The sequence below is a fragment of the Corvus moneduloides genome, chromosome 8 (genome assembly GCF_009650955.1).
Source record: "Corvus moneduloides isolate bCorMon1 chromosome 8, bCorMon1.pri, whole genome shotgun sequence".
In the NCBI taxonomy this organism is placed as follows: domain Eukaryota; kingdom Metazoa; phylum Chordata; class Aves; order Passeriformes; family Corvidae; genus Corvus; species Corvus moneduloides.
Window position 1 is genome coordinate 4748253 of NC_045483.1, and position 144179 is coordinate 4892431.

The 144179-nt window shown below is 42.5% G+C and overlaps 1 protein-coding gene and 1 long non-coding RNA gene across 14 annotated transcripts; both read left to right on the forward strand.

The window, feature by feature from the left end:
• The first annotated feature begins 390 nt into the window (after positions 1–390).
• LOC116447016 lies at positions 391–20705 on the forward strand. The gene is made up of 3 exons (XR_004241469.1): positions 391–662; positions 6116–6186; positions 18728–20705. It is a non-coding gene; the product is annotated as an uncharacterized LOC116447016 (long non-coding RNA).
• Positions 20706–21141: 436 nt separating this feature from the next.
• Positions 21142–101518, forward strand: FGFR2 (fibroblast growth factor receptor 2). Of its 13 annotated transcripts, none has more exons than XM_032115558.1 (18): positions 21142–21230; positions 26559–26815; positions 41823–42089; positions 42759–42833; positions 49806–49975; positions 55981–56104; positions 72263–72453; positions 73303–73450; positions 77352–77554; positions 85401–85552; positions 88185–88306; positions 88932–89042; positions 89789–89979; positions 92505–92627; positions 93914–93984; positions 95705–95842; positions 96646–96751; positions 100323–101494. In XM_032115558.1, exons 2-18 carry the CDS (start codon positions 26641–26643, stop codon positions 100485–100487), a joined length of 2532 nt encoding a protein of 843 aa, XP_031971449.1. In that variant the 5' UTR covers positions 21142–21230; positions 26559–26640; the 3' UTR covers positions 100488–101494. The 13 variants fall into 13 exon arrangements, with proteins under 13 accessions (XP_031971449.1, XP_031971448.1, XP_031971450.1 ...); XM_032115557.1 differs by lacking the exon at positions 21142–21230 and adding an exon at positions 22004–22083 and having other exon boundaries at positions 100323–101518; XM_032115559.1 differs by lacking the exon at positions 21142–21230 and adding an exon at positions 22068–22083 and having other exon boundaries at positions 26562–26815; positions 100323–101518.
• The last annotated feature ends 42661 nt before the right edge of the window (positions 101519–144179 follow it).

Sequence of the window (144179 nt, forward strand, 5' to 3'; positions counted from 1 at the left end):
GCCATTTCTCACCTCGGAATGTTTGCTTTTATTGCTGTTGATTCTCTTTTTTTCTGGCTGCTGTGTCTCTGCTGAAAGTTTTGTGGCACAGATGGCTCCCTGGTAATTTCTGTGTATGTCCTCCAGGACACCTTTTAAAATTTTTTTTCTTTTTTTAAGTGACACCTGTTGTATGTGGGTATTAATTGGAGAGGGCAATAAAGAGTGCTGGCAGATGAAAACCCTCCTCTTGATCTCCCTGTACTTGTCTCTAATGCTATTAAGCATAGAGAATCAAAATAATTAATTAAGGTGGCATTTCTGTGGTCAAAGGGAGAGCTTTGCTTTGGCTCCCAGCTCCCCACAGCTGCTCAGCTGCCACATGAGCAGGCATTTCTGTGCAGTGCATATGTGGCACTCTGTGCTCCTGGCGACAGAGAATAGGGGTTTATTTTGGAAACTGCTAATGGCTTTGTTTGCACATTTATTCCCTTTGCTGAGAGAGGCTGCAGACTGTTTCTGTGACCTTTTGTGTTTCTGTGATAAGAAGCTGTTTTGGGGGAAGGCAGATCTGATGCTTTTGGGCACCTAGGAGCCTTTGGAAAGGCCTCCAAACCATCCACACCGAGGGAGGCAGGATGCTGATTGCAGCTGGAATCCATAGCTGGGCAATGTTTGCTCAGGTAAATATTCTGAATATAGGTGTAGGAATTTAGAAGGAAAGAGGTTAATATATGTGCTTCTGCAAGGTACTGGGTTGCTGGTTTTGAGAGTTCAGTTCTGGAGGCATCTCCAGCCATGCCAGGGCTACTTCCAGTTTATTTCCTGTAGAGCAGAGGGATGTACATGGAGGGGAATGTGCCTTCCTTCCATCTTCACTCAGGAACCCTGCAAAGCTGTCAGACACCAGCTGAAAAGGGGCTTTTGGTTCCTAAAAAGGGAAATTGCAAACCACCCTGAAGGCAGACCATCTCTTAAATATAGCTGCACAATAATTCAAGTTTAAATGTTAATTTTTATATAAGAAGCAAACTATAAATTGTTCTTGCTTTTATTTTGGTACCAGAGCTGCAAACAACAAGGCATGTCATATTGCCTTTATAAATTACCCCCAAAATTGGCACTAATTTACTTTCAAATTTTGGTAACATTGGCTTCCATATATGTTTCCAGTTTCTAGTAGTAAGAAAAGACTACTTACACGAATCATAATTTGTGATGGGGAAAACTGAATTTTGAAGATATCCATGCTGAAAGTACTATGTGCTTTTTTATTATTATTATTATTATTTCTTGGTTAAACAAGTAGCTTGGAACTGGTCATTTAAAAAAGAAAAACAATGCTGGTTGTTTTTTCAGTGGCCTTTTCAGCTCGTGCATGTAATCATATACAAAATGAGGCATATTTCCATAGCTGCCATTCTGGAGTGAACAAAGCTTGTTATTAGCTTGTCTAGCCTGGTTTGTTTGATTTGAACTGCAGTCAGGGGATGAGTGCATGCTTGACAATTCTTCTGCACTAAAATGTCTAAAGCAATGCCAGCCTGGGCTCCATCATGGGAAACGAGTAAAATCCATTCAGTATGTTCATGAGCAACTATTCTAACTTTTAATATACTTACAAAGTATACAACCACTTCTGGGCTGCTTATGCAGCCAAATGTTTTTGATGTTTAAAAGAAAAAAGCAACTAGTGTAGGTTTTCTTAGATATGGAAAAAGTACCAGCAAAATCCTTATTTGTTTTATGTGGCTGAGCCTGTTTATATTGCCCATGCTGGGGATTATATGCCCTTAAACAGGAGAGGAATCTTGTCTACAGCTGTTGTGGGGCGCCTTTATTATAAAAGATGACACAGAAAAAAGTGAAAAAGTTTCTTAATCAGAATCTTAGTAATGATAGCCCAGTTCCTTGAGCCCTGGAAGTACTTTAAGTACATCCATGACCTGATCCCTGTTGAACAAATAAAGTCAGTATATCTTTGAGGTTATTAGTTTCAATAGGGCTTACACGTGTGTTCAATAACTATGTACAATAAAAACTCTGCTGAATTCAGGCTCCAGGTTTGCTTTTCAAGTCCTGAACAATGGCATTTGTCCAGCTTGTCCTGAGACCTACAGATAAAACCACTGTGGGTGTTCAAAGTAGTGTTCTTCAGGCTTAAAATTGTTAAAGAAATAGACAAAGTGTGTTTCTCCCTCTTGGATTCCCCGGAGATGTCTGATTTGGGTGATGGTTTGCCTTGCTGGTGCATCTGAGCACATCAAACCAAGGTATGGTGCTAGTGAAAAAATCTCTGGCTTCTCTTTTACAGCAAAAGACCTTCCCACCAAGGATGTTGTATTTGCAGCTCTCTGTCCAGGCTCCAGAAGGAAGTGGCATTTCACTGAGGTGGCTCACAAGCCACCAGCTGGCTGAGGGAGTCTGCCTAAAATGGGAGAGGGCTAATATCATGCTGGAAATGTGAACTCTCTCTCTCCTTAACATCCTTGGAAATCAATGAAGGGGACAGGAGAACACAGCAGACGCCCAAGACCAGAGCAGCTATTCCAATGTTTCTGATGCTACTGATGCCCTACCCTGAGGGCTTGGCAGGTGACTGATGTGGCAGAGCATTTTCTCTTTGTTTCTTCTTTCCCCACTTATGCAAATGCAGAGGACAGACAAGGGGGATAAAGGGGAAGGAAGTCTAATACATCCTCCAATTCCTCTGCTCGGTGGCTAGCAAAATCTAAACTCTCTGATAAAAACTTTTGAGTTGTGGCTTGGAGAGTAGATGCTATGGATCAATATCATCATCAGATAATCCCAGAATTTAGACATCATTAGGGTTGGAAAAAGCCTCAAAGGTCAGTGAGTCCAACCATTAACCCAGCATGGCCAAGGCCACCACTAACCCATGTCCCCATGTGCCACATCCACACATTTTTTTAAATCTTCTGGGGATGATCACTCCACCACTGCTCTGGGCAATCTTCTCCAATGCTTGATGACCCTTTCAATGAAGAAACTTTTCCTAATATCCAGTCTAACCTCCTCTGACACAAGCCTTTCCTCTTGTCCTGTTGCTTGTTACTTGGGAGAAGGGACGAATCCGCAGGGATATCCATTGCTTTAGATATCGCTGCGCAAGTTCCAGGCATCTTTTTTAATTAGTGGCATTATTTATGTATCTTTAAGCATGCCCAAACCTCTATTTTTTTTTCTTTTGCCACAGCAATTAGTTGACCAGCCTAAAGGCTGATATAAATGGCAGTGAGTATGACCAGATATCAGTGTGCAGAAGTGGCCTCTACCACACACTTTCATGCTGGCTCTGCTGGAAAGTGTCAGGGCTCCTTCCCACAAGATCTGTCTGAACAGGAGGCATCCAGGCTTCCCTTTTTCCAGCAGCAGCAGGAAGCGGTTTCAGAGTTCCTCCTTTGGGTTTGTGCCACCCAAATGTGGATATTTTTTTGGTAAATAGAGCATGCATGCAGCCTGCTTGACCTCAGTAAATACAGCGTGAGCGTGTGTGTAAACTTGAGGCCAGCGCACAGTTGGTGACTTGGAGAGGCTGCTCAGGCAGCAGGGAGCTGCCATCAATCACAACCTGCTTTTAGGGTGTCAGGCCTTGCAAGCAGAGCAGGCTCTGTTAGTCAGTAAAAACTCCAGATGAGGAGGAGCATCCTGGTGACAAAGCAGCAGTGCTGTATGATGTAATTCATCTCTGGTACTGTACTGTGTGCACAGAAAGGAAAATCCATGCCTTTCCCCCAACTAGTGACTGTCAGGTTTTTCCTGCTGGCTGGCAGCTGTCACTTGAATCTTCCTAAGTAACTAGATTGAGTCCCAAATAGTCCCAAACTGCCCCCTGGTCAGTTTGTTCGGGAGAAGAGACTGAGCCCTCCATTCACAAACTCTCTAAATTTGTGTTTCCTTCATGAAATCCCTACTTTGGGATGTCTGTGATGTCTTTAAACTGTCTGTCTCCAAATCTTCATATAAAGGTCAAGGTTAGCACCTGGTAGTCATTGTTTTCCTTAACACTTCACATCAGACAGTGTAACTAACATTTTACTATTTATTGTTTTGCTGTCTGGGGGAAACTTGATTAATTTTTTTTTTGCTGAAGATTAGCCCAGTCACCCAAACCAGGCATTATTGTGATGGTTCCTGCCAGAACATTTTCAGCAGTGACCCAGTAGTGTTAAAGATGGAGATGAAGCAAGACAATATGGCTCCAACAAAGTTAATTGGAAAAACTCCCATGAACTTCAGCAGAATCAGGATTTAATTCCCGCTATTGTGCAGTTAAGAAAAGCTACATGAGAGAGAAGTCTTTAAAAAAATTATTAGAGAACAGTTGTGATCTTGCATGTCAAATGTATTTAATTAGAAGAATTTTTCCAGTATCTCTAGAGATTTAGGGACATGCACTGGGACCTTTTCTGTTTGGAAAATACTTTGCCCATTGTGGGCACTAGGAGAGGAAAAAAATTGAAATAATCTGTATCCAATTGCAGTTGGAAATGTAATACAATGGGATAGGGCTGAGACCCACAGGGAAGCAGTGGCAGCACTCCCACTGACCTTAATGGGAGCTGGACCACATCCCACACAGCCTCGGAGACATTTGTGGGGGGAAAAAAATTTCTACTGCAAGGCTGAAAGATGAGAATGAAGAAACGCATGGATTTCAAAACTCCGTGGCTCAAGCGGGGCCAGAGCCAGAACCTGCTGAAGCAAACACAGAGTCAACGGTCAGGCAGCCTTGGTTTGACTCCTGTTGGCTCTTGTGTTTTGCAGAAAGTTTTGTAGGTTTGTTTGTTCCTACTCTTAGAAAATACCTGTTAATCAGCAGATAATGCTCATTAGCAACTCCTTTGTATAACTGATACACTGGGTTTTACCCAAAATCACAGGAGAGAGGTTATCTGTGTGTTTTCACTAATGAAGTGAAAGGGAACTGGTGACCTTCACTCTCAGCAGTTCCCTTTGAGAGGGGGATGTCTCCCATGGGATCACCTGTGGGCAAGGGCTGGGGAAAGGCTGGCAAAAAGGGGTCTTATAGTGGTGGGGTTTCTATTGCTGCAAGGTGAGGCAGACCATGCTGCTGTCTTGCTGGCTTTGAAGATAGCAGAAAAATGATGAGGAGGTAAAATTTGCTAGAGGTAAAATATTTTTTGGGTTTGAAATGCAGCTGAGGAAAGGTTTAATGGTGAAAAGGCATTTCCTTCATGTAGAGGAAAAGGAACACCCAAAGGACTGCAGAAAGAGAGTGAAAATACTTTCAACTTCAACAGGGCCAGCAAAGGCCAGAGAGCCCCCAAGCTTCTCTTGCTTCCTTGCCATTTTGTGAACTTATGGAAAGAGATCTCCACCGTGGATCAGTTCACAGCAATCCGGTGTCTGATGCACAAGTGTGGGAGCTAAAGACAGGACAAACACAAAGCCTCTCCTGGGTACCAGGACAAGCTTTGCTCTGTGTCTCTCCAAGTGCATCAGTTCTCCAAACCACACAGAAAAGTTTCCAGAACTTTCAACAAAGCAGGGCTCACCAGCTTCATAGGGAATTAAGAGGGTCCTCCCCCCCAAAGAGCTCTTAGAGAGGCAACATGCAGAAGAAGCCCAGCTCCCTAGCAAAGGGCTGCCTGTGCTTCCAGAAGAACTTGCTAGAAGCCACAGTGCATCTTGGAAGGAGCGGGGATCATATTTCAGCCCTGGATTTTAGGCACACGTTGTGACAGCCCGCGGCAGACATGCCAGGAACTTCATTCCGTAAATCACATTTCTTGCAAAGGAGGCCTCTGTGCTCAGTAGTAGTAGCATTTGTTTCTTCTTTTTCTTGGCTGCTTTGCTTGGAAGTAGTGTAAAGACTTAACCCTGGTGAGAAGGACCTGCAGAGAAATAATGGAGTATGTGAGAGCTCCGGCTTTTGCCTTGTTAAATGAAACTCCGTCTATATAAACACCCTTGAAAAAACCCACTGGTAATGCTGCAAACATGGGATTCAGCAGTGGGCTGTTTTCATTTAGCCTTTTGGCAGCATTTTTAACAAGAATATGTTTTTTTGTGACTTTCAAACCAGACACATCATCTTGGATGAACTATAATGGTAATAAAAGCATTGCAAATATCTCTATTTCTAACCCAGGTTTTGCTGGAAACATCTTACTGCTCAGAGGAGAATAGAGCCTTCGTGTACTGAGTGCAACTTGCTTAGAAGTGAGTACTAAAAGCATATTCCTGTGTTTACTCACACCTCAGCTTTACTTTTAGTGTTTTTTGGTTTGTTCAGTATCAACCCCCTTGTTAAGGGTGGCTTTTACTTTCATCCAGCCGTGCTGCAGAAACTTCAGAAGCTGCTGACCTGATGTACTTTGCCGTTTCCCTCTGAAGCGTGTGATGTGTTTAATGCAACAGTGTTTTGTATACACAAAGGCTATCATCACCCCAAATTACCTGTTTGTAGACAAATGTTTCCTCAGTCAGCTGCTATGGGGTGAGGAAGATCTCTGCTGTCAGCTAAGAAGAGGCCTCAGTCTGGAGTGAGGTCTGCTTTGAACATTTCTGAATAAATATTTTGCAAAGAAATGTATATATGGAGACATGGTGTTTAGCTTGATTATAGTGGTGACCCTAAAAAATGTAGAAAATGGTAGTGGAGATAGTCATCATAAAAAGGGTTTAATTAGCAAAGCACCCATTGATCTGTAGAGCAGACATTAGCAGCTGCTGTTCAAAGCTCCTGCCTCCACCGGAGATGCTGAAACCCATCATCAGCTCATCATACTCGTCCTCTGTGTATCCAGAGTCAGCCTAAGATTAAGCAGGAATTTTCCCTCTCTACTATCTAAAAAGTTACTCCAGAATCTCTCTCAATATCTCAAAACTTGCTAACTTCCATGTGTTCTGCATTTTCTCATCATTGCCAGCTGGTAAAGTTTGGCATAACTGTCACTGTTAATCCTGAGCAGCACAACTCTATTCGTTGTACCAGTGAATTCAGTCTTTTTTGTAATTCTTGTCTGCTCTAATCCCATTCTCCCTGAACAGAAATTTCTATCTTCCTCTGTTTGACAGTCCTTTCCAATCTTATGCTATCAACAAAATTCAGTGTGTTCCTATTTCCTGTGCCAAGACTATTAATGAAATATCTAATATTAATCTAATATCTAGTATTAGTATTAATCTAGTTCTCTAAGAACCTAAAACTCAGTGTCCAGGAACTCTCCTTTTCAACCCTCTCTAAGCTGGTGTCCTCTCTTTCAGTTTGAGATGACACTTCCAGCTTCCCTAAGAAGTTCCCTCTGGCTCTCTGCTGGAAGAGTTCTTGGAAATGCTGGGCTCTCTCTATTCTTTTGCTCAAAAGTAGGGTGAAGACGAAGAAGTACATTTCTTTAAAATGTACTGGTCATAGAATCACAGAATGGTTTGGGTTGGAAAGGACCTTAGAGCTCATCTAGATTCTGCTATCCCAGGTTGCTTCAAGCCCTGTCCAGCCTGGCCTTGAACTCCCAGGGATGGGGCAGCCACAGCTTCTCTGGGCAGCCCGTGTTGGGGCCTCACCACCCTCACAGTAAATACTCTCTTGCTAATATCTCATCTAAACCTGCCCTCTGTCAATTTGAAGCCATTCCCTCTTGTCTTGTCACTACATGCCCTTTAAAAAAAAAAAATACAACCAGCAGAACTCTTGAAGTTTCAGCTGTCTCTGAGCCAAAACACATCTTAATAATAAAAAGTTGAGTGAGAAAATGAACTGTCCCTTCTGCAAAATCTCTGGGTTTATAAGAATCATAGGTAAAGGGTTGTTTATCACCAAGAGCCCCCAGTACCTCACTGCTTTGCCTGAACCATTCCTGCTGTCCATGAAGGTATAGATTTGGTGTGTTATCACACTGCTGCTGTTTACCTGTGCAGTTTAATTCCTTTAAGATGTGGCCTCTGCACTGAGGAGGTTCCCCTGCTTTGGGAATGCCGATGGCAGCTGCAATGCCACCACCATTGACCACAGCAGAAATCATCGCCTCCAAACACGTTCACCACGTGGAAAACCAGAGGCCTTGCTGTGCCTGTGGGGTTTGCTCTTTCACCTCTGTCCTTCGCCCAGCACAGTGACCATCAGTGAACCACAGCCCCCTGGGGGGTGCTTGAGCCCCACCACACGAGGAAAGAGCGAGGGAGCAGCGCCGTTGTTGCGCAGGTCATCCTTCCAGCCCGTGTGGTGGTCCAGGAGGCAGGCAGGGACTTAACTTTGTGCTCTGCCATCACTTGGAGCTGCAAGCCAGCCTCTGAGGAGGAGCACGGCCCACGCGCCGGAGCCGTCAAGCTGCAACACGCCGGAGCCACCGCAGCGCTCCCGGGACGGCTTCGCCTCACCCGCGCTGCTCCTCCTGCAGCCTCCGACAGGCCAGTGGAAAATAACAATCAGGTGCTGCATTTTTTGCCTTCAAAGCTCCCGTGCCAACCACAACACAGATTCCCTGTGCTGTGAGGTGCAGACAGGCACAGGAGCAGCCCACTCGCAGTGCGTTCTGCTGGTTTGTGACCCTGCAGCCCAGGGCTTTTTGCACTTTGGGGATGTGGGGTCAGCAGCAGCCACAGCCATGCCAGGCCATGGTGCTTTAGGTCTGTGTTGATATTGCCATTTCATTGAGTCAGAGAATATCCTGAGTTGGAAGGGACCTGTCAGGGTCATCCAGTCCAACTCCTGGCCCTGTGTAGGACATCCCAAGCATCCCACCCTGTGCCCAAGAGTATTGCCCAAACATCCTCCTGAGCTCTGTCAGGCTTGATGCTGTGACCACTGCTCCTGCTCCAGTGCTCAACCACCCTGTGGGTGAAAAACCTTTTCCTGATACCCAACCTAAACCTTTATATAAATATATAATTTTAATTACATTTGATGCAGTGCTGTCCCTGCTGTTGGTGCATGCTGAAAGCGCAACTGATCATGCTTTTATTTTCTTTCAAACATTTAATTGGTCTAAATAAAAGACGGGATAATTGACACTGATTTAAGTTACTCAGGAAATTCCTCTAAATGCAGTAAATTTACACAGTTTACTGGCTATTGCGTGCAATCTCTCCCTGACAGCATGAGCATCACCCCACGCCCCTCTGTGTGACAAACCATTGGTGCAAAAGGGTTCTGGTGTGGGGAAAGGGCAATGAAGTAAAATTATAATGAGGTTTTGTGGCTGAAAGCTGAAGCTGAAGAATTCAGACCAGCAGTAAGGTGTGCATTCTTGGCCAGTGGGGAATTTAATATCTGAAACAATTTGCCTAGGGATATGACGAATTCTCTCTTTGAAAACTTAAGATGGGGTTATTTTTTTCTAAACAATCTGGTTCAACCAGAAGTTATGGTCTTAATGCTGGAGGTTCTGGTAGCAAGTATCTGACCCAGGCGATGCAGGAGTTCAGACGAGATGCTGCAAGTCTCCACTTGGGTGAAATAAAATGTTTTAAATGCTGTACTAAAGCATTGCTTGCCTTCATGCTTTAAGTCTTAACTCAGTCTCCCCTGCATGAAGAAGTGGGGGAAAGTGAGAACAAATGGCATTTTCTGAATTTTTCTGTGATGTACTTTTACTTCTGTATCTATTCCTCCAATAATTTCTCACTGACATTAAATATGACTTGGCTTAAAGGGAATTGTCTCACCTTTACAGAGCCTCCTGATCCCTTTTCTTGTCCTGGGGAATGGGTTACTGCTTGCCAGTGCTAAGGGATAATTCACCAGGAAACACCCCAGGCCAAGCAATGAACTGCACAGCACAGCAGCCCTCTTTCTACTCATTTTCCTGCAAAAACAATCCTTGTGTGCTTAGATATTTAAGGAATGCAAAATACAGTGGTGGTAGTGACTTTTGGAGCTATAAAGTATATTTTCCTTCTCTTCCCTTAGCATACAAAAGCCCCGATGGTGGGCACAGACCTCCCTGGCTGGAGCAGGATTTCTCCTTCTCCTCCTGGCCCTTGTAGAGGAGCTGTGGTTGAGCTGCAGGGACATCCAAACCACTGCTGCGTGCCCAAGTGGCTCCTGAATCCATGAGCCCCTTCAGATGAGCTGGGGAGAGTATGGGCATGGAAATACTCGCTGCATCCCTGGGAACACCTGGGCTGGCAGGAGCTGACAGGGCTGTCACCACAGAGGTGCTGAACAGTCAGCAACAGGATTTTGATGAGAAGGGAAAAAAAAGGCAAGTAAGAAGAGGACCTTTGATACAATCCCATAGAAACCACCCCTACAACCCAAGAGTACCCTACGAACTCTCACAGCATTGTATAAATCTACTAAATTAATCCATTGTTCATGATCTAGATGAACCCTTGTACTCATTTCAGCTGTTTCTGTACAAGGACCTCGAAGGAAAATTAAGATAAAGGCCTATATGTGAGGTCTAGTTGACTTTTCCCTGTCTCTGTGCTAATGGTGAAGGAATGCCTACAGGGGATGCCAAATTTTATTGTGCTGTCTGTGAATAATAAGTCTTCTCTTAATACTCTGGAATTAGTAGGTAAACAAGAAAGTGCTTTTTGGGGACGTGGATGCAGTGATTCCAGTATTTCCCATGACTTTATGCATAGATTTATTCATCAGTGGGTTTGATGAATCCTCAGACCATGTCTCCACAATGACATCAGTCAGACTCCCTCCCTTGTGCTTTAGGAGTTCATTCTATTAAATGTTGTTGGGTTTTTTAAGCTGTGAGCAGAACAGGGCTAGAGGAGAACTGAAATACCAATTTACTTCTTGTGAAGGTCTTGTGAAAAGCAGGCAATGTCCAAGGGATAAAAATACTGGAAAATTATTCTTTCATTTGTCAGCATGCCAAAGCCAGGATCCATCCTTTTGCCAATGCTAAATGATTCTTCATTGTGTACAACACAGCTTCACAAATTATTGCTTTTTCAACCTTACTGCCCAATAGTTATTGAAATGAACAGAAAAATTCAGGCTTTCATTTAGAAAGTGGCTCGCTTTGGGGAAACAAATTTATTTACCGGCAAGAGTTTTACTTTTTGAAGCAAAACCAATACTTTGCTGAAGAGTGTTTGGAGGAAAATGGCATATGTTTATCTCCCTGTGTTTACTGAAAATAGACAGAAAAACCCTCCTTACAGAGGTTCTCTTTACTGGCAATGAGGCACAGACCTGAAAAGCTCTGGTGGGTTGCAAGCTGGCAGCTGTGAGAATTCCTATGTTCTGCTGCCTTCATGGCTTTCATCAGCAGAGATGCACAGGGTGGCATTTTAAGATTGTAGCTAACCAGGAGAGTGGGAATAATACCCTCCAGATAGGCAGGGAGATGAGATTTATACAAGGAATTTCAAAGCATGCAATTGAGGACTACATGTAGGTAAATTTTGCTGTGCAGATGTTTCTTTATTGGCCTGAGACACACACACTTCACAATGCTTTGTGTTTGGCCAGTAAATTATTTAATGGAACAAACAGTTAATCTTCAGTCCCAGCCTTGACTCTGGCTCTGCTCTTCAAGCTTAACTCCAGAGCAAATGTTTCTGCTGACAAATTTACAGTGATTTTTCATGTTGTTGGCATGGTCTGGCACATTTCTTCAAGGAAAATAAATCTTGTTATCAAATAGGGAATATTCACCTAGGAGGAACTGAGTAAAGGTTGGCTATTGGTTATTTGGGTGTACTTTCCTTTGGGGGAAGAAACTCATCCTTCTGTTTAACTCTTGAAAGATGTTATTGACTTTAAATAAAAAGAAAAAAACATTGAGAGTACACTGCAATCTCCTGACAAATATGTAAAATCCTGTCTGTTTGTATTCACAGAGCAGAGCTGGAACCAATGAATAAAGACCATCAGTAAACTTCCAGTAGATGAGGCAATGTGCAATGGCCCAGCATGGATGGGGATGAGCTTTTTAGCAGGGCTGGTTGTGAGCAGAAAAGGGGGGGTGGTTTTAAACTAAAAGAAGGTTGATATAAGAAAGAATTTTTTTACAGTGAGTGTGTGAAACACTGGCACAGGTAGCCCAGAGAAGCTGCCCCATCCCTGGAAGTGTCCAAGGCCAGGCTGGTTGGAGTTGGAGCAACCTGGGATAGTGGAAGGTGTCCCTGCCTAAGGCTGGGTGTTGGAATGAAATGATCTTTAATAACCCTTCCAACCCAAACTATTTCAGAACTCTATAATTCTATAAAGAATAAAAGGAGACGTGGCCCTGGGGTGCTCTGTAGCAATAATAAATCCAATAATGCATTTCTAGGACTGCACAGTTGTATAACTGAGCCTTACCCCAGCACAGTGACACCCTGGATGGAAAAATGCTCTTAGGAAGATTCATCATATGGCAGTGGTACCCAGCCCTCACATGGAAATAATTTCCACTGCTTATCTACAAGCTCTTCAGCAGTGTTGGGTGAACTGAAGTCAAATATTACACTTTAAAAGACAATTACGTGTCTTTCACTTCCTCAAGTCCCTCTAAAGCCAAATAGTGCTATCTAATCTAAACCACCCCAGCTCTTCTCCATTCCCTCAGACACATGCTGTGCATTACATTTCTGCAGAAATCCACTGCAGTCTGTTTCAGCAATCCCTTTGAAGTCCTTGGAAGCTTATCTTTACTTCAGCAAGCACGGGTGTGTCTCGTGGCCAGCTTGCAGGTGACCATAAAGCAGAAATTTATCCCAGAAGCTACAGGTGGCTCTCTGGGGATTTTTTTTCTCTGACTATCAAGAAATCCCCAGAAGTTACCCCAGAATAAAGGACTTCTGAGGCTGTCAAGTGCTGCTGAGTGTGAGTGGGACTGTAGCGTGGGACACATCACAGTGCCTTCTGGGCATGGCCCACCGGGACTTAAACAAAAACTTTCAAGAAAAACTGAAAATGGTCACAGCTGCCTCGTGACAAAACCGAGCAGGACAAACAAAGTGGGGGTGGCAGGAGGCATCTGCCTGTGTCCCCTCCAAACTCCATAAAATCCCCCAGGTGCCCCCACCAGCATCAGCCTTTCCCTGCCCAGCTACAACCCAACTCTCCAGAGGGTGTACACACCCCACTCCCCCTGCTCCATCACCATTCTCACCCCCTTTCCTAGTAACCACAAATGCTTTCCCTAAAAAAAGCTGGAAAATGGTTTTAATGCCACAGGAGAAAAGAACAAAAAAAAAATCTGACATTAATCCAGAGATGAAAATGGCTGAGCAAGTATTTATGTTGATTTAGGGCTGTTCTTGTTACATTCTTGAAACTACTGAGGTTATCTTGTAATCCATCTGAATTGCAGCTTGCGGCATTTTGAGCTAATTTTCAATTGTGCTGCATTTAACTATTCTGTACCTCCTTCTGCCTCCCAGTATTTGTGGAAAAACCCTCATCAGACTTAGGAAACCCAAGGCTAGAACCTCTGAGGCGTCTTGGCATCAGAAAACGGAGAGCATTCCTTAAAAAGAGAAATTTCGGGGTCTGATGAGATTTTGGACTCTGCTAAGAGGCGACACTTTTGCAGGGCTGGGTTTTGGCTGGAGAAGGGTTCCCTGAGCAGCTCCCTTTCTGTTTATTTTCTGAGTGTTTTGAGTGAATGCACGTCTCTACAGATGTTTAGAGAGCAGCAGCACTGGAGATGAGGTTTATTTATTCACAAGATATGTACCATGCAAACAGCTGTGCACTGCTTCTCCTCACTGCTCTGTTGATGAGATTCAGCTCCCAGCCCACAGATCTGGCTGGGAGAGACAGCACAGCCCCCAGGAGTGGGGTCTGCAGTGCCTGGAGGCTCCTGCCTCTCCTCCAGCATCAGGCCATTGGGCTTATCCCTTCCTGGAGCTGGAGCTCTGTACTGCAGGCTGGAAAGTGAGAGGGAAACTGGCCATGACTCAGCACTCACAGGGTGCCCAGGGAAGCTGTGGCTGCCCCTGGATCCCTGGAAGTGCTCAAGGCCAGGCTGGACAGGGTTTGGAGCAACCTGGGATAGTGGAAGGTGTCCACAGCAGGGGGAGGTGGACTAGCTGACCTTTAAAGGTTCTTCCAAGTCAAACCATTCCATGATTCTAAACGGACACATAGATTTTGGAAGACTTTTTCCCTCTGGTGAAGTTAATTCCCTTCTCCTACCATTCTCTGTATTAAGAGAAGAGCTCCAAATGGATGGCAAATTTGTCAGAATTTTGGATGCAAGGGCATTAGGAGGTATTTTCTACTGGGCCAGTTTGGTGATCTTCTCAGCATCCAAGAAAAGGAAGCCCCAGTACTAAACCTGGCATTTAACATATCCAATGACCAGACAGATTTTCCTAGAGTACAAAGCAAGTCGATGTCTCCAAGCATATGGGATCACAGCATGATTTTCCTCTGGGGTCTTCTGCAAGTCACTCCCTGAGGAAAGTGGGGGTTAAGCCCATTTTTCACACGCCTCTGGAAAAAGGTCCTGGTCTGCTCCTTACCCCTTAAACCATCAGAAACCCAGGGATTTGGGGCAGGGTATGTGCAGAGAAACCTTGTATTTCCACATCACGTCCTGATTCGTGACAGTTTCAGTAAGAGCACCATATGAGTGCCTTCCTTTCCTCCTTCAGCTCCTTTTCCCTTTTGTCCTTTCTCCTGACCCCTGGGCACCCCTGTGGCATGGAAAGAGACCCATTGCTTGCAGTCCCTGCTGTCTGTTTGTTTGCAGAGACAGGGTTACACCCGCATTACTACCTATCTGTAAATGATGTTTTTCCTGTTGAGCACAAGTACAAATGCAGCTCCTTCGCTTTTAGCTCAATTTTTCACCACTTGTTCCTCACATCTCCCTCCTCCCCCCCCCTTTGTTGTACTCTGGCGATCGCAGCAGTTTCTGTTTAAAATGTTTCAGTTTCTCTGTTTTCTAGAATTAACCAGGAGCTTGTTGCTACATGTGGAGCAGGGCGGGACTGCTGATTCTTTTTTTTTTTTCCTTCCCTCAGAAAGTAGATTGCTGAATGTAAGGCTGCAGGGAATAAAATTTACAGGAGAGAAATTGCCTTGTATGTGTTTTAGGCAGAGCTACCTTGCTGGCCAACACAGGATTTCACCCTTTGCATGCCATGAAAAACTATTTTTAGTGCTAATGCCTTCTGTAGATCTGGGATCAATGTTTCTCCAGTTCCTGAGTCCTTACTACTCTTTTCTTGTCCTCTGTGGCAAAAATTAAATTTGTTGCTTTCAGATCCATTGCTGAATTGCTCTGATTGGCATGTAACGAGGCTGAAAAACTGGATCCCCATTTAAATTCTCCTTTTTTGACAGATTTTTGAGATTTGTCATTGTCACCAATCAACAGTACAGCCCTTTTCAAAGGACCTCCAAAATTTTGGGACCCATCCAGCCTGGGAAGGTAGGGAGAGGCCATTTGTTGTGAGACCCCTGTGGGGGACACCCGTGGGACAGGGCTGGCTCTCCAAGGCTCTCTTTGGCAAATTAAAGGAGCACCAGGATTAAAAACCAGCAAAACCATTGCTGCGCATCCACACAGAGCTGTTGTATTCCTCCCACTAGAGGACAGCAGCTGGTGCACGCAGCCACCAGCAGCATTTCACGGCAGAAGCAAGAATAAAACAGCCCTACCCTTCCTGTAGAAACTTGTTCCTTTCTAGTGGTTTTCACATAATGAATCCCAGTGAATATTTAACTAAGCCTCCCCTGTAACCAAGTTGCTGGCCTCTTTACTTGTACCCACAGAGCAAAACATTTCCTGACCCACTGTGTTCAGCAGTCCTGGGAGTCTCCAGCAGGATCTCTGCTCAGTTGGCATCAGGGGAGCAGCATGAGGGTTGTTGGGTGTTTCTCATCCAGCAATCACCAATACAACCTTTGTAATCCTTTAAGAGATGGAATCTGACCTCAGCTTGGCTATCGAAATCAAAAGCAGGACTTCTCTTCAAGCCCTGAATTATGGCTGTGTGTTTATACATATATGAATATTCATTCATATGCATATGAATATTCAGTAATGCAAGTCTGGATTTCATGCAAAGCAAGCTTCCCTGCAACCCTTTATTTAAAACAGAAAAGAATGAAGGAGAAAAGGGTGTTTCTGTGGCTGTGGGAGCAGGGAAAAAGGACAGTTTGGGTCTGTGTCTAGGAAACCTTTCTATGACTTCAGTTTAAGGAACTCCCCATGCTTGTATCAAATTGTCTTTGGGCTTCATCTGCCTGACCATTACCTTTTCATCCCATTTTTGGGACTGCAGCTTGTGAATGTGGTTACAGAGTTAACAAATGAGGGCTGTTAAACCTTGATGCATCTCTGTTTATGTGGAGACTCTCTTGGGCAGGTCACTGGCTTCTCTCCAAGGCAGTCCAGTCTCTGAAGTGAAATTGTGGGCACCACAATCACCTGGCAAAGTGGAGGAGGAGGTCATCTTACAGTGGGGACTGGAGCTGATAAAAGACATGGCTTTCACTGAGAGAGACACATAAAGGAAGAAGCAAATTCCAGTGAAAACTATGTTAGGAGATAGGGACGAGAAACTATGTGCAAAGCACAGGGAGAGGAGGAAGAATATTAACTGCTTGGAGAATGCTGACTTGAAAGATGTTTGAGGGTTAAGAAGAATGAGGCAAGGAAATAGTTGTAGGCATCTAGTGCTTTATTACCCAAGGTGGGAAGTAGAAGAATTACTTTTATTTTATATTTTTAACTGCTGCAGAGTGACTGTGCCTGCTTGTGTCTGCACCTGGGCCTGTGGGAGAGCGAAAATGCAGAGCTTGGCACTGCAGCAGAGGATTTGGGAAGCAGGAGGGATCTGTTGGGATTTGGTGGCACCCAGCTGTGGGACAGCTGGGTCGCAGGACCCTGCCCAGAAGGAGCAGTGTGCCCACACTGTGGGTCCCTGCCTTACAGTTTCCTGCTCCTTCCAGGGTTTAAACTGTAACATGAACCCTGGTGTAAGGTTGACTTCACACCTTCTGCTCCGAGGTTGTGCCTGAAAGTTCGAGCACCTCTGCTGAACCCTGCGGTGTCACCAGAGAAGAATCTGATCTGATGTAACACTGCAGGGGAAGCTGCCACAACCACAGCTGGTCGAGTTCAACACAGGGCTCCAGTGGAACCAACCAGTGGGTATTGATCAGCTGGAAACAGAATTGAGAAGTGCATGGGCCAACAAGCGAAATATACCCAAGTTCTGTAACAGAAGGAGAAATTTTCTTTGCAGCCTTTGTCTTCTCGTTTTTATAAGTCTGGCTCTGTCTTGCTGTGCCCTGCTCAGCACTCAGAGGAGTTTATTCACAGGGTTTTAAAGGAGCTCACTGCTAAAAGATTTTCTCCAGTGGATGCTGCTTTCCACTCTTTTGGAAATGATACTGTTCCCTGAGAGCCAGGGGTGCTCTACCAGGACAGCGTGTGACAAATTCTTTATGAGAGAATCCATAATAAATTGAGGATTTTCTTTTATTTTGATTATTTAGTATTCAATATTTGCATTATGGAAGTGCCTGGAGGTTCCAGCCGAGATCAGTGTCCTATTGTTCTAAGCCATGCATAAAAACATGGTCAGAGATGAGGAGCTTACCATCTAAATAGATGAACTGGATAAAGGGTGGGAGACAGGAAGCATCTATTATTCTCATTTCATAGCTGGAGAGCTTGGACACAGACAAATTAAGTGCCTTTCCCAGGAAAGCCAACGGAGAAGGGCAAAAATCATTGAATGTCCAGGATCCCTGCTCATAACACACCACATTTCCTGCTTAAATATATCTTGCAACACTGTAATGAAAACAACAAATATTTTTTTGGAATATTTTCCTTAAGACACACAAAATGAGAGGAGCAGCAGAAAGGTTACATGGCTACAAGGCATAACAATCCGAGGGGAGTGTTGATACTCAAATGCCATTACAAGACACTGACACAGCAGCAGTGAAAATAATTTTTTTCTCAACTGATTGGCCTTACTCCCTGAAAAAGTATCTCCTAGAATATTCAGCTGTTCATAATGCAGAGGAAGATCAAAAATTGATAGACAAAAGCAATTAATTTGCCCCCTTCTCTAGCTTAACCAAAATGAGAGTTTTTTGTTTGATAAACAACAAGTAAAATTGTTCCTTGATGGGCCAGGAACTGCAGCCCCCCTTCCCATACACATTTTGCTGTGAAAGAACTTGGTAGCCTATCTGCTTCATACTTTCATGGATAATTATTGGATCTATTGGCATTAAAATAATTAATTCTTATCTCAGTTTTTCAGCTTAGCAGCATCTTGAACTAATACCTGGTGAGAACTAATGATGGAACTACTGCTCTGCTGTAGTTTTTATTTCAGAAAGGGGTTGTTTTTATAAGAAATGACTTTTCTCTAAGACACTGAAAAATCTATAGAGCAGCTTTGCCTGTCTTTGACAAAGAAATATTTTCAGAAGTGGGTTCCTATGATTTGCTCTTTGGTACCCTAAAAAAAAGTCCAAAGCTGCCAGGTAAGAAAACCATAAACACTTTGGAAACCAGGTAAATATTTTAGCTGCCAAACTTTGGGTTTACACACTTAGCCTTGGAAGAACTTTAAAGAAATCTTAGACAAGCATTTAATCGTATCTAGCATGGTCAGGAGAAATTTCTGGATGGGACAGTTTGAATAACAGGGAAGAATTGTTGATTCCCATTGTCTTTCATGGAGAAAACCCTCAGTGATGTGTGTGGTTGAATTTGGATCTAGAGGGTTTCTCCCCATAGACCTCTAAGACTTGAATTTGTGGGGTTTCATTTTCTTTTTTTCCCCCCTAATTTAACTTTGTGTATTTTATTCCTATTTTCATCAGATGGAGCTGTGGCATGTCAGCAGGTCCTGAACCTGGAGAATAGATCAGTGCTGCCTAACTTGCTTCCCTGAAGTACCCATGGCCTCCCTTGCCATCTGCCTGCAACGTGCCAGGAGCTGGGGCTGGTTCCTCACTGGAACTCCATGGAGGAGCCAGTTCCCGTGGAGCCCTGGCTGCACTGATATCTCCAGCACTTAAAAGAAATGTCAGAGAATCTGCAAGGATTAGAACTGAGAGTGCTCAGAAGCTCTGCTGTGCTTTTTTCTGAGGTGACTTTTCCCACATTACTTGGAGGCATTGGCTGCCCATCTCACCTCATCTCTCCACAGACACGAGCTGTTTGTCAGCTGCTTAACCTTCTGCCTCCATCCCTTCAAGCTGGGCTTTTATGGATGAGCTGGGCTCTGGTGGGTCCAGCCCAGGAGCAGCCTGAAGTCAGGCACATCTTCACCTTACCCTGCCAGGTAAAGGAGATGTTGGGTGGGAAATAATTCATCTCCTCACCTCTGCGTGCCCCTCGCTGGGGCTTTGGCCGAGCCCAGCTGTGCCCTCCCTGCAGCTGGAGCAGGGCTTGGACCCTGGCCCTGTTGAACATTAACTGTATCCCCGCCTGCGTGCAGAGGGAGGACCGGGGTTCGGCTGACAGCAGCCACAAAGAGCTGGCAGGGCTGAAAGATTCAATTTAACTTTCTTTCTCCTCCCCCGCTTCCATATGCGAGGGCACACAGCGCTGTTTCTGCTTTTGAAACTTGCGGGGCAAAGGAGCATTGGTGTCCTCATTTTCCTTCCTCCCTATTGATGTATCATTGCCAGGATGAAAAAGGACGTCTCAAGAGCTTTTGAAAAAATGGGTGACTACTCAAGACATTTTATAAAGGAGGAAGAATGGGAGAGAAAATAGGACTCGGTAGGGGGTAGAAGGAGCCTGAATGTGTGCCTTGTCTGTCTATTCTTTCGCTTGAAACCTGGAGCTGTTGTTCCTATTTCAGTTCAAACTGTCACCTTTAGTTCATGATGGCTTTACTGCCCTTGCTCCTGAACCTCAACAGATTGGGGCTTATTTACCTATTCACACTCTGCTGTGGAACCTCATTAATAGGCTTATTAGCCACACCATTCACGTGCAGGAGGGCTCACAGAAAAGATCCCAGCCACTTTGAGAGGAGGAGGAAAAAACTGTAAAGAGATTATGCTCTCATTCAGCAGCCTAACTGCTATGAAAGGCTCCCTGGGCCCACTGAGATCTCTTGAAGCCTAAATATGATGACAGAATTGATCTCCCCCCCCACCCCTTTAATTCCAAACATGCTTCTGCTTTTCTCAGATTGAGGAGCTGGGCTGTTGTGGGCCACTTTAGGAGAATGTGGCTCATTTAAGAGAAAAGGCTGCTATTGATAGACTGCTATCTTTTCATCCTCCAAAAGAATAAATTCTGACAAGTGCTTCCAGACCTTGGAAATAGGTGTTCTGATTTGTCATTTTTAGTGGAATGCTTCCTTTTCTTTCAGAGTATGCAAAGATATCGATGAATGGGGAAAGGTATTGCAGCTTCCTGTGCCGGACAATAATTTATGTGAGAATGTGTTAACAATGTTTCCAATGGGCGATGGACATGCCCGGAGCTGGGAAAATTGGACCTTGACTGTGACATCTCAGCTTCTCAATTAGAACATTCAGATGTCTGTTGCTTTAGGAACAACAACAACAAAAAATACTAAACCTGTGTTTCCAATCAATTACAAATTTGTCTGCCATCCCTCATAAAGACTGCAGTACTGGTGGGAAATACGTGCTGGGAGGTAAGAACATATTCTACAGAAACTTGTTTTCCAGTTTTTGGTGTCTAGGAGTGTGTAAATAGAGTTACACTATGATGTGTGGCCACAGTCCTTGAAAGTCCCCTTGATCAATACTGCACACAACATATAAAATGTACAATAGAGCTTAAGTAAAGTAACATTAAATTGATCAACACTGATTAAATTTGAGGTAACCACCACTTATTGATTTTGTTGTCAAGCTGACTCTACACAAGCAAGCATTACACAGACTCCATATTCAAAACCTTTTAGCTGATGGTATCTAAAGCAAATGTTTTATTAACCAAGGATCACGCTAAGCCATACTGAATTTTGAATACCCATATTATGCAGTTTTAAATCTGTGTGTCCAAGCAAATTATGTTTGCGTAACTTTTCAACAACTTTTCCCATTTGGGCACTGCACAGACAGGTATTAAAGGCGCACTGTCAGACCAATTCACGGGGCAGTTGGAATCAGGCTTTGAACTGAGAGGCTCCTGAGGGTGATTTCTGGAGTGGGTGTTATCCAGCCATCCTCCCTAGACAGAAGTGGCCACAGACCAGCCATGGCTTCTGAGCCAGAAACACTTCAGGAGAGGTTTCGGGAAAGGCTGTTGTGATGGTACCATTTTTGTGTGAGGATGCAGATGCTGCCAGTGCCGGACTGGCAGTGCCGCAGCCCAGGCTCAGTCACTGCGGAGGTACTTGCCGCGCCCCCCATCTTTCCTTTCCAATCCGCTGGAAAACTTTCAGTGGAGCAACCGTCCGGGGGCTGCGCGGGTTTCCTCCCCTGCAGCCCAGCGGTCGCCGTGGGATGCGCTGCCCCGCTGCCCCGGGCAGGCAGCGGCCGGAGCGGGGGCTCCCCTGCGCCCCTCCTGCCCCTCTCCGGTGCTGCTGAGTGCGCCAGGTCCGCGTCGCGGGAGCATCCGCGACCCCCGGGCAGGGTGGGGGCTCCCGGCTCCGCACCTCTGCGGGCCGGGCGGGGGAAGGGGCTCGGCGGCGATTGGCAGAGCCCGGCAGCGCCGTCCAGGAAACGGCTCGGGTTGCAGCGGGGGGAGTGACCGGGGGAGGAGGAAGGAGCCGGAGGAGTGCGCCGAGAGGGGGAAAGGGGGGAGAGAAAACCCACCTCCCACCCGAGGCGGCTGTCGGCGTGACAAAGCTGCGGCGGCTCGGGGCGGGCGGCTGGATGGAGCGGAGCGGGACCCGCGGCGCGCTGCTCGGCGATGCCCGCGCGGGGGAGGAGGCAGCTGGCGCCGGGCACGGCGGGCTCGCCCCTCTGAGGCGGTAGCCGCCGCGGCCGAGCCAGGGCACGGCACGGGACGGGGCGCCGGGCCGGCTCCTGCCTCGCCTCGCCGCCCTCCTGCCTGCCCCGGGCGCGTCCCGCGGGGGATGCGCGGCGCTGCGCCGCTGCGGGCTCGCCAGCCGGGGCCGCCCGCGCCGTGACCGCGGCCGCACGGGAGTTTCGCCCCGTCCCGGGAGCCGCCGCTCGGCACCGCGCCCCAGCCCGGGAGCCGCCGCGGAGCGGAGCCCGCCCGCCCGGCGCTCTCGCCGCAGGTAAAGGCAGCGGGCGGGCCGGGGGAAGGGGCGGCCCCGGGGAGGTGGCGGGGCAGGGCTGGGGGTCCCGCCGCGCTCTCGGCGCCGTGTGCGCGCTGCAGCGCTCCGCGGGGCCCGGGGCTCTGCCGGTGTGCGGGGCTCGGGGTGCCCGGTGCGGGGCTCTGGGATCCCCGGGACGGGCTGTGCCGGTGCGGGGCTCTGGGATCCCCGGGACGGGCTGTGCCAGTGATCGGGGCTCTGGGATCCCCGGGACGGGCTGTGCCGGTGATCGGGGCTCTGGGATCCCCGGGACGGGCTGTGCCGGTGATCGGGGCTCTGGGATCCCCGGGACGAGTTGTGCCGGTGCGGGGCTCTGGGATCCCCGGGACGGGCTGTGCTGGTGATCGGGGCTCGGGGGTGACCGGGACGGGCTGTGCCGGTGCGGGGCTCCCTTCTGCTCCCCGGCGAGGCTGCGGGTCGGTTTGTAGTCAATCGGTCGCCGCTGCGGTGCGGGGGGAAGCCCGAGCAGCACCGCTGTGTTGCTGCCTTGCCCGCATCCCGGTGGGTGCACGGGTGTTTTTGGGGACGGTTCCAGCGGTGACAGCCGGACGGGCAGCACCGGTGAGGAAAGGGGCTCGTCCCCGGAGGAGCAGCCCCGGCTCGGTACCAGCCCCGGGTCGGAGCCCGGCGCAGCCCGGTCCTGCCCCGCCGTGCTGCGGGAGCGGGGCCGCAGGGCACAACCGTCCCGTCTGAGATAAGGGGGGAGAGAAATCGTCAGTGAAATATATATTTAAATGCAAAACGGCCCCTTCAAACTGGGACCCATTATGCGTTTGGTGTGAAACGCTATCAACATTTAAAACTTCATTGTTTCCTTTGTACCAAATCCCTGTAAATCTTCCACTAGCCTTTTCTCATTTTCATCTGAAAAGCCTGTTTGGGCTGAATAGACAGCAATCAGCAGCCTCTGGACTTCTCCCTCTCTCTGGAATGTCAATTAAAATGCAGATTTCCCCCCCCCCCCCCCCCCCACCCCCCCCACCCCGATCTCTTGGTGGCAAAAGACTTGAGAAAAACAGGGTAGTCCTGGAAAGCAAATGAAAGAAGTTCAAACAATGAAAAAGTACTGAAGCTGCCAGCCGGTTTCCATTAGTCCTCCAAAATTAATGTTTAATAGCTGTGATGCTCAGATTTGCTTGGAGATTGAACTCTGCTGAAGAGTCTTGTTAGATATATGTGTATATATATTCTTGTAGACGGATGTGTATTTCTGTCATTTTCTGTCCACACAGAATTCCTGTCAGTGGAATTGTGTATATAAAGCTGTTAGCTGTAAAGCTTCATCTACCTGGATTTTTCTGATGCAGCTACTGGGCTTTTAGAGGACTTCAGGGTTCTTTGTGAAGATCCATATTTCACTCAGATTTTGCTATTCCCCGCCTAATTGAGAAAGATGCTGAAAAGTTATACAGTGAGCAATGTATTGATTTGGTTAACATACTCAACAAATTGTACTGTCCCTGGGGAGTGATAAACATCTTATAAACAACAATGCAAGTAGATTAAAAAGAACACTGAGCATTGAATTTAATTAATGCCACTGCTGAACAAGTACTACTTGTTTGTGTGTGTGTGTGTGTTTAAACTGAAGTACAGCTTGGAGGAATTTGGTTGGGCTCCCAAACCAGTCTGCTTTCCCATGCTTGTCAGTTTGGCAAAGAAAATTTGGGCAGGTATGTGACGAGGTGAAAATTGACTTGATGAGCGAGTGGCAAGGAGAACCATCAATCATTGGGGGCTGACAACTCCTCCCCAAAGTGTAGGCTGAGAAGAGAGACAGAGTTCCCTTTCAAGGGGAAAAATAAACACTACGTGTGGCTTTCACTGAGTCTGAGACTCCAGGAGGGATTATGGTATTGTAGTCAGGAAGCCAGAATTGTGGAGGCCAAAAAGCATGCTGGGGCTGTGTTCCAAACATTGAGATAGAGGTACATAATTATCCAGCACAGGAGGTCTTTCCAGAGACTCGTCCCCCAGCGACTGTGGCAATTAAACTATGAAAAGAATTTGGTTTCGTTTCATCTTCGTTGGACTGCACTTTTGGGAAAGGGCAATCCTTGAAACCTGTTTGCTGTTGTGGTGGTAAAGAGTGGTTTGGCTCCATGAATGGGTGCAGAGCTTTGGTTTTTGCGTTGTTGCACCTTTGCAAGCTACGATTTTGAGTTTGCTGCTGCCCTGTGGATGAAGAATCCCTTCTTTCTGCCGGCAGATGTTCAGATGCAGAAGCCAACAAAGATCTTCAGGTGAGGAGACGCATGGCCAAGTAGCCTTGTGGCACGCTTCAGGATTTAGGATGAGGATAGGAACCACAAATGTGTTTTCAGTGGCGTTTAGTGCAGTCTGAAAATCTGAAACTGCAGGAATGCCAGTGGAATTAATGCTCTTGGAGTCTGAAATACATGCTGGCATTCTGGTATGTTTTCTTTCTGCAAAATCATGATTGGATTTTGCATTTATCGACATAGACTTTAATCAGAGTTTACAGGACGATTTATGGAAATTAAATCAGCATTACATTCAGGTTGTTAATTCGGGGTTTCTACCCACTTTACAGCTGCAGGGCTGTGGCTGCCAGACAGTGAGGTGGGCAGTTGACCTGGGTGGCAGCATCCAGGGAGGGTTTGCTCCAGTCCTGCTCCAGACACAAACTGATCCCAGAGACAGAGCTCTCTTCAGCTCTACACCTGCTCTGTGCTTATTTAGAGAAGAGCTGGGCAAACTCTTCGCAAATGTTTGTGCAGTGGTCTGGTGGTGTTTTTGCTGGAGATTTAATGGTAGTTGCTAGCTTGTGGTCTGGGATGCTTGAAACAGGCTGAAATCTCTAAAGGAGGCTTTGAAGGGATACCAACTGAGTTGGAAAAAGCTTGCCCTGAAGTATCAGGGATTCACCTGGGGATACCGTGTATTAATTATTTTCGTCAAGTGCCTTATTTATGTCAACCAGAATCTGTTTTTACTGACCCCAGAAGTTACTGTATATAGTACCCAAAATAAAATGTCCCTCAACAGCATTTCTGTCCTTAGTACTATGAATTTTGTATGTAACAGGCAGCAAAAGGGCAATAAAATCAGAATCAACTTTTTAATGGTTGGCTTTATAAAAGGAGAATCTGTGTCCCTGTTCCTGTGTGCTGAGGTACCACACCACATCCCAATGACAAGGGGTTTGGAGAAGTTTGACTTTATCTCTACACTCCCTGCCTTTTTAAGTTTTTTTAAATTTTCAAGTGTTGAGGGCAGGAGGGAAAAAGAGGTTTTGTGTTATTTTTTCCCTTCAAGATGAGTGCTCTCCAAATTTCAGTTGGGTTTCATCACATGTAAGATGAATCATTGACCAGATTAGAACAATTGCTGCAGTTACTTGTTTTATCCATTTACTGAGGTTTTACCCGTCTTTTATTTCTGAAGCGGAAAATCAGGTCTAATCTTCTGCTTGAGCTGTTAAACCACCCTGTGAGGAGGATGCTCTTCTGACCCTCACCTGGCATCTCAGTGTTGAGGCAACAGGGTCCTCTGAAGGGAGTGCCAGTTACTTTGGTGCCATTTCTCTTCTCTGTCAGACCATGCCTGGATTAGCACTTAACTCCATCCATTTAAATTACTTTTATTGTGAATAAAATAGACTTTTTTTTTTCCCTACCTCTGAAAAATATACCTCAATAAGCATCATTGAGAGACTGAGAAAAGAAAGGTTTGTGCACACATCTTGGCACGTTTGGATGGAAAGTGATGCTTTCCTGCAATTTATTCCATACTTTATACAGATTTTAATTGCCTGTAATGCAGAGTAGCAAACCAATATCACTGTGAAGACTAGAGCCTTTCACCTGTCCAGGATTTTCAGGCTTCCAAAGGACAGCAAAACTGAGTTAGAAGAAGGTACATCCATGGGGGAGCTGGAAGTCCTGAATTGAAATAGTCTTACAGATTTTTCCAAGTCTAAGGAGTATATTTTTCAACTGTTTTCCTTGTGGAAAATTACTGAATTCCTGCAAATTCATCTGGCTGCAGAACTGCCTAGGTGAAGGAATGAAAAACAAGGCAAACTTACATAAACCTTCAAATAATAACAAGAATATAATTTGTATAATTGTGGTAATTTTGTGGCATTACAGGTTATGTGCCTGCACATGTGTGTGCCTCTCATTTTTGAAAACCTGTATGTTTTTTCTGTCAGTAAAATAGCTCTCAATATGTGCAGAGAAGTGATTTTGTGAAAACAAGGAGGACTTGGTTACGCCTCAGGTGATGATGGAAACTGCTAACAGAAGATGAAAAGTCACTCACTTTTCACATATTCTTGAAGCTGGAAAACTGTTTTTCCCATCCTCCTCCCCTCCCTCTCACCTCAGTTCGGTTTGAGGCTTTATGAAGGTTTTTGGTTTGTGTTTGGAGATGTTTTTGCTGACAGTGTTAAATCTCTCTCCTCCCCACAGCAGCAGCCGTCGTTCCAAGGGAGGAGGCATTACCCTGGCTGAAGGCACGGCTTTCTCTCCATGCTTCTCTAGAGGTGTTCAGATGGGATTAAAGTCCACATGGAGATATGGAAATGGACCAGGAATTTACTCTAAAAAGATGGTCCGCTGGGATTCGGGTTGCCTTATCTGCCTGGTGGTGGTCACCATGGCTGGACTTTCCCTGGCTCGACCTTCATTTAATTTAGTTGTTGAAGATACCACAGTGGAACCCGAAGGTAAATCACTCTAGAATCCTTAATTCCTTAAAAGAACTTAATTTAAAATGCCTGAACATCTGAAATAGAAGTCAAGATCTTTCCATGTGCTCTGGTAAATCTAAGGCAAGTAACAGATCAGCCCAGGAGAGTTACGGTCTCTGACTTTTCCCTGCTCTCGCTTGGGCTGTGTTTGTACAAGCATGTGTTTGTTTATTCTTATGCAAGCCAGTGGTGTCAGTGATTTCACTTGGGACTGTCATCACGTTGTATAATCAAAGTGCACAGATGAAAGTTTTTCAGGAATGGGTCTTCAAGGAAACCAGTCTGTGGCACTTTCGTGTGTGTTACGTGTTGCTGTCTGAAGGAACGAAGCAGCTGAGTGGCTGCTGGTCATGAACCTGAGGAGTCCCAAGAAAAAGAAATCTCATTAGTTTTTATTTGTGAATGTTTAGTTTTGCCGGGCACTCTGCAAAAACACTGTTGCAGCTTTGTTGGGGTTTGTACTCACAACAAACTTCCCTGTTGCTGTTGATAGCCAAGCAGTGCCTGGATCACAAGTTCTGAAGGTGTAAATATTGAGGTCTGAATAGAAGGGCTGTAGTTTATTGCTGGGAAAGCAAAGGCTGATGTAGACCTTCACGTTGGAAGAGGTGTTTTGATAAAATCTCCTATTTTGACCCTGCACCTGTTGGTATGTTCTTCTAGGTTTATCTGTTCCTCAAGCTTTGCAAAGTGGTTTTCTTCTCTGGACAGCTCAGGAGGGGCTGCTTTTTTATTGTTGTGAGCTGATTGCATTGAAGAATGATTTTACTGTGTTGTGGTGGGTCGTTCCTGCTCTGTGAGCATCTGGGGGACGAAGTGAGGCTTCTTTCATAAGGTTGTATCTGTCTTTCAGAGGAGTGATCACAGTTCTAATAACTCAGCTGTCAAGCTGATATAATAGTCCACAGAGCATTTCTGACCTGGCAAGCTTGCTGCAGAGAATTTGGCCTTTATACATTCTGCTACTCATGTCCACAGATGCAGTTTTGTTTTTATTTAATACATCTTCATGCAAAACTTATTTGTTTCTATCCACTGCCTCTAAAAATAGACGTCACCAGCTAACACATTTTTAGAATCCGGTCCAAGTACATTTTTATTGATGGCAGGGGATGAACTATTTAAAGATGATGAGCCCTCTTCCCTAGCAAGCATTCCTGAAAAAAATTCTCAAAGAATAGCAATATTGTCATCTGTCAGCCATAGAGATTGTTGATAGCAAAGATTTTATTTTTTTCTCCTTTTGAAGGTAACCTGAGATTTAAAAAAAAAAACCACCCAACTCTTGTTGCCACTTACTGTATGATTTGTTAATTGAACATCTGGTGCCTTTCTGGCTTTTCAGGGGAATGACAAAATCATGAATAATTCTGGTTTCAGACTAGCTTTGTAGTGAGGTCCCCTAGTTTTAGGGTTAAGTCAGAAAGAACGTGATTGCAAGATTGGTGAAATGTTTTCCGGGAAGAAGAGTAATATTTTTTGCATGGTGACTGGTAATTTTTCAACTTTTCAGGGAAAGAATAGCTTTTATTATTTTGGAAAGCACAGTTTGAAAATATATGTTGTTTCCACAGTGAGTATGTAGGGGGTGGAATCTGGGTTTTATCAAAGAGTAAATTGTTAAAAAAGATTTAAAACTTCTTTCCTGGGCAGGAATGTTACTGACATGAAACAATTTTAGATGTGAGAACCCAAATCATTACCAGAAACAAGAAAAAAAAAAATCAGAAAACGCTTCTAAGTTAATGGCATAATAAGAGCTTTTATGCTGCAGAATAGAGGGAATTGTGTGGGATTTATATCTGAGATTTGGGAAATAAAACCTCCTTTATGTACTTCATTAAACCCTTTGATAAAAAAAACCAAACCAAAACAAAACCAAGTTTTTACACAATCACCTTCTCTGGGTTCTATCACTGCCACCCACAAGCTCTCCAAGCCAAAAAAAAAAAAAAAAAAAAAAACAAAACAAAACAAAAAAAAAACCCTCTTCAAAAGATCTCTTCAAAGACAAAGTAGACTTCTTTTTTAATTTAGTAAATGCCAAAACATTTTGGGCACAGCTAATTTGGGGGGTCAGGTGCTCTAATAATGTAAATTTTCAGTGGGGCTGCTGACTGCAGTCATTAGAGCTATGACATTTCATGCCAGCTGAGAAGGTCGGCAGGGCCATGACCTTTGGTGACACTTGCTGATCTGTTCCTGAGTCTTCCTTCATGGACATGCCCTGAATTGTCTTTATTTATTTATTTTTAATACAAGGTGCTTTGGTTGTTATTATTTATTGTCTTAGTGACTCAAGAATATTGGAAAAGCTGTATGCAATGCTAACAGGAATTGAGATTTGTTCCTTTGGTTGTGACAGAGAAAATATCTTCTCTCAGCTATATGTAACTTTAGGGACGTTTGCAATAATTTTCTTCAGAGTATCTGGGTTTGTGTAAAAAATACTAAAGTTTGTGCTTTGCATGAGCAGTATTTAGCTAATAGGGTAATCAGCTGCATGGGTACAGGCAGGATATGTGCAAGATGTCATACATCAAGGTGCTGTGCTTTTTGGCTATTCACAGTCAATCTTGAGTAAATAAATACCCCTCTGTGACCACTGGACATTACTCTGGTCCATATGAAAGTGCTCACACTGCAAATGGCATCCTGAGCCGTTGTGAGTGATAATGGTGCTGATATTGTGGGTGCTCACTGAGGGGCCTGAGTGTGGTGAGTCTCGGCGCTTTATTTATTCCCAAGCAGCGATGGCAAAACCCGAGGCCGTTGCGCAGTGTGAGCAGGAACAGGACCTGTAGGACTTCTCTGGGGACTGTCAGCTCTCAAATTATATCTCACATCAAGTGTTTATGTATATGCTTTTCATCCTAGGGAGCAGAAAGACTTTTTCTGCTTTTAAATGTTTAGAAATAAAGTCTCCCCCAGCGTGTACAAAGGCACCATTCTCTCAGCCTGTGTGTGCCCAGGCCTTTGATGATAGCCAGCGTTTCACAAGGGCTCTGACCGCACACATGGGTTGAAGGGTTACTTTGTGAACTGAATAATTAGTTTAGACATATGTTTGATAAATAGTGAGCTCTCCCTTGACCTCCCCTTGCCCAGGCTGTGTGTTATCATCCTGCTGGGTAGCTAATTTGGTCTCTTACCCACATGCAATGCCTTGACACCGTCCTTGGAGCACCCACTTGGAGCCACCGCCCGGTGTGGTGACAATGCGTTTCAGTTCTTTTAATTTAGGTCAAATTTCAAAGGATTAATTTAAAGCTTTCCACAAGGGACAGCCTATTTCTGTGTCCTGTGAAAAACACAGTAGTTCAGAATGGTCCTGCATTTGGGAGGTTCCTAGGAGACCAGGGAAGGGGAGAGACCCCCTTTAAGGGGTGACGTGTGCTTGTGGTGGAAGTGAGTAACGAGTTGTCCTTTGGGTTTTAACTTGGTCACAGCCATTTGCTGACACTAAACAGCATTCAAAAATAAGTGTGTTCAGCACAGTACCCTTCTTTCTGTAAAAATGGTGAGTCATATGAGCACTGTACCTTCATTTTTGTCAAAATGTTGGCCATGCTTAAAGGCTAATGTCACCTGTGGTCACAGTGGTCAGCACTGTCCACTTGGAGATCCTTCTTTAGCTGCTTTGACCTGCCTGGGTCAGGCTGTGGGATTTTGTGAGGTGCTGCAGTGTGTGGAGGAGGGATGCTATGGTGGTGGGATGTTCCCTGTCCTGTTCCCCATCCCAGGGTGTCCCCATGGGTCCTCTCCAGCCAGTGCCACCCTGCCGAGAGGTCACAAGGCTGATGGAATCCTGCACATCCATCATTTTCCTGGGACAGAGGTGATGTAGAAGCATCAGGACTCTGCTTCCAGTTTGGTAGGAAAAAATAAAGCAAATAGTTCACCCTGGGTTCCCTTGTTACTTTTTTGTTTTGGTTTTTTCTTTTTTAAACAACAACAGCGGCTTTGATATCTGCAAGTTAAATTAATAATTCAAACTGATTAGTTAAATCAGAGCTGGCTTTACCTTTTTAATTTATTTTCCTTTTAATTTTATTTCAAGGCAGGGCAATTATTAAAGCCCATTATGGAGGAATGTGACATCCCCACAGCTTCGGGTGAGGGCTGGATGCCCTTTCAGGGATCTGGTTCAGTAAGTTATTTGGCCCAGTACAGGATTTGCTAGCTGAGATTCTGGGGAATTGTATGAACAGCCAGATTAAATCAGTCTTAGTGTGTCCATTCTGTGTTTAAAATGTGCAGCCCTTTAGCAGGGGCATGGTCTTGAGCTTCAAACTAATTGGACGTGGGTAGGGTTGTTATTTACAGTCTGTGTTGATGAGACACTGGGAGTTGGTAGTCTCTCAGTGTGGCTACAATTTTGCAAAGTAGCAGAAATAATTGCATGTTTTAGGCTTATCTGCCATACAGTTGCAGCTTTTTGAAGGGGTATAATAATTATTATAATAATCATTAACTTTTAGGAATTTGATTCCTTTAGCGTGGGGTTGTTTTTTTGGGTTTTTTTTGAGCCAGAAGGTTTTCAGAGATGCTGAGTTGTGAGGATTTTTTTATCTTTTTATTTTTATTTTAAAACCACTTGTATAGATAAAACCCCAAACCAGCGGCCAACTCCAATGAATGCATAGTTTCCTAATGTTAAAATAGTTCTCCCTTGGCAGAGAAATAGCAACAAATTTCAGGCCATAGCAGCTTTTTTGCAGGCAAGTTAGAAACCTCTGAAAGCAGAATTTACAATGAAAATGCTGACGTCTCCAGTTATGCAAGGTTGTGTACGCATGAGACGATGGACTATTGTGGTGTTTTAATAATAACCATAGCATAGCTCTTAATGAGCTTATTCCTATATCCAGCTTCCCAGCTTCAGTAGAATTGATCTTTAAATGTCTTTAACCAAAAGCACTCAAGGATTAGTGTTTCCTTAAAATGAGTGTTTAGTTTAGGATCAGATGGGAATGTAAGAAAAATACTTAACCATGTCTTTTTCTATCATGTATAGAGAAAAATTCCTTACTGGAAGCATCAGATTTTTAAGTGTTAAACATTTTGAAACTCTTCAAGATTGAAGCTTTACAGTGAAGCAGTGCTCCTGAGCAGTTTAAATCTGTGTTTTTAAAAGAACCATCACCCACTTTGGCGAGTTATGTCTTGTCTGTGTGTGATAGCACACCTGGTTTGACTACAGGAGAGAATTTATTTCAGTGTAGTTAAAGAAGTGCAAAATTCAGGCTGAAAAAGGGACCATGAATCCCAGCTGGACAAGTGGGAGCATCTTCTGCAGAGGACACTGATTTGTGTTAGTGGTGGCGGTGGGAAACGGGGCAATATTTGGTTTGGCACAGAGCCTGCCAGTGTAAAATCATCCTCACAGCAATTTGGGAACTGATTTGGAACTCAGACCTTTGAATTTAGGTTCAGCACGTTGCAATGCGTGTTTGTAGTGGGGTTTTTTTGGGAGATTTGGCACAGCGTGCTCCCCAAATCAGAGACGCCGTCTTGAAGTACCAGGGACTAAACTGACTTTTAAGCTGATTGAAAGAGAAGTTGGAGCAACTGAGCAACGTTGGAGCAACTTTGTAAGAGTCAGATCATAAATAAGGACCAGATTTGCAGGAGTGCAGCAGCCAACAGCTCCTGTTATAATTACAAAACGTGCTCTGGGAGTGCCGGGGCTGTTCTGGAAGTTTGGCCCTTCGGGTTTCAATCGGAGCTGGAAGCGTCAGCAGAACTGCCTTGGCATTTGTTCCTTAGGGACTGTGCTTCCCAACCAGGACAGTTGCAAAACAAGAGATTCTGTAAGAGGAGTGGATTTTTTTTTAATGTGGATTTTTTTTTTTAAAACTTTTAAAACCAGTTCATAACTCATAAACCGATTATGTATGTCTCCAGGTTGTCCTTTCCCATCTCTTAATTATCACTGGTGGTTTCTTTGTTTTGTTTGGTTTGTTTTTTTTCCAAAGAACCCTATTTTTATGGGTTTGTTTTTCCTGGATTTCTGAGTATCAGAGCACCTGGTACAGGGATGTGTCTTGTGGGCTTCATTTTCTGCTGGTTCAGGTTTTCCTGCCTCTTGTCACCACACAAATGCCATTATCCCTTTCAAAGAAAGGGACAGAATGCTGAATTCTGCGGTGCTGCTTTGTTCACTTGCTGTGCTATTATTATTTTAATTGTATTTTTAAAGTGACTGTAAGTGAAAGCATTTGGTGAACCCCAGTGAAGCTGAGGAGCTGAGACCTGACCTAGTTTCATTCCCCTCCTCACACGTTGCAGGTTGTGTGTAATTATTGCTTTTCCTCCCCCACAAAAGAACGTCAGTTTGGGACATTCACCGTGTCAAGCAAAGCCACAAGAACTGGGAAGAGGGGAAAATTCCTTTGTACCAAGGAAATGGCTTGTGTTTGTGAGGGTTTACTGGAAAGGGAAACGTGTTGAAGGACGGGAAGGGAGAAAAATGAGCATGAGAGGGTGGTTGGGGAGGAGAAAATCTTATTTTGGTTGGTTTTTTTTATTTTTTTCCTCTTTTCTATTTTGAATAGTTTTGTGACATGGAAGGAAAAGGTAGGAAAAGAGTTTTGTGACACCTCAGGCTTTCTCTCAGGGGAGTTGTGGCTGTTTCTGAGTGGGGTTGGAGTGGGATGCTGTGGCTGGGGATGCCTTGGTGGGCTGCACCAACCAGGACGAGGCTGTAGGAGGTTCCGTTGTGGTTGGATGGACAGCAATTGATCAGAGCACCACGCAACAACTTAGTTTTTAAATGTAATAAAAAGCTGTGGGGTAGAGGAACTCGGTAAAGTTCACGCTACGCTTGCTTCAGGATGGGCTGTGTGGAGAGGTGAGCTGCTGGCAGGAGGAGAACCTGCTCTTGGGAGACTGGCTTTGCAAGTTTGGAAAGCGCCTTGCTCAGTGTCTCAGTGTTGCAATATTTAATTTGTTTCAAGGAAAGTAATATGATTTCTACTTCTGAACGACGCCCGACAGTTCTTGAAAATAATTTTAGCCCCCCAGTTCAAATTTTGAGTAGTTCTTGAGCTTGGTTCTGTTAAACATTGTTTAATCATGAAAAATAGTGCTGTTTAGATACTACAGTATGGAAGCACCCAGATTTCCCTGATGTTGTTTACTCAGCAGGGTAGCACAGGTATTTCAGATGTGCAGGATTAACATGGAGACTCTAATAAGCCTGCAGTGAACCACAGCTCAGTAATAGCTCTGCTAGCAATTCAGAAGCATTTGAACCCTGTTGCATACTAGTATGGCAAAGTGCCCAGGATCCACAGCTACTGTCAGGAGTGACGGAGGTGTCTGGAAGGTCAAGTGAAGCATTGTGTGAGTGGTTGTGTGCCACCTGGAAGGGCAGGTAGCCAGCCTGGCTTTTCACTTCAGGGCTTGTGCTGTGTTCTTTGTCCCCACTGGAGACCGTCCTCTGTGTGGAGCTGGAATTAAACAAGCTATGATGCCTCTTGCCTAAATATTGCTCTCGGTTGAAAGGGAGCCTGGTATGCCTTGAGGCTTTGAAGTGCTTGGAGAGTATCCCGTGGTTTATGTGTGTTGTGGATGGGACTCTCAAAAGTGCTGAGAGGATGTTTTGGGGATATTGTTTCCAGTGACTTTTTTTCAAATCCCACTTTAGGAAGTGGGGGGAGATGAATTTCAGGGGAACAGGCAAGATGAGACTTCCAGATGAGCTGCTAAAATTAAGAGGATTTGTATAGTCGAGTAAAAATGGGACCGTGTACAAAAGAAACAACTGCTGACTTGCTTGTAGGGAGTCTGAATAGATGTTCTCTGCATCCAGAACTAACACTGCAACTTTGAACTGTGCAATTTTTAACCTCCCAGTTGTAATTTATTTCTTTTGCACGTTGAGCAGTAATAGTCTTGAGCATGGCCTTTGGCGAACCTGGAAGACAAAGGTTCTGTTTTTATGTTTGGATCTATGCTATGTTCTGTTCAGGTTTTATGTTGCTGTTGAAATGCAAATAAAGAACCTGAAAAAAGAGCTACAGATTGGAATAGATGGAAGAAAATATTAAACCCAAGAAAAACCTTTTGCAACCAAATATACGTGCTCGTACACTTTCCCAAGGCTGTATATCTTATTATGGAGCCTTTCCCAGGCAGACTTTAAGGCTGGGCTGAACAACAGGTCCTGGTTTAATTGCTCTGCCACTTGGTTACGTGCAGAATTCGGTCAGGGAGATTTGAAGTTCTGCTGTTGCTGAAAGAAGAAACAATAAGAAAATGTTCCTAGCTTCAAATTCGGCTTTTTTAGAGAGAGATTAATTTTTTTTTTTCAGCTTTTCATTTGAGGTTCTGGCAAAAAGTGATTCATTTCCCCTTTGTATTGTATAATAGATTACATGAGAAGACTCTTCTGTAATGAGTTTGAAGAGCAGTTAATTATTTTTGAGATTGTGTTACATGTGTGTTAGGTTTGTTGTACTCCTCGGTTCACTTAACACAGAGACTTTCACTCTCTTACTTTAGGCAGATGGTGGCATTTATGACTTGAACAGAAATGGTCAAAACTTGGTGCCTGGAACCAAACATTCACATCCTGAAGATGGCCTGTAGTTTATCAAACTGATGAAATTACAAAAGGCAGCATGATAATTTTAGGGGGTTTGGTGTGGCTTCTCAAGGTTGGGGGGTGCTCTTTCCCTCCATGGTCTCCAAGTCTTTGTGCAGAAGCCATCCTGGTGCTTTCCTGTTTCTTGCACTATCTGGAGATCAATCCTGTGGTGCTGCTGTGTAAAGAACTCTTCATCCTGTGAGGAGCAGACCGTGAGGAATGGGGGCAAACAGGAACAAGTGGCAGGGCAGTTCCCAGCAGCAGGAGGTGGCCTCGCTGGTCTCTCTGCTGTTTGCTTTGAACTTGGCATGCTCCGAGTCTTCCCTGGCCTGGCTTCCAGCAGCATAAAGCACACAGCCAAGCCCACGAGCATGTGATACTTGGTGTTTTTGACGCAGGTTGCGTGGTTGTGCAGCCGTAACTCAACAATCACGTCTATAAAGACAGGTAGGAGCAAGCAGGCTACAAGTTGTAGGAATTTTTAATCTCTACATGAAGCCTAGACAAGTACAATTTCTTTGTCTTTGGGAATGAGTCTTTCTTTAACCATGGAGTGAGTGAGACACATCCACCCAACTGCTTGGCAGCTATCAAAGCCCTGATGAAACTCTTCGTGTCCCTCACCCTGTGTCAACCAACGTAGTAGGGGACCATCCTCATGAGGTTTGCTCCTGCTGCTCTGTCCTGCTGGGTGTGATGGGGCCTGGGTGGCTGTAGCCAGGGCCAAGTGCTGCTTGGGGACAGTTACCTGCTGCCTAGGAGTATGACCCAAGGCAGATGGGATATAATCACATGGGGATAATTTCTGGGTGCCTGTGCAGAGGTTTTTTTCTAGTCTGAGGAGTCTGGCAAGTGGCAAAATGCTATGTTGCTCACCAGAATTTTTTATTTTTCGAAGCCTTCAAAGCTTAGGAAAACAAGATATAGTGCAGTGTAATATTTTCCCTTACCCATGATGACATTGGCAAGTTACTGCAACTGGAGGAGATTCACTTCTTTTTAAATGGTTTTAGTATATGTAGCACTCAATAGGAGTTGACATGGTGTGAAGGTCCAAGCTCCAGCAGGTCAGTGTGGCTGGAAGCTCTATCCTTGCTGGAGCACCAGCCATGTATGATGTGGCAACACTGTTTTGCAAGTGTTCATTTCCAGGGCAAGAAGGTTATTCCTGTTCCTTACGTAATTTTTTTTTTTTTTGTCTGCTTTCATGTCTTCACCCGTCAGATGGTTACATCCTTATTCTATAAGGATAACAAGATTAACAAACGTGCCAGGAAAAATTTATTTTGGAGAATCTGGCACTTTGTTTTGTGAAAGTCACTGCTATCAAATAGAGCAGCCCAGGAGTGTGTGTTAAAGGAACAAGTAAAGACTTAGAATCTGCCACATATTAATGATTGTAACTATCATGGATAGCTCTTTCAAGTTTTGTGTTTAAAGCTTTTCTACAAGGCCTATGTCTTTTTCATCATATTTGTTTTTATACATTAGAGGTGCAGGGAAATGATTCATGCTCTTTGGAGTCTTGTTCAGGGACAAGGGGTTTTTTTTAAAAAAAAAACTTCAACGTTTTAAAATTATGGGAGGAACTGTAGCAATTTGGAAAGTGTTTTATCGAAACAGAGACTTCCTGATGGTGCCTGGTGGAGGCAGAGCTGGGCAGAGCTGGGAGCTGGCTGGCAGAAACAGTACAAATGGGACAGCAGGAATCCAGTGGCTTTGGAGCAGCTGATGGATGAATTGCAAGCACTGTTTTGTGCCCCTTTGTCTGAGGAGATGTGCTTAGCCTTTGTGGCTTTGGTTTGCCGTTGGCTAACGGGAGATGGTCACCATGGCCAGGAATGGCTCTCTGCATTCTTAAACTGGTGGCCGTGTCTTTTACAGGCTGAATTTATCATCCATTGTCAGAAGAGGACATGGAGATACTCTTAATATTGGTCTTCTGGCTTAAATTAAGGGAGAATCCCATCATCGTGTTCCTGGGAGGTTGGGAGGGAGGGAGAGCTGCACCTGACTGGTGACACTTGGGCTGCCTCCTGGAGAAAGCCTAAAGCCTGGACTTGACTTGCAAAGTCATGAGACCTATTTGACATCCCCATTCCATGTTCATTCGGTGTGGTCTTGCTGGACTTCTCTCAGTGACAGGAAAACCATGATGAGGGGCAGGAGAAGCAGGAGTGGTGGTGGTTGGCAGCCTGGTGTTCTCTGTGGGGACATTCAATCTTGTAATGAACCTCTTGGATTCTTGACAGGTCAGGTCTGTTGACCCTTCTGGGCACACTGTGGTGAGTGTTTAGTTATTTACTAAAGCCTTTTGAAGTGAAAGTGGCTTGATGGGGTCTGAGGCTTTTGTGTTCTGGAGAGCTGTGTGAGAATCTTTGCTGGGGTTAGCTATTAGCTGATCGTTTCATTATTTGGCTCTGTAACTAAGTAACTAAATGACTTGAGACTGAAGATAAGCAGCTCTTTGTTAGCATTTTATTAAATGGAGACAAATAATAATAATAATAATAATAATAATAATGATAATAATTTAAAACATAGGGAAGTATCAATCTCTCAGTGACCCAATCTGGAACAGAAACATGATTTGGAATGCAATTGCATGTCTTAATAATCTGAACTAGAGCAGTCAGAGTGTCCCCAGTCCTCTATTGTGGTCATGGCTTTTATACAAATAGTCTTTACTCCACTTGCTGGCTGGATGGCATAAACCATGCTGTGGAGGCTGTATGAGCAGGCAGAGAAAAAGTTCACAGCTGTTTATTTAAGAGCAGCTTGGTTTTCCATGGCAGTATTGTTCAACAGCTCCACCTATGAAGTTTAAATACATTGTGTGCACCACTATTGCAAATAAGGATGTAGCTGAGAGCAGAAAAAGCAGAAACAGTGTCCCCTGTCCTGCAGTGTTTAAGAACACCCAGAGTCGTTCTGCACGTGCCTTTGTTGCTTGTTTGGTGTTTTAAGAGGTGACTGACAGGTGTGATTCACATCAGGTAGTGCGCCTTTGCAGGAGGGACCAATGCCACAGTTACTGGATTTGCAGGATTTGCTTAAAAAGGAACCTTGTGCTGCCTTAGAATCAAGGAATGATTTGGGTTGGAAGCGACCTTTAAAGGCCATCTTGTCTAACCTCCCTGCAATGAGCTGGGACATCTTCAACCCGACCAGACTGCTCAGAGCCCTGTCCAGCCTGGCCTTAAATGTTTCCAGGGCTGGGGCATCCACTGCCTCTCTGGGCAACCTGTGCCAGTGCCACCCTGATTGTAAAAATTTATTTATATCTAATGTGACAAATCCAGCAATGGGCTGGTTCATAGGCCTCTGGTGATGGCTGAGGATCCAGTTCCAAGGCAGAGCATCAAAGAGGGCTGTAGGGGCATGGATGTGATAGTGGGTTATCCACAGGGGAGCCATTGGTTTGATGGTACAGCATGGACGTGAGTTCAAAATTCATCCCTAAACTTCAGAGCAGTGCAAAAACCCATGTGCAGTGTCCCAGGGAGAGTTAACTTTGCAGCATAGGTTGTTTAAGTGCTGCTGGGAACTTCTGAACAGTTTGAACTGGTTGATTTTTGCAGTGAAGCTGTTGGGCGGATTCATGCCTCAGAATCCCACCTGTTCTCTGTTTGCTTTTGGGCACCATTTCAAACCCACACTGGAAAAAAGTTTATAGGCAAACATTATAAAAAGTGACAGTCTTAAGTGCTGCTACAATGTAGTTTGGCATCACAAAAGCTTACCTGAAATAACTCACAATTTCCAAACATGACTTCATTATATCATGACAACATTTTGCTGCATCTTCCCTGATACTCTAGAGAGAAAGAAATGGAGGAGGATAATGCATACCAAATGCTAATACCTATTTGAAACTTGTTTTTCTTGAGTGTTCCAGTAATTTTCTTTGTAAGAGGAATTTTTTTTAATTGTAATTTTGAACTATATTACTCTTCTAGAGTTTGGATTCGGATTTGTGTTGAAAACTCAGTGCAAACTTGGGGTTAGTAGTTTAAAAGAGATGAAATCAGGGATTTGATGTTAAAAAATTTTCATTTTAATTTCCTTTTAATTGTGTGTGGGCTCATCCTGTGAGTTTCCTGGCACTGTTCAGCAAAAGGCTCTAATGCACTTAAAGGAGGGTTGAGGTATCATCACCTAAGGTGGCTTTTAAAAAGTTTAAACAAAGACATTTTTAGACTCCAGTACGTTTTTGGCACAGTGTAAACTCTGTAAAAGAAATTTTCTTTGCAGGTAGAGCGTTACAAAGAAGTCTTACCAACTTCAAAGTAAATTAGGTAACTGGCTTCAGGTACCTTTTTTTACTTCGCAGTGAAATCTAATTAAAAAAAAATTCTCAAGCAGACTCAAATGCACTCATTACTGTGACAAAATACATGTAGAAAGGAGCTCATGCTCCTTCTGGAAATTCGATTTCTAAGAGCATGATGTAGCACTCAGTGAAACACCTGCGCTGCAGATCTGTGGGTTTGTGACTGTATTGGCGAGACTGAATTCATTTATAAGGGGTATAAAGCTGCATTGGAGCCTGTCCTAGACTCCGAGATGGAACTCCGCACGCTAGAAAGTTTAGAGACCTTGTTTTAAAATCGAAATTCAAGAAGCTTTACAGTCTCCATAACTGGCCGTGTTGGGATGGGTTTTATGTGCCACCTTGGTGTGATGCATGTGTCAAACCTGTTCTTTGAGAAAACATGTTTGCCCTAAGGAAAAAGGCAAGAGAAGCTTTGGGAGGGCACATGCCTGGAACAACAGGATTGCAGGATGAGTGGGAGAAAAACTGGGCATGCTGTCTCCAAGCCCATCAGTAGAACCTGATATCTAAAATGCATGAGTCCCCCACTGTGCTGGCCCCTTCTGGTGGTCACAGAATCATATTTCCAGTTGGAAGGGACCCAAGTCCAACTCCCTGCTCCTTGCAGGGCTACACAAAACTCAACTACTGACAGAACTTCAGCGTTTCCAGACTCCCATCTACAGCCTGCTCAGATGTGGTGCTTGTTTCAGCCTTTCCTGTTGAACGTGTGGTAGAAGAAATGACAGTGTTGTGCCCCAAGGATAAGGAAATACCAGTTTCAGGGTTTTGGTGTTCTCAGAAGGAAGCGTGGACATCAAAGAGCCACCTCTTGGTAGTCCCTCAGAGTCCCAAGCAGACAGAGAGGTGTTTTATTTCTGGGTGCACAGTTGGTACCTGTGCAGGGCAGGACGTGTCCAGGGTGCACGGTGAGCAGCTGTCTGTGTGCTCTGACCCTCCCCTTGAGCAAACAGAAGATGCCTCGGTGCTTCTTCCCTTTATTTACCATTCCTGCCGCCCTTGGTGAGGCCCTTAGGAGAGGGATTCTGGGGTGGTAGGGAGGAAGCAGTTCCAGAAGCAGTGCCTGTATCTGGGACAGCCTGAGTCCATCGTAGGTGTGCTGAGCCTTCCCACTGCACTGTGGAGACAGTCTGGAGTGCCCGGGGCTGCAGTTCCTTTCCCCTTGCTGAGAGCTGGCCTTGTAAGGGGTGGGGATGAAGCTCTAGTAACTATAGGCAGATGTAGTTTTTTGGAAAAAGACTGTGGTTTGACATTCTTCTTGTTACTGGGTTACAAAAGGGAGCTGACAGATGAGCCATTTCGTTCTGAACTTCTGTGCATACTTTGACTTTGAAAGCTTCGCTTGTGCTCATGGGTTTCTGCTGTATTCCACTTGGGAGAGGTTGTGAAATAAGTAATGAAGCAAAAAAAGAATTTAAAGGAAAAAGTTACTGTCATGGAGAGTAGTGTTGGCAGTGTAGGAGGCAAATGTAGAGACTTTGTGATGGGCACAAGGAGGAAAATTAAAGACATCGTATATGCTGTGTATAGGAATTCATGTTTATTAGCTTGGTGAGTGAAAGGTTTTTTGGGTATCCTTTTCTTTCAAAACAGCACTTCTCAGGTTTTAAAAACAAAAAAGCCACTTATATTAAAATCAGGTGAGGAAAGATAATTGCTCATTTGAATTGTGGACCCAAATGCTAAGATAGGAACTAAAATTTGCCTTTTGAACTCCTCTTGCTCCTACAAGTCCTTTGAAGCCCCCAGTCGTTGTCCCCAGCTCTCTGTGACCAATGAGAAGGGTCGTGTGTTAGTGTGGCACTGGGGACAAGGGACATGCCAAGACACTGATCAGAAGTGCCTGAGCTTTACTTGCGGTTAACTTCTTGAAAATAACTCGCATGCGGTTCAGTTTTGCAACACAGAATGCTGGGCTGATCTGGATGAAACTTTTTTGTTTAACGTAACTTGATTTCCGTGGATGAAAAGGGCCTTCACTGACTTGTGTTGGAAATTCTCTCCTTTCCCTTCTCTTTCTTCTATTTTTTCCTCCTTTCCTTCCACCTTCGCAGAGCCGCCAACCAAATACCAAATCTCTCAGCCAGATGTTTACTCAGCACTTCCAGGAGAGCCGCTTGAGTTGCGCTGTCAATTGAGAGACGCCGTCATGATCAGTTGGACTAAGGATGGGCTCCCTTTGGGGCCCGACAATAGGACAGTGATTATTGGGGAGTACTTACAAATTAAGGATGCCACAGCCAGAGATTCGGGCCTCTATGCTTGCACTGCTGTTAGGACCCTAGACAGTGATACTCTGTACTTCATTGTAAACGTTACAGGTGAGTGAGTCAAACACAGGTTTTTGCATGTAGAAGCTGTAAAATGTGATGCTAAGACACATTATGACATAACATGAAACAGTCCACTTGGGCACAGTGAGTTAAGCTGAGTTCTCTAGCTGTTTTGGGGATTTTTCTCCTTGTCCTGACCCTGAAATGGACTCAGTTTGTATCTACGGGCTCTGTAGTGATTAACAGCTGCTGAAGAGCTCTCTGTTTTATGCCACTCTGACAGGATTAAATTAGACAGTGTTGCTGTGATGATGATAAAGACAGTAGAATGAATACAGTTTTTGCCCCCTGCATCAGAAGAGGAAAAAAGGTGTTCTACATCCTTCAAGTTTAGAGATAAATTGTTCTGGAGATGCTCAGTTCTGTTCAACTGAATTTCTCCAACAGAAATTAAAATTTTAAGTGGAAAGAGATTTCTTTTGCAATTAGCAAACTCCCTTGGGAAACTTTGTAGCACTTCAGGACTATTAGCTAGTTTTGTTACAATTTTATGCACAAATACCACATTTTGTGGCTGGATTTTCTTTTTCTCTAGCTTCTGCACAACTAACATAAACACTTGTTCTTCTTGATATACAGTCTAAGATGTAGCTTATCAATTTATTTGTAAAAGAAAAACCAGGCTGGTTTAAAGACTTGGTTGTTTTTAATGTGCAGATGCTCTTTCCTCTGGGGATGATGAAGACGACAATGATGGGTCCGAGGACTTTGTGAATGACAGCAATCAGATGAGTAAGTAACAGCAAGCTGCCAGAAGTCACTAGCAAGATCCACGTGGAAAATTATGTCCCATCTTTTGCACTCCTGTCTTCAGAGCTTCCTGATTGTTAACTGCATGTACTGTCAAATAGTGATATCTTTGTCCTCCTCCGTTTTCTGTTTCACGTAGCTCGTAACTTGGAAAAGAAAAATAAAATAAACTAATATTCTTTTGAACATGCTTTTCTGGTCTGTACTTTCTTTCCTCCCTTCTTCCTGCGTTTCCTTTCTTCCTGAATCGAAGTTTGGTCTTTGTCTGGTTTAGACTCTCACAGATGAACTAACTTTTCCTGAACCTGAGCAGAAATTTAACAGAAGAAACAAAGATCCAGCTCATTTTGTTAAAAGGTGGTATGGAAACTTTAAAAAAAAAATTAAATTGTAAGGAGGAAAATCCTTCAATCCTTAATCTCAGCAGAAATCTACCCAGGGAGAATGAATTTGGAGACAATGAGGTTCTTTTGTCTGCAAAGGACCTTAAGGTTTGTTGCAAAGCAGGCAATTCAGCGCTAAACCCACATTTTGTGTTACTTATATATGATGAAAATGGGCTAAAGAGCCTTAAACCTATCTGAATGTTAAACTTCGTCCTCTTTAGAGAATTTGGAAAGCTATTAATAAGCTCTAAATAGAGCACTCTCTAAGAGTAAAAAAAAAAAAAAGGTGTGTAAAATTCATATTGGTTCCTTATGCCGCTGTGCAGCATTGCAAAACCCCCTCGGTGCCTGGTGGTTTGCTATCGCTGGTGCTTGGTAAAGTCAATAACACAGAGAGCAGAGAAATCCTTCAGGGGAGATGTCAGTGAGTGGCACCCACAGTGGGCAGGGAGTGTGTGTGCTGCTCAGCCTGATCAGTAACTGGCAGCTGCACTGCAGCTTGGAACACTTGTTCAGGTGATAAAGTACGAGCCTGATTTCGGCTCCCCTGGTTAGTGCCTTTTGTGTGCGGCTGCCCCTGGTCTGAGGCTGTGAAACATTAGATGCTATTTAAAATGATATAAGTTCCTAGCTGCCTGTTTGGCCCCTGCCATCTGTTGGTGTGATTAACCCAGGCTGATGCACAGGTGCCTCTGGAAGGGGCTGAGATCAGGCAGCTGGAGGCTGCCCTGACAGAGGAATGTGGTGGCGAAGATAATTGGAGAGTTTGGAAAAGGGACACTGCTTTTAAAAGAGGTTGTCTAGGCAAAACCCACCAATCCAGGCAATGTTAGTGCTGCCCTGAGATGGAACCATGTTTAGAAATTGCCTTTAGGAAACACTTCTGATGTTTGCTATTTCTTAAAGCTTTGTTGGTGTTGGTCAGAAAAGGGCTTACAATATTTTCAGTAACAATTGTGCTTCTGATCTGCAGTGGTGGCTTTGGTGATCAATCGTGAGCATAAATGGCTTTTGGAATAAGTAAAGGACCTGCTCTCAAGGCAGCTGTGCTCTGTAATGGCCTCAGAAGGATTCCTGCCCTTCCAGCGACAGGGAGCAGTACTCAGTGGTTGCGCTAATGACGTTCTTGTAAAACGAGCTATCATTTTGAGCTACTGTTAATCAATCTTGATTGGGGAGCTGGTGAAAGGCCCTTGACAGTGTCCATCTGCTGGGACAGGGGTGTGTGCTGCAGCAGGGGCCAGGCACACTCCCTGTTCCAAGTGAAAGATGCCTCTCGAGTGCAAACGTTTAAACATCGCGGACGGCGGGGAAAGTGCAGCCATGGAGATGGAAGGGAGGAGACTGCAAGAAGACAGATCTGGGCCTGAGCAGAGTGTTCCACAAGCAATTCCTTGTTGGACTGCTCTTTAAAAGGTGGCCACTGTGTGCTGAGGGAGCAGCGCAGCCTCCCATGGCCTGAGCTGGAAGCAGGACAACGACCAAAGGCTCGTGGCACCGCGTCCCTCCAAATGTTCTGTGTTCAGTGAAAAGTTGCATCACAGTGACCGCCTTGGATTAATACAAGGCTGCTGAAAAAGGGCTGTGATTTGGCAAGATCAGAGCTGTATGAAAGTGAGGGGTGGGACTTGGTGTGGTGTGCCTTGTAAGCCTTCTTTTCCTCTTCGAAATTTTCTATCACATCCAAGAGGCCACTTCTAATGGAAGATACGGTGTTACAAGGCAGATGGAAGAGTTAACCAGGAGCTGTGTCTTCCTTGGGTGTGCTGGGGGGCAGGCAGTGGTACACAGTGGCCAATGTCTTTTACCTTCTCCTGCCTATGAGATGTAGAGCCTGGGGTAGTCCACGACCTCACAAGAGCCCCTGGCTGCTGCTCTTTTACAGAAGCCTTTTAAGTGTTTCCTGAATCATGGTTTGAGCTTTGCAGATCTCAAACGATTTAACTGATAATTTACATACAAATTACAGCTGTGATCATTAAGGATAAGCAATGGAAATTGGCCTGGTTATGCCTTTACTGATGGAAACAAAAGGCCATGGTCTTCAAAGGTTGTTGCTTTTTGATGAAACAATTCTGATAAAGTCCAGCTGTCTCGGCATGTTAATTATGATGAGATGAGGCAGGAAATGGCTGTAGTGCCTTCAACAGGAAGCTGAACCTTGGCATTCTCATTCCTGCATACTTAAAACTAAAACCTTTTAGAACTGTTTTATTTATGCTGCTAAGTATTCTTTTAAGCTGTTTTATTTTCTTTGCCTCTGTTACAGATACATATTTCAGAGGCCAAGGTTTTCAAATGCAGGTGGAGAGGCTGTTGAGGAAATCTAGTGTAATTTTTAAGGCTGCCCAGAAAATACAATTGCTCTTGAAGTCAGTGGAGGCTGTAGGTGACTCTGTAGCTGTGAGGAGCAGCTCATCCTTGGGAGAGGAGGGCACTGCTGTGTACCCGTGTGCATTTGACCACTGGCCCTGTGTGTATTTTTCAGCAAGAGGCATGGAGAGCAGATTTCACTCTGGGTTTGGCGTCCCTTTAGCTTGACAGATATTTGAACTGTCTGAAAAAACACTGTGGTAGATTTGTTCCAGACTGCATCCTGAATAGCTTTTTATTACTTCCAGCTTTTGTTGAAGGGATTAGTGCTTGTGGGGAAGGTGCAGGATTGGTTCCACTGCAAAGCAGTCCCCTTTCTCCACAAAATGGCTTTGTTGGCAACTTGAGTTTTCCCCTTTGTTACCCTAAAGATGGGCCTTAGCTTGGTTCTGGAGGGTCATCTCCATGGACTAGCTTTTACAAACTTAGGTGCTGATCATCATTCTGGCTGCAGTGGAAAAGACACTGCTGGCCCTTACTGCCTCATCCTCGTTGTGGTTTTGAGAGGTAGCCCTAATTTGAGGGATTTCTGTAATCCTGACCTGATGCTGGCACAGCAGCAGCTGTTGTGGTGGCTGCAATCAAGTCCACCAACTAATTTATCTGTAGACTCCTGGGTAGCCCTGAAGATGCTGCTGCTCTGCCTCGAATGCTGGTCAGGCAACTGGAAGCTTTACAATTTTTTTTTCCTTATCGCCCTTTAAACAATTTCTTCTGGGCCAAGCAATGGTAAATTGGCACCAAGAACAAAAAGTATCTAAATGTAATCCACATGCTGTTCCTTTCATGCCTTGAAGAGTTTCAGAAAGGATGAAACAAGGTTCAAATTCATCAAATCCTGTAGAGTGGAAACCCACTCAGGGGAGCAGCAAAAATTGGATGTTGCCTAGAAGTGGTTTTTAATTAAAGGTCAAATACAATAGTACTGAAGACCTTGGAGGGGTTTGATGTGGTCACTTCAGGCACTCTATTGCCTGCTTGAGGGGCTTGTCAGGCAGGCTTGCAGTTGACTACTTTTGTATTTCTTTGTATAGAGAAGTCCCAATAAAAACTGAGGAGTCCTGAAGTGAAGTGGTCCCCTGGGCTTCCTATTTCAATTTCACATGCAGGAGATCTGGCTGATGAGATGTCTTTGCAGCGGAGTGCAGTGTGGGTCAGCAGGATATTTTCTTCACTAATGAGAACTCTAAAAGCAATCAGGAATTCCCACCCGTTCCCCTGCTGCTTGTTACTGCCTCATGCTGGAGTCTGCCCTGTGGTTACTGTGAACTTCTAGCAGTGGTGCCACCTACTTCCACCTGTCCTGGTAGCAGTGATGGGATGTGATGGACATGGCCCGTGAGAGCAGTCAGCACCTGGTGGTATCTGCTCATTAACTATGTTCATTACTGGCTTAGTGAAGCTCGGTGTTTTTCCTTTCAAGACAAATTGAAGCAGTAAAAGGTGTTCTTAGGTTATGATGATTTAATCTATAAAGAAGAAAGCTGTGTGTTAATCAGATCAATCACTGGATGAAAGCACAATTTGAGGGCAAGTGTGATGGTTTGTGGACATTGCTGCCTTTTCCTCTTTTGCTTAAACATGCTGAGGAGCTGCCAATAGTAAAAACGTAGGATGTCTTGGAGCATTTTCAGATGGTGTTTTCCATATGTGAAGTCTGCAAGTTTTTCTCCAAGCTGACCTGTAATTCAGGAGCATTGCAGGTTATGTTGAGGGTTGTGTGAGGGGAAACTTTCCAAACAGTCCTTTCTCCCATTCTGGGATGTTTCCTTTCCCCTTCTGTGGGGCAAAACTGAGCCGCTTCTCTTCATTTCTGCCTGCATCTTCCTGGCCTCTTTTCTGCACCCGTCTCCATCAGAGATTTCCCTCCCTGTGCATTTGTTGTATTGGAGCCTTTCCAGGAGCAGATTGTTCATGGAAAGGATAGTTATTTTCAAGAAAACCAGAGGTTGGGCTGTACTATGACATGGTACAGACCTGGCTGCATGAAGCAGCTTTGTTTGGGGAGCTGCTGGTGGCTGTATCCTGACTGGCTCCAGTGCCCTGGTCCCAGTCTGTACCCTGATGGGAGCTTCCCAGAGTTTGGCCCATCCAGCCTATGGGCTGCAGGGCAGCATTGCCATGGGTGAGCTGTGAAGCCCGTGGCTCAGAGGCTGTGCCTAACAGTGGCTGCATCTGAGCTTTTTATGCTCCATATGTATGAGAAAGGTGCATGTGATGGACGTGATGAGAAATAACCGTGCTTGCTGCAGAGTGGCTGGGTTGGCAGTACCCATTTGGAGGCTAAAGTAAGCACTCAGCTCTGTCTGGGATGGTGATAAAACTGGTTTGGATGGTTGATTGTCTTTGACCTGCCCCAGTTTGCTTTGCCTTTGTGGGAGCTGTGGGTAGGGACCAGGAGTGGTCACCTTGTGTTGCCTTGTGCAAGACCTTTTAGCAGTCCAGAGAAAGCAGCTTTTTAATCCCTCAGTACCAGCAAGTAATTCTGCCTTTTCCTGGTGTACTTGTAATGTAATTTGGCCTTTGAGTGTAGTAGTTAATTCCTCTGGTTGGCTTTGTTTAAAGTCTTCTGTTGTTTTAATGTGATCCTGCTTTTAGCAAATAATGTTAACAGTGATTTTCCTTGCATCCCTAACTCACTTTAGTCTGAGTAACAATTCCTTAGTGTTGCAGTTAAATTTTCAATAGTTACTTGATTTTCTATTTTGATTACATGCACAAATTTGCTTTGCTTTTCTACTTCATTAATTTTAACACTAATTGCCACTTCGGGCAAAAAAAAAAACAAACCAACCCAAACACTTATCGTTCATAGCATCATTATAGGACTTGCTTTTAGAATGTTTTCTTTATACTGAGAGAGACTTTGTTAAAGGATTTATTCCTGTATTTTCTGTCCAGCTGTATTTTTATTTAGAGAGGGGGGTAGCAGGATTTCTGAATTTGCACTGATTGTAAGTACTGCTATAAATATTTGAGGAACGGAAGAGTTTATTTATAGTGGAGTGTTGGCCTGCTAATGAAGGAAATGAAACAGGGCTGAGAGAAATGGAGTTATTTTTCTGGACCCCTCTAGTCCTAAAAATTCCACGCTAATCTGATTTGCTTCAGGAAAACTCCATTGTAAAAGAAATTAATGTTTCCTACTATTAAACAGATCTTGAATCTTTAACTTTTAAAAAAAACTATTATGGTGAGACAACTGAAGCAATGCTATGAAGTTGTTGCGAAATGTGGACGAAGTAGTGCAAGGATCCAGAGCATGGGATAACCTTGTTTTTGGATCTATGCATCCAAGTTTACTTTTTGGAGGGTGAAAATGTGTGGGTAGTTGTAAATTTTATTCTGCTATTTCCTCCACTGCTACATGACAAATGTGCTTCTCACGATGTTAACGTGGGTGCAGGCTGGACCAGGACGTGGCAAGGAGTGAGTGAGAGCCAGGAGAGCCATGTCAGGGTCTGCGAAGAGTGATCACCTCAGACAATGTGGGCTGAGAAAGACACTCTCATTTTATGCCATGTTTTTGGATGTCACTGACCCTTTGGACTTCAAGAGGCTCATTAGTGTGGGAAATTCCTGCAAAATGGTAAATGTTTTTTGCCGATCCACATTTACTCATTTGGTTTCCTCCTCTTGGGTTAAGATTTCAGAAATACGTTCCATTTGTAAGTACATTTCAGTGGTTTCTATGGCAGTAGCAGCACGGGTCACCTTGGCATCACACCCTGTAGGTTTTAGCGTGCTGTCAGACAGGTGGGCGTTTTTATCCTCCGTCTCACAGAAGGGGAAACGTGGAGGCTGATGCTTTCAAGAGACTTCTGTCTTGGTCTGTCTGGTTTCACAGCTGAGGCCCAGGAATTCTGAGTTTGAACCCTCATAGTAACTCACCTTGAGGTCAGAAGCATCTGATGAAAACTCAGTCCCTCCGTCTTATTTGATGTATGCAAAACAAAGGTTGTCTGTGGTTAATTGTTGGAATTTTGTCACAAATGGAATACTCAGAGCAGCAGACTGACCCGTTTGCAAAACCCTGGCTGACACTTGCAGCACATGATCTCCATGGTACTTTAGGTACTCTGCCTAAACCGTGCTTAAAACGAGTACATGCGGCTCCTTATAGCTGTGGAAGGGGCTGGAGAGGGAGCTCAGTTCCCGAGTGGTGATGTTTTCTGGATGTCTCCCTTTGGAACAGGGGCACCTTACTGGACACACACGGACAAAATGGAGAAGAGGCTCCACGCCGTGCCAGCCGCCAACACCGTCAAGTTCCGCTGCCCGGCCATGGGAAACCCAACGCCGACCATGCGGTGGCTGAAAAACGGGAAGGAGTTTAAGCAGGAACATCGCATTGGCGGGTACAAGGTAAGGGCTTATGATGGGATTTTGTAATTTGTGTTCTTGACCAAAGCTGTTAAACAAAAAACAACCTCTCAAACCCAGCCCTCCTCCCTCTCAAAAAAAACCAAAACCAAAAACTTGCTGAAGTCAACAGAAAATCTTTTAATGGCCTTGGATCAAACGTGGAAGCAAAAGGAGGTAGTTGTTTTCTTCTGGGGAAGGGTGGGTGGTTTCTTTGGCGGTTACTGAGCACTAATTCTATATTTATTTTTTTTTCTGAAATTCAAGCTTCTAGCCTAGCAGCGCAGCTAAGGATTATTTATAGAGACGTATTTGGAAAACTAAAGACTGACTTTGCAGAGCAGATTAAGACTGTTTTGCTCTATTCACTTTTGGCTGCATTGTTAAAAACATGACCATTCGCTTTGGTGAGTGTAAGGCAGTTTAATAAAGGAAGGCTTGGAAGTCAAAAGTTATTATTTTCTATAGAGTTTATGGCCTGTGAAACTGAAATGGGAAGAATTTGAGGGAAAGTAACAGCAATTACTTGGAAGGGTTTGTTTGAATTTTAAACAGCTTCAGATTAGATGTCTTATTTTGAGTTGGTGGTTACTGATTAAGAGAGAGTTTTAGGGAGGCCAGCTCTCTCTGTATGTTAGTGCACGGACCTTTAACCTCATGGTATCTGCCTAGGTCAGGTCAGAAGTCAGGATTCGGTCATCTGATCCCACTCTTCCAAGGAATTGGGAATGCATGACTTTGATGGCAAATTGCTGTTCAAGCGTTGCCATTTCTGAGTTCCATTCACCTCTTCTCTGGGTCTTCTCTCAGCAGCTTCTTCACGTCCCCGACACCTCAGCAGCTCCTCCCCAAGGAGGAGAAGTTTCTGAGGCAGTCACCTCGTGTCAGGGTTGGAATCCCCAGCCTGGAGCTTGTGCTGAGCTGCTCCGAGCAGTTTGCAGTTGTCATTAGATGCAAGTTAACTGGCTCTGCCAGACAGAGCTCAATTCTGAGTCCTGAGGCTGCCCCCCAGTCCTGCACCCCTGCCTTGACCCCATGATTGCAGCGTTGTTGGGGGGCTGCCTTGGGTGAGCCATTGCTTTGTGCTGTTGATTCAGGTCCTGCTCGGTGCAAAAAATCTGTTTTCCAGTGCAGAGGAGGACAAGCCTCAGTCTCCTTTCCTCTCTAGCTGGATTTACTGTAGAAAGTGTCAGTTTTTCCAACATTAGTGTTAGCAGAGAGCGGAGCCCAGAAAGTCTCCCTGCATGAGCACTAATTATCTAAGTAGACTTTTCCATCTATGTTTGCTTGCACCATAAATTACTGTTGCTTATGAGTGTACACCTGGCAACACCTTCTGCCTTTCATAACGCTGTGGAGTGTTAACGAATTGGCTCCAATTCAGTGATTTTTGCCCTTCTCAGTGCTTTTTTAAAAACAAAAAAAGCGCCAATTAAAGAAAAAAAAAACCCAACCAAACTAATCCTGTCTTGGAAAATAATACTAACTGTTCTGGTACTAACCAGACTGTTATTTGAACACTTTGCATCTGATGAAGGGGAAATGAAGATATGACTCTTGAAGACCATGAAGGAAAATGTGTGTCTAGAGAGGCAGGATGGAGATACCTGGTGTCTGGTTTGGGAGGGGGATCTTTGGTGGGCTAAATCAGCTCGTGTGGGGCTTCCATGCTGGCACTGCTAGTCTGTGCTGGGGAGCTGGGTGAGATCATTTAGACTTGTGCCCATTAAGTGGCAGAAATTAAACTTCTGGTCATGTTTGTTAAATGTATTCAACTTCCTAGGTATGTATGTACTCTGGGAAGGAACCACAGATGCCTGTTCCTAAAGCCAGCTGGATAAGTGAAGCCTATAAATCTAATTCTAAATCATAACTTCTTATATCTTTTTAGTCCAAAGGAAAAAAAAATGCACACAGCCGAGGATTTCAGACTTTCTTGTTGCTCAGAAATACATTACATTTTAAATTATGTTGTAGGATTTACTTACCATTGTCAAATCAACCAAATCCATGTATATTCTACATTCTGTCATTTTGAATAATCATCTTTGAAGATTGAAGCTTGTTTCCAGTGTATGGGTGTTAAAAAGTGAGGACTCCAGAGCTTTTGGAACCTGTGTCCTCATCTTGTCAGAGGGGGCAGGCTGAAGTCACTGTGGGCTCATGCAAAATTATACTAGAATAGAGAGAAAATTGCATTTTCTTGACACCACTATACCACGGAACTTTTAATGAAGGAATCCTCAGGAAGGACTGAGTCTATCAGTGTTGGTCTGTCTTCAACCAGGTATCACAGCAGCTCATAAGTCTTGCACCTTAGCTTGTCTTGAATCTGAGGGCATTTTTGCTGGAGATATTCACAGTACTTTGGGATAGAATAGCTGAAAGCAAACCGTATCTGACAGAAGAAACAATCATCCTTTGAAGCCTTAAGGGACAAAGGGAAGGGAGAGAAAACGTGAAGCTTCCCAGTAATCCTTCAGCCACCTCTTTCCTGCTAAGAGCTACGAAATCCCTTGGTGTATTGTTTTTATCAAAATCAGATAGTGGCCTGTAGCACTTTGTCCCTCGGACTGGGGAATGTCTTGAGTCAATTTGCACTCAGGCAGGCTAGCAGGAGGGTGTATGTGCTGGCCAAGATAGCTTCCAGGGCGGAATTCCTGTACTCTGACTAATTCTGGGTGGTGAATTTCAAAATTGATCCTTGTATGATCTTTCAAGATATACCCAATCTCCTTAAAATAAAGAGAATGGGATCAGTTATTGAACATCAAAATCCTTTTTACTCTGATTTTTTGAAGTGATGATAGCTCTTGTTTGTGCCTTTAGAGGTATTTAGTATTTTCTTTGAGTTGATAATCTAAATCCTCTCTGAGACCACAGGAGCCTTTTCTTTCCTGTACACCACCCAGAAAGCAAATGGACTTCTATCAGCTGTTACTGTTTAAGCATTAACACGTGTGTATTTTCACCTATGCCTTTGGATAAGCTTCATCACTGCAGTCGTCTTACACACACTTCAATTCAGCCAGGTAAATACAGAGTAAGAAAAGTTCTGATTATAGGAACAACTGCACAAGCCTATGGCCTTTGCAGGGATGTTCTGTACTTGTTCTCTTTGCCTGAGCAGTACCGCTGTGTGTCTGTGGTCTGAACTGTGCTGATTTTGTGGAGAGTTCTATTTTGGTTTCTAATCCTTTCCTTCGAAATTAGTTTAAAATTGATCCATTTTTAGCTAAGTGACAACTTTTCATGGCATTATCTATTCAGTGAAGACACACATTTTAAGACTGAACAGAACTGTCCACTATTCTTTACGGGATATTCCAAAAGCAAAACTTTTCTATGAAACATTCCTTGCCCTTTCCTAGGTCTCTGACCAATATTTCTTGGCATTTTGATTCCAATTTGTTTCCCACCTCCAAGCTATAACTTAAGGGTGCAGTTTATATGCATTTGATATAGTTAATTTAGTTTAAAAATTGAATCTTTCAGAGAGATTGTTTGGAAGAATGGTTAAAGATTTGATGGAGAAGATGCCCCCAACCCCCCCTACAAAAAAAAGGCATGTCAGTAATTTTCTAGAAGTATCTGTAACTGGTCAGGAAAAAGCCTGGATGAAGGGATGTGGCCTTTCACTTAAAAAGGCCACATTACCAAAGCCTGTGTTTCAAGCTGTGTGGGTGCAGGGATGTGGCTGGACTCTGGCATGTCTGAGAGTGAAATGTTGAATTTGGAAATCTTCAGTGCGAGAAGAGGCTGCTCATCCCCAGCAAAGGGCTTTTTCCTGGACTTAGCAATGCTGCACTTGTATCCAGAAAGCACCAAGCCAACAAACTGAATCTTGTTGAGTCCAGATCCCTGACATAAATCCAGTTGTGTGACAATATGTCATAAATGCTTTGGGCCTCTACAACAGTTGTTTAGCTTAAACCGAAGTGGCTTAAGCTGTTGTTTTGTTATAAAGATATTATCTCTGTCCATGGAGTTACAAGAAGGGAAATTGCACAAATACTTTTTAATATTGCCATCCAGTATATCCACTTGTGGGTCTAAGTTAGTTATGTTTTCTTAATGAACATAAACAATTTCTTGTGTTTTCCTATCAAATTAATTACTTGCAGCTTGTTTACAATTTTTATTTTGTTTTAACTTTAGTGGAACTGTGATCTGTTCTTCCTGTTTTGCAGTCAGATTGGTTAAAAACTCTTGCTCTGATTCTGAGAAGTGTGTTTTAAACTTGTAATGGCAAAAAGTTCAGGTCACTTTGACCAAGTGTCCTTCAAAATAACTCCCTAAGAAGTAAAATATTCAAAACATGTAGCAGTTGTATTTGTTATTAACCAACAGTTTACGACAGTGATTCTTCCTGTCCCAAGCTTTGACTTCCAAAGTTGCTTAGCTGAACAATGAGATGCTGAAGTAACGCTGATAAACTCTTTCTAGTTTTATAAACTTATTCCTTAGCTCTTCACAGTGAAGAAAAATCAAGATACCATTTTGATGAAACCAATGACCATTAACGTGAGGGGCTGAGGAGAGGAGCTTTAAGTTTGGGCTGGAGATTTTGAGGCCGTGTCACACATTTTTTGACGTTATCGTAGCATCCATGGTCTTCTGCTGCTGCTGAAGTCTTGTCCACACTTCCTTTGCTTTTCAAAGCCCACATGGCCAGTCATTAGCTAATATTATTAGTCCACAACTGAGTAATAATAGTAATATCCAGCTATTGAGATAATTACTGGCTGGAGGAACTAGGAAAGCCAGGAGCCCTTATAGAGAGAACTTCTCTTCCAAGCTTTGGACTGAAGGCACTTTTACCTCCAGCAAGGGCTCTTGGCACTGGGATGTGGCCCTGTGCAGCTTTTCCTGCTGGATAAGGACCTACAGAATAGTCAGGCACGATGCAGGATTTCATAGCTATAGTTGTAATGATGTTTTAAGAATGTATGGTTACTGGAAGCGTCACTGAATGGTCCATAAATTTTTCTGGTGTACAGCCCTGAATTACTGCTTTCCATTTGGCTGATTAAAATGACTGTACCAGATTGTGTTTTATTCCATTTGCTGAAATATGTACTTTGCAGTTGAAGAATTGTACATTGCAGCTACAGAATGTAAAGCTTTCTGAGCACTTTGTCAAAAATGTAATGCTAAAACAAGGAATTAGTCCATAGCCAGCAAAAGGTCATTTTGGGAGCCAACTTCTGATGCAGGAAATATATGTATGTACCGGATGGCTCTGTATCCTTCCAGTACTGGCTGGATCCTATTTGCTGTGAGACCAATGCCAGCGCTCCTTTGGAGTTCAAATGGGAACAGAATCAGTACCTTTAATAAATTCTGTCTGAGAGGGATTCTGTGAGATAAGTGTATATCCTTATGCTCTGTTTCTGTGAGGGTTTTCTTCAGGCATTTCTCATGAGGCAGCATGAGTCTAGGATTCATTTCTTACTTGTGGTACCCCAGAGCAGCAGGAGGTCTGGGGGAGGCATCCCAAACATCACCCCTCAGTTTCTCTAAAACATGAGCTGTGTATTTGAGCCTTTAGGAAGGATGGAGACTTAGATGTTAGGGGATCATAGCCATCCTCTGTTGCTCATGGGTGGTTATTACCAGCTGGCTGTTTGGAGACAGATGGGGAATATCCTGAGGGTGTGCATTCACTTCAGAGTGGATTGAAAGGTAAAGTCCGGTAAGACAACTGCTGCTAATTGGTGCCATCCTGGTCAGCCTGGGAGGACTGAGTGTGCACTGACATCTGCAGTGCTCAGAGCAGGGGCCAGGTGAATTTATAGCAGAAGGTGTGAAAGCTTTCATTGCTACAAGCCATGCTGTCCTGGATCAGGCATAAATCGTTTCAGTGTCCAGAACTGTCGAACGAGCACAGAAGAGGCTTTCAAACACGGATTACACAAGGTTAATTACTCAGGGAACAGTTCTTTTGGAAGGGGAGAGGGTGAAACTCTGCTTGAGAAGATGCCAAGCTCTCTGGTTCCATCCCCCAGGTCCGTAACCAGCACTGGAGCCTCATCATGGAGAGCGTGGTGCCGTCGGACAAGGGGAACTACACGTGCATAGTGGAGAACCAGTACGGGTCCATCAACCACACCTACCACCTCGACGTGGTTGGTAAGTGAAGCTGTCATGGGCAGGACAATGTTTTTAACTCATGACTTTCTCTATTAAAGCATTTCGAACTGAGCCGATACGTTCCGCATTTATTTTGGAGATGATTTCACAGTACTCTAAAAATAAGATTTCACTGCACAGCCAATTGCTTCATAACTTTATATATTCATCTGTCTCACTCGTGTCTCTAGGATTAATCTGCCCCTGCCTTGGCAAAAAGTGTAATATCCACCCACAAGTTTACCATGACGACCAAATAATAAATGCTGGTGCAATTTTAATCATTAGTATTACAATTTAATTATTACTTGTACAATTGTACTAACACAGACTTTAATAACTGCAGTTACGAAAACTGTCAAGCAATCCTTTAGAGTCCTGTTATTATAGATGAAATTATTATTTTTTTTTAAATGAAAAGCTAGATACTGACTTCGCAGCTAGAGCAGATCTGGAGCTTCAGGAAAGGCACTTTGCATTCACAGCAATCTAACAGAGATCTGACTGGAGCCTGCTGGGTGGGCTCTGAGCAGTGCCCAAAACACAGATGATAAAAATTCTGAAGAAGTGTTTTACCTGAGGACAAATTCTAAGCAGCTGTGGGAATTTTTAAGTAGTAGCAAAGCGGTGATTACACAGGGCTATTAAACACAGGCTTAATAATGTTACCTTATTAATACCTAAATCCTGTTGACTTTAATAAGAATCACAGATGTTTATTTAAATGCTTAGCTAACTTAGAGCTTGAAATCTCAGGAACCGTTTCTATTCACCTCTAGTCTTGCTGATTAGCCTGGATGGGTGTGAGCAATTTTATTGACTCTGAAGGCATTGCTGTCCAGAATAATCAGTGTGGCTTTTCTTATAGGACCTGCTGGTAGAACCTTTAGGGATCCGAGCCATGGTTTCTGAAGTTTGCCTTGACTAGGCTTTGCTCTCTCCAGCTTTGGGAGGTGATCTGAACATTACAAGCTCTGTGAATAGAACTTTTGATCAATCACTATTGAAAGCAAAAATTAATTTGATTATTGCGTGCTGTTTTCAGCTGGTGACAGACAGCCCAACTCCATAGATTCTTTGCAGAATATCTTGCTGTAAGTTTGGGGTTGTGTGACTAAAACGGTGACAAAATATTAATGTCCCATGTTCTTGATTGGTTTTACATGAGTAAAAATATATCTCTTGCGTTGTTTTGGATGGTCTTTAAAAGTAGTGTCTTGTTTTGTCTGAGACCACCTAAATCTGCGGAAACCCCCAAATTGTCAGCTTTTCTGGGCAGAAGAAAGGAAAACATTCCCTGTGAAAATACCAAGGAGAGCTAGCCTTTGTGGAGCAGAGGAGGGGAAAGATCACTTTGTGATGGGGATGCCATCAGACCAAAGCCCCACCACCAGCCCTCACGCATTTAAATCTTTAGAGCCCGTGAACCACCCAGCTCCGCTGTGCTTGAGTTTGGGGAGTCGACACTGAAAGCAGCGAGGATTTCCATAGCCTTGGCAATATTTTGTCACAGAGTGAGCTGTAGGTATGCTTGAGGTGAGCTGGGTGGCTGGCAGAGCCATTTTTGTTTGAACACTTGTTTAAACAAAGTTTATGGAGGGTGCAGCAGCAACGGCTGCTGGGGATGGTTGTCAGTTGTTGCAGTAAGTTGTGTTCTGCGTGGTGTGGTTCTCTGCTGCCCACCTCACCCAGGGCTCAGGCTGCCTGCAGGGGCTTGCCAGGCTCTAGGCCTGACTCAAAACCTTTCCTTGCTGAAATGAAATTGGTTGAAAATTCCCTTTCTCTACCCCCTGTTTGTTTTCCTGTCCCAGCCTGGTGTGTTTCATGTTGACCATAAATTTCTTCACCCATTTTTTTTTTCCTAGCAAATGTGTTCATGGATGATGCGGTCACTTGAGCAAATATTTGTCAGAAGCCCTCTCACCTCCTCTCCTGCTTTGAGCCTTTTGAATGTCTTGCATTGAGGAATATTTTGCAGAAGTTTATTTTTCCTGGCAGTAAATTATAGTGACCTGCATGAATGAATGGAATGGTAGTAAGGATTATGTCATTTATTTAAATGTCTAGTCCTTCCCTATAGAGAGGCAGAAAAGTAAATAATGAGGTTTTCAAAAGTGATGAGAGGTTTGGGATGCTGGATACCCAGCTGATGGCACCCATAGGACCCTGCTTGTGTCTTGTAAAAAATGAAACCAGAAGTCCAAAAATTACTTCTGCAAGTCACAACCTGCATTCTGGAGTCCTGCATACTTACTAATTTAACCACTCTTTTTCTTCATTTCATTTGATGGGTTCAAGGTTATAATTGTGAGTCTGTTTGAAAACCTGTGCATGGGAATGTGCACCCTGGGTTGAATTTAGTGTGAATCTCTCAAGAGACTGGGATTTCAGCCTAAAGGGGGGTTGATCTTGGAGTGCTCAGCCATTCCTATGTGGCTGGAGGCTTGCAGTAATTGTGGAGCATAAAATTGCTGAAGCAGTAAATTAAGGCTGGCCAGAAGGGGAAACTCTGACAGTTATTCTAGTTGAGACAGTTCTACAGAGTTAACTTTATGCCCTTTTTTCTGTTTTCATATGAATTTCCAGTTCCCACAGGGTTGTGGAGAGTTATGAATGTTTGTTTAGAGGCAACTGCGTATGTAGACCGCATCTTACAAACTTCAGGTCGTAATTTTAGGTCAAGTTCTGTGTAGAAAACTGTCAGTTGAAAGCCTCTGAAATTACTTTTCCTATATGGTTTAACTGCTTCCAGAGCTGATTAAGTGTAAGTAATAGCAAATGGTATTAAACATGGTAACATATTACACTAACATGAGCATCTGACTATATGTTGTAATGTAGAGAACCCTCTGATTATGTCACAGAGTTGGGAGGTATCCCAGCAAAAATCGTGCCAAATAGTGACACAATGCTAGTTAGGAATATGCCAATAACTTTCCAAACCTTGAACTCTTTTGACAATTAAAAGCCTGGAGCCAGCAGGGCTGAGAAGTTTTGTCAGAATGTAGGTGTGAAGTATTCTCATTTTTACCTTGTAATTACTTGCAAGAACTCTTAAGAGTCAGCTCAGATGGTCTTGTTCAAAATTTACAGACCTGGCAAAACCCTTGCACTGATTTTTTTTTTTTTTTTTTTTTACAGTGGGAGTAGAAAATACGGAAGGAAAAAGGCAGCAAGTCATTGGCAGCGTCTCTGTTGCACAGGATACTTGTGCACAGTGACTCTGTTAGCAAGGAATGGCCCATTCAAGTTGGCCAGGATGTTCTGTGCTGGACAAAGCTATTCTTTAAATGTTTGGGATACCCTGGTCAATGGCCTTTTCCTTCCTCCTCCATTTCCAAGCAGGGATTCAAGCAGGGCTTTGCTCAGGGACTCAGAAGTGTTAGGTTGCAGTAGTGGCAAATGGTGGTGGTACAAAACTCCACCAGGATGCTGAGAAAGGGAGACGAGTCGATTTTAGTTTTTTATTAGAGTAGTACCCAGAGGCTTCAATTAATATTGGATACTTATTGTCCAGGGCAACCTGCCAGCACACAGTAATTGCTTACACGAGAAATACAGCAAGGCCAGGAGAGGGAAATGTCACTGTCCATTTTACAGATGAAAACCTGAGCTGTGGAGTGATGAAATTTCTTGCCCTGGGTCACACAGGAAGCTGGTGACAGAGCCAAGAAGCAAAGCTGGTCTTTGAATCCTAATCCAGTACCTTAATTAAAAGAATGTTCTCTCCCTTGTATAGTTCAGCCCATCAGCTGGTTTTTTACATGCAGCTGAAGTGCCTTTTCTCCTCCTTTGTATTTAACAGTAGGTAGAAACTTGGGTTTTTATGGTGAGCTTACTAATAGACTAACTCCATTCTCATTAAACGTATATAAAGTTGTGCAGTCTTGAGGGAGAAGGAATGAAAACGATGTGGTTTTCACTTATGAGTTGTATTGTAGTGAATCCGGGTTGTAGGAAGCAACGTGGGAATGCAGCCACTGAGACTTGTATATAATTAGATCACTCTTGGATTGCAATTATTGCTGGAGTACAATTTCAGCAGCGGCAGCTCTGTTTGAGCGTGGAGGAACTAATTGAATTTGGGTTTTAACGACAGAAGAAAAAAAGGTTACTCTTTGAGCAGTCCTGGTCCAGGTAGCCATTTCTGCCCTATTTAATGTTGTCATCCGGGGAGACAAAGGATGGTTTGGTTTAAGGTGAAGTTTGCCATGTTACCTCATTTACTGGGATGTATAAGCAGCTGCTAAAGCACAACACCTCTACAAAGAATGTGTAATCTGACCGTGCTGTTTACTATAAAAACGAACGTGTCACAAATATATTCTTTTTCAAAAGAAGCACTTTTGCAGCCAGGTTAGCAGTACTTTGAGCAGTTCCTAATTTTCTTAATAGCCATGCCTTTGGCTCTCCTTGCTGAGGAGTGAGCTCTAGGGGTGGCAGAACACCATGCCGCTGTCCCTTAACAGTAACTCGCATTTTCATATAAAACCAGTGTGAGAGTAACTTCTCATCCAGAAAGCATTTTAAATGACTCTCAGTTTAAAGCCTGTGCCTCAGAAATCTCATGTATGAGTGATTTTACTGATGGCTGTGCAGAAAAACATTTTTATTCTGAACTCTTGGTGGTTTTAGAGGGCTATAGGATGAATTTTATTCTTGTTTTTTTATAGTGTGTTGTTAAAAATCTTATTAAAATGGAATCGACATTTTGCTGTTGGTACTTCACTGTTTATGTTTCCCTTCATTTAGACAGAAGGAAAAACTTCTGCCTTTGTTTCTAGTCAAGTTTTATTTTTGGACTTTCATGTGCTCTTGCAGTCTCTAGCTGTGAACATGGCATGAGCACATTTTTTTTTTTTTTTTAAGGACATGTTTCCATTTTGTCATTCTCAAATTAATAAAAACACATGTACTGTTGTTTTGCTTTTTGCTGAGGCTTGTTGGAATAAAGTTCAGAATTAGTTTGACTTAAGAATAGTTCTTTCTTTGATTTCCAAAGAATTGTTTTTAGGATTCAGGTTACATACGAAAAAGGAACTGACACCAACTCAATAACATGCCTTGGGTGTTGCATCATTAGTGTCTGGCAGGAGTTAAGGGCAGGTATTACAACCAAGCCTAAACTTGCATTTCTGGCAGATGTTCTTGTAGTTATTGACTGGCTCTTTACATGGACAAGCTTTGGCTTGATGTCTTCACCCTGGTGCTCGCGGCGTGGGGCATGACGAGGCAGGGCCAGAAAGGAATCCAGGCTGATGCCTGCCCTCAGGTATCTGGTTAGGCTGAGAGGGAAGATGCTTTTATTTAATGGGCTGATAAGCCCAGAGTGTGGACTTTACACCTGGCACCAGGCTTTTGGCAAGGTGTGTGCATCGCAGGAGGAATTACGCAAATTGTTTAGCGCTGGGGGCTGTGTGGTTTGCTCCTGAAAACAAAGCCCACACTGTGATGGTTCAGCTCAGGGAAAATGAAAGCTTATGGGTTTTCCCCCCGTTTCCTTAATAAGGTAAAAATATTCCAACCCTGTAGTTTTATAGCATTAAAGCTTCTGATTTCATTGGAGTAGTCTGGCTAAATTACATTTTATGGACAAATACTAGTGTCATTACTTCATCTGCTGGGTGAACAGTGAATTTGTCATGTTTGGAATGCTTCCTGCAGAGTCTGCTGGGGAGGACTGGTCTCCCTGTCCCACTTTCTATCTTATTACTGCCCCAAGGCAGGTATTTCTCTTTCTTTTGATGAGTGATGAACAGGATATTGTTTCAGCTCTGTTATTATAATTCTTAATTATGCCTTCTAATTTGTGCAGTATCCTACTCATGGAAGTGCAAGTAGGAATTTGCAGGAGCTGTCTGAAGTTGCAAACACAAGACTGTTGCCTTGTTAATGTGCAATTGGCACGTGTCATAAGCCATGTCTGTGCCTAATAAGAGGGGCTTTCTGACCTGATCCAGGCTTTTCTAACAGCTTTATTGGTGAAAAAATGGCAGTGTGATCACAGGTAAATTGGTAAAGCTATGTTTTCTTAAACACTTAAAAAAAAAGCCTAAAAAAATTATTATAAATATAGAAAAGTTCTAAATGAACTGTGATGCAGATTGGATGAATGGACCATATTAAAGATGAACATAAGGTTTACAGTCTAGGAGAGAAAGAAACATTAAGGGATCCTATCAGGGTGAGAAAGGTAAGAGGGTGAGGAATCTGGCAGTACCAAAGCAAGGACAAATCAGTGAAATGTGAAATTCTGTGTCTAATAAAAAAACAGGTTGCACTTAGAACCTTGGTGTTGGTCTCCTCTCCTCTCCTCTCCCTGCTCTATAAACCACTGTGTGACCTGACATCCAGAGGTGGCTGTGATTTACAGCTTTTCAGGATTTTAGGCCATTATGTCATCCTTGGATTGCTACCGTTCCCGTGGTGCGGCTTCCACAGCTGCTGTTCCATTTAAATATAAAAAAGCACATTAAAAACCAGAGTTTGGTCAACACTTTTGAATATTGAACTGTTCTGTAAAATTAAGATACTGAGTTTATTTTTTTCGGATTGCTCTTGGAAAGGTGGCATGAATATGTTGAAATTTTTGGCTTTCCCTGAAACTAAAACCTTGATACTGTCAGAACTTTAGCTAAGGGAAGAACTTAACATGGCAGTGTATTAGTTCGAATAAAGTCATTTATCATTTTTACAAATGCTTATGAAAGTCTAAAATTGTATATACTTACCGAGATTTTTAATCACCATCACAAATAAGGTGATCAAAGCATCAGTTGTTTTGTGTATTCTGCATTTACAAGTGAATCTCCATGCACTGATTAGTGTTTACACCTGCAGCACTGTTTCTGCTGCTCAGTTGGATTATGCATTGCTGAGCAACAACATAATTTCATTGCACCAGTTGGTTTCCTTTGATATTTGTGCACCTTGGGTGTTTGTGAACATACCTATGTCTATATTTGAGTGAATATTCCAACAAATGGGTTTTATTGCCCCAACTGCTTTTCAGTGACATTTTCTCAGAAAGCAGCTCTGGCACCTGCTGCTCAGCCAGAGGCTGTTGGTGGTGCTCCTGTCTCTGCTTCCTGGGAAGCTGTCCATTTATGCTGAAAGGCAGGAAAATGGGGGTGCAGGAACATTGTGGATTATCCCCAACAGGCAGCTAAGCCCCACACAACCCTTGCTTACACCTCGCCGTGGGATGGAGGAGGGAATCAGAAGGGCAGAACTGAGAACTCGTGGGTTGAGATAAGAACAGTTTAATAATTTAAATATAATGATAATAATGAAAAAGAAAATAAGAAAAAGAGAGAGAAATAAAACTGAAGAAAGTCAAGTGATGCAAATGAGAAACAGTTGCCACCACCAGCTGGCCAATGCTCAGCCAGATGCCGAGCAGCAGCTCCTGGCCAGCTTTGTCCCCAGTTTATACCCTGAGCATCTGGTCTGGAATATCTCTTTGGTCAGCTGGGGTCAGCTGTCCTGGCTGTGTCCCCCCCCAAGCTCCTTGTGCCCCCCACATCCCCCCTGGCAGGGCAGCACGAAGAGCTGCCAAGTGAGTGAGTGTGAGAGCTGCTCAGCAACAGCCAAACCATCAGTGATCTCAACATTATTCTCATCCTAAATCCAGACAGGGTACTGGACCAGTGCTAGGAAGAAAATTACCTACCCAAGCCAGAACCAGGACAAGGTCTGTAGAAAGTTAACAGATCAGCTGTGTAGTTGGACACAAGTTTGTGTCCAAGCGTGGCCAGCCTGTGAACGCTGTTGCATCTTGTGAGCTTTACTTGGATTTACTCAAATTACTGGAAGTATGACAAATGTGTATAATCAGGGTCTTCCCATGAGCAGTCTTCTTCAGCATCTGGTCCAACGTTCAGAACAGTGGATTGTGTGTTGCAGAAGGCAATGTGGTGTTGATGGAGGGATGTCTCCAAACTTCATCACCAGGGAAGGGAGGCCCAAAGGGCTGACACAGACGTGTCAAGAGGCTGAGCCAGGACTGTCCAGCACTGAAATTCTGGGCTCTGGAGCTTCTTTTCTGCCCTGAGACCTGCACAGTAGGTATGGTCAGTCAGCTGCTGGTTGGCTGTGCCTGGCAGGGAGCTGGGGAAGGTGAATTCCACAGTGCTTCCAATAATTTCACACCTGCATCGCTCAACGGAACAAGTGTGCTGTGTAAGAAAAGGGGGGGAGAAGTGTAGAAATGTAAGGAGTGCTTTAAAAGCTTTACATAATCTTTTCCATTTTACTTTAAAGGCAGAGCTGTTTTCAGGAAAGGAAATTTGGCGGATGAGAAGTACGTCACAATAACAACAGAAATAATAACTCCCCCTGTGTGCTTTATGGCATCACTGGGTGCACTGGTGAGTTAAAGCCACTGCAGCTGGGAGAGGACATCATCCCTGTGGGAGGGATGCTGTTTGCCAGGCATGCAGTAAACCTTTGGCAGAGCCTACTGGAGAGCCCATTCCAGTGGATGCTGGACCCAGCATTGTCTCTGGTTATTACACAGCAGCTGAGTGCCGGGAGCTGTGTGTGGTACAAAGGATGATATCTCTGGGTGTAAAAATTCGTGCAGTCTCTGGAAACAGCCAGAACAATAAAATTTTACCACTTGTCTGTGAGAAGTCACAAGCTGTTTTTCATATTCTCTTGTAGCCTTTTTCTTTTAGGGTATTCTGAAAGGAATATCAATGAAAATTGTAGCTTCTCATTGTTCTGTTTCCCATCATTTTTTCACACTAAAATAAGGCCCCTCCACCCTTTGTTCAGACATGTATGCAGCATTTGCTTATGCATGCACTGTATGAGGGATTCTGCAAGGGAGCTCCAAGATTAGTGTTGTACAGCTCTTGCTGCTACGACTTTTTCTGCTCCTTGGGGCTGATGAAACCCACGCTGTCAGCCTGACAATAGGGCTTTGCTCTTAAGCACAAACTGGTCTTAAAACCCTGTTGATAATTTCATGTTTTAAAACAAGAGCATTCATGTTTCCTGCCTTAGCCCCAGGCTTGCTGGATGTTCCTGTTCCTTTTAATCCTCAGATATATGTATGATTTGAAGGACAGCTTTTAACTAGTTCAGATTCTGATTTTTTTTTTTTTTTTTTTTTTTTTTTTTTTTTTTTTTTTTTTTTTTGTAGGGGGTGTTACTGTTTTCACTGATATCAGTGGGCTTTGTATCAAGCCAAATAGGTCAGTCTTGCTTTCTGTCTTTTCCCTGTGTGAGGAAGAGGTGTGCAGGTGCACTTCTGCTGTACAGGTGTGCAAAGATGGATTTTTAGCTAAATGCAGATAGGACAGCAAGCTGAAGCTCTGCTGTAGAGCTATCCAAGGAGACAGATGGGGATAATGTCAGTGGGAGCTTTGCCTGCTTGGGAAACAGTGCCATTACTTAAAATTAGAGATGAAGGTGGTGAAGCCAAGGACAAAGAGTTTGAATACACCTGCTTAACTTCTGTAAAGATTTTAAAAAGGCACTGCCTTTTCCTTGGCTGGCCTTGCTGAGCAGGAGGGCTTGAGTGTCACAAGGAGGTTGGATGGAGTGGTCGAGGCTTTCCTATGTATAGCAAATGGGTCTGCTTTTGATATATGTGACTAAAGTTTAATCTTTGGGATTAAAATTCTTTAATAGTGTTCAAATGTTTAATTTCTTGCGAAAGTATTCAGTGACAGCAGGGATATGTGGAGTCTGGTTCCCTGCTGTCTCACTTGGTGCTGACTGCTGGTACTGCCCACAAACCAGAGCAGAGCTGGGTGCTGGGGCCCTGTTGTTGGCAATGGTGAAGTGACAGACACAGCAGCAGCAAGAAGTGCTTCAAGCTTGTATAAAAGGCTTCTAAATTAAAGGACAAAGGGAGCTTAGAAAGTGGTGATGGAGGTTGGCCCGGGGTCCCTGTGGCAGGTTCACTGGAGCTCCAGCTGCAGCAATGCCCTTTGGAGCTCTTGGCCACCAAAATGACTTCTTCAGGTAGTGCTGGGCCAGTAGGAAGTGCTGTACGTGGAGGTTCCTGCTGTACTGGAACATGGAGTAGCATGAACATTGGTTGGCTAATGCCTACTGATTAAAAGATGCCAAAATTTGTAAGGTTTGGTGTCAACAGTACTGGTAACGCTGGGCTGATCCATAAGCTATTCTGCAAGTCTGCCTGACAGGCTTCTGTTCTTTGTCAAGTGTTCTTGCCAGGGATGGTGTTTATCTCTTACTGTTTTATGACAGTGATATTAATCCTTCCAGCCTTAAAGCATCTTGTGATTTTGCAGAGTTTAGGAAGAGAACATCGTCCCTAACTTGTTGTGGGCTCTACCTTGGCGTGTATAAATTCCCCAGGAAGCGATGCTTTGGAGGGGTTTGTATGTATGTCTATTGAAATAGAACATGACAGTTCAGCAGCACTTCTGAATTGGCCATAAACAACACGCAGAGCTTCACCTTGTGCAGAGAGAAACCCAAACTGACGTGCAGCTGCTGGAGGCTGCTCAGCTCCTGGCTCACAGACGTCTGGCACATGACATTAATTAGCAGAGGTGTTCTGCCTACACCTGCTTGGTTCTTTCTGACCTTCTGAAGAGCAGCTAGCACTCAACCTTCCTCCTCCATGCCATGGAGCAAGCAGTGGAGTGCTCTGCTTCCAGGATTTCAGAGAGCACAGGTTCCCCTAAGCAATGGCTTTGTGCTGGGTAGAGGAAGCAAAGGTTGGGCTTGGCCCATGGGCAGAGAGCTACCTTGAAGGAGGAAATTCCTGTGGGGACTGGCATCTGTTTGGTTGGACCCCTCCTACGCCACTCCACGTAGGGGTGTGGAGTGCAAGTGTAGCTGCAAGTGGGGTCCTTTGTATGAACTTGGGTAATGCTGGATTTATAGAGCAACCTGAGTTGCAATTCCTCATGCTGGAGTTGTTCCTGGAACTAGCCTCAGAAAGGCTCTCTAATTCAGAGAGCAATAATTAATCCAGCCTCTGAGTGCTTATAAACTGGTTTGCAATTAGTGTATGTGGGATCTCTTGTGATGGGGAGAGACGCATGCTCCTCCATCAGCAGTGCTGCTCCCAGAGCCCGGCAGCCTTCTGAGATCTCCTGGGTCAGGTAGATTGCTCAGTGGAAATGGTGGGAAAGTGCTGCTCATGGGTGAAGGTGAAACACAGGGGAGGAATGTTTCAGTCCAAGACTGTGATAAAAAGGCTGTGGTTAATTTTTTTAAGGCTTGCAAGTCAATCTTGCAAGTTTACAATGTGAAGCCAAAGGTAATGCAAGAGGCTGTGATTACAGTCTGGCCTAAAATGCTGTAGGATGCTTTTGAGAACCATAATTTACAGCATAATTAGCATCTTCCAAAGCAACAGATGTTGCAGGATCTGAAGGAAGGTGGTTGGGAGTGGATAGTGTTTCCTCCAAACAGCGTCCAGGCTGCTGCTGAATATTTCTCAAGCTTGGAGTCAGGCAAAATAAGCAACTAGAGCTGAGGGTGCTGTGCTGAGCAGGGCAAGGGAAGAAGAGAGTATGGCAGGTCTGTGTTTCCAGTCAATACAGTGACAGCTTCATTTCTCATTCAGTGATGACTGAATACACAGAACTTTTACTAGGGGCTATGGATCCAGACTTGGTGCTCCGAGGCATCATTTGAGGGATCCCTCTGCAGCTTCTCAGTGGCAGCCGTCAAGATGAGTTCTTAGAAGGCAGTAACATTTCAAAACTGCTGTTATAGGCTCTGATAAATGTGTCCAGTTAAAAATTATGGGAAAGAATTAGGTAATTTTTTTCTCCCTCTCTTCCCCTCTTAATTGAGGTTCTCTCCGTTGTCCCCAGAACTCATGCTTGGTCTTGCATTTGCTATTAAGCTTTTATTTTTCTAGCCCACACTTGAATCACACATTTGCAAGAAGAGGAAACAAGCACATTCAAAAGGAGAAAATAAGAGTAGTTTTCATTTTCTTTTTTTTCAATGAATCGGATGCCTTATGCAAAGCCCATTGAATTCCATGTGAGTTTTCCCCCTGACTTCAATGGGCTTTGGTTCTGGCTTTTAGCTCCCGTGAAAGGTCCTGAACTGTCTGTGCTAGGGTGACAAGGAGGCTTGGAGAGACAATTCACAGAGCTCTTCTCAGCCCCTGGCACAGCCAGGTTGCTAAGGAGACTTGGCCTGGCCAGGGTCCTGGAGCTCCCCCCTTCCGGGGTTATTGTCTGCTGTCCCTGCCAACGCTCTCTGGTGGCAGCAGTGCCACTCTCTCAGCCACAGGGCCTCTCTCCTGGCCTCTGACAGCAGCAATTCCTGCCCTCCATCTTCCCTCTGCCGGCGTGCTTGGCGAGCAGCCTCCCTTCCGGCGGCTGTTCCATCCTGCTCGGGGGCTGCAGTGATGGGGTTGTGTCTTCTGGTCTCCCTTGGCCATGAAGGTTGGGGTTTGGCCCTTACCACCCACCTCCACACCCCAGCATCTTCACCTGGAACGGCTGCATCACTTTCCTCTTTCTCTCCTGTCTCAGTTTCCCCTGGCCAGCAAAAAAAAATTGGAAATAAATCCAAGGATGGGGAAGACATGAGGCCCTTTTGTAAGAATCCTCTGTTCAGGGGCTTAGATTCCTTAAAGAGCCAATTCTCAGGATTCCCTGTGAAGTGTGTAGGCTCCAGTAGTCATTTCCAGTGGCAGGACAGGTTCCCACCATCTCTAGGTGTCCTGCAGTGCTTGGAACTTCCTGGGCAGCTCCTTCCCATTGTGCCAGGTTTTTTTTTGGAATTTGGAATTTTCCAGCCTTCCTGGGTTCTTTGTAGTTTTATCTCTTGGAGGGAGGTATTCTGAAGTTTTAACATTAACAGGCTGAAGGACAGTTTCTTCTAAGCCTTTTGGGCAAGGTCTCTTTGTCAGTCATCCCCTCAGATAGCGAGTCTGTTTGTCTACAGATAAGTGAGCAGAAGTGCTCCAGCCCTGGGCACTTTTATGGTGGTGTAAAATTTAGGTGCTTGTGGCCTTGAATATGATATTCCTCATGTGAGCAATCATTTTTGTAGATAATTAATTCCTCAAATGGGGAGGATGTTGGTTTTGGTATCTAAACTGCAAGCTGGTGTCTGTCTCTTACGGTGGGATCTGGCATGAAGCATGTTGGGGGTGATTTTCTGTATTATAGCATATGTTTTTGACTTGATTTTATAACAAATTGTGTCAGCAGTGAGATTGTAACACTGAAATTTCAGTGTTCAGGAAGCAAAGATTTCTTTCGCAAGGTGATTCTTCAATATTAATGAACAAGAGGAATAGTGAAATCAGGCTACAGAGCTATGAGATTTGTTGCCAGCTTGTTTTGTATGAAAATATTGTTTGAGTTAAATAACTAGAGATGTATATGGTCACTGTATTTTAGTGATGATCCTGATTATAATTATTAGGTAATGATAAAATCACTTTCACCAGCCTTTAAGATTTTTTTAAAGGCAACTTTGACTCCTTTGCTGGTGTTCAGTAAAAAGGAACACGCTGTTTCCATCTAATATTAGTGCAGCTAGTTGTTTGAGTGATGATATCTGCTTACAAATGTACAGCTTGTATTTTAAATGCTGAATAGTGATGTGAGATTTATGAATATGACTTTGACAGTACCTGTGCTTAACAGAGTCCTTAAATGTGTGTGGGTTTGCAGAGAAGTAGGATAACTTCAGGATGTTTTTGGATAACGTCCTGAAATGAGTATTTCCAAGAAAAGGTTCTGTACAAAATTAAACTTGGTCATTGGTAATTAGTGGAAGTTTCTTTGTAGTTATTTTCCCCAATCCTGAGTGTATTTTGTGTGGTCTTTGGACCCCAGGTTTGCCATGAAGCCCTGCTGGATTTGCATGGTGATGGTTTTGTTCTCCTGTGCTGTTCGCCTGTGTGGGCACAGGAGTACTCCCCTCTGCTGAAGTGGAGGAGTTGGTGAACCCTAATCCATCTGAGGGAGGGCAACCAAAGTTTATTTTTAACACATTTGCCTCTAGAGAAGAACTTTCACAAATGTCTGTGCATATATACCCATCCATATGCACACACTTTAATTTTTTTTTTCAAATGAATTTGGGGACCAAGAGTGTGAGAATTCTCCTTCTACTCCTTTGCTTTGCCTCTCCTTTTTTAGTAGAGGAAATGCTTGACAGTCATCAATAAATGATTAAATCATTGATGGCTATCGGGATAAACTAAACACATTTCGTGTGTGGATGCTGGCATAGTAGGAACTTTTCCAAGATGTTTCAGGCCTCATTCTCTGGTTTGTTAAAGGGCAGAGAATAAGGTCACAAAGGAAATCAAACCCTGATGTGGAGAAATGAAACATGAGGCCTACTGACTTCTAAAAAACATTTTAAATAACATTCTCTAAGGTTTCATTTTATACCGAAGGCAGCTGTAATAAGTTTTGGAAGATGGTGTAAGGTTTCTATTAAAGAGAGATTTTTGCTTGCTGTTTTTGTACCCAAATGAAGGAATGAGGGAGATGGAATTAGAGCTTATTTAGTATAAGGTGAGAAACTAAAAGTTCTCTCCAGAACTGTAAAATAGTAATTTATATGTTCTACTGCAATTTACAAATTAAAAAATATGAAACTGTTCCTAGATCTTCGAAAATGACACACATAGCCATGGAATAATTTAGTAACTGCAATGCAAATGCACTTTTGCCACAAGTAAAATAAGACTGCCGCTTTGTAGTATGCTGCCAGCATAGCCTCAGTGAATAAATTCCCAGTAGATGTTTGCTGCATGCCAAATATATTGGACTGTATAAAAGATCCCATTGTTCAATAGCATCATTATTTGCTATTATACTCACAATGTTTGCTTGTGAAACAATTTATTGGAGACCAGTATGTTTAAGAAGGAACGCTTGGTTTGAAATTCAGCTGATTTGGCTCGTAATGTCAGAGCTTTTACAGTATATAGCCTCTAAAAATAAATATTTAGGTCTGCTATTTTTTACTTATCTTTGAAAGAATTTCTGGAGCAGGGGAGAATGGGGAGCTGAGGCTGGGGATGGGCAGTGAGCTTCTGATTCGAAGAATTGTTTAGGTTGGGAAAGCCCCCCTAAAATCCTTGAGTCCAACCATTCCCCCAGCACTGCTGAGGCCGCCACTAAACCATGTCCCCAAGTGTCACATCTACCCACACGACTTTTAGATGCCCTCCCTGGGCAGCCTGTTCCAAAGCTCGACAACCCTTTTGCTGAGGGAATTTGCCCCAATATCTAAACCTCCCCTGGCACAACCTGAGGCCATTTCCTATCGTCCTGTCACTTGTCACCTGTGAGAAGAGCCTGGCTCCCACCAGGCTAAAACCTCCTGTCAGGGAGTTGTAGAGAGCGAGAAAGTCCCTCCTGAACCTCTTTTTCTCCAGGCTAAACAACCCCAATTCCCTCAGCTGCTCCCCATGAGAGGTTGAGTGAAAGTATGTGATAAATGCTTATGCAAGGGCAGAGATTAGAAGCTGAATTGGCTCACATTAAATACACTTCAGTTTTCCAGAGAACTCTGTATTTCCCTGTGTCTTGGTGAGAGTAAAAATGATCTGTGTTTCTGCTGCTGTGTCTGGGTGAAGCAGGGAGCAATGGTGGATGGTGGCACTGATTAGGGCATTTTAGGAAGTTGAGCTGCCTGGTTTGTGCATCCTGCATGTGGAGTTCCAGTGCTGAGGCTTCTGCTGCTACTTTGGAGAAATTCCCTTTGGTTTATTGTGACACATTTTTAAAATTAATCAATGATTAATGATTTCTTCATTAATTAATCAATTATTTCTTCTTAATGTGGAGGTTTAGTTGAATCGAGATATTTTAGAACTCAGAGGTAACTTTATTATGGTAGCTTAAAAAAACCCAAAAGGAGATATTTTACCTAATTAGGGCTGAGTTAAACTATGGAAAATGAGTAAAGTGTTTAAGCAGGGTTCCTGCCCTCCCCTGAAATGTCTATTCTTTAAATTACAAGTGTAGTGCTCAAGCCATCTCCTTTGAACTGCAGGTTTTGTTACACGTTTTGGCTGCAGTGTTATTTCGGAGGAGTCAGCCAACAGGCTTACAGGGCTTTTTGGCTGGGGTTCACTTACAGTTTTCTTGGCAGCCCTGCTTATTTATGCATCTTTATTTCTCTCTCTCTCTCTCTCTCTTGCTCCTTCTCTCCCATTCCCTGCCGGAGCAGAGCGCTCCCCGCACCGGCCCATCCTCCAGGCCGGGCTCCCTGCAAACGCCTCTGCCGTGGTCGGAGGAGACGTCGAGTTTGTCTGCAAAGTCTACAGCGATGCCCAGCCTCACATCCAGTGGATAAAGCACGTGGAGAAGAATGGCAGTAAATACGGGCCAGATGGGCTGCCTTATCTCCAGGTTTTAAAGGTGAGGCTTCACAGATGCCGGCAGTGGTGATGCCTTCTTTAGAGCGTGGCGTTTATTTGGTGTAAATCCAAGGATTTTGAGTTCTGAACTTCTTTGTTTATATGCTACAAATGGAATGATGAGTTAGGTAAACATTTGCTTGTCTAAATGCTAATTATGCAGCTTATAGATATTGTTTTGCTCCTTTTTCCTTCCATAAAAAGTCCTTTATTTCCAAATGTTTCAGGCATGACTTATTCAGAAAAAAATTGAAAATCCTTCTAAAGAACACCATTGACATTTTTGTACGGGTAGAAAGCATCCAAAACATACCTGGGACAATCTCTACTCCATTTCTTTCATGTTTCTTCAGCCTCTTGATTCCAAAGTAACACGGCATCCGCTGCCAAAAGCTTGCTGGAGGACTGTATTGTCTGGATGCTGAGCCTGCAGAGGTGTCTGGTTTTGAGCAGTGTATTGGTAGTGTCATTCCTGCCAGCAGGCATTTGGAGCCAGCCTGACCAGGGAAACTGAAGTTTTCCAAGCTGGGTGGCATTGCCAAAACTCAGTGTGCTGGCAGTCAGGACAGCCAGCGCTGTCCCTGCTTGTCCCATGCAGTACCTGCCTAGGTGGTTTTTTTCCCTCCCCCCACGCTGCTCTTTTCTAACTCCTTGTGTGATGCTTCGGATGTAAGAAAACCAAACAACGACAACCAAAAGGAAAACTAAAAAAAATCCACCCCAAACCCTTCAATGTTTAGAGGCTGATGTGGAATGTTCTGGTGACATGTTGGTGGTGGGACCATAGACAGATTGGTGTCCGTTCTGGGCAGCAGTGACATTGTTCTCCTGTGTTATTGGTCTGTTCTAGCACTCGGGGATAAATAGTTCCAATGCTGAAGTGCTGACACTGTACAATGTGACAGAGGCGGACGCTGGAGAATATATTTGTAAGGTCTCCAATTATATAGGGGAGGCCAACCAGTCTGCCTGGCTCTCTGTTCTGCCAAGCGTACAAGGTAACAATGTTTTTTAAAGCAAGCTGGAAAAAATGGTGCTTTGGGAGACTGCAGGCAGCTTGTAGGATACTCTCTGGCCTTGGTGGTATATGTGTAATCTTCCTTCGGTGATGCAGCTGGTGTTACACCAGCAGCCATGGAAAAATTCCCACAATATTCTCTGTGCACCAGAAGCACTGCTTTGGTTTCTGATGATGATCTTTATTCTCTCTTTGGTGTCTTTGTGTCTGCATATGTGTGTGTGTGTGTCCAGTTTTGCTGTTAATTCTGCATGCTCTGCAGTTCACACAGAGGGTACTCACTGAATAATGTAATTACAGCCTCGTAGGGTGTATTTATATATATACATAGGCGTGTATATATATGACCTGTTCACATAAGTACCCACTGAGGCATAAGTCAGGTCAGTTTAGTCACTTCTAACTTCCCATCTCACCTGTGACTGTGCAGGTGGGAGGGTTTTTCCAGGTGTTACTCATCCCTTACTAACTGGTTTTTACTCAGCGGTAACAATAAAGACTGGCAACCCTGTGGCTGCTGTCCACAACTAAATGTACCTCAAAATGGTCCAATAAAAAGGTATTTATTCCCTCATCGTGTATTTCAAAGTAACATTTTTGAATGGAACAGAGATCAAAAGCAGCAAACATTAATTTCTCTAAACCTCCATCACTGAGACCTTGATGCTGATGCCCTGATGTGCCCATCTTGGGACAGCTGGGAAGTTCCAGGCCTAAGATTTGCTGCATTTGTATGAGTTTGGATAATCACTTATACTTAGTTTGGTGCACAATGTCATGACAGCAAGTCTGGAAGATGACCAGAAAAAAACCCCGAAACTTGCAGATTTTTTTCCCCGAGTCATTAAGATGTAGAAAATTATGTTTTATTCCATCTCCTGGTTCTCAAACATTTGGAGTCTTTTTGCTCCCACCCGTGAGAGCCACAACTGAACAAGAACTCTGATTTTTGCACAAGAGTTGAGATACTTTCCACTTGAGATACTTGCTTCTAAGCAAACCACCAAATATTTCCAGACTTGAGATGAAAACAAGATTTGGCAAATCTGCACAACATACAGTGGTAGTTACTACACAAAAGTGTAGTGCAGTAGGTGATGCAAGGATCATACACAGCCTAAGACAGCTACTAAGTTGTCTTTTGGAGCAGAATTCACATCTTTTTTTGATCATTTTAGAGTATGCTTTTATGGTAAATTCTTTCCTCTCAAACAGGTATCTACACACGAAGGATCCCACGTTCTGTCCTACTTGATTTTCTCTTTGTTTTTCTTTCAACTTTCTCTTGTTAAAAAAGAAGAAGGAAAAAAAAAAAAAAGCTTTGTGGGTGAATTTTTCCATGTCTTTTGATTGCATGCATGTTTAGGTGGTGAGTTTAGGTCTGGTGAAGGGTGTTGATTACTTTCTGAGGTGAGCTGGGACCTGTTGGTAAACGCCTTTTGGACGAGGGATTGTGGATGGGGAAGGAGCTTTGCATCTCTCCACCTCTGCCTTTACCAAGTGCAAAGCCCTGTGGCTCCATCTCCCTATCCACAAAAATTCTCTCAGTGTCTAGCTTTTTCTCTTGCTTCCCTCTTGTTTTTTTTTAGGCTGCCGGTGTTAACACCACGGACAAAGAAATTGAGGTTCTCTATATACGGAATGTAACTTTTGAGGATGCTGGGGAGTATACATGCTTGGCGGGTAATTCTATTGGGATATCCTTTCACACTGCATGGTTGACAGTTCTGCCAGGTATACACTGCTCTCTTTCTGTGGTTTTTCCTCTTTCCCCGCCCCCCCTTGTTGATTGCTGCAGAATTAGCACAGCTTCTGTCTCAAAAAAAGGACTTTTACAACGATTTGGGTTTTTTAAAAGCAGTTGTCTCAAGCCAGTGAGTTGTTCTGTCATCTGTTTGCAACTCCAAAAAGCTAACAACAACAACAACAAAAGGGAGGGGAGTGTGTGGCTATTGAACTTAACTGAAATATTTTTACATTGTCAGAAATGCTAAGGAGCTGCATTTCCTTAGCACTTCAGTGAGACAACTGAAAACCAGCCCGTAAATCTTTGTAAATTTTTTCAAGAGGATGAAATCCAGCTCATTATGAAGTTTGGAGCTAATTTGGCCACGATTATGTACTGGCTCATTAAAATACCTGAGCTATTCAGTGTACTTCAATTCATTTTTACCTATCATGCAAATCTCTCACGGAAATTCCAATTTCGATGCCAGAGGATCATGTACAGAAGCAGTGCCTTCCATATCTTGGGAATCGGCTCCGTGCATCTTTAAACATTGCATGCTCTAAGGAAACAAGTAGTCATTTGCTTTTACTGCAAAGCATGTCTTGCTGTTCTGGGGTTGATGATGTTTCTGTCCTTAAAAGAAACAAACATCAATGTGCTTTATTGCCTGAAAATTGTTATCAGCTGTTAGAAGACGTAACCATAGTTGGTTTTGACATTAGTCAAATTTTCTCATTTATAAGTGTTGGCAGCTGCCTCAGGAGTTCCTTTGGAAAAAAAACATGAACCACCTGAGGTTTGCTGGGTCATCTTGTGCTTAACATTTATTAATTGTTAATCCTAAGTAAGAGGTACAAAACCTGCATGTGCATATTGCTGAGGTTCACAGGGTGGGAGTTAAACGTTCCCACTGTCTGCAGATAATTTCTTACCTTTTATTAAAATACAGTGAACAAGGCAGCTTTATTCCATCTCACTCTGAATTGAACCCCGAGCCTGCAAGGTGTCACCAAGCAGGCAGAGCAGTGCTTGTGTAGAGCTTGCTTCTGCTGGCAGTGTTTGCATTTTGCAAGTGCTTGAACAGCATTTTTTTTTTTTTAACCAATTTTCTCAAACAAAGTATTTTTATAAGCCTGGAAAGGCACCAGAAAATTTCAGCTTGAAACGTGCATTGCTTGCAGAGTGACCGCTGATGGCTGTGGAATGCTGTTTATCTGGGGGTTGAATCCCAGATAAGGGATTAGAGACACTGTTTGCACGTGTAACTGTCTTGAAGATAGCCTCAAAATGGTTTCAATCAGGGTAACAGCTCTGTAGAGCCACTCCCTCCAAAATCTAATCTCATAGACCAGTAACCACTGATGAGGTTACTTGAAAGACCACAGTCCTCACAGAAGAGGGCTCGTTAATTAATGTGTTGCTAGCAATTAGTTTTTCACTTCAATTATGCTTTTTAATCCAGCACTGAGCTCCTCAAAGGACCTCAGGGGAGCTGGGCACCCAGCATGAAGCACAGCTGGTTAAGCAGCTGGACAGTCAGGTCCTTGAAACACTTTTGAAAGCCCTAAGCTGAGTTTACAGAAATGATGGGGGACTGATTCATCCTCCCTTCCCTCTGTATTTTGAGATCCTACAGAAAATTTTGAATAAACAGGCGGTCTCAAGCAGATTCAAGCCCAAACACTTACTTGCAAATTTAGAAACTTTTCTTTCAGGCTGGCTAATTCACTGTTTTATCTTTACATGTGTTTTTGTGTGGTTCACAAGAATTGCAGTGCTTTTAAAGTTTGACTCAAGTAACAAAATGAACCTGAGCCTAGTTTGAACAGTTTTTCTTCCCCCTAAAATTATGCTAGATCATGCAGTATTTCAATGTATATGTGTGTACCTACCTAGGCAGACACGTGTGCTTGTGTAAGTACACATAGATGCACAAGCTCACACTCAGTGCAAACTGAGAAGTCAAAGCAGTAATCTGGAAAAAAGAATTACTCTTAGATTGCAAGATGGCCTAAACATTCAGTGTTGTGAATATCACACAAGAATTGATTATGTTTCAGCATTACTTGTTCCAAGTGCTGTGCCAAACCATGCCCGTTCTGTGTGTTAACCCTGTGGCATGATTGTTCCCTCCTAAAACCTTCCCATCCAGCTCCTGAGAAAGAAAAGGAATACCCAGCCTCTCCAGACTACCTGGAAATAGCAATTTACTGCATAGGGGTGTTCCTGATCGTCTGCATGGTGCTGACAGTGATCCTGTGCCGCATGAAGAACACCACCAAGAAGCCGGATTTCAGCAGCCAGCCCGCTGTCCACAAGCTGACCAAGCGAATCCCCCTGCGCAGACAGGTAACAGAAAGTAGATAAAGAGTTTCAAAGAACTTTTTTACCCGAACTACTAAGCCAGCACATGCTTCTGCTGAGAGCTTTGGAGAGGGGAAAGAATAAGTGAATTATTAAATAAATGATACCAAATTGCGGTAGGGGTGGGATAGAGAGAACATCTTAGCACAGCGATGTGTGTCTCAAGGAAATCAGGGTAGGGCTGTTAGGGAGGGGAGAAGTGTGAAAACTGAAATATGTTCTGCTTTAGCGGGCTGTAGATGGGGGGAAAAAAAAATGTATTTTCAAGTATTTTGGGGCCTGATCCCACGGCTTGTTGGAGTCAATGGAAAAAATGTTACTGACTTAATGGGCTTTGGAAGAGAAGCCTATTTAATTGTGTATTTATGATGTTTCTAAGGTGATTATTATTGTGGTAACTAGGTACCAGATGCAGAGAGGTATTTTTCAGGAAGACTTCTGAAGACCGAGGGGAGGGAGTTTCACAGCCGGGCACCCAGTGAACACCCCAAAATAGAAAAAAGACTGTAATAAAGTAAAAATAGGGGAGATACTATATCAGACCTTGGACAGCTTGATTAACGTAGTGATGCTTTTGAGCAAGGAACAAAAGCAAGTTCCAGATTTAAAATGCACACAACAGCATCACATGAAATACATTTTACAATTGTTTGTGGCTGGCAGTGAGCAGTTCTGGAGAGGGCAGTGCCGTGAGCAACAAACCAGTTGAACAAGTAACAGGACTTTGGCTTTATCACAGGCCACCACTTGCCAAAACAGCCTCCATTCCCACATACTGTCCTCTCCTGAAAGACTTGGGGTTTTTTAGAAGCTGGAGTTTAATAGGTTTTGATTTTCTTGCAGTAGTTCTTGAGGTCAGACCTCTGCACCCCCAGGTTTCAGCCCTGCAGGATGGGAGGGCGTTGGCATCTGAGGCTGTGGTTCGCCTCAGCAGCCAAAAAAACCCTGTCTAGGGGGATTGGATCCAGGCTCTGGCCAGGGGATTGGGATATGAGGGTTCACTTTGTGTGCATGTGCACCATGAGTAAGTGGTGCAGGAGTTCTGCAGATTTGTTTTTACAGCCTGCCCAGAATATTGTCACTGTCAGAGTAATACATGTACCTTAAAAATGGTTCTTCAGTGTGGGTAAGTGTTTGAAATGAGATGCATGGGCACACAGAGTGGGAGATTTTGAATAGCATTACTATTTTCTGGACCCTTGTTTCATGGTTTCTGGATTTCCTTGGTTAAAAATACCAGGGGAATGCTTTAGCTGTCTTCCTCTGAATTCAGTATTTTACAGAATCCTGGGGTGGGGGACCTGAATTTTTTCAATCTGAAAAATACTTGGTTTGTCTTATGAGCAAAAATGTTAATTCTTACTTTTTCTGACTTTCTTTACCACTTTGGGTTGTTTTCTTCGTTTTGTTTTGGTTTTTTTTTTTTTTTTTGTAATTTTGTGATTTTATTCATTTGCTTGAGTATCACTGGGACAAAGAGGGACTTTTCACTCTGAGTGTGTTAGAAAGAGTGATGAGAAGCCCTCAGCTCAATTCACACATCTCTCTGGCTAGAAATCTGTGGAGATTTCTGGACAAAGAAGGCTTTTCAGATGTTGCATGCTTAGCCAGAGAGAGAGAGATACATATCAACTGCTTAGATAGGAGACATTTATTAGATGTCTGCCTGAATATAAAAAGCCTAATGACTCAGAGATAAGTTGATGGCATAAAAAATACCTAGGGTTTGGTGTGAGCTCAGTTGTGTCAGCTGGAAATAGGTCTTCAGGGAGAAGAATGTTATTTCATTGCATGTGACAGCAGTGCCAACCACTGCCCTCAGTTTAGCTATTTATCATTAAATGATGCAATATGGACCTTCTCCAAAGCTATTGTTTTTCACAGAGGAAAAAAACTGTCTTACAACATGTTTGTCACGTTGGGCTTTATGAATTTCAGGTTTTTTACCTTTTTTTAGCTGCAATGGCATTTTGCTTTTAAAAGTGGGAATAAAGTTTTTTGAAAAACTACTTATATTTGAAAGTGCAAATGCTGATTCAACCCCTAAGCAAAAATCCCACTTCTCCCAATTGTTCCTGGTACTGTTTTGTTAGCAGCAGTTGCTCATTGAAGGTCTCTCTGCTTTTGTGTCTGCAACGAAGAAAGTGTAACTACTGTAAGCATTGCCTGAAATCTGAATTTCTGGTCTGATGATTTCACTGGTCAGCTTGCAGAGGCAGGATGAGACAAGCAGTCCCTGAAGACTTGCTCTTGAATATTCCTTAATTTTTCGTGATCATCTCCTTGGTGCTGAGGTTGCAGCAGCTCTTTAGTTTCTGCATCTTTTAAAGCTGGTTTTGGATTTCAGGGCTGTTGTCACAAGTGAAGAATTGAAAAATAATCCAGATGTTTTATTTATTGGGTGTATGTTTGTGGATCATTCAACCCTGTTTTATTGTGCCACCAAGCTCACTTTGTTTCAGTTTATATGTCTTTCAGAGCATTGTGTTTAAACTTGGTGGGGTTTTGTCAGTAAACCTTTATGTATCTGTGGGTCACAGAAGGTTTTCCCTTTGTGCTGTGGGTGGGAGGGATGAAGTGGTTGAGGTGGGAGGATGGAGAGAGCGAGCAGGGGAGATGCTCGTGGCAGGTAGGCTGTGAGAATGGGGCAGGGATCCAGAGCTGGGTGATGGGATTTGATGGAATTCCAGAGAAATGAGGCCATAGATTGGGAAATTCTTGATACTGTTTTCAAAGCTCTTTGGCTGCTGGCTCAGGGTCCCTGAGGATCTGGGTTGGAAAATAATCCTGGTTCACAGAGAGACATTTGCATGACTCTGATGCCATCTTGTCTGAGCAGGAGAAGAGTCTTGCTGAGTAACAGATGGTTTGGTTTGGATTCTCCTGCACTATTTAGCCTGAGCTACTACAGGATTTTATCATTCCCCACAAGCAGGCATTTTTTTCCTGCCAAAACGCGGTTCTTTTTGCATTCATAGGAGGGGTCAGGATGAAGTCAGACATTATCAGTTCCCATCCCCTGCAATCCTCAGCCTCACCAGGATCTGGTACTCGGTTTTCAGGTTTTTCCAGGGAAATCCAGCAGGCAGCTCCTCTTTTCATCAAAGCAGCTCAAGTGTTATCCATGGCCTGTGTGGAGGCACCAGCTTGAGAGGGGCAAGGGGATGAGGAATCTGTAGGATTCACAAGCTGATTTGTCGGAGAGGCTTTAAGTGACAGGGCCGCTGAACCAAAAGGTAAAGAGTAGCCTTCAATAGGATGTACATCTATTTTGTAGAACCTTTATTTTAACAAATAAATTATAATTGAAACAGACAAAAAGACAGTCCCTCCTCTTGTGACTTGGTCAAAGTCAAGTACAAATGTTTGTCATCACTGAAGGTTTTTGTTAGGGCTGTCACAGTCAATCTGTCAAATCTGGTCCCCCTCAACATGCGTGTCTTAAACATGAAGCAACGATTTTTTTTTATGCTTAATATTTAAAATACACTCCCAATAATTTATGTCTATTGTTGTTGTGGAGTCTAATCCTTCATAAGATACAATATTTGTGATGAACAAGGATTGGTTGGTTTAAAGTAAGGCTTGAGCTCACCCAGCAAATTAGTTCAAAATGACAGTTCAGTAATTCAAAATGACAATGGCATCTGGAACGTGAAAAAAAGAAAAGTGATCAGGAAAAAGGAAACTAATGTAGTATTTCATGTAATATTGAGCAGTAAAATGATCATTTTTTAGAGGAATAGACTATGAAATACAAAGATTAATACACAACTGTCAGTAGGATATTGTTGAATGGAATTTACCTTAAGGATTTATTTTATTTTTCCTTTATCCTTGGATTTTTCTATATGGAAACCACTGTCTTGTCTAGCAGCACTCATTGGATATTATTTTGTGAATAAGTGTTTCCAAATGAGTGCTTTTCGTGGAGGGGTGGTGCATGTGTTTTAAATGTCAGTGCTTAACATTAGGATTACTTAGTTCTCTGTAGTGCATTTAACCTCATATTTTCCTGGAACTGGTCACTCAGATGGACTGTTTCTACCAGCAGCTGACAGCGTTATTTACTAATTGTAATATACAAATATGCATATGACTTCAAATTAACTTCTACAGCAGAGCCTTCAGAAAGGCTGACAGTTATAGGAAATCACTGCATGGCTGCTAAAATGTCCCAGCATGAGTGCCAGCACTGACAGATCCAGGCTCCAGGACATGGTATGAATTATCAGTGGAGGAAAACACCCTTCATAATCAATTACAGACAATTACACACTGCTCTGCAGCTGATTTTGCCACATGGCATTTAAAGATTCCAGCAAAGATTTGTTTGTTTTAAATGCTCCGCTGCTTAGAAATGCTTGTAAAGCATTAACTGAGAGCTGATTAAACACAGTGTGTTGGCCAGAGGAAGAATATGAAGTTAATGGGGATATAATCATGCATTGATGTATGAGGTTTGGATGCAGTGGGCTTTTCTCCTTCTTGAGTACAGATATGGAGCTGAAGGTCTGTCTGAGCCTGTTGCTTTTCTCACTTCTGGCCTGCTAAAAGCACAAAGGAAGCACACAAGGAATATTTTCTGGTGGACTTCTGCCTTCCTGTTGAGGTTGACATGGACCATAATGGTCCTTTCAGTGCTCTGCTCAATTCAAGCTGACTTTTGCCTTTCTTTCCTTAATTAAATGCTTAAAATACCTCCCTAGTGCAGTGTCATCACTTAAAACAGGGTGTCAGCACACTGAGTGGGCCTCCAAGATTCCTAATTCACCTGTATCAGGTGAACCTGTGTGGAGAGCAGAGCTGCACGTGGCAAGCTGGAGAAAAGAAAAAAAGCATATAGAAAGCTGTCACTTAAATGTGGATTAAAGCTGACCATGTCTACTGACATTGGAATAGGTAGGATTTTCCTCACTCTTTTATAATGTGCTCTAAGGCAGTGAAAAAAGATGCTTGAGGGAGGAGATCAAAGGTTAATTCTTTATTATTGCAGGAAAGGTGAAAGGCCATTTTGAAACAGAAAATCGCCCCCAGCCACCGGCCAGGCTGGGTTGGCTACATCTTTTCTGGAGCAGATTTTTATAGCCCTTGAGCTCCTGTAACTCCTTGTACTGCTCCAGTTAATCAATCAGGAGAATATTCCCTGTGAGTACAGTCCATTTATCTTCTCCCAGACACGGAGTAGTTCCTCTGGATTTCTCATCATTCCTGTCCACATTAATGCACTTTGGTTACCTCCAGCTTCTCTGGCTCATCAATGGACAGCTCTTCTGTGAAGTAAACACGTGCAGTAGTGTTAAAAGGGAAACTGGCAGAGCCTTTAATCTGCTTTTTTCTATACGTTATTGCTATTTAAGCTCTGTGTTTAAAATGCATCACCAGAGTATTTCAGTTTATTGCAAGTTTATATTTTTAGGCTTTAACCATGCTGAGGCTGCTGAATGGTGAGTGTGAAAACTAGTGAAAAGATGAAACTCTGGAAGAGATCCAAACAGTGTCTAGTACAATTACTGTATTCATGAAAGAGAAACCCAAAACCAGAACCCAGAATTCTGGACCATTTCTGATACCTAAGATATCTAAATTTTGTAGCTTCACTTCCATGCCTTTCTGTCCCTTGAAAACAATGGCTGTAATAGCAAAGACAGGCATGAAAGTAAAGGCAATGTTAGTTAATAAAGAGTATATGAATGGAGACTTTAATAAAGATCTTGGTAGAATGACTGGAGAATAGTACGTAGAGTTTGGAAATATGGAGGAAGTGGCCACAGAGTATTGATAGGCTTGTGGTGAGAGATGGAAAAATGGAAGCCAGAAATAACAGAAAAATGGAATTCAGGACAGTAGGGCTGGGGGCAGAGGATCTGCCGCATTGTTCTTGAAGATTTGCACATTTCTTTGTGCTGAGCTGGTTCATTTCATGAAACATCAGTTTCAAACTGTAATGAAATAATGAAAATGAGCAAAAAAAAAAAAAGCAGATCAGATTCCAGTCCTGGTTCTGCTGCTGGCTTGTCCAGCAGGTGAGTTCCCCTCTGCAGGCTGGGCATGGCAGCATCTCTCTCTCAGGACTCCATTCAGTATTCACTCACTGATTTATTTACAGCTCCATAGTCTGCCTTAATAGTACTTTTCTGTTTGTATCCCAAGTGGTCACTGGATTTATTTTCCTAGAGGAATGTGCCAGGCACTTATATTTGCTGAGAGTAAATGTTAATATTCGTGATGGTGGGATGAATGAGGGGGAAGCAGTCCACCTTTCTTTTTCTGAATGGTGGCCTTGTGTTTGTCAGTTTTACTCTCTTGTTTCATGGACATCTTGCATGCAGGAGCGGTTTCTGATATCAGGAAAGGTCTGTCAGCTGCAAATCTGGTTATCAAGATTAATTTTTTGATAGCAATCCTTAACATTTTCTTCCTTATGAAACCTCTTTCCACTCTTTATCTCTGGTCTTACAAAGATGCCTTTTTGTAATCTAAGACCTGTGGGACAAAACTGTAGCCTGGTGACATTTTACATAAGCAAACCTGGTGCCAAAGTTGATCTTCATCCAGGTGAGGAGGATGTAGGTTCTCTGGTGCTCCAGGCTTCCAGCTGGGTCCAAGAGAAGAACCTCCTGCTGCCTGGTGAGAGGATGGGTGCCATCCTAATGGCTTTGTGAAACAACCTTCATCCCAGCCTGGCCACCGGATTTGGGCTTGGCCAAGACGATCATGGCCTGAAGAGAGAAGGAGGATTCCTGAAGACTTGGGAAGGGAAGACTGGCAATATAAGCATTTTTATTTTGTGTTAGTATTCACTTGAAGCTCTGAGGTCAGCAGATGTCAGGCTGCTGTTTGCAGGCTTGAGGGAAGAGCCTTATGGAAGATTCACACCAAAACAAATTTTGTTACATGGATAGAGCAGCTGCCTCCTCCTTCAAAATGTTTGTCATTAAATACCTTTGGTACTCTAAGCAAAATATTGGGGCTGATGAGAAATCACACTCCAAAGTTTCAAAACTGAGTTATTTTTAGGAGCTCTTCCCCACATTTCCTGTAAAGTCTTTAGCTAAGAATGTAGCTAATTGAAAACTGAAGTATTGTGATAGCTTTTTGATGCTTTCAATATTGAGTGCTTGGAAAATAGAGAATAATAGAATCATATAGGTTGGAAAAGACCTTTAAGATCGTTGAGTCCAAATGTAAACCCTGCCAAGGCCACCACTAAACCATGTCCCATGTGCCACATCTACGAGGTTGGTGACTCCACCACTGCCCTGGGCAGCCTGCTCCAATGCTTGACTGTCCATCCATTGAAGGAGCTGTTCCTAGTATCCAATCCAGACCTCCCCTGGAGGCCATTTCCTCTTGTGCTGTTGCTTTTTCCTTGGGAGAAGAGATGGATCCCCACTTGGCTGTGTGCTGATTTGGGAAAAGACGTGGTGACATGGACAACTAGGAGTTGAAGAAGAGAATGTTTTAATCACCTTTGCCTATGGTATAAGATGCCCACTTGATATCTAAGAGTAGTGATGTAAATATTGTCATTGATTAAAAAAAAATCTTAATGTGGTAACTGAAAATATCTTCTGAGGGAATATATTTAAAATTTACGTGGTTTTTGACCCATGGGACAGACTGACAGCCTTGGCAGCAATTAGAGTCAGTATTGTGTTTACAGGGAGGCTAAATGTGAGAGCAGAGCACTAGAATCAAGACTGTAGATCCAACCACTTCCTAATACCATGGTTCTGAGCTGGCTTGGTATCAGGTACTGGTGGTTTTCAGATTTTGGGCCAAGATTACATCTCTGTCTTTTTTTTTCTTGTTGCATCTTGCATTGCAACCACAGGTGTCGGCCGACTCGAGCTCCTCCATGAATTCCAACACTCCTCTGGTGAGGATCACCACCCGCCTCTCCTCCACTGCTGATGCCCCCATGCTGGCTGGAGTCTCGGAGTATGAACTGCCAGAAGACCCAAAGTGGGAGTTCCCAAGAGATAAGTACGTAGCCTGCTTCCTCTGACACCACTTCTGCATGTCTGAATAACCTTACACAGTACGGCAGGAGGAAGCATCTCTCCTCATGTCTCCCAGGGTTTTTCTAGTTTAAAGAAAATCTCAGTCACCTGAAGCTCCTCTGAAGATTAAGATTCAATTCAATTATCTGAAATCAGCTTGGTTAAATAGAAGCTAAATTTTCTCTGCCTGCCATCCTGATTATATTTTCAGATTTCTTGCAGGTTTTCAGATTCTCTGCTGAAGTGTAGCTCCTCTATTAGGAAAAGAGTCAGGAAAATTAGGTATGATCTAGACTGGGGAAAACATCCACATACAAGCAACTGTTACAGGGCAATGGAGATTTCCCTGAGCAGTACCTCTGAACATTAAACCATGTGTTTTAGTCGACTGCTTAATTGGCTAATATTTAAAAAACAGGTAATGCAATATGTAGGAGATAGAGAAAGTCTAAATTATGCTATTAGACAATCTTTCTGTCACGTCTCTGGGTAGGATTTGGTGTTGACTTTGTACTGACATGTATTAATGGAGACAATTATTTTTAATTTAGGGGAACATTTTGCATGTCGGGTGCATGTATGTGCAACTTCTGTGGCTTAAAAGTATTAGGTTCCAAGCAGAGCGTACTGAATTTTAATACATTCAAATTCGTGTGGCTACCTAATATTTTCTTCAAACTCTGTTGACTAACATGCAAAATGAGCTTTTGAATAATCTAATTAACATTGTAACCATGTTGCCTACTATAAAAAAAAGACATGCAAAAGAGAGAGAATGGTAACACAGGTAGAAGCATGATTATTTATCAGTTAGTGCTAACTTTAAGAAGTCTTTAGTTGGCTTTGAGAAAATAACACCTTTTAGCATGGACAGTTCTCTTTGGAAGTTCAGGGTTGTAACTTTTGAATAGGAGAACTGTAATATTGAACCTTCTGACAACTGTTCTGGAAATTATTTTATTGATTTAGCTGAAAACTGGAGTAAAAGGCTGTAATTGCCACCTGCAGCATTCTGGTCAACAGTGGGGGCCTGTATGTGTGCTCCTGTCAGCCCAGGCCCTGGGGGGATGCACTAAATGCGGAAAATTTTAGAGTTGCTAAACATTTAAACCCAGTGTTCAGCACAAATGTAGGTGGAGCAGATGGGCAATGAAAGGAGGCTATTTAGAGGCAGTTTATTAGGCTGGGGGGCAGCAGGCACACAACGAGGGGTTTGTTACTTTGGTCCTAGCAGGGCAATAGCACATAAATTAACCAGTTTCCAATGCAAATGTTTGTTCTCTGCCAAGACCCTAAATTCAGTTTTAGTTCTGGAGAAAATGCAGGATGACCTCAGCATAGCATGTGCTGCCCTTCAGTCTTTGCACCTTTTCAAACTTGCATTTGCTTTAGAAACCAATCCAAAACAGCTCGAGGAATTCTCACCAAGTCAAAGCCCACATCTGACAGAGTGAGCTGGCTGCCCTCAGGAGGAGCCACCTCACTTCTGTCCCGTGCCGGAGCAGATAAGTGAGGTTTCAAATCACTTAGCCCTGGTCTAACCCTTCTGCTGATGGTATGACAACCTCTCCTTGTATTTCATGGTGAAAGGCAGGTGTCCATGCTTTTAAGAATGAGTCCCTACATCTGTGGTATCTGTGAAATCCTCCTGTTGACCATGGAAAGTCAAGTCCTTAAGAACTCGTTTATGAAAATGCTTATCTGAATCTGGCCCCTATATTGGATAATGTTATCAGCATCACAGTCATTGAGCACCCTCCCTGCCACAGCACTGCTGCTGGATGGTAGGTGGTATTCTCTGCAAGTAAAGGAGCCCGCGTCTGGCTCTTAAGACTTAGGCTGGAATCAAAAGGATTTTGCCCAGAGGCTTTGAAGTTTCTTTTTCATTTCATCTCTTTCTCCTCATGGAGTCGAGATCGACATCTCTGTGTCTGTTAGAGCTGAGCAGGTTTTGCAACCAGGAATATGCTCCACAAAATGCATTCTGCAGAGCCCACTTAGTGACTGCTCCTTTTAGGAGGGTTTGATATTGGTGCTGTGATTACAGCTGAGTTTGTTTGTCCCAGTCTCTGCCTCCCCTCTCTGAGCAGAGCCTGGGCTCTGCGGGCAGGAGGCATCTTCTGGTCCCTTCAGCCAAGACTCTTGTGGCTGCAAAGAGTCTGCACAAGAAACAGCCACTGTGCTGGACCCTCTGTGGCTGAGACTTTACTCTCATCTCCTTGCAGTCAGTGTGGAAACAAAGACGACCAGCTGTGTTACAGTGACCGGAGAACCTGGCCTGTTGCTGGCTGCTCCCAAATTCCAGCCACTCTCTGAAAGCTCTGCCCCTCCACATTGTGTCTCCCCACGAGCCATCAAGTGCAGCCTTGAGGAGAGCTTAAGAGCTGGGTTTAGTGACTGATGTGCCTTTCTGAGATGTGCACTCCACCATCCCTAAGAATACATACCCCGGCCTGCGTGGAAACCAGTGCGCAGCCAGGGCCTTATTGGTTCCATACGATAAACGCCTCACGCTGCAGCAAGTTGTTGAAAGGTTTTTATATTTAGCCCTGGAATTTCACTGGCTGCACCCCTTCACCAGATGTTGTGTGTTAATGCACTGTTTGCACCTCCAGGCTGACGCTGGGCAAACCCCTGGGAGAAGGTTGCTTTGGGCAAGTGGTCATGGCCGAAGCGGTGGGAATTGACAAAGACAGGCCAAAAGAAGCAGTGACCGTGGCAGTGAAGATGTTGAAAGGTAAGAAAATTGGGTGATTGGGGATCAGAACGGGCAATATGGCAGCTCTCATCCGCAGAAGTTTCTTTTGTGGCATCTGAACTCTGTCATCGTTGTGGGGGGGTCAAAGAGCGCATAGCTGACCTCAGCCTTCAGCAGTCTGGGGTGTAAATCTGCACCCTTGACAGCCTGTTTATCTTGAGCAGCGGGTATTTGGGAGCAAGGAGATGTATTAGCATCGTGTGGGTCTCTCTGCTTTCAGTTTATTTCATGTCAGAGGCTATCCTTGTGTAGATTTGAGCCCATTCAGTCCAGGTGGTTGGTGCCTATTTATTTTGAATTTAATTGTGAGTTTAGTTTGCAGGAAAGGTGGTGTTATTGGAGGTTTGATAGCTAAGGACAGCTTTTTTATGCCTGATCTTGCTGTCCTGCCTCCTTACATTATAACACCGAGGAGCTGGACAGTCCACGAAAGAGGCTGAGACTATTTTTTGTTAAGACATAATATATGATGTGCAGTGTAAACTGGAAAACAAATCCCACATTCTGCATTTTGGGCCACGCTTATTTTACACCAGCTGGTGAGCCTTACTGGAGCTCAGGCTGGCACACTAAAATATATGAACTGAATGTGTGTCTTCTACAGATGATGCCACAGAAAAAGACCTGTCTGACCTGGTGTCAGAGATGGAGATGATGAAGATGATTGGGAAGCATAAAAATATCATCAATCTTCTTGGAGCCTGTACCCAGGATGGTGAGTAGGGAGAAGAAAGCAAACCAGGACTTTCCAACAGGTCTGCAAAAGTCTCATTAATCATAATTTTTCAGGAGGTTTTAAGGAAGCAGTCATGCCGTGATAGGATTTTTAGCTATTTCTCTAGCTTAACAGCAATATTTTAACTTCTGTTTCTCATTATAGTTGCAGCCTTAATATGAGAAAGGGTCCTATATCATATGAAAACTCTCTAATCCCTTGCTGTAAGGAACAAATGACCTTTTGCAGGGCCTTTACCCATGACTGCTGTTCTGAATTGTCAGCCCTGCTTCAGGAGAACTTGCACCCCACAAATTTGAAATGAGCACTTTTACTCTTTGAAAAGCTGATTATGCCACATAAAGTGATGCAGAATGGCATAAATCTCTGGAAATTAAAAAAATATTAGGAAGCACTTTCCCTTTGTTGGAGATCTCAGTGTGTTTTTTGATTGAAAATGTTTGTTTTACAGTACGTGGCGTGGTCTGAAAGGAACAGGCACTGGGGCAGGGTTTAGGTACTTTAAGCCACTAATTGTGGCTCTGCCACTCTCCTGCTGTGGAGCTTTGGGCAGTCACTTCCCCATATCCAAACCTTTTATTTTTTATTTTTCAAGTGGTGCTTACTGCTTTCCCATTTTATCGTTACAGTTAATTTATTATAGAGCACTAAAAGCTTCTTTACATAAAAAACATTTTACCCTGGGACCTGACCCTGCTTTTCCCCGTGGTTCTGCTCATCCCAAGGTCCTTTGTACGTGATAGTGGAATATGCTTCCAAGGGGAACCTGCGGGAGTACCTGCGAGCACGCCGCCCGCCCGGCATGGAGTATTCCTTTGACATCAACAGGGTGCCCGAGGAGCAGATGACATTCAAGGACCTGGTGTCCTGCACCTACCAGCTGGCACGAGGCATGGAGTACCTGGCTTCCCAAAAAGTAGGTGGAACTCAGCAAATACAGCACTTTTTCCAGTTTGATTTTGTCCTCGTCTCGTTTGTGCTCAAGAATTCGCTGGGAGAAGGAGCTGTCTCAAACAGGTTGTGTAATCCACACCCCTGCAGATCAGTGGGAGAATTCATTCACTTGGAAGTTTTTCATCTTTGTTTAGCAATATTGCTAAAATGAGGCCTGGAGTGGATCATTTAAAGTAAATACTGTGCACGTATCTGCAGTTTGAATCCATAAGCACAGGTGGTCACTTGATTACACAAGTCAGAGCACTCCACCCATGAGGCAGCAGGCTCTGTTTGCCTTCTGTTTCCAGTCAAACCAACGAAATCCTATCACTTCGTGATGTAAAACAAATGAATTCTGTGGCTGAAAGGATTTACAGAATAACAACAGGCAGGGTTGAGAAGAGCCAAGACAGCAGGGCAAAAATAGTGGGTAGAAGAGGCAAAAATAAGTGGAGTGTATTAGTCACTTAAATGATGCACTTTACTTAAAACTGGTGTTCTCAGGAGGGTGAGCTTGTTGAAAGAATTTATTTATCCTGTCATGTCCCCAGACACTTATTTCTAAAACCTGTCTTCAAACAATTTCTTTTTAACCAGCATTTTGATTAAATTATAGTTATAAAACCTTAAATAGCCCTGTATAACTAACTCTGTAAACATACTGTGGCTTGGTGGACGAGCAATCCTGGATACCCTGGATGATGTTTGGGCCCAAAGGCTAAACCAGAGCAGCAGATACCAATGATAACTACTTCCTGCAGGGTGTGGAGTGGTTAGTGGGATTTACACTGATTTCCAGTCATATCCACTCCCAAGTATGGAGCTCTTTTTAACCAAAGACCAGGGCTGAGCTCCATTCCTGTTGTGTGGAGTCATGATTTTGTTATTGTTTTTTTCCTGCACTTGTAGAGGTTGGGGAAGAGAGGGAATCCAGGTTTAATTTTGCTTTTATTCTTTTGTTTTGAAACAGTAAATCTTAGCACAGTAGGGTCAGCAGAGTGACGTGCGTGACAGCAAGGCAAAACTCTTCTAATGGGGTAAAGCAGGGGTATTGATTAGGTGACACACCTCAGGATATCTCTTTCTGAGATTAATGAAACTCCTGCCTGGCAGTAAGCCGCGTCCCAAGAAAATAGAGCTGATGTGAAAGGAAAACATAAATCTTTTGATCGGTAGTCTTGAGAGTAAGTGTCCTCCTGAGGAGCTCTGAAGTGCTGCTGTAGGACCCTCACAAGAGCCACTGCAGCCTTTTTTATTTGCAAAAACACTTGATTGGTGCTGGGCTGAGCTGGACAGAATGAGAGGCATTGCACAAGACAGAGGGAGAACAGGGGCAGCACACAGTAGACCTGTGCATTCCTGTGCTCCAGGTACCCCACCACTTCTGTTTGTACTCCACCCATTCTTCTCCCCTTAGGGATCCATTTACAGAGCTGGAATAATGAGAGAGCTGCTCTTCTCATGGTATTCCCATCATGCAGGAGCTGTGAGAAAGGCAGTGTTCTTGTTATTTCAATCCAGTAAGTGGCTCACTGAGACTTCAGTAAAAGAAAAAAGGTGAAGGTGATGTTTGTTCACCTACCCTTTGCTTATTAGAAGTTTTTGCCTTACAAGCAGTGGTACTTAGAAACAGTATCCCATTTCCAGCGCATGCTGGAATAAAACATACAACATCAAGAGTAATCCAAAATTGAGGAGGAGAAAAGTTTTTTTTTAACTTGAAAATAAATCAAATATCCTGATGGGATTCCAAATGCAATGCTTCCTACCGTGGCCCCATTGCCACCTGGTATCAACCCTAGTAATATCTGAACACAGAAATAATATCCAGAGCAGTCTTAGAGTCCCCTCAGTGTCAGGATAATGCTGACATGAAGGAAACATCTCTCAGGAGGTAATAGGTTTAGTTTCACTATCAAAGCTGTCTTAAAAACAAACAGTCAAACCCTGATTTTTTTCTTTGCCTTTTCGTAATTAAATTCTTACAGTCTTGTGGTTGAAGTAATTACACACACCCTAGACATCTAGTTTACAATTGTATTCATATCTTTAATACTAAAAATGGTTGCACTGATCCAGTCTGGCTGTCAGGTTTTAGCTCTAGTGAGACAATATAATTTAAGAAAAGCAACACAATAAAAATGTTCATTAACCGGATTTGTAAGGAAATATGTACCTGGGCACATGTAACAGAGAGTGGATGCTTGGCACAACTTGGGTCACCACCCAGCTTTCAGCCTTAGCAAAAATACACATTTAAGTGGACCAGGACTTTCTAAGACACTCCTTAGGGCCATTGTTCAGCTTGAAAACACCAGCTGAGGGGATGGATTGCAGTAATTAAGAAAATCATATTTCACAGCCTTGTAGTAAATGTGTGGCTTTCCCACCTTGTCATTTAGGTTAAAATCCATAAAGGAGATTTAGTTATGGTGTTGAAGCACTTCCACTTTTGCAGCAGTTTATTTCAGTGGGCTGTTTTTTTCTTCTTCTTTTTTTTTCCAGTGCATCCATCGAGACTTGGCTGCAAGAAATGTTTTGGTAACCGAAAACAATGTCATGAAAATAGCAGACTTTGGTTTAGCCAGAGACATCAACAATATAGATTATTATAAAAAGACTACTAATGTAAGTGGATGGTTTTCTAATCTCTGGAAACAAGTGTTTCTTTCAGTGATTCATTTCAGAGCTATGGTTGTAAACTTAATGGGCTTCTTGTACAGCAGCCTCACTTTTCATCCCAGACAAAAGGCAGGGATCAAGGACATGAGCATTTCTGTCTCCTCTTACAGTGATAGTTCGTTAAAAAGATAAGCAAAGAGGCTGCATATTGTAGGATTAGAAATGCTAAAATACAAGAACCTTTTTTTTATTGTGTCCCTGACTCAAGTCACTTGTAATAAGTGGAAACATTGCTGTTGATTCCAGCTGGTTTAGTACCCAACCTAGGATCTTGAAAAATGCTGTACAAACAATGCCAGCATTAACCACAATAAAAATCCTGTTTACTTGTGGTGATGTCACATTCTGCCTTCTGCCTGTGCCTGTACTTAGCTTGTTAGGGACAGGTTGTGGTGGTGATCTCAGAGTGGGGCTAGAGGTTGAGAAAATTGATTTGTATTCCCCACACTGTCAGTGTTTTGCTGCTTAGCCTGTACCAAATCAAGAAGATAAAACATTTTGGATATAGCATTGATACCTAGTTTGAACTCCTCAGGGGGCCTCTTAAGGTCCTGCTGAGCTGCACTTGGATTTTGATGGGAGCTCTGCAGAACTCATTGAGTTCTACAGATTTTATATGTATAAATATGACTTCTTATTAACAATCATGTTAAGTGGCTTATTTATGAAAATCAAAAAGCAATTAGTGGCATTTTAATGGTAACATCTGCCTACTTCCAAAAGCCAGAACCACCATGTACAGCAGCACTGGAGAGAATTGAACCTTTTCATTTCAGACTTGGTGCAGTTCTTGGGCTCTGTGTGTGTGCAAAGCAACAGGCAGCTCTTACTGTGAGCTTTGGGACCCTCAAAAGGGACAGGAAAACAAAATTCTTGAGTTTAGTAATCAATTTATATTTGCAGGCAAGCTTGTTTTTCAGAAGTTTATTAATTGTGGGTTTTTTGCCTTTAAAGAGCTATAGCAGAATGATACTTTTGATTTTGATTGCTTATCCTATCATTCTCCTAGCAAGCAGTCTGGGAAATTTTAGGAACTCTCAATGCTTTTAATTTTACCTTCAATGCTTATATCCATTTTTATAATAGTGTCTGTACTTTAGCCCATTTTACTATTTTCTTACTGAAAATGCTAAAGGTAATTTATGTGCTGGTTTGCATTAGCAGACTGCTCTTAGAGAAATCATCCTGTAAATTGCTGCCATTTTAATTTCTCTTCCCCTCCAAACTCACAGGGACGGCTTCCAGTAAAGTGGATGGCTCCAGAAGCTCTGTTTGACAGAGTTTACACACATCAAAGTGATGTGTAAGTGGCCTGATTTCAATGGGGTTTTGGGGGTGGGAAGGAGGGGGTTGTTTTGCTTTGCGTTTGTTAAAGTTTGGGGTATTTCAAATGTGTTTTGCTGTTGTCCTTTACCTTTAAGAGTTTTCATTCTGTTTCACATATTAATAGATGGAACAGGACTTGCCCTTAGAAAGTGAGGATTTTATGGTAGACTGCTAACCAGTGCTCTGTTACTAATCTGCCCAGCTTCAAAGCACATGAAAGGTGGAAAATGCTAACCTCCTTCTGTCACTGCGGAAGTTTCCCCCCTTGAACTTATTTACGGATGTGCAGCTACAAAGAGTCTATCTAATTTGCTTGCCTTTTGACATACTCTGGACTTCCTTCAGGTTTTAAAAAAGAGGAGAGAGAGAAAAGAACGAAAAAAAGAAAGTTCCTGAAAACTTCTTTTTAAAAATCTGTGCCAAGATTAAAAATCTTAATCTTAGTGTAATAAAACATAGGCTGGGTATGCTGGAAAAGTTTTCTCTGATTTTCAGAAGTGGTGTTGCTCCCCAGCAGTACTTCACATGTAATAGGGAATCATTGGACTCTGACACTTCGAAAATCTTTTAATGTGTGCACAGAGCCATTGGCTGATGCAACTGCTCAGGGTTTGTGCTGCTTCCTGTTACAGTTCTGTGTGCATTGTGCTTGAAGTAGAGGTGTATTTCTTATGCAATACAGATGAAGATCCTGGTTTTTATTTCTGCAAGAGAAGCTGTTAACTGTAAAGGGCTGGATGCTTCCCAGCAGAGGTGCAAAAGGTTATGCACATCAGTGCAGGGTTAAAAAGGAAAAGGGCAGGATGGAGAAAATAAGAAGTATCTCCTCTTTCTTTAACCTGGGTGCACTTTCCAAGCTGTTCTCTCCTTAAGAAAACCATTTACCGAGGCGTTTCCTGCAATCTCTACATCATTTACAAAGGAAACTATATACACAGGTTAAGGGTGGATCAAACTTGTGTTTTAAAATAACATCTTGGCAAAATATTTAAGTGACTGAGAGTCAGTCTGAGCTCCTCAGCAGCCAGGGAGCACAAGGATTTCAGTGCTGGGACTTGGAGACTCTTGGCCCCATGGTGGCTTTGAAGATGGCTAAAGAAAATATTATTGTAAGTTTGTGCAAACGGTTTACTAAAATACCGTGCTGCAGAGCTGGGGGAGCTGAGAGGAGCTGGGGAGCCCAGTGCAGGCTTTGTGCTTCTCACCTGCCAGCCAGCCCCAGCTTGCCAGCCAGGCAGGATGAGGCAGGAAAACTGGCTTAAAATTATCCCCCTTCATTCCCTAGCAGAAGTTAGCAACAAAAGGAAAAAAAAAAAAGAAAGAAAGAAAGGCAGGGTGATGCAAAATATTTTTGTTTTGAACAGTCTGCTTTTTCCAAAATATCCTGCCACGTAATTGTGCCCCAGCGGAGCTGTTAGTGCTCTGTAAGTCATTAAGCTTTGAAGATGCAGTGCTGGGCAGTAGCCCCCAGCTGCTCAGAGCGCACCAGACAGAGGCAAAGAGGGTGTTTGGGAGCATGCTGGGGTCAGTCCCCATCCTATATGCTGTCCATGCATCTGATGCACTTCCCAGACCCCTGTCCTGTTCCGGGCAGGCAGACCTGGGCATGGGCTGGTTTAACTCTTACAAGGGACTGGGATTGTCTGTTTTCAGCAGCCAGGCAGATCTACTAATGCAGTTTTCTCTTTGGTTTGCAGTTGGTCATTTGGTGTGTTAATGTGGGAGATCTTCACCTTAGGAGGGTCACCCTACCCAGGAATTCCAGTGGAGGAACTTTTTAAGCTGCTTAAAGAAGGGCACCGAATGGATAAACCTGCCAACTGCACCAATGAACTGTAAGGACCCTGATTTGCTGTACCAGGGTTGAAGGGCACAGCTGCACTGAATTCACATGTCTAATGCTACCCCCAGAAGAATCAAACACTTTCAGAAGTGCTCGACTCTAAAATTGTGGATTTTTGTGAGGGTATAGATGTGTAAGGAAAAGGTATGGGAAGGATTTCAGGAAATGTTTGGCAGAGGATGCCTCTTTGCACACCCTGCTGTGATCCTATTGCAGAAAGAAGAAATCATCTACAAGCCAGTCTCTGTCAGTGTTTTTACACCCACATTTGTTTGATTTTTATGTTACTAACATGGAAATCCATAAATGTTGCACATACCACTAATCAAATGTGAGGTACATCAGGCTGCTTTTGTACCCAACAAAATACATCTGGGAAGTTCTGTGTTAACACAGCATTATCTCCTGGAGTTGTGGGAGTGTGACTTCTGGTATTTCAATACAGACCTTAACTGTATTTATTGTTTTCCCCATTTTGATTTCTCCACAAAGAGTGCAATCCCTAACATGCAAAAAATACTGACACGTGTGTAATTTATTACCTTTGAAGTGTCTGGGCCACAGAACTGAGCCCACAAGAAGGTAATTTAGACACTGAGCAAGGGAGAGACAGGAGTAGAAAGCCCCTCTGCAGGCAGGGAGTGCTGCCCAGGTCTGGGGATTCAGTGGTCCATGAGTGGAGCTGTGTGTGCTGTCTGCTTCCCTTGTGAGGGGCAGGCACTGACTGTGCGTGAAAAGGTTTGTGAGGAGGACGCGTGATTTTAATTAAGCCAAGCAAATGTGTATTTCTTACAGCTATATGATGATGAGAGACTGCTGGCATGCTGTGCCTTCTCACAGACCCACTTTCAAACAGTTGGTGGAGGACTTGGATCGGATTCTCACTCTCACAACTAATGAGGTAGGTAAATTGTTACCCCCCATAAGCTGCTGATTGGGACAAATGGTTCAGGAGACAGATGGAATTTATTCAATTATGAAATCCTGCTCAAGTTCACTTCTTGTTCTGTTTGTCATTGCCCTCTGAGGTTACAAGCAGCTAAACTATGTATCCTATGAAATCCTCGGTCTCTTGCCACTATGCCTGGAATTATGTAACTAAAAAGAAACACATCTTTGAGCAGTTTTTGGTTATTTCTTGCTGCATCTCTGGATGTTTTCAGCATAGCAGCATTGAGAGACTGCGTGTGGCAGGTTGAGGGGCAGTGTTTGTGTTTCAGCACGAGTTGCACGTGAGGGAGAGATGTGGAGTTCGTGGTGGTTCTCATTTGCCAGCTCAGTTTGATTCCCAGCCATGCTATGTAGGTCAGAAGAGGAGAAATCGTCAGTGGCAGATTTCAGATGATGCATCTGAGAGTGAATTAGGTTCACTGAAATAGCTCTCTGTGGAGGGAATGAGGACCCACGGGGGATGTGCAAACAGCCATCCAATTATCCAAAGGTCCTGCCTAGCACTGCTTCAGGTTGGGATATGTGAATGCAGAAAGGTTTTATTTGAAGAACATTCTTTCAGAGGTCTGAGATATTATTAGTTTTAGCAAGGAACACAGTGATTAGGGTATTCACACAGGAATCAGTCCTCTTATCACTAAACCACATGCACCTTTGAGGAAAATCACCAGTGATGGAAATGTTGATTCTTTCGGTGGAAATTTCTTTTGAGAGAAAATACTTGGTGTCCCAGAAATATTCTACAAACTCCTATTACTTCTGAGAAATGAAGTGTTTAATGGGAGCAAAAAAAGAACAAAGCAGTTACACAGGAAAATTGCAACAACTTGATTTGACAATGTCAAAACAAGATTTTCATAGTTGTTATTGCTTCTTTGTAGGAAAAAAAAAAAAGAGATTTTAATCACTTTATGTGGCTCCTCCACACTGTGTTCTAATTTTTTAGAATTGTCAGAGAAATAAAAAACGGATTATGGAGCAGCTTTGGGAAAGGCTGTGCACAGTGGACATGACAGGAGAACCTGAGTAAAGAGATGGCATTTTTTATGATCATAATTTGCCCAGTAGATCTGGTTGAAAAAGATTCTTTGGCTTCAGTAGCAGCTGTAAATTTATCTGGTTTGTGTTTTTAAGGCTTACTCTAAAAAGTGGCACCTTCAGGGCTGGCTCAGAGATGCTCTCCCTGTGGACTCATGGATGTAGCTCTGTGTCCTGTTGCCATTTTCACCTCATCCAGTACTGCCTGCATCTTTTCCTGCCTAATTCATGTATGATTTCACAAGACCAGTTGGAGGTGGGCTGGCTGCCACTGCGGAGTGCTGGGTGGCTTGGACTGGATATGTGTTTGCAAATTCAAGAGGGAGGTTCTGGGCTGCAATTCCAAGCCTGGGAAAGGATACTGCTTTCTTTTTTGCATGTGTTTAACCTTCTTGTGTGTGCCTTCCCAACTCCGTGCTGCTCATAGTCCTGGAATGATCTCAGTTAACCTGGAAAGGCCTTTAGGCTTATGTCAATTACTTTAGACTAGAGTTGTAAGAAAAAACGGCTGGAAAAAGCTTAGGAACATGTCCAGTCCATCTGATGGGTCTATCTCAGGGCCTGCTATACGTTTGTCATTCCTGACAGATGTTTATGTAACTTGTCCTCACAGATCTCCACTGCCGTATTTTGGCACCGCCCCTTGACAGCCTGTTGCTTTGTTTTCCTAATCTCTAATCTTTCAACATCAGATAGTGCTTTTGTCCTATTTACTCTAGACATAGAAAGCAAATTATTCCACTTGTCTTCGTAGTGTTTTGTGGTCCTGAACACTCGTCGTCATCTCGGTGTCTCCTGAGGACTCCAACGTGTCTCATTTTCCTCCGCAGCTTTTGAGATCTCTGATTCTATGTAATCTGCATGATTTTCCTGAAGTGCAGATCCTTCAGGCTTCACTTCTGCTTATCCTCTCCCCACTTTCCCCCCAGAATCACACTGTTGGCACAGGGTCAGCCTGGTTTACCCAACTACTCAGTTTGCTGGGGCAGCCAATAATCTCTTCTGCTCTTGTGCAAGTAATGATTTCTGCTTAAATAGTAATGTCTTGCTCTTTTCCATGTTGAATCATCACTTGTGTTTTTAATGGGTTTTCTTGGGGTTTTTTTTCCCCAAAAGACTCTCATTCCCATGTTTCTGTGACCCACATATGCACAAGTCACCAGGAGTGAGCCTCGTAGCTGTGTTGCTTTATCAACACCAGGAACCAACCTGGTGTTAATTCTTATGCCCTCGATGTGACTCTGGCTATTGACACTGGGTAAGGACCCTACCTTCAATGCTGAATTCATATGTGAGTTACATCAAGTTGTCTGATATGATGAGCTGTGTCGCTCTCGGGAAAGCCCCGTTTCTTCAGAGACTGGCGTCCTTTCCTCTTCCGTCTATTTAGAAAATGTCTGATTAGTTCTGCTCACATGGGACTGATTTTCTAATCCATAAGTATGTATCAGGATTGCCCTGGTGGATTTTTCAAAATCCTGGGCCGCCACATAGTCAGTAATCAATCGATCCAAACTCCCTCCTTTTGCTCCCTATTGTATTTTCCAGCATTTTAAAACTTGCATTCCACACTCTCCTTTTAAAATGGTGACCATTTTTTAACTGTAAGATGGTAATGATTGAATCTCTGACTTAAAAAAGGAATGTTAGCCAAAGGACTAAATTACCCCAAACCTAAGCACAGCAGCATAAAATATTGACTGAGGTGGAAGACTTGTCCCATCAGTACGATCATGACTTGTGGTTTAGCAAATGAAGAGATTGCATTTAAATGAATGCAGCTGCCTTTAGAAGTTGAAAGAGAAGGAACATTTCAAGGGGAAAAATAACTTTATTCTCTTGCCAAAACTGTTGTTTCTAGCAAAAGAGCCTTAACCCAAAACTTGGATTCAGCAGATGATATTTCCCTTTTTAATGACTGCTTTGGTCATGGCTACTCTGGGACACACAACACACAAATATGTAGTGTAAAAAACCCAAATCGTGTGAATTTGGTTTTGTTTTTCTTTCAGATCTTTTTTGCACGTATGCCACTGCATGTTGAAACACAAATTTAATATCACAGAATATAAAACAGATATTCGAAGTGACCTAAGGAATACAAAGTTGGAAGCGTCTTTCCCTCTCCAAATCACTACCATGTGCTAAAGAAAAATGGTTCCATTTAGGATGAAATTTCATTTTTATCATTGCGAGTGAAAAGTCCTCTTTTGATGTGGTTGCCATGTTTATTCCCACTGACACAGCTAATGCTGGTGATGTTGGACTTCAGAAAATACCGTGTTATTGGCTTGGTTTTTCTTTCTCTAGTCGAGCTCCTTGTTTTATGAGGTATTTAGGCAGCAAGGCAGTTTTGAATGCAGTTGATTTACGGAAGCATGCGTCATTTTTAAACTGCTCTTTTCCAAAATCCAAGCAGTGCTGACGTGTTATTGTCAGCTCTCTTCACTGTCTAAAAATGGATTTTATTCCTCTTGCCACAGGAGTATCTGGACCTCAGTGGACCTCTGGAACAGTATTCACCCAGCTACCCCGACACGAGGAGCTCGTGTTCCTCGGGGGATGACTCCGTGTTCTCTCCCGACCCAATGCCTTACGAACCTTGTCTCCCCAAGTACCAGCACATGAACGGGAGTGTGAAAACATGAACAGAGATCACACAGAGGAACAAAGAGGCAAGAACATCAAGCTACCTACAAAAGCAAAAGCTTTTCTCCAGGACCTTAATGTTTCTGCTTGTACATAGGAAATACGGAAAAATAAAAAGGAAAAAATAGAGAACTTGGAGGAAAGCAGCGGAACCTACATAAAGATTCTCATCACTTGCAACTTTTAAATGTTCCCAAGAAAGAAGAATGTTTATGAGTTGTGTCTAGATACCCATTGCTATCAATTTTCTGGCTTCCTGTGAGCTGCAACAGACTTTGTTTGTACAATGGACCAGTTGGACTTGAGGCAAACTCTGGGTCTGCCTTTCTTGTTTATTTTGTAATATTTGGAGAAAATATATGTTGGCACACACTTACAGAGCACAAATGCAGTATATAGGTGCTGGATGTATGTAAATATATTCAAAAATATGTATAAATATATATTATATATATTTACAAGGAATTATTTTTTGTATTGATTTAAAAAATGGATGTCCCAATCCACCTAGCAAATTAGTCTCTTTTTTAACAGCTATTTGCTAAATGCTGTTCTTACACAGAATTTCTTAATTTTCACCATCCAAAGGTGGAAAATACTTTGCTTTCAGGGAAAATGGTATATCATTAATTTATTAACTAATTGGTAATGTACAAAACAGTTAATCGTTTATAGGGTTGTTGTGTTTTTGTAATTTAAATGGCATTTCTATGCAGGCAGCACAGAGGACTAGTAGATATATTGCTCAGACTTTACTAGTTTTCAGATCTTTAAGAAAAGAAATATTTACAGTATATAACTAATTTGGGGGAATTAAACTTTTGATTTATTTGTGTTTAAAAACTGCAGTGTCAGATGATTATTCTTATCAAAACCAAATCCTTTAACAAGAAAGTCTTTTATTCTCAATACCTGTCACTTTAACAATTTAACCCCTTTAGCAAGGTTTCCCATGGCCAAAAAGCAGAGTCATTCCACTCCAAAAAAAAAAAAAAGCCAGAAAAAGAACATTTTGAAGAAGGTTCTTAAAGTAAGGAAAGACATGAGTTTGTCTATAACCACAGCAGAACAGACTGCTCTAAAAGGAGCTGAGTTTCTACCCTGAGTTGCACATGCATCAAATTATCTACAATTCTCTTGCCTCAGTTGGATAATGGGTTCCAGACCTTTTGGCCTGGATCTTTTGCCTTTATCCCTTTATTGTAACTTAAGTTAAAAAGAGAGAAGTTGTTTATAATGACAACTTGCCATAGGAATATCAGCATCTTTTTAGGGGATTAATTCATGCTGACTCCAGTATTTCCTTATGAACCATTCCATAACAGTAGGTGTAGCACTGGCCTCTGCTAGAATATCACTGTTGTTTGTATCTTTTTTTTTTACAGAATCTTGTATTTTTACTTTCAGAACACTCACATTGATAACGGCCATGGAATATGAATGCAAATTTCACTGTTTTATGTGGTGGTGTGTTTGTTTTGTTTTGGGGGTTTTTTTTTAAATAATTTGTTAAATTGGGTAAAATAAGTATTAAAATCTGTTAACTTTTGTACTGACAATAAAATGTTTCTACAGATATTAATGTTAAAATTACAAAATAAATGTCATGCAGCTTATTTTTCCTAATCCTTTGTGTCATACAAAATGGTTTCCTGAACATCAAGTGATGGAACACATCCAGAAAAGCTTCCTTTAGACCTTATCATAGATCCTATATTACAAAGCAATCCTTTCAGGAGTAATGCTTGTAAGATGTCTACTCGTGAGCAGCATGGGTTATTTGAGTAAACATATGTACAGTCTTCTGTGGAAAGTGGCTTGAAGTGTTCATAATGTAGACCTAAAATATGTTCTCTTTTTATTTAGGCTGTATCCTTTAATTAGTGAGGTTTCTGATCATTCTGGAGAGGCTGGAGGACCATTTGCATGGGAGATTTGAAAAAAATCATAGCAGATGGAAAGAGGCATCATGGAAAGAGTTTAAAAGTTTTCTGTTGGAGTTTTGTTTGGTTTTTTTTTTTTAGCTTGGAAACACAAGGAAGACACCCCAAACCAGCCTGTGCTTGAGGCAGAAATGGGAACTTTATGGTCACGTTGCTGCAGGTTAGCCTGGAGAGGGATGTTGGATGTGATCTTCACCACGTGCTGTAGAAGTGCTCCAGACACCAAACTGTTCTTTGGTTCCTTTTTGCCTCTTTCTACTCTGACTGAAAATCTCATGCCAACCCTAATAAACTTTCTAGAAAAGTTCCTGTTAAAAACTGGTGGTTTTCAATTAAGAGTTATCTGATTGGACAATTCCCACTGACTTCACTGGAAACCATAATTCCCTTACCCCACAACCTCTGTTACTATTAGCAGCAGCAGTGGCTACTGTGACAGAAACCACAGCGTTTGTAATGACACACGTCTGGTTTTAAGATTTTTTTAAAGGCTCTCAGAAGATCTTGAATCTTTCTCTGCTTGTTTTGAAGTGGATTTAAGTGTATCTCATTACTTTGGTACCTTTTTAAAGTGACAGGATGGAAGCATGCAGAAATGTGATGGAAAGGTGCTGTTAATTAGTGTAAATTTATTATTACCCTGATTTTGTTTCAAACAGATGATTTGGGTTTTCTCTGTTCATTTTTCAGCTCTCAGAGAGTTAGATTTGCACCTTGGACGTATTCCACACTTCCACAGTTTTCATGTCTAGCCCTTGAGAAAAAAGCACCCCGAGGTTTAGGGAGCATCATTTCAGTGAAAGGTTCCATGATCTCAAGGGAATAAATTAAACCAAGAGAAGGTTAATACCAGTCATGAGTTTAAGAGATTTTTTCTGTAGTCCAGGAAATTTTAAGTGTGCATCTGTTCAGGAAAAGTAAAGAATTGTCAGAAGACAAATCCTTCAGCAAGCTTCCTAGGAACTTTAATATGTTTTATTTACATTTTTTTAAGCAGCCAAACATACTTGAGGGGGGGAAAAGAAAGTAAATAGTTGCTATTCATAAAAAAAACCCCAAAAAACAGCTGTAGAAAGGGGAAAAAAAGCCAACCAACACCTGTTTTTGAAAGGTCATCTGTCCATTCTGTAATCAGGAAGTTCTGTAGTTGCATAATTTGATCTAATAATTAGAAAAAATTCATTGATTTTTCCACAGTAAATGTAATAAATTTGTTGGGATGAAGCATAAGCTACCTCCAACAATTTGTGCTTGGAAAGATTGTCAATCCTGTGCCTGGGAAAATGTCTGTACTTCTGAGCTTTTGTTGCCACGAGTCCTGGATATCACAAGCAGCTTAAATGCAACAGATTTTATGGAACAAGTCTTCTTTTTTATCCCATTTTATCAGATTTACATGTTAACCAGATTTTCTGTAAGGCTCCTGGAGGAGAGAGAAGATGGAGACAGTGCTGAGACAACAAGGGGAAGAGGCACCAGTTGATTCAGGGTATTTCTATCTGAATTTTAGAAGCAATTTCTTCACTTTTGGACCACTCAGACACTGGGATAAACTGCCTGAAGAAGCAGTGGTATCTTCCTGGCCATAAATACTCAAGAACTTGGCTTGCCAGGGCTGTGGATAACCTCATCTACAGCCCTGCTTTCGACACAAGGTTGGCCAAGACGATCTCCAGGGTCCCTTCCAGCTGAAGCTTCTCTGTGATTTTGCAAATCTGTGTTGTTGGCCAAAGGTAACCCAGATCTGCAGCAGAGTCCTGGAAAGCTGGGCTGGCACATGTGGAGGCTGTCAGTGGGATGTATTGTTCAGTAAATTCGGTTTAGTGATGCATTTAACAAGAGAGATTCCCCTCTATTAAGGATGTTAAAAGTCAGGTCCTGGCTTGTTTGTGAGTGTCACAGCCAGCCAAAAATGTTGTGACTGGATTCCTGTGCAGTGGAAAGCAGTGTTTTGTCAGAAGCTTTCTAGAGTGCCCTGCAGAAAATGGAGTATTTTGACTTTATCAGAATGACATGACCCTATCAGAGTCAGAAGGAAATGAAGTAATTTTATGTTGCAGCTATTTCATAGTGGACAATGGCATATAAAGTCAAAGAAGGAATGGAGTATTTAGGCTTCATCAAACCAGAGTGGTTAGACTAACTCAAAGTGACATCTGGGTACCACAAATAATTGCACTTTTCAAATGTTTTATTTCCAGTTCAGGCTGACAATGGGGTTTCCTTGAAGAATGCACTTTGAATGATCAAAGATGTCCATATTGCTCAGATTGACAGCCAGTATTTTGACAGGCTTTTTCCTGGTGCTCCAGCATTTGTTCCCTGGAACCAGAGGCTGTGAGTGAGGCCAGGGGCCAGGATATTTTGGGATGATTTGTGAGGAACCTGGTCCCATTTCCCTCACCCAGCACAGGGTGCTGCAACCAGGTTGCCTCCCCTGAAATAGTGAATTACTGGGAAAGCTTTTCCAAAGCCTAAAAGGATTTCCAGGGAGGACTAATATTTCTCTCTGGCAGAGGAGTAGCTCATCTCTTCTGCTGGGGCATCATGCCTTTGAATTGTCTAAGAGGAAGGAGAAACAGGCCAGCAAACAGGAGCCCCGGTGTCACTGCTGTCTGGGGAAATCTATGGCCCATTATACCAGAACCAACAGGAAATACAATTTATGGGGAAAAAATCAGTGCTTCCAAGGACTGTTGTAAAGACATCTGAGAGAAGGTAGCCAAGGTGCAATATTTTGTCCAGACATGTTTCCCTGGCAAAACTATAACTTTTTTTTAAGGCTATTCAGCAGCATGAAGGACTTTCTATTCCCAACGTTTGTTGGCACAGAGATGCACAAATTGCCAGCTGAATACTGCTGTACTAAACTCAGTAAGTGAGGGATCTGCCATGGGAATGATGCTTTGAGTGTCCAGGAGAGCAGCTCCATCCAGGGCTGGGCAGAGTGGGGGTGACACTACTGGAGAAATTGGGGTTGCGTCTTCTTACATGGTCCCAGAGTTTCAAGGGTCATGTGCCAAATCCTGAGTGCCAAAAGCACTTGAGAACAATTTGCCACCACCATGAAAACTCCCGAGGAAATCCTAGCCTGCAGTGAGAATGCTGAAGCATTTTCTTTCATGAATACCCCCTGTTCTTACCAATTTTCTTGAGTGTATCTCACTTATTTTTCCGTAAGTTTCTTTTTTAAAGGTATTTTCATTTTTCAGGTCACAGAATTGAGAAAAAACCCCAAACATTTTGGTTTCTGCTGGGACTTGTAAGTAACAAAAATTTGCCTATTTATTTTTTCAAATTGGTATTTCCTCTCTCCTTTAAAAGTTCCAAGACTTGTTCCCTGACAGCTGTTATAACAAATGGTGGGGCTTCTTCAGCTGATGTGATCCAAAACTTCAGTCATATCAGTGGAGAGGTAATATTTATTTAACAACTGGTCAATGAAATACAATCTGTTGATTTGTTCTTTAGAGTTACGTAGCCCTTTTACGGTATTTTTCACTAAAAATAATATATTTATTTCTAATTATGTATGCGGCCTAGGTCTGTACAAGAAATTTTGTAGGTCCAGGTTTGCAGATTTTTAAATCAGGAGGCTGATGCCGCATAAATGTTCAGTAATCACTTAATAGATGTAATCATGACAGGGTTCTGAAAGAGTCAATAAAAATGTTACTAACCAGATTAAAATGGTAAAAAAGGAAAAATGTTACTATTGTGAGTTAAAAGTAGTGAGGTTTTTTCCCCCCTTATTATTTGGCATTGCTTTGCTTGCCCTTCATTTGACTTTTTCCTTCATTGTTCACAAATACTCTGGATCCTCATTTGGCTTAATATTTGGGAAACAACAGTTATGTTCAGGATGGTTCCAACAAGCCTTAAAATCACCCCAGAATTTCATGCCTGGCCTCTCTTGCCATAGCCCTAAACATGAAGGATGTCCCTTAGATGCAGACTCGAGTCTTGTAACCTCTGTTTTTCTGCCTGTGTCAGCTGGCTCCTCAGTCCTCAGCATGTGTGCTGAGCTCCCTTTATTCTTGCTGTTGCAATAAAAAAGGAGGAAAAATCTGCTGTGGTTTTCCTTAGACTTTGTTTCACTCATTGCAGGCAGATGAGGAGGAAAGAGGCAGCAGCCCCTCGCTTTTCCTGGTGCCTCGTTCGTTGTCTGTGTTGCTGGAGCCTCCAGCACCTCCTGCCCTCATCACTGTACCCACCACATCAGCAGTTTAAAAAACATACATCCTCAAAGACCCGTATTTTGTTGAGATTTCTTTGTAACCTGACTAGACAGCCACTGCCCCATTAATCAACCCCCTCTGTTTGACACACAGCAGATTTATGGCTCTGGGTTGATGAAACCAAAAGGCAATTAAACACAATCAATCAGCTGGGCTGAAGGTCCCAGATTCTGCTCGTGAAATCCTTTTCAAACGTCATTAGAGCCAGGGCTGCGAGAAGACTGGAGTGAAAACAAAGGAAAGATGGTTGTTTTTCCAGGTTTTTCAAGGGTGTTTTCAGCCTCTCAAAGATCCCCAAAGGTCTAAAAAGATGTTAAAAAAATAAAGAGCCAAGGGGAAGAGAGGCTTGTAGGGGTTTGCTTTCAGTCCTGGAGTAGAAGTGGGGGTAAAAGGAGCATCAGATGACAAAGTGGTAAGCCACTAAATCTGGGTGGTTTCTGCAGGCTCAGTGTCTGCTTTTGCTCTGAGAGGCACAGCAGACATGAACATCATGTTCCTTTTTGGGAGGAACATTCCCACTTCATTAATTTACAGAAAAGATTCAATACAAACATGACAGAGTTGCCTGCTGGATTTGTAAACCCTTTCTTGAACAGCTCTGGAGTTCTTGACTTCCACAGTGTTGCTGTGTACATCTTTAGTCCACCAGATGACTTCCAGGAAACTACCAACAACCAGAAGCAGCTTAATTTCACTTATTCATTTATGTATTTGCTATTTGCAGCAATCTTTTTTTCCTCCAAGCAGCTGTGATACAGAGGTAATGAAAATAAAAAAAAAAGTAAATTTTTATTCTTCCATCCATTGTACATCTTTTGAGGAGAAATGCTTGGTGTTCCTTGATCTTGCACATATTAACAACTGTCAATATTTTTGTTCTATCTCTTACCACTACAAACATATGTAAATTACCATGTGCTCTTCATTTAATGTGAAAACAAAAAGACACTCAAGTATTGGTGCCTGTGCTCATATGCAGTTCACATATTGGGTTGATTCTTACAAAAGAGATAAAGAATATATTCCTATACACACTTGGGAAGCTGCAATGTCCCAAAAGCTTCCTTACCTAGTGGAAAAAATCTTGGCAGCTTTCTGACAATGCAAAAAAAAGGGACTCAACTTCCACAGCAATAAGCAAACAAAATTTAAAAAATAAATAAGTTTTTGTCTTTGTACTTGATCTGCTTGTTAGGTCACTTTATAAATGTTTTGGTGTTTCTGGCACCTAGTTCTGTGTTTGATAGTCAACAAAGGCCAGTTCCCATATTTGTATATTTATTTTTCCCTACAAACTTAACTTTATCTGAACTACTTCTGCACTGAGTCTGCTACGGAGCCAGTATTCAATACTCACCATAAAAAACAGAACAAAGATCTGTCTCAGCAGAGTCTGTGGACATTTGATGCCATTAAAAGCAGGCCTTTTGCCAGGAACTCCATGATTAATTTCTTATGGTTTCAGGGTAATGTGGTGGAGAAGTTGTCTCCATCTCTATATCTGCATTTTATACCATTCTTTGAGAGGTGAGGAGTATTTGAAGGGTGCAATGCCTGACTGCAAGCACACTGCTTTGAAAAAGGCAGCCAGCAACCTTCTCCTGCTGGTGGAATGGCCACAGACATCTAGATCGTGATGTTTTCCCCATAATTGATAGAAAAGTGTTGGATTCTCTGGAAAACCTTGTGGTTGCCCTGTGATATGTTCACATTGTGACAGGTGGTTTGCTGGTTGACATCCAGTTCTGGACCAGAGTCTTGGACCACAGAGTGCAGCAGCTGCTGCTCCTGGCGCTCCATGCCCAGGGCAGTTTGCTGTCTCCAGAAGGGCTGCTGGAAGGCTTTGGAGAAAATCATTGCAACTCCAAATCCAACTCCTTGACAGGATTGTTGCTTGTAAGATTTATCTTCTCTCTTTGAACACCTTCTCTGCTTCCTGTGTCAGAACCACCCACCAGAGCTTCTCTGCCTACAGCAGCAGCACCAGGAGAAGAAGCAGCTGATGGAGGAGAGTGTGTTCGCCCTCATTTGCTTTTTTCCCCAAAAGGGAACCCCATCCTTGTTAAAGCTCCCCAAGACACATGTGCCAGACCCACATCAGCACTACTGGCTTCAGCAGCAAGCAGCTCTCATCCTGGTTTTACTGGTTCCCACTTTGCCTCCTAAAAAATGTGTCTCACTTTTATTTTGGAACAAAAAAAACCCACTTCCAGGGTCTCTGCAAGATGATCTTCTAAAGACAGCTACTGCATTGACCATATAACCTGGACACTGCATGCACTCAGCTGGATTTTGGGTTTGTTTTAAATTTTCCAATTGTTAATTTTATAATGTGTCCCTCAGGTCCCTTATTAACGGACAGCTCATGGAGGAGGTCTGGGTTACTGTTTACCACAGCCCTCAGTACTTTGGCATCCCTTGAGTCAAACTGAGCTCTCAGGCCTCTGCTTGCCAAGTCAAATCCTTTTAGCATTTTTATAATCTCCAAACACACGTTTCTTCATCTCTCGGACTCCGTCTCTGCAGTTCAGTAAGCATTTGTTGTTTGAAATCAGATCATGATGAAATCGTTTAATAGTCAGTCTATGAAAATATTTTGTTTAAAAAACACTCAGAACTTAATTGGAATGAAAATACCAGCAGCTGGATTGTAGTTTGAAGTCAGAAGTCTGAGAGGCAGCTGGAACAGCAGGATTCAGAGAGACACTTCTAATTCTTCCCCTTCCTACAGGAACGTTCCAAGGCTGCTCTGTTTTGGCAGGCAATGAAAAGGACCCACTCGGGTTCAGCCTTCTCTGACCAATATCATCTGCTGCTGGTCCATCTGTCACTTAGCTCTGCAGATAGAGCACAAAAACATCCTGGGTTTCTTTTTTCCCTATGCTTTATGAAGGGTTCTGATGAGCTCCACGTACTGCCACAACATCCTTGTCATTACTGGCGTGTCTGAGCAATGACTTGCTCTAGTAGAGCAATTTAATTTCTTCTTGGATCCCCTAATGAGACTTACTGAAGAATATGTGGTAAAGAAAGATTTGGAGTGACTCGTTCATTGGATGAGGGCTGACTCCTTCAATTGTATTGAGTCTGGCTCTGGGACTCATGAACTTGCTGGACAGTTTTTGTTGTGTTTTATTTATACTTGGTTGGAGGAGTTGTTAAGATTTAAATAGTTGGAGACCTTGGATATGCACAGTAGTGTTCCTGCTATGAGTTCATTGGCAAAATGCTGGAAGTTTTCAGACCAGATCTCTGTCCAATTTCCACTAGATAAAATTCCTTCCATCACAAGAGTTAATTGATAAGGGTGGAATTAAGTGCCTGGAGTAATTGCCTTCTTGGGGTAGAAGTAATCTCCACACACAGCCCAGCAGCTTCTTGTTTGTATCTGAAAAGACTGGCTCTTCAATTTGAATATTTTGTTTTAGATAAAGAGGAAAATGAATGTATAAAAAATGTAGTTTTGACATTGAGGCTCTAACAAATACATGCAAAATACCCTTAAATTAATGCAAACTTACTGGAGCTGCCTTTTGAAAAATTATTCTCATTGGATGTCTACTTTCAAATTGCACATATGACCAGCAGGATATCTGGATGCCTAAAACCATTTTTTTTAAAGTTACAGATATAGTAATACAAACTTGGCACAGAATGCAGTGAGAATGTCAGCAACCTCAGAAGTCTAAAAGGAGCCAGTGGATGAAGCACCCTCCTCTGCCAGCAGCAATAAAGGAACTCCAGCGAGGACTTTTGGGGGTTTAAAGAGGCATCCAAAGTTATTTAGCCATGACTGCAATCATGACAATATTGACAGGCTTTTTGATATGTGGTTTTTTTGGTTGGGATTTTTTATAACCTGGCATGCAAACTGAGATCAGGGGACGTTAATAACAAAGTGTCGTTGCCAAACTCGCTGGTTAAGGATATAAAGCAGACTTCTAACCTGAAGGTGTTGTCCTTATTTTATCTCCTACTGAACAATCTGTTTATCCTAAGGTAATCAAAACCATGAGGATGAGGAGAGGGAGCAAGCATGTTTTAATGCAGAGGGGAATTATTATCTCCTGTTAACTCTCAGTCACTCCTGATCATACTGTAAATTATTTGCTGGAGTATAAATTGTGCTCCATTTACATATTTTGCTTATTCTTTCTCAGCAGTATTATTTCAGTGGCTACAGGCTTCATGAATTTAAGACAAAACTAATTTTACATCACCAGGACATAGCACAGGTCTGGGTTACCTGTCTGGAGCCACCTCCAAGCTGGTGCAGACAGTGCTCAAGCCAAAGCTGTCCCAAGGAGGAAAAAGCAATTACAAACAAATCACTTCTAACCATTGGCAAGTAATTCTGGAGGGGTTTTTGTTTGTTTAACCCCCTTCCAAATTCTGCATAACAAAGATGCTGTCCTTTCTGGACAATACCGTCGACAGCAGGAGTGTGTCACTGGTTTGGCAATGAGAAATGGACACAGATTAAAAAATGTGATGCAGACTAGACCTGGTGAATAGTTGCCAAAATATTCCATGAATGTTTGCTTGGGTTTTGAAGTGAATTCACTTCGGCTTTGTTCCTCCTTCCGTGGACCTCACACACCAAGAGCATTTCAGTCTTGCCATCCCTGACCACGTTTAAAAGCAACCTTTAAAATCATTTGCGTCAGCAGAAGTTGAATTTTGTATTTGCCACTTTTGTATTGCAGACAGTTGCCCAACACTTCCAGAAGAAGGGAGAAAAAAGTGAGTGCAGCACTTCTGTCTGATCACAAAAGCCTCTGCAGTGACAAGGAAAGGAATAATGCTGCCAGTTTTGCCTTGTAAGCATAGCAGGAGAATAATTTTGGGGGGAACAAGAAAAAGCACAGAAAATGTATTTGTTCCTCCCTTTTGCTGAAGATTGCATTTCATCCCCAGAGTGGTCACACCAATCCTGAAACCAGTATGTGATGCCAAACGAGAGGCAGATCTCAGGTGACGGTGTGGGAGTGGGAACTGGCACCTGGGCCTCTACAGCAGGATTTTTGTTGCCACTGGTGAAAGTTTCTGCTATTTTAGGTGATGTTTGTGTGCCTGGGTGCAAGCTGTGCTCACGGTTTGTCCCCAGGTTGTCTCACACAGGGTAAATGTGAGTATTGGTGTAAGGGAATGGGGCACCTGGTAGCAGTGGCTGGAAAATATATCTGGGGAGACAAGGGTGGATCAGTGTCAGAGAAAATGGCTTCAGCACAGAGAGTATAGCAGCTCTGTGAATGATTGATGAAAGAAGGGCAGTAGAGAAATGCAAGGAAAGTATTCCTGCTGTGGTTTTTCCTAAGAAGAGCATCCAAACGGGTTGTAATCTGTTCATGGAGTGTCTGCATTCAAGGAAGTTAAACCTGTCAAGTACTTTCTTGTCTCAAAATTCATTTGAGCCATCAAGTTGTTCATTCAACTCCTAAATAAGCACAAAACCCGGCAGATAAACATGAGTTTCTAGAATAACTGACTGTCATAAGGCAGAAAGCTGAGTTTCCAACTGCAGCCTGGTAGATCTGTTTTCCTTTATCCTTCTGGAGAAGCCAGAATCCTGAATTGCTAGATTAAGTTTACCTTTCAGACAAGAATGATTTAAACCAAAATATTTTATCACACATATCCTAGACCTCAGCACAAGCCCTCAATTGTGCTCTGATGAAATTCATGTGAATGCCATCATTGTATTGATCAGTTGACTATCACTGCAGATGTTTGAGGGTTATGGATTCTTTCCTGAGATCATATTAAATCTTAAATTGGGTTTCTGAATTACCAAAGTAAATGAATAAAAGAGTATAAACGGATAACCAAGGAAGTTGCATCAGTTTACACAGCCTGAGGTTGTGAGCTGCACTTTATTTTGTGCCAGATCTGTGTTCCTACATCATTAAGTTGTTCTTGTGGTATCTGGTTGTGGCATTTGATTACAAAATTATTTTGTCATAAAAAAGAAGCTGTCTACTAATATAAATCTATGTTTGGTGTTCAGGATTTTCATGTGCTGCGAGGATATCAAGTAAGAAGCCGACCTTTTCTTCATGATTTTGAACATACTCCTGAGCATAATGGATTTAAAAATTCACTCTAACCTTTTGCTATTGGCACACAGCATGTGTCTGACCTCCTGACCTCCCAGCTGTATTCAGGGAATTGTATACTTCAATGATTTCTTTTTATACAGACCTGTGTTTGGTTAATTTTAAAAATAATTATTCTGAGTTGCTGTAGAAAGGAGAGTCAGAGACGCAGCATGTTCCAGCCTACAAGAGACAGCTACTAAAAGCACCATGTTTAAAATCCTTATTTTTACCAGGACTTAAGTGTTATTTATGACTGTCTCTCCTTATCACTGTGAGTATGGATAAATACGCCACTTTTAACTACAGTGCTGCTCTGCTGTTCTTCAAGAGTAATACCCCATGAAATAGAGCTTGAGAGGGTTTTTATACAGTGATATTGAGTCTCAAATGCTGTAAGGCAGAGAGGGTCAGGTGAATTCTGAAATACAAGGAGCTGTTTGATGCCTTAGTGAGGAGTCAGATCAACTGGCAGAGAGTTCCCTTTGCAATGAGTGGTGTGAACTCACCTAACACTGCAAGGGCTCTTTGAGAGTCCTGTTCTGCAGTCATAGGTCTGGAAAATGATTGCACCCACATTTTTGCTTTCAGTTTTATAACTTTTATGACTTCACCAATACAATTTCTAGCAGACCATTGCAAAATGTTGTACTGGTGCAAGTGGTGGGCAGTGAGCAGTGATGTTGGAATGATCAGGCATGTGTGGAGGGTGTGAAAGTAGAAACCTTTAAAATTGCTTTTACACTTGGAAGGAGGCTGATGTTGTTACATCCTGATTGCCAGACTCAACCTACAAATGAAAATGTAATCATTTCAGAACATTGAATAGAAAGATGCAGGTGTACATAGACAAACACAAATGTAATTCAAGTACTACTGGTGGACACCTGGAAACAGATACATTTGTTTTGGAATTTGATGTCATGAGAGGACTTCTAACAACATTGGAAACTTTAAACAATTGGAAAGCAGAGCAATATTCTGAGTTTCACTGTTACCTCCATCTCGATGACAATTGCTTTGTGCTTAGCATTGCTTTAAATAAAGCAGGACAGATCTGTGTTCTCAATGTCAGCCTTCTCATTCCTTTCTGCTTTACAGAATGGAAGTTGCTGTTTCCATCTTTCATCTCTCTCTCCTAAAAATGCAGATGGACCTTGGCCTCAGCCCCTAGGCAGCATCCAAGCAGGTCGTTGTTCCCAGGGGGAATCCTGCTCCATCCCACTCAGAGCAGTGCACTTGCTCTGCAGCATCTCGGTGAGTCCTCTGCCCACCTGACCTGAAAGGTGTCCTGTGTGATTTTCCAATTATCAGGGTGTTCACAGGTTACTTCAGAGAGGAAAATAATCCAAGGAAAAAAACCCAACATCTTTATTCATTCTTCAACACTGCCATATGCTTGACGTGTCACTTCATACAGTACCGAGTAAAATGAGCCTGTTCAAATGGTAGGGGCACAAAAATTAGCATTACATAGTCGATAAATCATGCAAGGAATTTGGTATCTGTGTACTTAATCTAAATTTGTTAACACTGGCAAGATAAAGGTCATTTGGACTCCATGCCGACTCTTGAAACTGGGACGCTGTTCAGAAATTTGAGGTTTCTCCATCCAGCTGTGTACATGTGCCTTGTTATCTAATACTTTAATTGCTAACAAAACACTGGGTAGTGGAGAATATACTGGTCTGTGTCAATATTTAAGCAGGACTTTACTTATGGCTGAAGTTTATTCACCTTGGAGGGAGAAAATTTTTTGCCTCACTTGAATAACTGGGCAAAGAAAAAGAAGGGTTTCAACTTGCTCCTGTGGTTTGTACTTACTATAGGCAAAGAGAAAAATATGTCAGCTGTTTTTGAAAGCTGCATTTTCAGGTCCTTTTATTTTTTTTTTTTCTTTTCTTTTTTTTCCTCTGGGATATTTCAAGAACTGTTGAGACCTCACCAGTGTTTGGGACCTTTCTCCTTCCCCCTTCCAAATGGTTGAGGCAAATTAGGCTCTCCAGCTTGTTTCTGATGAATATTTACCTAAATTCTTAAAATTCTTCCACAAAGGAGATTAGGAGTTGTAATTGTCTCTCCTCTCCTGTCCTTCTCATCACTCTTGGGAAAGCTGAGCCTGAAGATGAGGACTCCTGCAGGCTTCCAGGGAAGGGCACCTGAGAAGAGACAGGATAAGCTGCTGAGGTTTGGGCACAGCAAGCACCACCACTGTCCACCTGCACCTCATTCCCAGAGGCTTTTTCCCAAAGGCACTTTCCTTTAAGCTTCTAAAGCCTAAAAATTGCTGGTTTTCATGTCCAAAAGTCTGATTCTTGCTGTGGAGGAAGTTAAAATAAGGGATGCCACCACATTCACACAAAGCCATCGAACTTTTGGAATACTGATGAAGGAGGGGGTTATAAAGACAGATATTTTCTTATGCAAACTGGAGTTGTCCACGAGGGAGAAGCAGCAATGTGGAGCTGTGACATCTGCCATGTGCAGAGGCTCAGTCTGGGTGATTTTTCCTGGAATCTGTCCTCATGGCTAAAGGATCTGTCTGTTTTTCATACCTCATGTTCACCAGCCCGTGGTAACATTAACAAACCAAGTCCTGAGGAAGTTCCATACTTTGATCACTCCTTTATGCTTCCTAAAAGTCTCTCCTGGGCTGATCCTGCTTCAAACTTCTCCTTCCGTACTGAGAGTTTAATCCTTTCACTGCTTTTCCCCATTCCTGTGCTTCACTGGGACTTGAAATAAATATGTAGCAAAATGACCCCCCTGTACCAAGGCACAGAGGGTACATTGAGTCTGTTGTACCCCAAATGTAGCACAGCTTATGGCTGTTCTGTACATCATAGGACCCTAGAAAATAGGAATCAAGGTACCAGACTGCTGGTTTTAGTACAAATCTCATTATTAGTGCAAGACCTGGCTTATGGCCATGAAAGTGGTGGTTTTGTTGGGTGTGGGGGCCTTTTTTTTTGGGTTTTGGTTTCTTTTTCCTCTAAGCAGAGGAAATGTGTGAAGAGCACACACACCATAAGTTAAAGCTCTGTGCAGATAATTGGAGAGAGGTGGAAGAGGCAGCGAGCTTTGAACAAAGAGGCTTTTCTGCACAGGAGATGTGCACATGGGCCATGCCTTCAAAAACCTCTGCCAGCTCTGGCCAGGCTGCTCAGGGAACGGACTGGAACTGGTCCATATGTCTCCTGCTGTAGATGGGGCTCTGACTGTCCCTCCAAGGAGAACTGGGAAGGCTCAGAGCAGGGATTCAGGAGTCAAGGCTGATGCTGGTGGTGCATGAAAATATAAAGAGTTAGAATGAGCTGCATTTAACAAGCTAACCAGCAGTTTTCAGCCTTGCTCCATGACAGTCAGCCCTGCACTGTCTCTCAAGGTGAGTTTTGGACATTTTTCTGAGCTGGTTTCAAGTGTGGCTTGTGTTTGCCAACCAGAATTTTTTCCACATCCTCTCTCTAATCCAGATTTTTCAGGAAACTCAAAGCAATTCTTATTAATGCAAGTCCAACTCCATAAAAATCCCAGAACACTGGATTTAAATATTTAACTGCTTTATAATAACTTCAATTCTCATTCATATATATATTTTTTCAGTAGGAGTACTTATTGGAAGGACACTATTTATTTTGCAAAGTCACTACTTTATGGCATGATGAGGATATAAATTGTGAAGTGTTGAACTTAAAACTAGCATTATCTGCTCTGACAATAAAAATTAAATCTGCAGCTCAATATTGCTAAACCTGAATATATAAAACCTCTTGTCTGTCCTTCTAATATTTAGCTAGGTGATAGAACAGCTAAAATCTCAGATATTTTTTATTAAAATTCTGGAGTTTGGATCTTTAGCGTTTATGTTCACAAGACCTCTTTTCTAATGAAGCCCAAAGTTCTCATATGATCACTCTAAACATGGATACTTTAAGAAAAAATACCAAATAAATTTTTAGAATATGGGAGGTCATGCAAAAGGATGAAATTAGAAAGAATCAAGTTATTTATGTCAAAGAAAGCTCAAAACCCAGCCATGTTTAAATGCTGAGTTTTACAGAGGTGTATTTTCTTTGGGGTTTCCTGCTGAGAATGATAGATCCAGCATCTTTTATCACATCAGTGATTTTTGGCTTTCTAGGAGAACTGGAGGGTGGTGGCAAGAAAGAGATTGCCCATGATGAATGTTTGGACACAGACCAGGTTTTGCAGTTAGGAAAAAGTGGTTTCCTTCTAATCCCAGTACTTTCCTTCCTGTATTCTCTGTGGTACCTTGCTTCTCAAAGTCAGGTTTTGTGTCAGCCTAGCAGACCTTTGAAACGTAGGTTATTAGAAATGTTGTTCCTTCTTACACAGTTAAATGCCTGTCATTTTAGATTTCCTATGCCATTAATTTTAAATATGCATTTTTGGGTCTTTTCCCCACTTTTTGGGTATTGGCAGGCTGTAAAGAGCCATGTATTGCACCATGCCAGTTGTTCTCAATCATTCTTGTGACAATATTATCCCTGTAACATGGCCAAAGCAGAGTCTGTGTGGATTATCTGATGCTTAATTATCTGAATTACATGGACACAAAATGTAATATGAGCAATCATAAGGCGTGTAACCAAATTATTTGACTGCTTTTGTAGTCTCCCCTGCTCTGTTCTTCTTCTTCATGATTTGCATTTGTGAACTATCACTTAAAAAATAGAAAACATCAAAACAGGTGATTAATGTTTCTGTGCTGGATTGGATTATGATAACACATAATGTAAATACAAGAGTCCATTTGTGGGCTTCCAGCCTTTTCCACATTATATTTAAGCTCAGGGCAGCACAGTTGCTCTGGACCACATGACTGTTAATTTTTCATATCTTGACCCTGCTAATATACGTGATTTTTTAAAAAATCAATGGCCAATGGATGACTTTCATGACTTCTATGTCATTTCTTGTACCTGGCGTAACTCATGGATCCAGAGACCCCACAGCTCTGGGGGTATTGCTAGCTTGATGATGCTTCAGGGGAAGCATTTCTGTAGTAATTTAATTTTAGAAATCTCTACATCTGTCATTACTGGATTTGCTGTTGTCACTAGACAAATGCTGCATCATGTGCAGTGCTAACACTGACCTGGGGACAGCTTTGACAGAATCTCTCCAGAGGTTAAATGTGGTGTATTCTCACCTAAACCAGCCAGGTCCTTCAGAGTGGCAATCCTAGCACTGTCCAAACTTTTGTATTGGGGAAAAAATAATGTGGTGAACCCTTACCCTTTTTGTTAGGGCTGGTATTCACTAAAATACTTACAAATACCCCTAGAGCCAAACTACCCTGAATTTTTGTGCTGTCTTAGCAAGCAGTTATTCAGCTGATGGCAAATTATTCTACAATTTCATGGTAAAGTTCAGTTCTGAGAACTTCTCTATGGTAGTTTCTTCTCCCTTTAAAAAAAACCCCCAAGATTTGAATGCAGCCTTCATAGTTCTTTTCTAAGCCAATGCTTTTAATCTCTGTGTGTTACAAGCTGCTCTTAGGTAGTACATTCCAGATAACAGAATTTAAAACAAATGGTTTCACTTGCAGGGACTATCACTTAAAGCTAAAATCATTCCAAACTCCGTGTTGCTTTGAGACCTTAATCAGCCACCTTTTGCAGTTAATTGCTATTTTGGCAGGCTGGAGAAAGGAAATGGAGATTTTTAACAATTTCATATCAACACAAACCAAAAGGAATTTGATGAGACAAATAAAAGGACCTTTTCCTAACTCAAAGATGCTCTGCTTGCCAAGTGCCAGAAGCTTTTTGCAAACGTCAGAAGTGGGAGAGGATTATTTTGAGAAAAGCTTGCTAGGCTCCTTTATAAGGAAACATTTTATGCAACACAGGTAAGTTCCATTTGGAGCATGCCCTGCCTAACCCATCTCACCCAGGATGTTCCACCCCAGTGAACCAGGTTCTTGGGAGGCTTTGTGGAGCTCTGATATGCACTGAAAAGTAACAAAACTGGGTAAATTTACCTCTCTGTCCATATCCTAGGTGGTATTTCCTACAGTAGATGTGCACCACAGCATTTCTGACCTTCCCCTCATTGACCAACACCACAAACTCAGCATTATCAGCAAGGACTGTCCTCTCCTGATTCACCCAGGAAAAAGCAATGGTGGAGCTGCTTGTCATTAATATCCACTTCACTTTAAACTTACTGAAGCACTGGAAACCTCAGAAGCTGCTATTCCAGTTGCTCATAATGTGCTCTTTGTTTTGTGTTTGGCTTATCTTTGAGCACAATGCACTCTGAAGGAAGTACACCCACTCCCTGATGTTTTCCTTGGGAGCCAGAAATGTGTGTGCAGCGTTTTTGGGGCAGTGGTGAGTAAAAGTGGAGTGTGTGTTATGAAAGGTGCGGGGGATGGTGGTGGTGGTGGGATGCAGGAAATTGTGCTCAGCTTTAAAGTCTGCAGATCCAGGCTAAAAGCAGAGTTCTGACACTTTCTGGTTTAAAATTGTGCAGCCCGAGTCAAAAAGCTCAACCAGCAAATGCAGAGCCATTGCAGCTTGATGGATGGCTGTCCAGGGCTGGTACACCTTGTGCTGTGAGCACACCCAGCCTTTGGAAAGTTCAGCAGCTAAACTGAAACTAACCATTATTCAAATACTTCTGGAATGAGAGAATCTTGTTTACTTTAACGGTTTCCCTTCCTAACAGGCAGGCAGTGCTTTCCCAGCCTGCAATGTTTCTTCTCTCCTTAGAATTTCCAAAAGTTACAGAGTCCCTGGATCCTTACACAACTAATTCTGATCTCTTTGCAAATTATTTGATTTTTTTTTTTTTTTTTTAGTAATAAATCTATTTGAGAAATCCTAGATTTTGTTTTAGCTCATGATAAATATATTAATGTGGAAAGTTTGACTTTACACATGGCTGGCTTGGGAGGCTGCCTGGATAGCCCAGACCTAGTGTGTGTATATATTATTTATATTTATCTTTATTTACATTCATTAGTTATATGTATATGTATATGTATATGTATATGTATTTTTATTTTTATTTTTATTTTTATTTTTATTTTTATTTTTATTTTCATTCATTATTTCTATTTCTATTTATATATTTATATGGTTTATAGGGAGGACATAAGAGCACAATAGAGTGTTTAAGGATTCTGAACTTAATCCATAATGTTGCCCACTCCTGTTTATGGACAATGGTATTGCAGCTAAAATCCTGCTCTGGATGTGGATCTAATCTCACATATGAGTCCATGTCCCCTCTACTGGCTCATGTGGGAGAGAAGGGCAGCCCACTGCTCTGTTGCTTACTAGAGATATTCTTTATTCCAGATAGTGAATTTTGATCTGAACATCTCCCTGCTCTCCAAAGCCCTGTGGGATTCTCTGCCCCTGCACTCTGAGCCTCTACTGGGTTTTGCCAAATGACTTTTCATTTTCTGCTGCATTCTGAATATAGTTCCAAGGCATCAAAGACAAGATGGTAAAAAAATGAATGAATTAAAAAATGAAATCATGTGTCCCCCTGCTGCTTCTTTGTCTCTTAAAAAACGAAGACAAAACCATGTACAGCCACCAGATACAGACCTCATTTTACAGTTCCTTTAAATTTCACAAGGACTCAATCTTAAATGTTGAAATTCAAAAGTCATTTGGGATTTGGTTCAGAGTGACAGGTAAATATTATTGGAAACCTATTTGCAAGGTACTGAAAACTCAGTTTAAAAGCTGATCTTGTAAAAGCTCTGATTTTACAGGAAAAATTAAGGAGTTTTTCTCTGAATAAGATTCAAACCTTGCTTTAGATTTAAATTGCAGCTCTGGGTTTTTAATATACAATGCAGTTTGTGAACTGTTGCTGACATCTCGCTCTATCTTGAGCAAAGCAATTTAGAGACCAGGCTGTTTTCCTATTAAATAAATAAACATTGCTGTTTCATTGATGGTTCTTAACAAAAGGGGTCAGCCCCATTGTTTCTGAAACAGCAGTACATGAATCTGAAACATATATTATTAGTATCAACAGAAAAACTCATGATGTAGTCAAGCATTTGTCACAATGAATGAAAAAATAAACAAGTTATTCCCCCAAGACCTCCGTGCTATTTAGAGATGAATGAAAAGTTCACTGAATAAAATAATCAGCTTGAATATTGTTTTTGATTGTTCTGTGATTATTTGAGAGATTATATCTTACTGAAAGATCTACACATCAAATTAACTTTTAAAAATGCTCTAAATTAGAGGTTAAGCATTAAATCAGGTTTCTTCAATCCCACTTTTATACCATCTTAATGTTTATAATTTTTTCTAACTAAAAAATCTTAGTGAAATAAAAAAGTTGGACTTCCTTGTATTTCTAGTATCTCATACTGCTTCATCCTTTCTGGAGAGAGAAAGGAATAACAGAAGAGAGAGGAAAATACCTGAAACTGGAAAATGGAAAATCGAGATTTTTCTGTTTTCACAACACAAGATGAAATATTTTGTACTGAATTTGAAGCATTTTATTCAGTGAAACACCTGTTCCTATAAAAGTGGTGGCTGCATTTCCTCTGATGTTGTCTTCTGTTTAAATTAATACAAAACCAATTACTTTTCATATGTCAATTTTTACAGACTAAATGAAGACTCTTGTAGTATTTGCAGAATTAAATCTCAGACCAGTGAAGGCAATGCACTTGGAGCAGCATCTCCTCTGCAGCACCTCAGTGCATCAAGGCTTGCTCTGGGCCTCCATTTTTCAGGCTGTTTCATGAGCACAAACGAGCTGGCCTGAAGTTTATAAACAGCTTTAAGTACCAGCTCTGAGCTTTGCTAGAGCAGCATCCATCACAGCTACGTCAAGGATGCAGCAGGGAGCTTTGTCTTATCTCCTCTCTCTCTCCAGTCGTGTGCTCTCATACCTAGACAGTTGGCTCATTAAAACAAGTGTGCTATTGCTGAGCACAAAAAAAGAAAAAAAGAAAGAAAATAAAAAGGGAGATGCTGTTTTTAAGACTTGGATTTATAGTTCCATGTTGTAATCAGACATCACAGATTCTTTCACAAGATCTATAAAACAAGTTTTCTCATGAGAAGCAAGAAGGAAAAAAAAAAAAAAGAGAAAAAGGCGGGTGTGCTGTCCCCCATTAAACAATTGTGAGGTTTCAGTTTAGTGCGAGCTTGAGGGGAAAAAGGGGACGTGGCAGTAAATCATCTGTGCAGCTCTCAGCCATAAAGTTTCTTGAGCAGTCAAAACTGCCAGGGCTTGTTTGGATGACTTATTCCTAGGCAGGGGGGGATGGAAGAAAGTTTATAATACAGCTGCAAACTTTAGCTGTCTCTGGTGTCACTGTTGTTTACGTTATGTGATAATGTGCTACAGAAACCTCCTTCTATTTCAAAGGCGACATTTACCTCCCTGACCTTGTTTTGGGATTGTTTTGCCCAGCCAACAGAGCAGGAATCTGGAATCGCCTCGGCACTGCTGTGCCTGGGTCGGGTTTTTGCTGGGAATGGGGGTTTGATGAGGGGGATGCAGGTCAGGATGGGCTGGAGCTGAGGAGGGACCAGTGGATCTGACTGGGGTTTGGATCAGGTCTTGAGTGTTTTGGTCCCTTATCCAAATTGGTGACGGATTGAGTGGTTGGTCTGTGTTGAGGCTGGAAGGAAGATGAGTGCCTGCTGGCTTGGGTGGCTGGTACCCTTGGATAATTCACCTGCTGCTGGGAACAGGCTGCCAGAACTCTGTGTTAAGTCACCAGATCCTCTCCATTAGGCTCAGGCTAAAATTATCATTGCCCATGTTGATGAATGACATCTAAAATCCTAGCATCATGGAGTGTTTTGGGTTGGAAGGGACCATCTTGTTGATCATCTTCTTGATCATCTTCTTGATCATCTTGTTGCAACCCCCAGCCATGGGCTGGGACACCTTCTGCTATCCCAGGCTGCTCCAAGTCCTGTCCAACCTGGCCTTGGACACTGCCAGGGATGGGGCAGCCACAGCTCCTCTGGGCACCCTGTGCCAGGACCTCACCACCCTCACAGGGAAGAGTTCTTTCCCAATATCCCATCTAACCCTGCTCTCTGGCAGCTTAAAGCCGTCCCACCTTCTCCTATCACTACAAACCCTTGTCAAAAGTCCCTCTCCAGCTTAAAGAACTTCATCACTGCACTCGTATTTCAAATTTTAGTCACGACAAACTGTGTACAGTAGTTGGCAAGACCGTTTTCAGCAGGAAGCAGTGCTTCTGTTTGACAGCACAGGGATTTATCAGATTTATCAGATTTATCTGATAGGAGCACGTGCCTGGTGCCTGCCTGGGTCCCAGCAGTGTGCGGGCAGGGGTGCAGTTGACAGACAGTCCCTGCCTGGGTGAGTGGTGCCAATGCTGAAGCACTGAGAGAAAACCACTCCTGTAGAGCAGCAGAACTCACCCAGAGGGATGTTCCATAGTGCAGCAAGTCAGATGGAAAGTTAGGGGAGGATAAAGATATTTTAAATATGTGTTTTAGACAAGCAACTCGAAAATTTGTGAGAATAATTCCAGAACTGGCTCCTAAACTGTGTTTTTCTGGGGGAAATGGAGGAAACTAAGCCTGAGCAGGACTACATTTCTCTTTCTTCTCCTGAAACTCTCTCTCCTCACTTTTTCCTTGTGCACTGTCACGAGAAAGACATCCAGTATCCCGAGACCTCTGACTAACGCTTGAGATTAGTATCTTTTAAATTAAACAGAACTCAGCCTGACCTGTCTCTGTCTTAAATTTCTTAATAGTATGAAATGTACCCTTTAAACAACCTTAGACCCGTGGTTCCCCCTTCTCCCCTTAATCTCAGGTATGATTAGTGCTTAATGGACCTTGAAAAGCACCTTTATTTACAATGGCCACAGGTTGCTCTTGCCTAGATATGATCTCCAATTTTCAGTTTTCTCTTGAAACAAAACCCAAAATAGTGGGACACATACTTGGTTATTATGTTCATGTATGCTCCATTTTTTTCCCAGAATCACAGTCTTTGGTGAATGATTTGATACATATAACTTCTTCTAAACCAAAGACAATGGGCTGCTTTGTTCTGAGCAGCACTGATAACATGATATCTCTTACACAGATACACCGGGGTATCAGGTGCCAAGGGGCTCTTTCCAACGAGGAGGACATCTGAATCCAGGACATTTATTCTGCATCTGAGGAGGTGCAGTGAGAGCAAGAGATAGGGCTCTCCTACCCACTATGTTTTGCTGCACAAAAAAGCTCAGAATCCCTCAAAATGTCAGTCAAAACTGATTATCTGTCCTGTGTTATTTGCTGAAAAACAGGAATAAAAGCACCTAGTGGTTTAAGAAAATCAACCCAAGCAGGCAAAGGCCCAAACTGTGATTCCAGCATCATTTCTTGTGTTGAATAAAACCCTGTGGGTCTGAATTCAGATCAAAACTATGTCAGTTATGCCTGAGCCTCTCCTCATTGAGCACGTGTTTCCAAGGAGCAATCTCCAAATCCCACAACCTTTCCAAGACCTTCCTGACTCCACTCAGACTAGAAAATGAGAGAGGTGAAGCTCTCAGAGCTGGTAGGTGATCCTGAGGGATGAGATAAACAGTCATTACCTTTGCTAATGATGGTGAATCCCTGTGATGTGCTAATCACGAAGTAGCAGCACCCACATCGAACGGCCTAATTGAATTTCCTAGGAATAGATTACAGTGGGATTACTGGTTTTCTCCATAATGGCATCAGATCTAATACAACCAGCCAAAGTTCAGATATATTTGCATTGCTAATGTGGCTTGGACTGATTTCTCTTCTATTAACAATAATGTTGCAATAATGGCTGGAAATCCTGGTGGAGGCTGGGGCTGCACCACTCTCAGGAGTGGGAAAAGACAGGAAAAGTTCATCAAGTCCAGTGATAAAAGGTACCTGTATCAAATCTGGAGAGAGCAGTAACCACCTCCAGGGCCTCTGTCCTATCCCTCAACCAGAAGAAAAGTCCATTCGTTATTATTTTGTATAATGCACAAGCTTTAACATACAATCCCTGCTCACTTGGATTATGTCATTTTCGGCTATGCTAATTTTCTAGTAATTAGTACCCCCAGGGCTGGGTACCATCTGTTTTCCACAGTCCCTATCACCTGAATATCTAAGGGCAGATTTAAAATATAAAAAAAGCTCCAATGGGATGTAAGTGCCTATAAAACATGGATTTTCATGCTCATCTTACTATCAGCACATTCAAGGTGCTTACTTTGATTCCCCTTCTCCCCACAGCCTCTTTCCAAACACAGCCAGTGTGCTCTCCTTTTCTCCCTGGCCAAATCCTGAAAGGTGACTTAATGTGTGGAGACTCCCCCTCAACTGCTGTGTTTTAGGCTTCAGTACATGACTCAGTGGATAAATATTCAAAAACAGGGTGATTTCTCAGTGCTGTTTCGCTGAGCAAGTTAAGGAGGGTGACAAGGCCAGTGAAGTTTTGATTTCACATGATCAGCATGGAATGCAGCTGAGCAAAATGAAAGTGGTGAAAAATCACTGGCTGCACAACACATCCAAATTTGCTTAAATATATTTCCAAAATAGAATAATTTGGATTCTCCATAACTGAAAGCTGTTTCAAGTCTTCTCTATTTTTAGATCATTACTGCTATTTCAGAATGTTCTAATATTACAGGATTTAAGTCCTTGCAGCAACTACACTGGTAGGCAAAAACTGCATGGAAAAATGAGGCAATTTAAAATATGTCATTTGATAAAAACAAATGGAGAAAATTGAAAATATTCACCCACATGTAATATCTTCTCAAAGGGCAGCTAGAGAAGCAACCTGGTGAGATTAAAGGAATCTAAAAGTCAAATAACTAATGGCTACAGTGGATTGAAAGGTGAAATAATGGTTAAGAAGTAAGAACTACAAACAGTAAGACAGTGAGAGAAACATGATGGAAGGCTGTGGAGGATAAGGTTCTTTCACTCTCTTCCAATCCTAGAGCCCCTTATACTTGATGGGATGCTCTCTTAGTCTCAATTTTCCTCATCTGAACACTGTCCTCAAAAGGATAGCTGTCAGGTTTTGGGTTTTTTTAAAACTCTTAGGTAAAACATTTAGAGAATAATTCTATAGATCTCTCTGATGTTGGGTGATATTTTAAATAATAGTAGCTCAGTATCTAAAACCTCAGGTCTGAAATCTCAGTGTCTTCACCAGTGGAAACCATGCATTGAAGACACAGTTTCACGTCATAAATTTAGAGATAACCTTTAATAATCCATTGGCTGGGTGTTTCCATGTGTAAGTTTGTGTATAGCTATTTACATTCTAATTTATATGGTGAGGGAAAAGTTCCCCTTTTTTATTGCTGATTGCTGATATTTGAGGTATGTGAAGTATTTTTTTGCACTGCTGTTTTTAAAATAAGGCTGAAATAATTTACGCACAAACTACTGATAAGGCCAAGGATTTTATTTTCACTGCTCACTGAAAAATGCAAAAAATGTGAATCTAACTTTTAGGGCTACCCACATTATCTGGCAAGAGACTGAAAACACCACAACTCCTCTCCTTTCTTCCCCAAACACATATGAGAAACAGGCCAGGGATGCTGTGTTACAGAGAATTGGACAGATGGGTCCTTATCTGTGCTGTACAACCCAGACCCTGAGTCCCGCTGTGGCTTTGATAATTTTTCTTTCTATGATTCATAAAAAATAAAGTTAAAACAATGAAATCTGTTTAAGTAGAGGTTAAATTTTGATATTACTGAACTATGCAAAAAGCCACTCTGCGAGTAACTTGATTCGCCATATGGGATATAACTAAGGCAGAATGAATCCTAAAAGCCTTCAGAAGAATAGGGCAGGGGTTTTTAAAAGGGATCTGCCCCTGAACACACAATGCTCCTTGTCTGGAGATGAGCTCTGAGCTGCAGGAGGTGTGTTTGAAATGCTCCACCTGAGCTGGTTTGCCCCTTTAAGAAGAAAACCCCGAGTTCTGAGGGAATCCAAGCCCTGGTGCAAAGTACAAAGGTTGGGAAAGCTTCACTGTCATCATTTTTGTTTCTATGCCCAAAGACTGTACCCAATAAATCAGAGATTTTTGCGTGTTGCTCTCCTAATATTCTGGACTGAGACTCTTCAGCTCAGGTTGCAGACAGAAATGCTCACAATGGGGCTGGGCTGCTCAAACTCAAAATCATGGCTTGTATTTGGGATGGAATGACGGATCTTTAACCCACTGGACACAGCATTTTACTCACTAGTTGTTAACTACTGAGATTAGTGTGTATAATATGAGTTTCTTGATTTCTATATTTTGATTTCTTTACAGCTTTGTTACTCCCCGAGCCATCTCAGTGCCTTCAGCAGGTTTAGTCAGGAGGCAAAGCACTATTTTTTAAGGGTAAATGTTTCAAGGACTGAGCCAGTTCTTGTGTAAGTAACTTGGGGGCTGTGACTTAAAACTGTCAGTTGTTTGATATTTATCATGGCAGGGACTGCAGTTACCGCAGAAATAAATTCTCCCTTTCCACAAGTCTGTCAGTGATGAATAAACACAAATTACGAGCATCACACCTCACACAGTGCTTTATTTTTGCAAAACAGTTTTGGGGACAGAGTGGTTCTTTGCTGGAGTGGCAAATTTTTGGGCTTCTGCATTTTGTCTGGTGCTGGTTGCTTTCCCAAGTCATTCCTATAAAATAAGATGAGGTCGAATGTTGTCTAGGAGGTGCTGAACACCTGATGTGCAGTGCTCTGTGATTTTCTGGAGGTGGGTAACCCCTGACTTGCTGTTGTCTGTTGGTTGTCTGCTACACACCCTCCTGTTGGTCTGAACGACTTCCTCCAGGAGTTCATCTGCAGATTTGTGAATAATCCAGGGATGCTGTGCAAGTCCTTGCACCTTGCATGGCTGGGGTTGCAGCAGCAGCACCAGCTCTGTGCCTGGCTGACAGATTGCTGCTCTGCTGATGCCAACAGGTCACACCTATTTCTAACTCCCAATTTGCCCTACGAGAGATTATTGAGGCTGAAAGAAACATTTGCTCAATTTCTGCTTTTCTCAGATTCTTTTCTCTTTGAGGACAATTTCCTAAACAATCTTGCAGCTCTTAATGAGCAAAGCCTAGAGTGTTTATTGTAACCTGCTTTGAACTGCTGGCAGCTCCAGAGGAGGGAGGGCTTCGAACAGAGCCTGTCTTGTGCCAAAAAGTGAGCTCTGGGCAGAGCAGGGCCGAGGTACAGGAGCAGGGCAGCGTTAATAAAAACACTGCAAATGAAACGTTAGCGCGGGGTGGTGAAAGAGCTCAATTTTATTTTGTTTTCACACATTAGGTTTTGCTTAAAGCAGACAAGTACCAGGGAGAGCGTTCTGAAAAGAGGCTTTGTATAGGAGCTGGGGCTCTATCCATCAGATTTGTCATTTCAGGAATGCAGCCAGATGTATTGACTTACTAGCAATTGCATTGGTGCCATCTGGCCTGCTGGAGGCTGTATTAAAGATGGAAAAAACTGAACAGAAAGAAATGAAATTTGTTCATCACGCCATTACCCTAGCTGCTTATTTAAAGAGGGAAAAAATGTAACTTCTTGGCAGGGGGTATGCTGTTTGAAAATAAAATAGGAGGTCTAAAGGACCACAAGTTTCAAAACCAGCACTGATGTTTATACGCAGACTTGAAAGCTGGGCCTCACTGTTGTCATTTTGTGTAATTTTTTTTGATGGAAAAATGCTTTCAAATCCTACTGTTCCAAGTCATGGAGCAAAAAACACCCGGAGACCCCTGCCTGTTCCACTGCAGCCTTTAGCCTCGCTCCCTCTCAGTCCTCTGCATACCAGTTCAGCTGTCTGAATCGCCTCCTCCTCCCAGGAACTGAGTTTGTAGGTGCTGTGCTTCCTATTGCTGTCCCAGGAACATCTGCATAACTTTGGTGTCATTTCTTTTCAGACTTATCAACATCACCCTCTGAGCAGAACTGCTGGTCCTAGTACAGCAGTAGTAATAATACATTGCTTAATATTGAAACTCCTAAATGTACTTAATGTCATTAATAAATCAAATAAATCCATGTTCCAAGTGTTTCCTTGCATTTCATGTAGCAAAATCTTTTTCTTAATATTTTTAGGATTGGGGTAAAAATTCATTGACACTATAAGAACTTTTTCAGTATAGAAAAGTATTTTATGGCTGTAGGGTAAGAAATGTTCACCAGCCTTATTGGGGTATAATTTTAAAGATGCCTTTATTCATATTTAATTCTACAATTAGTCTTCCTGAATCAGCGCCATCTTCTTGGGAAATTATTCCATTCATTTCACAGAACAAAACTGTGGGTCTGAACCTCCTCCCACCAGTGCTAATGGAATTTGGACTGACTCCTGTAAGAGCCCACGAAGCAATTCCTAGCCATTTTCCACCTTCAAGCTTTGCTGAAGGACAGAAAAAAGGTTTAATTACTAAAAAGTGATTATACATAGTTTTATAGTTTTCAGTACTCTCTCATAGACATACTAGTCCATTTACTGTTGCAATAAAAGTTGTTTACAGCTACTGACAAAAATGATGAAACAAAGGACCAGAGGTTTTTTTTAAAAATAAATATTTTTCTGTTCTGCTCTGGTGTCTTCACTTCTTTTGTTTTTGCCATTTAAGATAGAATGCTCTCGAGGGCAGGGAAGTGGAACTCTGTAAAATGCTGAACTACTTGTGGGTGAAGTCAGTGTTTTAGCACTCCCAAACACATGTGTTAGAAGAATACATGATAGTTTTAGGATTTCTACAACCATGAAACCTCCACTATAGCACTGCCAGGGTCTTCACTGTGGGGTTTTCTTTCCAACAAGATGAGAAAAGCTGGCACCAATACTGGAAAAGTCAACAGTGACTAAATACCCTTAAAAGAAGATGTAATGTTCTTACTCATACCAAGTCATGGAGCTGTGTGAAAAAAGACCCAATTCAGCCCTCATTAAAGGTCAGGAAAAAGATTTCTGTTGTCGACAGTGAAACCTGGTTTGTTTCTGCCAAGAGAACAGGGGGCAGCATCACCTGGGCAGGAGCAGGAGTTGGTACCACGCTGTGCCCTCGTGTCCATAGCCATGGAGAGCCCCAAGCTCGTTCAAGGGTGCTCCTAAGTGGGACTGGACTGAAAAATCCCCAGTGCCTGAACCAGCTCAAGAAAACTCCATCTGAGTTTGGGAGAGTGCCTAAGATGCCTGTGACAGCCCCTGTTTGTGTTTTGTGCTGCTAACAGCCCATCTCCCTGCATCAGGGTACAACAGCCCAGCCTTAGCCCATAAAGTAGATTTGGGGTTGCCCTGAGCAGCTGCTGCTTTTAAATGTCTGCTGAGAAGCATGGAGAGGGTTTGTTGCTACTTAGGTTTTAGTAATTTGCAATGTTCTGAAAATTATTTTAAACAAGGTTGAGGGTTTTTTCCCCCCACCTCTGAAAAATCAGTATCTCTGGTAGCAATGTCTGGATTATTCCCCTCGCGGATCAATTAAAGGGCTTAATCTCTGTGCCTTTTATTTTGTAAATTCAGAATGTTGACATTATTATTGTTAGCAGTAATCTCATGATTCCAAGCAGGAAGGAGGGAGGACTCAAGCATATGACACTTAGGACAAAGTGCTCCTCTGGCCAGGAACCGCACACTGGGCGGAACAGCGAGGGGACACAACATTCTCGGAAAAGGAAAACATTGCCATTTCTCTGCAGGGAGCCTTTGCCCATGCAGAGGTTGCCACCAGACATTGGCAGCCCTGCCAGGAACAGAAACACTCCCAAAAACTGTGGTTAAGTTTCGAGGGAAAGAGGGCAGAGCGTAAGACTGAAAGTTTAAAGAAAAAGTGAGAAGGGTGGCAGGAGGAGCTGTCAGATTTACATTGCAGAAAAGGTTGCAAAGACTAGAAGTAAGAAGAATAAAAACATTAACAAGCAATGCTAAATAAATACAGGCAAGTAAATATATTGCTGAGAACAGTGTAAAGTCTTCCACCATTTTTATAATTTATTTAACTTATTTTATATGTTATACTCCTGCACAAATGGAAACACTTTCTCTGTGTTTTTAGCAGTATAGCATCCATAAGATATACTAAGAGTTGTAAAAGGAGTGAGGGAAGGCAGGAATACTTTTATTCCTTACTGTCCATAGTGGTTTATTGTTTGATTTCTTTTTTAGTGCACTTTTGACACCCAGTAACAGAGGGTGAGAGTTGCTGGTGCTCAGAAGGCACAGATTCCATCTTATCTGGTGAGTTAGGTGAGACTTTAACATTGGCTCGAAAAAGTTCATTGTACACCAGAAAATTTAAGAGAAGACCATGTGGAAAAATCCTTTTAAAAAGATCTAGAAAACATGGAGCAGCACATGTCCATATGTAAGTATTTAAACCAAACACAGGGTTATAGTAGCTTTGGACCACTCTGAAATCAGTGGATATTTTCTCCATGTATATGAGACCAGTATTTTGTCAGTCTGCTTTTCATTAACGTAAACAGCCTGGTGGTAGTGACATAGGTAGTGACAAAAGGTGTATTTATGATAAATAATGGACTGACAAAGGGGAGAACTGTGCAAGGGACAAGTTCCATGTGTACTTTTTGATGATGCATGACCTACCATTACTCCACAGGTTTTTGTCATCTCTACATGAAAGAAACATGTTCTAACCAAGCTCACGTGGATTTGATAGCTCTTTGTAGCCTGTTCTGCAGTACTCCCCAATGGGCTGATAATAATATGTAGCCAGCCACCTTTAGGCCATTGTTGGTTCAAAATGGAAAAAATAGAGTCGTTTCCAAAACTTAAAACCCCTGTATAGGTGACAAGAGAAAAAAGCAAGTGTAAGTCCAGGCAAAATCCTAGAGGTGGCCAGCAGGTTTAGTGGAAATCTGAGGGGGATTGAATGCCTTGTTCAAAGAGGGTCTCTGCACAGACTTGCTGACAGCCTGCACTATTTCTGCTTTTCCTGTTGGGAGTCTGCTCTTTCAGGGAGAATCCCGCTGCCTGTGGAGGTGTGTCCAAGTGAGAAACTTTAAACCGTTGTATAGAGGAAGATAAAACAAAACTCAGCTGGTTTATTTCTGAAACTGCCCTGGAAATGAATCCCATGGGGTCAGTGAGGAGAAGGTCCTGGTGCCACTCTGCTCTGCGTGAAAATTGCACCATGACTTCAGCTCACCGAGACTTTGTTCCTTGGGGGAATGAACATGCAGTCCTTTGACAATATGTTTTTTTCAAATCCAGATTTTCAAGATGAAACATTCACTCTGTGTATTAGGATTAAAATTAATAATTGACGGCCTAATGAGAAATCAATCCAATCTGTCACTTCTGCCAAAACCAGGCCCCGATAAGAGAAATGGCTGCTCTTGTCCTTCTCCTTGCTGAAGTTCAAGTTTCTATGTTATTAAGTGGTTTATTGTGCTTAGGTGATATACTCAATTTCTTTTTTTAAAGATGTTGTTGTTTCCTTTTTTTTTCCACTTCACTGACCACTCTGCTAGGTGCATTTAAGGCTCACTGACAGTAGTACTTTGAATTTCAGGAAATCGAGTGACTCTTATTCTTATGCTATTCTTTTTCCCCACTCCAGAATGCCTGTATTAAGCACAAAGATGACCTGGATTTTGCAATTAAAAGAAAAGTAATTTGATGATGCACACACAGAGCACTGGGGCACGTATGTGTGCACATAAACACCGGAGTATCACATGGAAGCTCTTAATGAAAACCTTATGATAAGAATAATGCTCAGGTTACAAATTCTACAGCTTATCTGGTATGTATGGTAGGTGATAATAACTCTGCAACTCAGTCAGGGTAGGAAAGCAATTTTAGTAAACATAATACTTGAAAGCAATTTCCAAATTATTCCCTGATTTCTAGTGCAGAGTAATCTCCAAAACAGTTGGGTTATTTTTCAGATCCCATTTCCAGTTTGTGTTGGTGGTTTTTAACCATTAGTGCCACTTTGCTTGCCACCTCAAACCCCTCAGTTTCAGCATGTGATACTTTAGAGGGTTGCACTGACAAGGTTCTTGTTTTCTGACCAAACGCTCAAGCAGAGTGTTCCTTACACTGGACACAGAAACATGACATGGAAAACAGGGACAGATCAATTATGGCATGGATTCAAACGCGGCACAAATTGGCTTCTCTGCACTGAAAGCTTTTAAGGATTTTCTGAATAACAAGAGAACTTCTGAACATGCAAATGGGCTGCTCTTGAGGTCAGTGCAAAACCTGGCCATTCCTGTTTGGCCTTTTCTCCTAAAATTTAGAGCTCCCTGGAAGATGGAGATATTGCTTCTTTCCTACTACTCATGCTACAGTTGTACTTCTACATTTTCCAATGGTTAATATGGAGTTGAGGAGAAGAATCCTGTCCCTGCATCACTTTACTTTTCTCTATCCTCTGTGCGCTTTCTGCCCATGGGCAGGGAATAATTTTCCTTAGCCCTTAAGTATGGTAGGCAGCGCTGCTCAGCTCTTCCCTCCTGCTCAAGTACCCACAGGGACAGTCCAGCCTTCCACCAGTGCAATTACAGTGCTGGGCATGAGCAGAACAGTATCAACAGCGTTCTAAAAGACACAGTTCTACTAGCCTGATATAAAGGCCTTACGCTATTGAAATTCTTCTTTAACTGTGCCAGGAAAATAATTGAAAGCATATTTAGCTGTATGGATGTAGAAACCTACAGGAATTTCGTTGGTCTTGTGGTTAGCTAAGGAAAGATGTGGAGAGACATTTAAACCAAGAGTTTCTACAAGCCATATATTCATGTTCCTGAAATTTGAGAGAATACATTTGACAGCACACTCACTTTAAAAACTGGGTATGAGGTTCTTTAGGATTGTTCTTGTGTGCCTTTGTCTGCCTCAGTAATATTTTTGGAGAGAGAATTTTGGTCACTCTTTAGGGTTTGTTCAGGGAAAGCAGCTTAGACCTGTTCAAGGTTGAGGCATTTCTAACTTGACCACAATTGAATGCTTTTCAGGCAATCTTTCAGCTTAGCTGAGCTCTTTTTTCCCAAGCAGAATCTCTCTGAATATTACAGTTAAAGCGAACTTTCCGTTCAGATCAAAGTGTATAGGCTGGCCCTGTGTTATCACCTGACAACATTATCGTTGGGAATATTAAGCTGTCAGCAGCAGATCTGAAGGAATCACTTTCCCAGTCTGCAGTGAATTATAGAGGATGGGAATCTATCACACATAAAAGCCTTTCCATTTTCTAAGACTGTATCTAATTCTAATAGTTTCAATCTGACCTCAGACTGGATTTTTCTCTTGTTTTAAATCATGATCAAGAGACCTTCTAAGAGCTTAGCTGCAAGATTTGTAACCATTCAGCACATTTGTGTGTGCATTTGTGTTGTTTTTAAGATGTATTTAAATCTGCATGTGCCAAGCCTGTGTGTGGAGCCAGTGGTGTCTTTTTGCTAAAAAACTCTTCCCTGCTCTGTTCTATTTCTTTCCCTTTCCTGTTGCATTCCTGATTAATATGTTGTTTGCGTGGCTTTGTGCTAACACACACATCATGTGGGACTGAGTGTGGGTCAGTGTCAAGTGGCACAGGATTAGGATGTGGGAGGTTGCTGGCATTAATGCTTAGCAAGTAGGATTAGGATAAAGCTGTAATTGAACAGTTCAACTAACCTGGGATTCATCAAGAGATTTGCAAAAGCACATTATAGTGGTCAATGAAAGGAAGTTTTAAACTATCGAGGCAGCATGGTTTTGCAAAGCTGCAACTGCAGAGAGGCAGGGCTAAGCACTTCTCTCGTCTTGTGTGTACAAACGTGGGATTCTTTGCTGGTTTTGCCATCTCAGGCTGTGTTTGTGAAGGCTCAGAGATAGTGGGACAATGAGAAATGAAAAAGTGTTTTGTGTGAGGGAGTTCAAAAAATGGCAAAGATACCATAGTGTTTAATGCAACCTCATTAGAGACACATAATCTGAATTTGAAGGGAGTTGGAAGTGATAAAAAAATATATAAAAAATTTCAAAGGACCTTTAAAGAATGACTCCAGCAATTCACTATTTGCAGCCACAAAATTTCGCGTATTTCTCTAATCCTGACTTTGTTTTTTTTTTAACTAAGGAGGTAACATGGGCCATGGTAGCTCAAAAATGTACACGCAGTACACAGACTTTGTGGTGGTCCTCTGGGCAGGGCTGATGTGTGATACTGCACTGTAGAGAGGGTCGTCTTAGCCCTGACAGGCCACCCCAAAACTGTACTGGGGAATGCTGTTGAAAAGCCCACAGTGCTGATAAATCCCTAAAAATTCCACCCTGTTTTCACCTAAATCTGCATTCCAGCCACCATGCCATTGGCGCACGTTAGCAGAGAGAGAGCAGTTCCATTGTGTAACTTGTCTTGGCTGTGCTCAAGTTTTAAATTTTTTTTAGAAATGGGAACAAAATAATAGCTTTTGATGACATCATAGCTGTGGCTGAGATTAACCCTGCTCCCCTGTGGGGTGTTGGTGGGGTTTTTGCTCCATCAGCTCCAGGGATGTGTATATTTGTGCTGTGCTGGCAGCAGGCCAGGTCCTATGATTGTTTTATTGGGTGTCCACTGTTATTAAGCCCCTCTGTGTTTTTTCCCCTTTCGCTTTTTACTTCTGAACTGCTTTTCTGTAACCAATTTGCATTACTTTATGTTAAATTTCACGTGCCATGTGTCAGCTGAATTACACATCAGATCTAAAGATTCGAAGTCCTTTGAATTCTTCTTGGTGGCTATGCTATATTTACTATTCACTCACTCGTGTGTGATCAAGGAATTTAACAAGTTTTCAACCGTTTTTCATGTCTGAGGACATCTATGCACAGTACAGATTAAAAAAAACCTGTAAAGCTCCAAAAAGGGAACATTTAGGGATAACTGGCAACACAATTTATACCCTGCTCTGTAACAATCCTCTTGTGTTCTGGCCTTTATGTGCATTCAGCAATTGCATTATTCTGCTGATTTATGAGGACAAAAAAGTCCATTCTTTATGTCTGCGAAATGCATAGCAGAGAGAAGTCTTGATGTTGTCTCAGGAGAGCCAGAGGGGCACTGAAATATACAGATCATTAATAAATTATCATCGTAATAATGTCAAGTTGCTACACACCAGTCTCCATGAAATCCAGAACGGGCTTGAGGTTGTAAAAATATGTATCTTTTCTTAAAGCCTTCAAATACTTTTACTGTGGTTTATATTATAATTTAGCCACGTTGATGCATTTCTATGGCTCAGTAAAAATAATATAATGATGTGGGCTGTATCCCAATCCCAGAAAGTTTGAATTTCTAAAGATTCAGCAATATCACCAGATCTGAATCTTTTCATCAGTTCTCTTCAGTCCCACATGGGCCACCCATGAAGTCGCCCAAATTTTTGTCTGAGGTTTCTCTGAGCTGCTTTTTCTTGGGAGTAAAATAGGTGTATTGAGTATGGTTCCCATCTTTATTTTTGACCTGTTTCTCTAAATCAGAGACAACAGAGAGAGCCGTGAATGACTTTCTGCTGCTCTTCCATCCGAGTAAAGATGGTGCAAGGAGGGTCAGAGTCAGGCTCTTAGTCACGATAAATTTCCTTGTGCTGGTGGCAGTATGCTCAGAATGCTTTGAAGTGCTGGTTTGTCAGAGTTCACAACAGTTCATTTCAGCTCCAAATAAAATATTATCTGACTTTGCTGGCTTTGCAGCACCAGGCGAGGTAACAGTGGAGCTGTTCTAAGTCATTTTACGAATCCAGTTTTCTTACACTGGTTTCTTTATTGGAATTCGTACAGAGCTTTCTTTAAACACAGCTTTGAGCTGAAGAAAAACAAAACAGTGTTTATACAAGACAATAGGGCAGACATCATTTACTGTATAGGGTTGATTTTGAGTTTATGCAGCTAAGACAAAGGGAAATGAACACCCCCATGTGGTATAGCCTCTGCAAGAGTGTAGCTTTGTTATTTTAAGGCTTGAAATACCATACCTTTTAAAGTTTGACTTATTGAGGAATATACTCTACAACATGTACTTTGTTCTGCAGAACACAAGCACAATAGTTTCCTTATGGCTTTTAATTTAGAATACTCTCAAAGAAAGACAACGTCCACCCTTTCTGATGCAGTTTCCAGCGTAGCATAAATGACATTTATCCCAGTTTAAAGAACTTAAAGAACTTTCAGCAGTTGATTTTTTAATACTTTTTTTTTATAGGTCTAACAATGTCAGCACTAATGCTTAAAATAAGCCCAGTTGCTGAACAGAATCCCTTAAACATTCAATCATTAATTCTGATGTCTCTATCTTCTTTCCTTCTCGTTGTCTGCTGTGTGAAATTCTGAATGAAATAGTCCCTTGGGGCTCTTCTGAAGCTTATGAAGGTGTGTGTGAGAAATGGTGAGGACAACGAGGAATTTCAGGACCTGTGCACATGGAGGGATCCAACAGATTGCAGCTTTTCCACTTTTATCTTCCATTGCTTTTGGGTTAAGAAAGAGTGTTCTAAAATAATTGGAGAGAACAGAGAAAATTTTAAACTAAGCTGTTTATTAGTAAGGTAAAAAGAAATTTTCCCCTAATACATTAGTGACTGCAAAAAAAAAACTGACTCCAAAGTTTTATGTATGAGACCATCATGCAGCCCCACAAAACTGACCTCAGTACAACACTAATACAAAGCTACAGTAAATCCAAGGAAAGGTGAACAGTGTCTGCAAGATTAAGAATTTATTTTCCATATTTTTATGATTTTTGTCCTGCAGGCCATTATAATATTATCTTGAATGTTTTTCTGTCAGAGGGTCAGGTATGTCTTTATGTGTGGCTCAGGAACCGACATCCAGGTCTGAGAGTGTTTGTTGGCCTTGTCTGAGTTCAGAACCAACTTCATAAATCATATTTGAACCAGCAATGCCGTACCTACCTATATAAGTAACAGATTTTCTGATGTGAAAACTCTCCGAATCTGAACAGGTAAGTGGAAAGCTGGAGAGGTCAGCTAGTCCCAGAGCAGTCAGCTACTGCAGACCAGTCCTGACAGAGTTTTGCCTAATTTCTTATTAAGAAAAAAAAATTGTGAGGAAAAGGGGCTGTTTTATTTTAAGGGTCTCACAGCATCTCTCAGTGGTTCAACTGCTAATAGGTAACTACAAGTGTTTGAACTGAAATATGTGCAGAGAGGGCACATTTTTCCATTAGTAATGTTGGGTTTTCTCAGAAAAAAATCAGGTTCTGCAAATCCATCTCACAAATCAGCTTCAGATGGACTATTTATTACTAAGAATTTGCAGACTTGAATATGTAGGAGAAATGGTTGCTTTCTAAAGAACAAAAGAGTAATGCCTCAATTGTTCTCCTAAGGGCTGAATGCTCAAATCTTACCTGCCTCAGCTGCCTCCCAAACCAGCTAGAGCAAGGTTATTTTTAGTGAGCTAGAGACTGAAAGTTTCATTTTGAGAACTTCAAAAAAAGTATAAATCAAGATAGTTCAGTGATAAAAAAAGCTTGGCTGGAGACTTCTATTGGCTTTTCATTATGAAATACAACATGAGTGGTTTGGTTGTTTTTTGGGGTTTTTTTTATGAGCACAAATGTTACTTTTCACTGGCTGTCAGAAATGACCTGCTTCAGCTTCTTGTACAATTGACCATTGTGATAAGTCATGAGTTTGCTCTTTTTATCCACTAGAGTGAATAAACACTGGGATTTTGTTCATCTTTTAAATCCATTATATGGTATTTCCCAGCGGAGGTAAGCTTTGTATTTACTTGTGTGGTAACTCTTTGAAATATGACATTTCAAATCATTACCTTCTTCCCAAAGAAGCATTTCCAACAAACCAAGAGTTTGGCTATATATGTACATTTCAAGGGCTAAAAGAATTCCTTAATGTGAAGACACACTGTAAGTTTAATTAAATACAGGGCTACTGCACGATTAGATCAGTAGTCTGTTTATATCAGCAATGCTTTCCAGAAAAAGTTTTGACAACCAGCTGCTGAAAATAGCTTCAGAAAACCCCCAATGAAAACCAGCAGTAAAAAAAATCCCCAAGACTAATTCACACAGAAGTAAAGAAGGAGTAGCTGAAGACCCTATCTCAGTTTAGGTTAATGCTGGCCTCTTCGTGGAATCATTTCTTTTGATGTTCTAAGGGAACTGTCTTGATGTTTTATACACTTGTTATTTTTTATCTCTTTAAAGCTACCACAGAGATTTGAGTGTGAAATACTTTTTTAATTTATCACAGAGGCTGGATGAGGACTGCACAAAAAAGAGATTTCAAAGGGACACCTTTACAGTACTTCCATGTATGATGGGCATTTCTTTAGTAAAGTCTTAAAAAAGTTGTACCAAGTCAAAAAGAAAAAGGAGGTGCCACAAAAAAGAAATACTTCATGAGAAACTACCAAGTTCAAGTACAGAGATGTTGTTCTGATGTTTATAAACATTATCAACATGCTACAAACTGACAGACAAATTCTTCTGCATTTTTGGCACCACCAGTGCCTGAGTCATTTATTTGCCATTGATTAAGTTAGTCCTAATTTTATGTTTTAATGCACTGGCATGAGAACTTAATCAGCCATTGCTTGAACAAGCAACTGTGGTAACTATTGAGATAGGAGAAAAAATTCAACCTAGGCCAATGCATTTGTAGTTCAAATATTATCTGTATTTAACCTGTCTCTGCATGGGCTAGAATCTCATATTATTCTCTCAGGACTTTTATTCTTGTTTCCCTAAATAATTATCTGGACTACCTGACTTTGTGCTTGGCCATCAAACTTGCTGAGTTAGGAACACTGAGGAAAGGTTAATGTGCTGTCCTGCTGTTGATTATGTCAGAATGGGTTAGGTCTGAGAAATATAAATATCCAGGATGCCAAAGCAAATATTTCTATTCCCTTGAACTCATTAGCAAAAGTTTATTTTAGATGTGATGGGATGCAAGCTATTACGTGGAATTGATGGATAGATTAGGATGGATGGAATTCATGCACGTGGCAGGTCAGTATCTACTGGAACTTAATATTTCCTTACTGAAAGCTCAAAAATGGCTTAATTTATGAATACATTCTTAGATACCAGTATTTTGTTTGATATTTCATCACTCATAGGTAGAATTTTTTTCTTTCAGTTCTTTCTGGGTTTCGATCCTGAACGGAAATAAGGTAAATCTATTAACTGGCTCATATTTCATGCTAAAAGGGGAATGACAGCCATAATTCAGCATGAACAGCACATGGGAGCATGAACACCATGTAGAACTTCACATAACTTATGGAGCCTAAAGTTAAAATGTGAGCAGCCCATCAGAATCTGAGGAAATATTTGGTGCATTTTTGTTTCTCTTAGTTAACAGCGAGCTGCCATTCAGCCTCAATTAAACTGCCAGAGTGGTGAGATAATAACAGCAGGAAATTCTTGAGAGATAAATTCAAGATGGTAGCTACAACTGGACTTCTCTGAACTGATTACAGTTCTAATTGCAATGTGAAGCACACTTATAGTAAAGCTGACATACTTAAATTTTTATTAAAAACTATAGTAGAAGAAAACCTCTTATCTCACTTCACTCCCATGCCACCCTCAATACATTCACTCTTGAGCTTCGTTTGCAGCTTGCAGGGGACAAGGTTTATTTGAGCTGGTTGTGTTTTGAGTTCCTTCTGCCTCCCACTGCAGAATGTACTCCACAAGTCCTTTTGTCACTCTGCCTGGCCATTCCTTCTGTTGCCGTGCCAGGGTTTATCACCACTCACTCCTGGACAGTGTTAATGGTGCAGTCACTTCCTCTCTGCCAAACAACCCTAACATTCACCAGACTTCCCTGCACGTTACGGAGCAAGTCAAGTATCATTACCTGAAATGGTAAAAAAAATTAAAAACAGAAAAATGTTAGTCTTGTTTATAGAAGGAATTTTGATAGATGCTGAACACCCTTTTGAAAGAGAAATGCAAGGAAAAGTTGTCATTTTGGATATCTTAGCATAATTTCAACTGAGTGATGCTTCACAATACTCAGGTTTAAAAAAAAAACTCTTACGGAAGCAAGCTCCTCATTTTCTTCTTTTGCTACCAAAATACCTCTATTTTAAATGGAAATGAAAGCCAAGCTAACAAACGGTGGAGGGCTGAAACCAGTGATGTGTCACCGCCCAGTGCAGTGTCAGCAAACAGTGTGGTGTAGTGGAAACAGGCAATTCTCAAACAACCACAATTCCCAAGTCATCTCTTCTTTTTTGTAACACACAAAACGTTTTATTAGGGAGCCACATGGGAAAAGGTGGGAACTATTAAACCTTAAAATGACTGCCAAGGCAGACAGAAGTGTTTATATATATGCAATTGAAAATCTGGGGGAAAAAATGTTATTTTGGGGAATCCTGGGAAACTGAACTAGCTGTAGATATTTTGTTGAAGATAAACATTTTTACTTCAACAAATTTCTTGGCGATTGGTGAAGAGATACTGATGTTTACCTTTGGAAAACTACCACTGTGCTGCCAACTACACCAGTCAGAGCAACATTCCAACTATTACATCTTCTTATTCACTTAGGCTTGACTCCATGCAAGAAAATAATTCCCACTGCTCACAGATGGAGAGGTTGTAAGTCAGAGCCTCCCAGTATTGGTGATAGTGAGTCAAGCCAATTCAAAGCACTGGCACAGAGGATTCCCAACTTTTCTCTTGTTATTGGATGGAATATTGGCATCTGAGGACATTTGTTGGGTTAAGTAACCTTGTGGCAGAGCCACCTCCACCCTGTGGAGAGCAGTAGAGGCCAAAATCCTAAATGGGAGGTAGATAACTCTTCTGTGATCATGGCATTTTTTCCAAAGATGGATTGAAATGGAATTTTGATCTATAGGATATTCAGAGGGGAATGTTATTCTAACGAGACTTTTTGGAGTGGATCCTTTCCCCTGTGTTTGGACTGGAAAATCCATATGAGGCCAAAGAAAGCTTCATAATGGAAGTTTTGTGAAAACCAATCCTCCTCGTAAAAATATTCTATCTGACCAAATCTGCATCTCATAGGTTTTTTCAACTCTGTATTGGAAAGCCCATTACCTACAAGGTCCTTCCTTCATGGCTTCAGCAGTTATTATATCTGAGGGAATAAGGAGAAAGAATAAGTTTCTACATCTCTGGAATTTATGGTAGCTTCTGTGTTTTCAGGGTAGGCAGGGCAGCAGACACCAGCCAGAGCTTGCAATACTGAAGGATTCCACCTGCAAGCTGAAGCTTAGACATGCAGAGCTTCCAAATCAGTTCTGAAGCATGGGGAGGGGACAAAAAGAGAATTATTTTGCATCTCCCAACCTTCAGTACTCCTGTTTTGTCACCTCATGGGCAATTTTGGCTAACAATGCACAGCTATTCTTTTCCCAGTTCAACCAGTCCTCACCAGCCCTGCTGGAAGGAAGGAGCCTGGGCTCTGAGAGCTTCCACTGACCGAAGAACCCAGCTCAGGAGCTCTGGGTTTGCACCAAACCTGAACTGAAAGATTGTGGCTTTTAGGTGACCCAGGGGACATAGGCAGCTTTACACTGCTCTGATCTACAGCCAAAGGGGGCACTTCTGAATCTGTAGACTCAGAAACCAGGATTTTCAAAGGAAATTAAGAAATGTCTCCACAAGAAGTTAATGCTTATGGTGAAAAGTCAGAGAAATGGAAATTCAGTGTTCGTTAGACACTACATTTTCTTCAACTTCCATGTAAAAGCTCTAAGCTTTAAAGAATAAAAAGAACCAAATTTATTATTCTTCACTACACAGTAGCATCTGGTTTGCTGTGATTTACAACCAGTTGTTGGTTTATTCATTTGTGTTTATCTTTTTTTTTTTTTTTGGTGAGTAAAATGGGAGTTTAGCCTGTTAAACAGCTGTTGTCTGATAAACCTTCTGAGTTCATTGAAATATTCAGGGGTCTAAAACCTTATAAAGGGACAGTGTTTAGATAATGATTTCTCAATATTTCCTATAAAATTGAGCAATCAAGAATTGGTTTTGCTACATTGCAACCTCAAGGTAAGATGACATCTCAGTAGCTAATTAGCTTCAACTCTTCTGGCACTTGTCTTAGAAACAGAATTGTGTCAACATGTCCTTATATCCTTTCTTCAAATGAAGGTTATTTCTGAAAAGGCAAACCTGATCCATGTCTTGAAACAAATGCAGACTCTGAGATTAATGTACTATAAATTCAATCTACCCACGTCCTTCAGTGTCACACTCCCTGCAGTAGCAGCAGCTCTGAGAGTGGGTGAAGCCTGGATGGTCACTAAAAGCTTTGGAGAGACTCTGCAGAGCCTGGGTGTGAAGCACATCAGATTTGAACAGAGCCTACTGAAGCACAGATCAAAAGGCACTGTCAGAACTGAGATTAAGCCTCATTCCATCAGGGAGCTGGGAAAATGGAGGAAAAATCAGGAGCTGTAGTGGTATTTCTTTAGCAATATTCTTGAAGGAGATCAATATCATCTGCAGAATTACCTGGATGTGGATGGAATGACCTGCTAAGCCAAGTCTCCTTTCTCTTTCCAAAGCCTGGGAAACTAACACCAAACCATCCTTTAAAATGTGGTTTTATGACCAGACAAATGTTAAAGTGTGGAAAATGTATCAGTGCAGGCACATCTACTTGCTTGCCCTTTGCTGCAGTGGCTGATGTTAACTTGCCTCCTTCCCAACAGAGTAAAAGAAAAAAACAAACATGGAAAGTTCAGTCAAAGGAAAAGTTGTCTCATCAAATATTTTTCACTTTGTGCAAGCAGCCTGCAGGATTCAGTTTGGGTTTAGTACGAGTAATTCCTCTTGAATTTAGTGCTGCTTGTTCACTGAGTAGAAGCTACAGAGGTGGTAGGAAACTCCAGGCACTCCATGCATAATCCCAAGTAAAATCCAGGACCTTTGCCTATTTGACCTCAGCTGTTGGGATCAGATTTGATGTTTTGCATACTCTACTCTGGTCTTCGAGGATTTTTTTTTTACCATGCAAATAAAAAAGTTGAAGAAGTTCACAGTGAGATAATGAAATATTGCATGCAGCAGAGATTAAATGGCTACCTTGGTTTGTCTATTGTCTATTTACCAAAAGATACTGGGGTTTTTCGAGACCCTTTGCCTCTTTGTTATATATTTGTTTTGGTACTATGAGAGGACTTCAGCTTACCAGGTCTCTGTTGAAAATACAGTACAGCAGAGAGAAAACAGCCTTGGAGATTTATATTGGATATTAATAAAAATTTCTTCCCTGAGAGGGTTGTTAAGCATTGAAACAGGCTGCTCAGAGCAGTGGTGGAGTCCCCAGCCCTGGAGGGATTGAAAAGCTTTGTAGATGTGGCATTTGGGGACGTGGTTTAGTGGTGGGCATGGCAGTGCTGGGTTAATTGTTGGACTTGATGATTTT

Bases quoted from the DNA above. Each gene is read 5' to 3' on its own strand.
- FGFR2 (XM_032115551.1), top strand. From the start codon at position 24,229: ATGGGTGCAGAGCTTTGGTTTTTGCGTTGTTGCACCTTTGCAAGCTAC. The intron at 42,834-49,805 runs GTAAGTAACAGC...CCTTTGGAACAG, and splicing joins GAATGACAGCAATCAGATGA to GGGCACCTTACTGGACACAC. The intron at 77,555-85,400 runs GAAAGTAGATAA...TTGCAACCACAG, and splicing joins CCCTGCGCAGACAGGTAACA to GTGTCGGCCGACTCGAGCTC.